The following is a 144,179-nucleotide window of genomic DNA, read 5'->3' as shown; positions in this document are numbered from 1 at the left end:
TGAAATAAAGTTGTTGCATATAGAGTATTATCTACTATGAACTGTTATTTTGATGATTCAGAAATCCATTTTGTTTGACAGAAGTTACTTTTCTAAGTTATTGTATAATGGTTAGTACTATTTATTGATTTCGATATTTCAACTACGGATATGTTATGCCAACTGATTGGCGAGTGATGACTTATATCTATGTAGTTTTATTTGGTTTAATTCACAAAACTGGCATACTTATAATAGTAGATATTTTGAAATAACCATGTATGTAAACTAGTACACCTAACATTGTAATAACCGTTATGTATTAATGATGTAAGTTATTGACACAAACAAACTTGTGTAACAAGGTTCATAAATTTTCATTTATTATTGCCATTTTAAACAGTTTTTCATAAATATTTAAATTTACTCTCTAATCGCCAAATTATCATGGAATCCGTTAGACAAACTATAACAATAAATATCATGTAAATATTAGTGGGACTGTTGTAAACAATTTTAATTTTTAAATATTGGTTGTTTGAATCTTCCCATTGATGTTGAGGCCTGGAATTGGCATTTGTGCTTTCTGTACGTATCGCCTCGATGTTGCCAGTAAATCACAAGTAATTTAAACAAAAATGGATGGTAGCTAGTTGTGGAAACCAGGGTGCGCGTTTCGTCCCTTTTGAGACTCATCAGGTGGATATACCTGCACCCCAGAGTTGGTGTCCACTCTGGGACTCAAATCCAGTACCTTTGGTTTTAAACGCCATCTCATTATTCGCGCATCAGGTGCATCCAGCTGACGAGTCCCAAATAGGATGAAACGCCCATCCTGGATTTCAATGCTAGCTACCATCAATTTCTGCTTAAAATATTGTAAACGATTGTTTATGTGTGGAAACCCGTAATGGTTTGTGAATAACAGTAATACGTCTGAAGGTAGGCAAATAAAGATCAATGAATTCATTTAAAAATAACGAATATAGTTGGAACTATTCTTTTCAGAAATTTAAACAAAGGGAGAACGACAATATTTAGATAATACGACGAATTCACTATATTCTATTGATTTCTCTTCAGCTGCATAAAAGTTAGTATGTTTAATTATTTCCAATTAAGAGTATGATACTAATTTCAATCGATATTAAAAAGGTTATGCATAGTATGGAAGGAGTTAAGAACAAGTTTTAAAAGGAATGATCTTTTTATAAATTTCGATAAAACAACACGGAGTAAATCTTTTTATAACTTAATAAGGTTCTAGTTCTAGAATTTCGATATTAATTTTATTGGTTGATATGACATTTTTGGAAGCTTAGAAAAGGAAAGTTGACATGATTTCAACTTACCTAGTCGTGATCACATACAGTTGAAAAATGAAGTGGTCAGAATGGTTCCAACACATTTGAATGTTTACTCCCGACTCTTCTTGTGTACAAGGTCAGGTTAAGGCATCCTAAATGTTGTGGGTTCTGTGGATTTCAGTAACGCGTTCACTAAATACACATTGTGTCACGTGTCAAGCAGGTGGTGTGCTATTGAATTCCCTAAACAATTTCCTCTTCGGATATGTATTTTTTGGAATATGCTTATTATAACTGGTAGATGTCCATCTTTCAATCTATACACTTTTAAATGCACATGTAGAATGATGTGTGCATTTGGAAATATTTTCTGACGGATATTTACCTATATTTGTTTATGTCCATGAGCATAGTGTCGTGTACATTAGTACTAATTTCGAGCCAAGGAATTTGCTTTTAGGTCCTAAAAAACTGATCTTAGCCACCCCATCTGCTTGACAGTATAATTTATTGTTAAATTGGAACTGCACATTCGTAGTACATAGTCTCAGTAACTGTTTCAAATGTTGTGTTAAAAATGGTTAACCTTTGCATCCGTCACGATATAATTACTTCAAAATTGTGTTATTTGTAATTTAGAAAGGTCATTTGCTAAAGGTCAGAATGATTCGTTGTAAGATGACGAGTTATAACCATTGTAATAGTAATAAATTAAATGGTATGCATAAAATGTGTAGAACGATGTAGAAAATATTAACAATAATGATAACTTATTGTGAGCTTAATGTGCATCAAGAGGGGTGTGTTATGATAATCCTAGCTTTCAACCTCACGTCCGATTCAGTTCAGGCATTATTCGTGTTGTGCTTAGCTTTAAACTAATAAACCTTTTATTTAATATTTGTTTAAAACAGATTTTTATCCGAAAGGTCATATTAGCAACCGAAAACTCGCTCCACTACTCTGTAATTTGATACTGAGTAACATACAACTACGTATTGAACTTGATGCCAATTAAAATTCACTTTTTTTAATCTGTATATCGTCACCAATCTCTCACAAGTCTTGTAAAATTATTATGAATTTCAGCTCTAACACAATACCGCGTTCTTTAATTGTTTGCAAACTTCTTCCATATCAGATTACATATAAACAGCCAAACGTTATTTGCTATATTTATTGAAATCCAGATACGCGCATTCAATTTACAAATGCACACTTCCGTCAAGTATTTTTGCAGTCTAGAAGGATTTTGAATATCATCAATCTGCTAAATATCACTCAATCACTAAATAATTAAAGTTTACTTATAAATGTTCGTCAGTCAGTAACAACGTAGAACTTCGTACGTACGTACATCAGTTCGAGTTGCGGAAATAATCTAAATCATTCCTTATGAAATGTATTAGTTTCTATGTTGCTGTAAATGAGTGCTTTTGTCAAGCTCGCTAAACGTCAATTTTTTAATTATTACTCCTTATTTCGAAAACATATCATGTTCATTTATGTTATGGTGGTAAATATTTCCCCAAATTAAATACTGCATCGGTGCTGGTCTTGTTGGTTTTTACGTAATCTTTCTACTAAAAATACCATCAATAATGAGTATATTGATAAAAACTATATCATATAAATGGTTTGAATTATTTTTTTTCTGGTTATCGTTTTTTAGCGAGTTAGTTTTCTACGGATAGGGTCGCTAACCCTATGCCCACCCTTCCTCCTTTACCCGGGCTTGGGACCGGAAGCAACTCTAGATGAGCTACAGTCTACTACCCCCTTCCTCTTTCTTCTGGTGGCTAACTTGATTATGAAGACCTCGACATCTGAGGGAAAACACGGAATACGATGGACAGCTCAGAACCAATTAGACGATTTGGAATTCGCAGATGACCTAGCCCTATCCCATACACACGAACAAATGCAGATGAAGACAACTAGTGTAGCAGTAGCCTCTACATCAGTAGGCCTCAATATGCACAAAGGAAAAAACAGGATCCTCAAATGCAACACGGGGAACACCAACTCAATCACATTAGATGGCGATACTCTAGATGTAGAGTCTTTCACGTGCCTGAACAGCATCATCGATGAACAGGAAGGATCGGATGCAGACGTAAAAGCGAGGATTGGCAAAGCAAGGGCCGCATTCCTACAATCGAAGAACATATGGAACTCAAAACAACTTTCAACCAATATCAGAGTGAGGATCTTCAATACGAACGTCAAGGCAGTTCTACTGTATGGAGCTGAAACTTGGAGAACTACAACAACCACCATCAAGAAGGTACAAGTATTTATAAATGGTTGTCTACGCAAGATACTCAACACCCATTGGCCGGATGCCATCGGCAACAGCCTTTTGTGGGAGAGAACAAACCAGCTTCCACCTGAAGAGGAAATTAAGAAAAAACGACGGAAATGGATAGGACATACATTACGCAAATCATCAAACTGCATCACGAGACAAGCCCTAACTTGGAATCCTGAAGGGAAGCGGAAAAGAGGAAGGCCAAAGAACACATTACGTCGAGAAATGGAAGCACATATGAAAAAGATGAGTAACAACCGGGAAGGATTTCCCAGGACAGGGTTGGATGTAGAGTGCTGGTGAGCGGCCTATGCTCCTCCACGAGGAGTAACAGGCGTAAGTAATCATAGAAAACTTCAAACCACAAAAAAACTTTACTTTATGTTAACCTATCTATTTGGTTATTTATTGAAAATATCACTGTATATATAACTCAAATATATTTTTTAATAAAGAAAATAATATGAAAGACAATTTAAAACCTCATCACGCTGGATAATAAGCTAATATTGTCAGAGTAGGTTTAAGGTGAGAACAAACTGTTTTGAATATCTCCCATTTCTATTCTAGTTGACCTTTTATTTTTATATATAAATGTTCTTAACAAGTATATGTGTGATCAGATTTTTCGGAATTCATTGAGCTAATATATCACATAGTTCTGATAATCTTCGTCTTCTTATTACATTATTCAAGGAACTAATTGTTTCACATATTTGTTAATATTTAGAGTCTACAATTATATCTATTATTAAGATAATTAATGTTACATTCCATCACATCAACTTAATAATAAGAAATACCATTCAAGTAAAACTAAATTGCTCTTTATTCAATTTTGGTGTTTTTCTCATCTAAGTTTATGTATATTGAAACAGATCATTTATGTCAAAAGAAAATATGCTGGTAAATATACTTAGTGAGAAATTAAAGTACAATTGAGCATTTATTTTGTGACTTAAACATATATTCCTCAAAGCAAACAATTTGTATTCAGAATTGAAAGGTTTTCATAAATTTCACGTCAATATTACATACGGCGCATATTCAATTTGGCCTTGATTTCCAAAATCTATGTTTGTTTACATATAGTATTACTGATATTGAAATTCTGACTACTAATATAATTAACATCGTCAGTAGAATTTAAATACGTAAAATTTACGAAGTGGTATGATAATATTCAATTGTTGAAACTGTTACGACGGTGAACTATTGTTTTCATTATTCAAGGTTTCGTGTAACCTAAAAATGTTTATAACATTGTAAGAAAATGAAAAAAATATGATTTTATTTAGGAATAATTCTCATCCACGTCTAGTAAAATATACTCCGAAACACTGAATACAGTTTCAGTCTCATGTAGATAATGAATGTAATAGCCAAATAAAGGGTCAGTGGAATCCGAATCCTCAATGATCAGTAACCAGTTAGTGTGTTGCTGATATAAATCATTCGGTCTATCAGTACGGAGATTTCAACGCAGTAGTCGGGAGCCCATGTTTGTCTTTCAGAAATAAATAATACAAGCTAACACACTGCGTTTGTTCATAAGATTGAATAGAACGTCTAATGTGTTGGTTAATAAGTTGAGAATATATATCCTTACACAATGATTTAGGTACGGTCTTATTTTGTACTACAAATATTTTTAACCCTTAGATAACTCTTGCAAGAATAAATCCACTTAAAGTATGTCAAGAATAGATATTTCTAAGGTTATAGTTTGAGTAATAATGCTGAAAGGCACTAAAGTAATATTTTAAGACCATGCTAAAATTTATCGTTAGACGTACATTTTTCCGAGGCTATATTTTAAAATTGTTGAACGGTTTACATACTAGTATAATGAATTAAGAACTGAAACACAGTAATCGACAATCAGATAAGAATCTCAATGGGTAGAAAACAACTTATTGCTTAATTATACGGAGATTTCCTTATTCACAGAAACGTGTATGTACAGCAAATGGGAAATACTGTTTTCGACTCCAATGTACAACAAGTTAGCCACAAGAAACTCTAAAGACAAATATCCAGTACAAACGAAGGCTGTGAAATACACAAATATTTAAAGGTTAAAAATAATAGGATTGTTTATTCATATAGCTGACAGTTTTAAAATTTCTCCTGTAGACCAGACTGGACAGACAAAAGTCAGAACGGTTCGATAACACTACTTAATAACTAAGGCATAGAACCCATCTGAAAAACAAATAGGTTTAGTTAACTTGGCAAGAATAACAGCTCAAATTAAAAGACCTGAAGAGGAATTCAGTCTCAATATCATATGTTGCGCAATCACTAGAGAGGCTGGACAAACCTGTGAGCAATAATAGATTTCATAGTGTCACAACACCTAATGACAAGATGGGAAATCCTGAGTAAACCTTGGAATTCAATTGTTTTGAATAAGTTTCCCGGGAACAAAGTGTGTGTGCCATGAGTCAATATGAATTTTGTTGGAATATTTAAACAAGTTGAATTGCTGACTTTAATATTCTACAGAATTCGTTTTATACATTCTAATTAAAAACTGATCTAAGGTTTTATTTTTACTACGACTGAAATCTTAATTATTTTAATTAGCATATATCAAGTAAAAAAGGATTCAAAAAGTTCAGAAAAAAATTTTTTTATTACTAGAAAATAAAGTCTAATGATTAGAAAACTAACCAGACAACAAATAGAATAATTCAAAAATCCATATGGTACAACAAATGTGTACTGAAAGTGCAATAATAATATTAGTCGTTATGAAGTGAAAAATTATTGATTAGAATTTTGTAATTAAAATTGAATTAATTAACATTGACCTAATATTGAATCACAATAATTATTGAAACGGAAGATAACACCATGCAGCATTTATCATTTGCCAAGTAATGCTTTTACAGCACGAACAATAGCATTTGCATCTACACCATATTTGGCTAGTAATTCTTTTGGTTTCCCAGAACGCGGCACTTCTCTGATAGCTAATCTCTGAACAGTATGATCTACGCCACACTGTGAGAGAGCTGCACTAACTGCATCTCCTATACCTCCTGTAAATAAATATCACAAAGAAGACAAACAGTAAAGAAAATGGATAAAGCAACAGATATAACGAATAATAGTCAGCTAAATCACTAAATAACGAAGCAAATCAAATTTAAATATAAGTAGTTTTATTTAATGAACAAGAAAAAATAAGAGCCTATGTAGAAACTTTTGACGGCATTATCTAGGGTAACATTAAAAAAAGTAGTATAACAATAATGTGCGACTTCGAACGGTCAGGAGAACTACGAGATATATGAAGATATGGAAGTAATGGGAAATTTTTAATTCAGACTAGTTACATGTGCTTCTGAACCAATACGCATACACCCTACGCCGTGGACAACCTTGCTAAAATATTTTAGGCTTCTACTTCGAAGCTTCCAAAGCGATTGCATTGCACAGTTAAACAGCTTTGAATTGTATGACTAGATGTATTAGAGAATTACTGATCAGGAGACAATATGTCCTCAAAAAATGTTTTAATCTTTTTAACAATAACGCCAAATTTTGAGGTTTCAAACATGAATAAAGTTACTATGAAAAATATATATGATTGGAAAATCTTGCAAGTTAATAAGCAACAAGTACCCCTGTAAAGTAATAACTTTATGACTAGCTGTGAAATAAAGGCTATTTTTTAAGAAATACACAAAAAATCAAATACCAAAACAGAAACCTCAACCGAAATGTTCTGGAGAAATACCGGACACTATGATCTATGAGATTTACAGAGTGAAACTGTTAAGAATGTATCAACTTTTAGGGAAAAGTAAATCTAATAAAACCGAATTGGTGAATGAAGTATTTAGTAAACAACTTGAAGCATACAGTACAATTCACAATGCCTAACAGATAACGACCATTTACATAAACGTCTGTGAATAGTTATACTTACTTACGCCTGTTACTCCCAATAGAGCATAGACCGCTGACCAGCATACTCCAACACTCTGTCCTGGGCCTTCTTTTCTAGTTTGATCCAATTGTTGTTCATTCTTCCCATGTCTATCCATTTCTCTGAGTAATGTGTTCTTTGGTCTTCCTCTTTTCCTTTGACCATGAGGATCCCATGTGAGGGCTTGTCTTGTGATGCAGTTGGGTGCTTTCTTCAATATGTATGTGTCCTATCCACTTCCAGCGCCTCTTCCTGATTTCTTTCTCCGCTGGGATTTGGTATGTCCGCTCTCACAATAGGATGTTGCTGATAGTATCTGGCCAACGGATCCAAAGTATTTTGCGTAGAAATCTGTTAACAAACACTTGTATCTTCTAGATGATGGCTTTCTTAGTTCTCCAGGTTTCCGCCCCATACAGTAGAACTGTCTTGACATTTGTATTGAAAATCCTGACTTTGGTGTTGGTTGACACTTGTTTCGAGTTCCAGATATTCTTCAGTTGTAAATGTGCTGCTCTTACTTTGCCGATCCACGCCTTCACATCTGCATCAGACCCACCGTGTTCATCAGTGATGCTGCCCACATATAGAAAGGTTTCTACATCTTCCAAATCTTCTCCGTCAATTGTGATTGGATCATCATCTGCGAAGTCTAGGTTGTCCACTGTATCCCGTGTTTCCCTTTAGATGTTGACGTCTTCATGGTCCAGTCGATCACCAGGAGAAAGAAGAAGGGTGAGAGTAAGCAACCTTGCCTGACACCGGTCTTTACTTCGAACGACTCTGTGAGCTGTCCTCCATGCACGATTTTGCAGTGTAATCCATCATAGGAATTCTGTATGATATTGACTATCTTCTAAGCCACGCCATAAGTGTTGAAGAAGCTTCCATAGTGTTGACCTGTCCACGCTGTCAAATGCTTTCTTGTTCAACTTTGTCATTGACGTACTTTTAGAGATAACACTCTCCTCATCTAAATTTACAGGGGTTGAACTTCTACCAGGAGGTTCACTTGTTGACTTAGAATATGCAGATGACATAGTTTTATTTGGTGAAGACGCTGACAAAATGCAGAGTCTTCTGACCACTCTAAGCAACAATGCAAGCATGTTCGGGATGCGATTCTCTCCCTCGAAATGCAAAATGTTGCTTCAGGATTGGGTTACATCGACACCCGAACTAGTGATAGGGAGTGAAGTAGTTGAGTGTGTCGACCGCTTCACTTATCTTGGAAGTCTCATCAGCCCTTGTGGTCTGGTGTGTGACGAAATCTCAGCACGGATACAGAAGGCTCGACTAGCTTTTGCCAACTTGCGTCATTTATGGCGTAGGCGAGATATCCGTCTATCAACCAAAGGACGTGTTTACTGCGCAGCAGTTCGTCCCGTCCTACTTTATGGCAGTGAAACATGGCCGGTAAGAGTAGAGGATATTCGTAGGTTACTAGTATTCGATCATAGGTGTCTTCGAAACATTGCTCGTATATCATGGGACCATCGAGTAAGTAACACAGTTGTTAGGAAACGGGTACTAGGTAAGGATGGCAAATCAATTGATGAAGTAGTGAAACTTCATCAGTTGAGATGGTTGGGACACGTGTTACGTATGCCCAACGACCGACTGCCTCGACGTGCTATGTTCAGTGGTATAGGAGTAGGTTGGAAGAAAGCTAGGGGCGGCCAAACCAAAACATGGCACAAGTCCATGAAGTCACTGACAAGTGAACTGAGTCATGTTGGTAGGTGTAGACTACCTGGTTGGGGACCGCGAGATGATAGCAACCGATGGTTAGAGACCCTGAATGACATGGCTCAAAATCGTTTGCAATGGCGCAGGTGCATCCACTCTCTGTGTTCTCCCAAATTCTAATCTTCTGAATTCTTCATGTCCCTTTTTTCCTCTTTCCAAATTTATTTCACTGGATTATACTCTTTAAATAACATCTCCAAACCCTAATCTTCCCGATTACTGCTTATACTCTTATTACCTCTACCACTACGGGATTTGAATCGACAAGTGCATCTCTGTGCTAATGTGGTGTGGTAACTCGAACTGATGTACGTACGTACGAAGTTCTACGTTGTTACTGACTGACTGACTGTCAAATGCTTTCTTGTAGCCAATGAAGTTGATGTAGAGTGATGAATTCCATTCAATTGGTTGTTCCATAATGATCCGTAGTGTTGCGTTTTGGTCTGTACATGATCTATCCTTACGGAATCCTGCCTGTTGGTCTCGAGGTTGGGCATCTACGCAGTCCTTCATTCTGTTTAACAATACCCTGTTGAAGACTTTTCCTGGTATTCAGAGAAGAGTGATGCCCCCGTAGTTATCACAGTTGCTGAGATCGCCTTTCTTCGGTATTTTGACCAGAAGTCCTTCTTTCCAGTCTTTTGGGACTTGTTCCTCATCCCAAATCTTATTGAAGAAAATGTGGAGTATCTTTGCAGTTACCGCTACGTCTGCTTTCAGTACCTCTGCTGCAATGTTGTCTGGTCCTCTGCTCTGTTGCTTTTGATTTGTCTGATGGTCATGTTGATCTCTTCAATTGTTGGTTAGCCAAAATCGATTGGGAGGTTCGGAACAGTTATACTACAACTATACAAGTGACCTAACAGTTTAACGGAGCTATGCGTAAAACAAAATTTTGATAGAAATTTCATATTTCGCTAATTTAATCACTACTTACCTTCGGGTGCATGGTCTTCTACTGTCAGTACTTTGTTACATGTTTCTTTGACAGCCTTTGCGAGTAATTCTGCATCTATTGGCTTAATAGTGAATGGATCAATTACACGAATATTAATATCTTCAGTTGCAAGAATATTGGCTGCTTTTAAGGCTTCAGTTACTGTAATACCACCACCAACTACAGTTAAATGGTCACCAGTAGGTCCTGCAGTGCGAACAACCTATTGAAGTGAAAGATAGCCATAAACAATTGTAAGCTTGTACATTTATGTACATTTATCTGGTTTTTGATAACAATCTATACAACTATCATACTATAAAGTCTAAAGCAAAGCACTATAAAAACATTGAGAGATTTGTTCTAATTACATAGAATAGGTTATAATATTATCAGTTTCTGATTTTATGGAAATATATATTTAGTGATTTGTGCGCTTTAGACTTAATGGATAGAATAATGATGGAATGAATAACAAAAGTAGTGTGACTGGCCTTGTAGAGGTAAATATTTATACATTTTAATAGTTTTATGAGAATTTTGTACATTTTATTGCATGTTGGCGCCAGGTAAATTTCGTACAGTGAATGTGGTTTAAAAACGTGAAGATAAATGTATCGCCAAATCGAGTTGATTAATTCTCTTTTGTCTACAACATTAATAATAGTGATATTTTTGGCATTTATTCTTAATGTTTAAAAACTAACTTCAAGAATGCAAACGTGTGAAGACATCAATTACGAACACCTGGACGAATTACTAGATTTTCTATGGTAAGTGGTAAAGCAAGATTGAAAAAGCATGTAAGATTTAAAAATACCAAATATAGGTTAGATTGTCACTTACTTTTCCTTTACCAATACAAAAGCATTCCTCGGGAGAATAAATTACAGGTTGATTAGGGCGTCCAGTTCGTATATAACAGATCCCCACTGTGTTAGCTGCCAATTCAACAGCTCGTTCGGTCGACACAGCATCTGATGGATAAAACACTGTGGAGCCAATGACAGAACGAAACATAGCCATATCTTCTAAAGCCATTTGACTTGGTCCATCTTCACCTGTTTCAGAAAAAAACATTACAAATAGTAAACAGATGAAAAAGGAGATAACCCCGACCCATTGAAATAACTGCCACACAGCATAAAATAAAATGTATCCAAAAAGTGATATACGAAATAAGCTTTGAATGGCATGTATTGATATTGTCGTGAATTGGGATAGGTAAGCAGCACAAGCCGGTTTCGTAAACTTTTGTTAATTAATGTGGTAAAGATATGAATGTTGACCAAATCCAATCACCATTTACCTTAAGTATCAAAATCCTAAATCTGATTTTCAGCCACATCAATAAAAGTTTAGAATTATTGAATATAGCCCCTCGAGGAAGTTATTTACAAAGCTTGAACCTGATTATATAGTTTAGAAAAGGAGAGGCTCTTAATAAGTGTTATAACTTGTGACATTGTGCCCTATTAATATACAACGTAATAATACTGCCAAATAGAGAACAGTGGCTTATCGACTGAACCGATGACGCATAAAACCCGTACCAGCAGTCTAGAGTCCTTATCAGTCCTTCTTCCCGCCTGTTGAGTCCAGAACACCAATCTCAGCCTCCGCGATATGAACCATATATTTCAAACATATCGGGTTTATATACAAACCAAACAGACCACATCACATCATAAAATTTGTACAAGATCTAGCCGAAAGTGGCTGTGATTGTGGGAAACTTTAATTAATAAACTGGGCATAACTGAAGAATGGCAAATCGTCTAATAATCGTCTGTAGGTCAAAATAAAGCTTATAATAAGAATATGAATATACCTAGTTTAGTTATTTAATTGTACAATAAAGATATATGCGTAGTATTAGTCCATAAATAGATCCCAACAGTTACCATTCATTATTCTCGTCGGAACATAACAGTAAGCTAACTCAGTGTATTGCTTTTGTTACTTTAAGTGTTTCATTAAACTAATCCGACACTAGTACGGTACGTTTGAGATAAACGGCAGTTAGACGCACATAATACACTGATCATCCTAATCCATGCAGATTTCAACTTTTACCAGCTGACTCACAATGTTCATCTACTACCTCAACTAAAATTAGCACTGTATATTCGATGACTATATAAAATGCAAGTAATCCTTTAGAGAAAAAGATGATCAAGAAGATGTATTTTATTCACTTACAAAGGTTTACACTGAGGGTTTGTAAGTTTGACATGCTATGATTAAAGCGTCTTACAAAATCAAAAGTTTCGTAAGCCTTTACTCAGAGATTCTGTGATCAAGTAAACTGAACTTCATTTTAATACTTTGAGAGAGTTATATTACTAATAGTATAACATTTATCACCAGAAATAAACGTTTTATTGAAGTTATCATTAATTTAAATACTGAAGACAGACATTACTTGTTGATTTATTTACTTGAATGTTGAAATTGGATGACGTTTATTATTGTTCCCTGTCTACTTATTTATTTAAAGCGCATATCCTGATGCAACGGTCAACCAGACATAAGCAACGTAGAAGCTAGCACGTATGTAGATGGAGGGGCACCTACAAAAGTGCCACGCAAATAGATTGGTAGGGAGGGAAAAGCAGTACTGTAGGGGCTGCTAATATGTCCAGCCCATATACGTTATTCTAGCTGCAGGACAGACTAATCTACTTTTTACCCTATTACTTATTCGCTTATTAACCCTGACTTTTTTGTGGTTTTATGTGTGTTAATTACTTACCTTATTCATCATGTGTCTGTTACCTATTGTCACGCTTGGTTAAATGGAGTTGGCTCACATGCTTTCTCTGATTATCTGTCAAGACCAACGATTGTGTGGAATATATATATTCGAAGTTAATTCTCGTATTTGACTTATTTAATTCTGTTATTTACCAACGCGATTTAAGTCGATGATTATATACGAGAGTTGGCGGTATGTATATTTTAATAACAATCATCATATGATCTAACTGGAGTCAGATATTGGAACACTAAGGTAGTGAGTCGAACGAAAACCTCATCAAAAATTCGATAACAATCATTCATATGATCCAACTGGAGTCAGATAAAGGGTCACAAAAAGTGACGAGCCCAACGACAAACCTAACACAGCAAACTACGTCAGTCAAGAACCGTCTGCACTCCATACTTTCGACGAACGAGCTCAACGCAGCTTCCTTCATCGATAATCTCATCAATAATATCATACGATCCTAGTAGAGTCAGATAAAAAGCCACCGAATTACAATAAAAACAAGAAAATAAATTTTTAAAAATACTTTACTGAATAATACGGACAAGATTCCTTTCAGTTTAATAAGACCACCTCACTTTTAAGGTAAATATGATAGAAAACTACAGTAGGATGGCCAGTGGCATCTACTCTGAACCACATTTGATATCACAAGTCACTGAGCTGCGCCATCACTAGGACCCTAGCGAGGGAACCGAGATGAGCCAACAGGTTTCAGACTTATAAAGCAATCTTTTATATTACAGTACTTTCATAAACCCACTATGTCTTTCCTTATCCACGAAGTCTTTGAAATGGCAAATTGTGGGAGTCTCTGGGATGACATTCATAAAATATGATCAAGTCACCTAAGTTGGCGTCTCAAAACGGTAAAATCAAAGACTTCGTCATCGGTGCCGTCCCAATGATTACCTTCACTTGATAGGTGTTCATACAGAAGCGTGATGAAAAGCGGATACCGTATGCTCTAACCAGACAGGCAGATAAGAAAGCTAGGAAAAACTAACTCACTGGGTACTTATATATGAATCACATTCTATGTGTGAGAGCGAAGGATGTTAATTAAGTGAGTACAAAAAGGTGGAGAGGGAAGTTAAACGCTTTTACCAATAAGCCACTAGGGTACTTGGAGAATTATGATTTTAGACCGATGGTAGGAATGGTCTCAAAGACCAGGGGATAAATTGAGTGCAAACCCATTCCAGTAACCGCTTTCCATGATACTACATCTCAAGTCGATCAAACCCTTAGGTCAACAGCTTGAACTCTTTCCGAAAAAAAGCCACAAACTTCGGTTTCGGTGCCTGCATAGTGTCGCAGCCCACACATAAATACAGTGTACAATTATGAAGCAACTGAAAAGGAGTGATATTACCAAACGAACTTTGATATTTTAATATATAACCATTTTATACATTGAACTCACCAATGCTGACTCCGACATGTGAACCAGAGAAATTACAGTTGGTCTGAGAAATTGCACCCATGCGTATTTGGTCGAAAGACCGAGTGAGAAAGGCGGCAAAAGTACTGACAAATGGAATGGTTCGCCCACGTGCAGCGCAACCAATAGCCACACCAACTAAGTTTTGCTCTGCGATGAAACACTCGACAAATTGATCTGGTTTAACATCTCTAAGTTTAATACTAAAAGTTGAATTCTTAGTATCACCATCGAGACCAATAACTCGGTCACAAGTTTGACCAATACGAGAGAGAGCTGTGCCATAGGCGAGTCGAGTAGCCACCTAATGGTAAGTAAACATGAGGCGGATACATATGGAAAGAAATACCTCCACAAAATAATTTACCATTGTAAATGATTTGAGAAAACTGAACTATGCAGTAAACACACAACCAAGTAAAACTTTATATATATATATATATATATATATATATATATATATATATATATATATATATAAAGCATATTGATAAATTACCATATCTCCTATTTTATATTGTGGGGCGGACGGGAGCTTGATAGTACCCATTAATTTTAGTTCACTGCAATCATCCAGCGGTTTTGAAGGTAGAGGATATCTGCCAACTGAAGTGTTGCTTATTTGAGCATTGAGGTAATCCAGTACTTCCTTCGCCTTACTTCCAAGAGGTTTACCATGCCAATTCTCCTGATCAGCAATACCAGGGAAATCATGACCTTTGTACGTTTTACAAATTAAAGCAACAGGTTTATTTTTGACCGTACGAGCACATGAAAATGCTTCAAGTAACTCCTCAATGTTATGACCATCTACCACTATAGAATGACACCTAAAGTGATCATTAAAAAATACTTTCCCTTTAATAATTATGACAAAATATATAAACTCTTTCGAACATAAAAATGTTAATGAAATTTACCCACCACAGTATGAAACTATATACAATAACTAAACATACGAGATAAAAACACCGAATTTATTTATTTATTCATTTGAACACATAAATATTGGTACAAGACAGCGCCAATATATACGCGCCACACTTTTATGGTAAGCAATCTAACCACAAGAGCGAAGTTTATTTACTATACATACTGTTGATTAAGATTTATTGGTTAAAATAAGTTATAAGCCCAGTAAGCAGTATGGTTTGACTATACATTGAAGTTGCTTTCTCTAAATATTAGAGATGACGGGGAGGAAAACATGAAGTTACTCATATATCTATAACTAGGAATTCAGCAGCAAAAATAGTTATATTCACTAATGTATTTGCAATGATATTTCTTATGAACATTAATGATTGTTTGGCTAAAAGGACTCGCCTTATTGCAATCTTTCTTTTATATATTACCACCTCTGAATTAACCACTTATATGAATCCGGTGTCCATCTTGTGTTAATGAGGTATGGCAACTTGGACCGATGCATATATGTGCCTGGTCCTACGTTGTGGCTGACTGACTAAAAGGACTCGCCAGTAATTACTCACTAGGCTACTTTAATTTCAACTGTGGTTTATAAATGTTAAATTTCAGGTTTTAACCCTGTTTCACCTACTTCCCTTTGAGCGGCTGAGTACTATCATTAGTTCCTACTAAAAGTTTGGCTTCAAGCAGAGTAGTTAAACCTGTACTTAGAAAATGAGTCACATTATACGTTAAGGTCATTCTGGATTGAGTGAGTTACTTCGGGTAACAAGGAATGTCAAAATCAGATCCGTTTTAACACAGATTACCATAAGATTTGTTGCCACAATCAGTATAATGAATTTTAGGGTAAGAAATATGTCTGGTTTAGTTAGAGAAAATGAAATTTCAGTTGGTCATTTAGTAGCAAGGTAGAACCTGGGTACATAAAAACATCGGTTCAAGTTGCCACTCCATTGGGAAAGAGATGGAATTATTAGGCCGAATTCCAGAGTAGTGGAGGTAGCAACAGCACCAGTGGTAGAAAAGATAAAAAAAGATTAGGCATCGAAGGTATAGTTCAAGGAAATATAAATAAGCCAAAAATAAACAAGGAAAATGATGCGGAAGTCAGAAGCATAGGATCAGGGGAGGGCAGGGTGGATGCACTTGCGCCACTGGAAACGATTTTAAGCCATGTCATTCAGTCTCGAACCACTAGTTACGATAACAATGCGGACCCCCACCAAATAATCTACGGATGTTAATGAGGCCCAGTTCAACTGTCAATGACTTTATGGACGGATGCCATATTTTTGTTGACAGCTAACTTTCCTGCAACCTATTCTTACGCCAGACAACATCGCTCGTTCTGAGTGATAATGATATGAGTCACATATGTTACATCCAAATAGCTTTTGCTCCTCTTGTAGAGTGGCTGAGGCGTTCAACTTCCGATTAGTAACTCGGGCATGAACCCTGTACCACATATTTCGTTCTAGGGAACCGGTTAGTATTATCGCTGACATCTAGAATGTGGCGATCGGGTCGATCTAAAGTTAGTTCTCATCATCAGTTTGGATAACATTGAAAACATTTTAGTTTAAGTTTACTGTATGACACTCTTTGCTTACAAGCATGGCTTTTACATAAATTTGACGTATTGATGTTTACTTGAGATGTATTTACTGTAGTATGGTTTACGTTGGTTGAGGACAGTTTAGTCGAAATTCTTTGTACTTCTACAGTAGTTTTTCGAGCGATTTTACAATTAAAAGCATAGAAGGGCGTTGCATTTTAAAATAATGATGAATGTATTCAGATTGACTATTGCATGATAGTCCACTCTTCACGTAGTGGTGTTGATAAAAATATTTTTTCAATATTGTATCACAAAAGCGGAATAATTTCATTTGAAACGCGAAAGTAATTGTTTATACAACTGTGACATTTTTTCAGGCATTTATTGCCTACCTCTATTGGCAAAGTGGTTACACATTTGTATTTTGTTTAGACAATATAACTAACCTCTATCCAGATAATGTTTGGGAATTCTGGCAATATGCCGGAACTCGAAAGGCTTATTAGTGCTGGATAAACATTGGATACATACGAAGTCATTTTAAGGGCAATGTTGTATAAATTGAAGTTAGTGCTTGGAAATTTTATTACTTAACATGGAATCGGCAAACGAACTGAGATGTTTAGACATACTTTTCTAGTAACTAGAGTCGCATAGCAATAACATGCAGAACTGATATGATGTATATAACACGGCTAAACTGTAACCCAAAGATGATCAGAAAAAACTGAGTGACCTAGTTCTGAATCCGCTGTTACACCAAGCACGATGGGATTTCTTACCATTCAAAATTATACTTTTTCACATCCTCTAGGACAATATTATTGTACCTAATCCTTAGGACACTAAACACCTAATTCAACATATTATTCGCAAGTAACAGGTACGTTACCTACTTACTAAGTATATGGGATTTTAACAATACCAAAAAAAAGATATTAAAAAATGAACAGAGAAAAACTTTAACGGGACGTTTATAATCATACCCAAATGCTTCAGTTCTTAGTCGATAAGTTTCTAAATGGTGCTGCAGTTGTGTCGGCTGACTTTGTCCAAGGCGATTAACATCAAATATTATAACAAGATTATCCAGTTTGTAATATGATGAGAAGGCTATTGCTTCCCAAACACTCCCTTCAGCAGATTCCCCATCTCCAACCACGCAGTATACCCTATAACTTGCTTTGTCAATATATTTCCCGACGTACGCCATCCCAGCAGCATTGCTGACACCTTGACCAAGAGAACCAGTTGAAACATCAACAAAAGACAGGCGCTACAAGCGTCAGGTATTAAAATTCTTACCGGAGTGGGATGACCTTCTAAGTCTGAATCTATCTTGCGTAGATTAAGCAATTCTGACTCAGGGAACAACCCGACCTGAGCCCATGCTGCGTAAAGTATTGGAGCGGCATGGCCCTACAGTGAATCTCCTAGAAAAAGTTGCCTACTTTAGATAATACAAATCTATCATTTGATGGATTTTTAGGTGATTCTGGGTTGTAGCGCATTTCCTTCAGGAAAAGTACAGACATTATTTCAGCCAGTGATGAACATGAAGTAGGATGTCTAAGACACAATGACTGAGATGTGAATGTTACCCAGATCCTGCTGCTTCAGTGGCTTTTACTGAGTTTATTCTAAGGCGTGTAGCTACATCTTTGAGAATCTGGACTTCACCCATGATCGGACAGCGAGATACTAACGACAGGCGATCTGAGAATTGAAGTTATTGCTTCCTGATTTGACGACCTTGAGTGGCTTAAATAAAAAAATTCACTCCTCAATCTTCAGTGATAAGGCTAGTAGGTTGGTGAACCTGTGTTAATCTTGACAGATTGCCTTCCAGTGGAGGTTCAGCTTCTCTTGAAATGTTCACTGATGAGGCTGATACCACTTGTTCGGATAAGGCATTTCAGCCACTGAAAACTCGATGAGGAAAACGGGACCCCATTTTAAGTTTATAAAATTGCTGTTTGTGAACCTCCTTGCTAGGACCCCGGCTATTATTAGTGCTGGATGGAGCAGAAAGATAATACACATTAACACCCAATTCATAGTTAGAGATACGAGATGCCAGTATAATGTCACCTCGCGTCCCACGATACGACAAAAGGAAAAGGTTTAGGCGTTTTAAACGCTCATCGAAGGAGTTTAGAAAACCCCTGTAGCGGTAAATAAATCCCCAAAATAAATAGCTACATAAGTTTTCGACATTGGATGCTGGACACATTAGTTTTAACGGACTCACCTAGCTGAAGGCACTCGGTCATGCATCCGCATCAGTTCATGAGTGGGAACGCTGTTCTCGAAATCGCCTGCAATCGCCAGCCAGATTAGATCAGACGATCCTCGGTATATAGATAGTCTATCAAATATATCTTCGATCCTCCTCGCTTCTATCTTCTGATTTCAATTACCGTGTCCAATAAGCATGAGCACACTTCTAAGCGCCAACCTCGATCCCATCCAACTAATTCGTCCGAGTCAGCGTGGAGTTCAAAATTATCGGTTTCACTTCATATTGTTCTCTAGATTTTGACATCATCCGCAAACACCAATGCCAACCACTTAAGCACTAGCGGCAATTCATTAACGTAGAGAAGGGATAGTGGAGGGCCTAAGATGATGCCTTGAAGTACATCAATTTCGACCGGCGTGCATTCGGACAGCGTACCACCGACTCTCTTTTTGTATCACATCTGTTATTACGAAGCTCGAGAGCTTCTGCATATGACCTACGTGTGAAACTTTGTCAAACACTTTTCTAAAGTCTGTAAATATCACATTGACAGACAGAACGTTATCTAAGGCTTCTGTCCAACCTTCTCTCGCAATAAGTAATTTAGTCAAGGATGAATGCTTGTTACGAAACCCATGTTGTTCAGGAGTTAACAGATTGTGTGAATCTATGTGACTTAGTAGATTAACCCGAATAATCTTTTCAAGTAACTCAACGACTATGCTGGTTAGACTGGCAGGCCGATAGTTAGGTACGATCTGTCTCTGACCGTCCTTAAACATAGGACTGACTATATGTGGTGTTTGAACGAACTAATAATGCCTTTGTACTTGTTGAATGCTCGATTTCGAATTCCAAATACAATACATTCGTTTGTGCTTGTGTCTCACTTCTTAATTCAATTGCGTTAATTTTGGGATTCCTAGTTCATAATACAATTCAAATAATTGAAACATTATAAGCCTGTAATGGAAAAGTTAGATATTCATTCAACTTCGGAAGCTTTTGAAGATTACTTTGAAAGGTTCGAAATCTGGGCTATGACCAAGGAAGATGACGAGTATGTTAATATTGTGGCACACTTCCTCACATTCATTGGAAAAGGAGCATACAGCTTATTAAGAATTCTGACTATGCCGGAAAAGCCTATCTCGCTTCCTTATACAACTCTCAAGGAACTGCTGCTAGACTATATTAATTATACAAATTTCGAATGCGGTAAAGGAGGAAGATCTCATAAAATGACTCATGTGGATATAAAAAATTCTACTACATTACTACGTCATCCTGACCCAGTGCATACTCAAGGTTATGCAGATAATTCATTGAGGAGTTGCGATGCAGTTCACGAGGATGGGCACAAGTTTGGTCAATGTTTGTTCTGTGGCAAGTTCCACTCTTTGAATTCATGTAAATTTCGTAATTCTAAATGCTCTGATTGTGGTGATATTGGACATATTCAGTCAGTCTGTAATACTACTGTTCATCTTACTGCAACTAATATTAAGTATTGTAATTCTGATTCTACTGAGTCGAGTATTCATGATGATCATTTATCTTTATCAACGATTTCAAAAGACAGTGCAGAGTCATATGGCAGTTCAGAGTTAGATGAAATCCAGAATTCTTGTGAGACAACAGTTCCTAATCAACCGATTTATCAGAATTCTCATGCTATTGTACCAGGTATGACTTTTCCTAATGATTCACATATTTCTAATGAAATTACTTGCAATATTGAGGAAAATATGTTAAATGAACCTAATCATGATCGGAAACTTGATGTGGTTTGGATAGATGCTGGTTTTTCTAACGATCCTACGCTCTGCAATGACAGTCCTAATGAATTTCATAAGGATATTTCAGAAGAATCAAATCCTGATGTCATATCATATATCACCTATCCTCATAATCCATTTGATCCTTGTGAAAAACCTGCTCAGTGCGAAGCACGAGTACTAAGTGACCTCGAGTTTGATTACATTTCGGATGATTTCATATCAACTGCTGTTTACCCTTATCACAAAAAACAGTTCTAATGTTCACTCTAAACAATGTGAGAAATATGTTTTAAATGAAGCCACATTATTCATAACTTGGGGATATAAAGATCCAACATTATTTCGTGGGGGAGGATAGTGTTGAAAAATCTATGGTTCAAATTCTAGATATTAATGGTTTCATTACAAAACCGACATGCTGGTTGTATACAATTCCAGGTGAGTCTGTTCCGATTTCGTTTGTTAATTCCAATACTAATGAGCACTTTCTAGATACTACAAAGTTTTTATCTTATACAATGTCGGACAGACTCAGGATGAACTTAACAAGAAGACGTACAACCGATTACAAACACTTATACTTCTATTTAAGCTGTGGCGGATGTGGTGTTTGAATGGACTAATGATATCTTTGTACTTGTTGAGTGCTCGATTTCGAATTCCAAATACAATACATTCGTTTGCGCTTGTGTCTCACTTCTTAATTCAATTGCGTTATTTCTGGGACTCTTAGTTCGTCCTATAAATCAAATAATTCAAAACATTATACTATAGCATCTTCCCAATCTCGAGAGAGTTAAGCGAGTGAGGCGGACATGTTTAAGAGCGTCTCCAGTGGTCTTGAACTAATGTCCGCAACAGATGACAGCACTCATGGATGTGACCCATCAGGACCTAGTATCATACAAGGTTTGAAGTTAGTGGTCAATGGAAGAACAGTTTCCTCAATCACATGTTCAGATTCTACTGCTGGTATGTCGGTGTGGTTGGGACAAGTATTTGTCAATTTGAAATCATGAGTCAATTGAAGCTAGACCCCCAAGGAAAACCTAGAAGCACTGGACGGCCGTTTCGTTCTGGCATGGGACTCCTCATCAGTGCGCATCCACGATCCAGCACCCCGCGGATGCGCACTGATCAGGAGTCCCATGCCAGAACGAAACGGCCGTCCAGTGCTTCTAGGTTTTCCTTGGGAGTCTAGCTTCAATTGACTCATGATTTCAACCTGTGAAATTTCTAAAAATCTCCACAAAATCCATTCTGACAGGTATTTGTAACAACACACACGGAGTGGACTTCGCTAAAATAGTTTGAGAATGTCTCAGCTTTTGGCAAATCTGATTCAGCTAATAAATCTGAATTTTCATGCAACAGTAGTGGGGGAATACCGTCACTATGTTTTGTTCGCCGTTTAACGCACGAACAATTACGGCTACCATATGCCAACTGTTGTTCGCGATTAGTACTGGATTTCTTACATATATTCCGGATACTTTTATATTCCCACTTAAATGATGCTGATTTATTATGCAAAATAACTCTTTAAATAGTGTTTGTGACGTTGAATTGGTTTCACTTCCTACCGAGTTATCCCATTACAAGCAAAACTCGACAATTCGCTAAAAACGAATCCTTCTCGTAACCCTGTGAAATCAGTAAATATAAAAGTGAGCTGAAATAGCTTCGATGAGATAGGGGGATAGCCATTTGCGTATCAGAATACTGTTTTCAGTACCATATTTTAAAACTTTTCATGATCCTAAACTTTCGGCTTCTTTTTGAACCCCATCCATTTGTACAGCTCTTTGCCAAGTCATACCGTATTCATGCTTCTTTTATTTAACTAATCAGAATGCTCTTCCTTAAAAAGTACCTTGATGATGCCACAGGTATTCAGTGTTTGACAACGCTTTTACCAGTAACACCTAATATATTTCGTTCCCACCCAGAGAAATCAAAAGACAGAGTCGAGGAGATCAGAAGAGTGTATTTGGCGATTACCAATATATCGGAATTCTCTGATCTAATCTGGCTAGCGATTGCGGTAGATGTTGAGCACAGCGTTACCACACGTGATCTGGTGCGGATGCATGACCGAGCGCCTTCAGCTAGATGAGTTCACTAAAACATATGGTCAGCATCCAATGTCGAAAACTTAGAGCTATTTATTTCGGGGATTTATTTACCGCAACTGATCACTCCCCCCTAGTACGGCAGTGACGACCCTAAGACGTGGCCAGCCAGAAGTTTAAACCCAACGAGTTTGTCGTTGGTAAACACTCTTCTGATAGCTTACTAAGTGTAGCAGCGTCTGGTCGTCTTTCCTTACTATATGGGACCGAGGTACAACATAGTAAAAAAAGAAAGTTACAACGAAAATTTCGACTCCTCGTAAACTGCATCGTTCTTTTCCAGCCGTCCTGGAAAAGAAAAAAGAAAGTGTAAGTGCATGTCGAAATACACTCGTAAGTGCGTAAAAACACAATGTCGGCGAAAAAATGGAAAATATACTCAAGCACACGTAATAGCGTTAAAAAATGTTTTTTGTGTTTTGTGTTTCTTTAAATAAAAATATAAATATACAAGCATATTTAAATTGTCTTTTTTTTAAAAATTATATATCGTAAAAAGAAAGATCGAGATAATATAAAATGTTAAGTAGTGCCTTACGTCCAGTAGTCGTTTAAATGTTCTGGAAATTTAACTCTTCTTCCAGAACGCGTCGTTTTAGGTTTATTTTCAGATACTGTCGAAGTATCATCGCTAGTGTTGGTTGTCGATCAAGGAATTATGAGTGTCGTTCGATTGTACCGAAGGAAGATCGACGTAGATAGGATTTCCTTCCAAATACGCTGCTTTGAGGCGACCGATGCTGATACTATCGTTGGTTCCGTTCTTATCGATTAGATAGCACTTAGATTCGCGTTGAAGAACTTTGAAAGGTCCTTCGTATGCTGATTCGAATGGTCGTCGATGCGAGTCTCAACGTACGAAAACGTGTGTACTATATCGTAAGTCAGGTTGAACGAAAACATCAGTTGATTGAGGTCGAGTGGAAGCAGGTTTAACTGAACCCATTGCGTTTGAAAGCCTGTTCGTGTAGGAGGTTAGATCCATGTTCATTGAAAAGGACGAAGGATCCACGAATTCTCCTGGAAGTCGAAGTGTCGTTCCATAAACGAGTTGAGCCGCAGTGTATCCAATGTCAGCTTTCACTGCATTGCGGATACCTAGTAAGACGAGTGGAAGAGCGTCGGTCCACTGTGAAACGTTTGCAGCTAATAGTGAAGCTTTTAGTTGTCGATGAAAACGTTCTACCAACCCGTTTGCTTGTGGATAGTGGGCGGTCGTTCGGAAGCGAGTGATTCCTAAAAGTGTGGTCAGACAACGGAAAAGTTCAGATTCGAACTGACGTCCGCGGTCTGTAGTGATGGTTGAAGGGCAACCGAAGTTTGCTACCCATCGTTCGACGAAGGCGCGAGCCACTGTTTCAGCAGTGATGTCCTTGATAGGTACTGCTTCTGGCCATCGAGTGAAACGGTCCACGCAGGTTAAGAGGTAAGAGTATCCATTTGAATCTGGTAAAGGTCCTACCAAATCCAGATGAACATGGTCGAAACGAGCATCGGAAGTTTCAAATGAGCCTAAGGGACATTTATTGTGTCTGATAACCTTAGATTTTTGGCAGCTTACACAGGAGCGTGCCCACTCCCTCACGTCTTTATTCATGCCAGGCCAGCAAAACCGTTCTGCTATAAGCTTGATGGTTGCACGAACACCTGGATGCGAAAGTTTGTGCAATGTGTTGAAGACATGGCGTCGATAATGTTTCGGCACGATTGGGCGATCCCTACCTGTAGATGTGTCACACAGTAAGGTTTCCTTACCTGTTCCCATCTGTTTGATGCGTAGTTTAAGGGTTGTGGACGATAACTCGTGCTGAAGATCACTGTCTTCTTTTTGAAGCTCGGCGAGTTTCAGAAGGTCGATTCCTTGGAAACTGTTCAAGGAAGTTATGCGAGATAAGGCGTCTGCAACTACATTGTTTGCTCCAGAGATGTTTTGAATGTCTGAAGTAGACTGCGAAATGTAGTCCAGTTGTCGAGACTCACGGGGAGAGTACTTGTCAGAAGGAGAGCTTAGAGAGAAGGTGAGTGGTTTGTGGTCAGTGAAAAGAGTGAATTCACGAACTTCGATGAAGTGTTGAAAATGTCGTACAGCACAATACATAGCTAGGAGTTCCCTACCGAATGTGCTGTACCTCGACTCAGTGTCTAGCAATCGTCTAGAGAAAAATGCTAATGGTTGCCAGGAGTTGTTAACCCATTGTTGTAAGACTCCTCCGATTGCTGAGTCGGATGCGTCTACTGCGATGCTAATGGGTGCTCGGGTGTCCTGATATGCAAGCATTGTTGCTTTCGCGATAAGTTCCTTAACTGTGGAGAATGCTTTTCGTGCGGTGTCGTCCAGATTGATGGATTTCGCATTTCCATGAAGTTGGTCGATAAGAGGTTTCATAAGTAATGCGCATTTCGGTATGAAACGTCTATAGAAACTTACGAGGCCGTTAAACGTGCGTAATTGCCTAACGGTGGTCGGTTCTGGGTAATCCAGAATGGCCGCCACTTTGGTTCTAAGGGGTCGGATACCTTGAGCATCGATAGTGTGTCCCAGAAAGTCTAATGAGTCGGTTCCGAATTGGCATTTCTGAACGTTTACAGTAATGCCATGTTTTTGTAGTCGTTCGAAAACAAGATCCAGATGCTTGAGATGTGTTTCTCTGTCCGGACTTGCAATTAGGCAGTCGTCAACATACGCATGTACGAAGTTGAGACCTCGAATCTTTGGAATGTTTGAGCAGCATTTCTTAGACCGAAAGGCATTCGCGAAAATTCATAGAGTCCGAAGGGAGTTATGGTAGCTGTTTTCGGTATGTCGTCAGTAGCCATAGGGATTTGGTTATACGCTTTAACCAAGTCGATTTTCGAAAAGACAGTTGTACCTTTCAAGGTAGCTGTCAAATCGTGAATGTGAGGCAACGGGTAACGATCGGGAATGGTTTTCGCATTCAATCGCCGATAGTCACCAGTTGGACGCCAATCGTTGGTGTCATTTTTAGGGATCATGTGCAGCGGAGATGCATATGGGCTACTTGACGGTCGTGTGATTCCTAAGTCTATCATGTGATCGAACTCGTTTTTCGCCAACCTTAGCTTTTCAGGAGCTAGTCGTCGTGCTTTAGAGAATACAGGTGGTCCTGTAGTCGTGATGTGATGTGTAACGTTGCTGGTTACACACGGCAGTTTCGGTTGAGTTTGTTGTATCCCAGGGTACTTGTCGAGTAGTGGCTGACAGAGTGGGTTTATCCTATGCTTAATTGTGACTGGGGATAAGTTGCAACCAGAAAAGGAAGTTACGCAAACGGACAAATTAGTGTTTCCGTCTACTAGCCTCCGTTTGCGCGTGTCGATGATCAGATTATGGTGTTGTAGAAGATCCATACCAATGATTGGCATAGAAACATCAGCAACAACGAAGATCCAGTGAATGGGTTTGCGTAAACACACGTTAAAGCAAACGTACCTTTTGCCATACGTAGCGATAGGTTTTCCGTTTGCCGCCTGTAAGTTTAGGGTCGATTCGTGTAGTCGGTCGTTAGGATTTGCTGGGAGAACGCTAACTTCTGCGCCAGTGTCGACGAGGTAGCGAACTCTCGTTGTCACATCTGTGACGAATAACAGACGGCTTTGTTCGCCGGCTACGGTTGCCGTTAACGCGTGCCGGCTTGGAAGTTTCCCGAATTGTTTTTCGAATCAGTCGGTTTCGTGTTGGGAAAATTGCAGGGTTTTCTGCAATTTCTGAAAAGCTTTCCATACTGGTTATGATACCAGCACCAGTCGGGGTTATCTGTCTCTCGTGGTCTAGAGACAGATCGCTTACGAGAAATGCTTCTACGTGGTGTGCGCGATCTCTTACGGTCGGTACGAAGACTAAGATAACGCGTGAGTGTGTGACATAAGTCGGTTATATCATTCTGAGTCGTGTGAGGCTTTTCTTTGACTGAAAATACCTCGGTAGTAGAAGACTTCGTAATTTCTAGAATGCGGTCGGCAGATGCAGCTAGCTCGTCTAAGCCGTTGTTCTGGAACGAGACCAGAACTGCTTGCACCTGTTGGGGAAGTTTTGACAAGAAGAGTTGTTTGAATAGACCTTCGTCGAAAGTTCTTAGGCCTATAACCTCTCTCATCCGTTGCAACATGTCTGTCGCAGAACCGTGTTGCAGGTCGATGTTATTGAAGAGTTGATCTAACCTTTGTCGATCGGTTAGGTCTCCTCGTTTAAGAATCGAACGTTTTAAGGTTTCGTAAGGTTCAGAAACATCACTAATAAACATACTAGGTGTTACGTACCTGTTGAATTCGCGCGGTAGTGCCTTGACTACTGCGAGGAATTGTGCACGTGTGTCGATCACGCCGTGCTCGGAGAAGTCGGCTTCTGCGTAGCAAAACCAGGCTTCGATGTTGTCGGGCCAGAAAGGCATCAGTTGAAACGAAGGTGGGGACAAAGTCTTAAGCTCGAGTACTTTAGGTGTCTGTTCAGTCATGATGAAGTATGAAGTACGATAATGAACGAGGGGAAAATATATATATATCCAAGAAAAAACACGAAAAAAAATCACAATGTTCAAAAAAAAATAAAAAATAAGGCTATGATATATAAAAATCCCAAAAAGGAACAGACTCACAGTTGCAATTAGGCGTACCAGATCACGTCGGTCTCACCAATGATGATGTCATAGGTATTCAGTGTTTGACAACGCTTTTACCAGTAACACCTAATATATTTCGTTCCCACCCAGAGAAATCAAAAGACAGAGTCGAGGAGATCAGAAGAGTGTATTTGGCGATTACCAATATATCGGAATTCTCTGATCTAATCTGGCTAGCGATTGCGGTAGATGTTGAGCACAGCGTTACCACACGTGATCTGGTGCGGATGCATGACCGAGCGCCTTCAGCTAGATGAGTTCACTAAAACATATGGTCAGCATCCAATGTCGAAAACTTAGAGCTATTTATTTCGGGGATTTATTTACCGCTACAACTTTAACAATAGAAAATTAGACTGATGTCATACCTTCATGATTTCACCCCAAATGACTCAACTGAAATAGACATAAACATGGTCTGTTTCGCTTCTCTTCCTTTCTATATTTTACCCTTCTTTCCAGCCCCTTCAATATATGCCACCGAAAACACATATGAAACTGGTGACTTTGTCCTGCGCCATTATTGCTTCAGCTGTTCCAGAATGATATAAGGTCGCGGTTTGTAGAAGCTCTCAACCGTACGCGGATTTATTCTCGACCATCAGTTGCACGTCGCGACGCCACTTCCTTAAAGCGCGCCGACTGTCATATTTACAATACGAGTCTAACTAATATTATTTGCATTCATATTTGAGATGTGTTATCGCCCATAATTCAATGAACAGTGTACCTTACGAAATTAAAAAAAACTAACTGAGTAACCCACACAATGAAGACTGTATCTTCCTCAACAATTTGGTCGCGCTTGTAAACTGGCATTCCTCATGTAAAAGTCTCTTATTTGAGAATAAATTATTATTATTTACAGCTGGAAATCAAGAAAATCCTTCATTTTTAAGGCCAGTAGATATAGAATTCTATTGGTGAAAACCATTGATATACCCAACTCATTCTTCTAATACGATGCTAGTATCACACTGTCCGCTACAAAGGACGTGACTATCATTATTTGTGATACTCAGGCTATCCCTTCCATTGAGATTCCGCAGCCAATAAAGTGTGCTGTTTTGATATCTTTTTCTACAAAGCAAGGAAGCTTAACTTCCAGACTGTTTCACTCTGAATTACCACAAGTATACGGAGTTTGACATCACCTTTTCCAGTAACAGCGTCTATAATCGAAACGTGTCAACATAGTCAAGTCAAAACTCGGAAGTGAGGACTTTCGATGATATATTTGATAGACTGCTCAGTCTAAGCCGGTTAGCGGTTGTTGGAGAAGTTGAGCACAGTGTACCCACTCGTGGTCTGGTGAGGATGTATTCCCGAGAGCTTACAGCTAGATGACGTTTAACTTACTTAGTCTGCATGGAGAATTAAACGACATCCTGACCAGTACAGAAAACTTATGAGGATGTGATCATTATGAATCAGCCGACTTACGCTTCACTTCATTTTAACCGACCATTCATACGTTTCACCAATAAGCTACCTGAGAACTTGGAGTCGATACTCAAAACGTATCCTGAACTCTGGAAAATATCGACGAAATTCGCGTGGGTGAATACGTACTTACTCCAATTACCACTCGTGGAAGAACAGACAGCCCACCAGCACTCTCCATAGAACTCTGTCCTCGAAAATCCTTCCCAGTTGTTGTCCGTTCTTTTGATTTCTGCCTCCAATTCCCGGCGCAATGCGTTTCTTGGTCTTCCTCTTTTCCTCTTGACTTCAGGATTCCAAGTTGGCACTTGCCTAGTAGTGCAGCCTGATGATTTCCGTAATTTATGTCCTATCCACTTGAGGCCTCCTTATCTAATATCCTCTTCAATTGGGAGCTGGTTTACTCTCTGCCACAGTAGTATCTGATCAGCGAACATTGAATATCCTGCGTCGATAACTGTTTATGAATGCCTTTACTTTTTTGATGATGTTTGTAGTAGTTCTCCAAGTTTCAGCTCTGTACAGTAGAACGGTCTTGACGTTCGTATTGAAGATTGTAACTTTGATGTTGGCTGATAGTTGTTTTTAGTTCTATATATTCTTCAATTGTAGACATGCTATCCTTGTTTTGCCAATCCTTGCATTCACATGTGCATCAGATCCTCCATGTTCATCGATTATGCTGCCCAGATATGTGAATTTTTCCACCTGTGCCAGACTCTCCGTCAAGTGTGATTGAGTTAGTGTTTTCCGTGTTGTATTTGAGGGTGTTGCTTTTCCCCTTTGTGTATATTGAAGCCTACTGAATCTGCGAATAGCGATATGACTGACCACGTCGCGACAACACGAACAACTGTATTCTTAAAAGCACGGCAAGTAACTCATGAAAAGCTACAAATGATGAAGGAAAGATTCGCGAATCATGGGCCTGAGTATTTATGTACTTTAGCCATCCAGTATCTTGTTTCACGATTTTTATGGAGTTTTGTTCTCTGAGCTGGATGGTTTGGTCGTGGAGCTCTCATCGTTCTTTCGGAAGAACGATGAGAGCTCCACGACCAAACCATCCAGCTCAGAGAACAAGTCTCCGTCATAATCATCCACCTAAGCTAAAAGTCTTTCTCACCATCCCAGTTTTACGATTTGCTTTGAAAGATTCTCCGTGGTTCCCAAGACAGTCTGACATTATTTTGAAAAATAATGGGACGGATCAATTTCCTGTAGAAACTGCCAATTTAATAGCGAAATGTAAATTTTTTCATTAAGAAGAACGCACCCCTAGTGATAGCCACACTTTGATATTTGGAGGAAGCTAATGTGTCCAATAAGTCGTTTTGAGATTAAACGAAAACGCATATCATGGTTGAGGTTGTCAGAAAAGGCATTCGATAAGCACTAGTTAGCCAGCAACCTCTCATTCCCAACACTCCTGTCAATCTATGTCCTGGAACATTTCACTAGTCTGCTGTCCACCATCAAATCTCTTTTAGGTAATTCGTAGTTTAGGAAAATCCAAGCTAGACAGGTTTGAGGTAGCCTACTTGTCCGACTAGAGTGAGAAAGACCCTATGATAACGAGTAGTGTATGAACCAAGCTATGCTTTCAAGAAGCTACCTTTGCGCAGCAGAATCACACTTCGCTGTTGTCTGTTCAGAGTAAAATGTGTTGCCGGGTGAAGAACATAGATAATTTAGGTAGAGTCAGCGATCTGTCATGACGATATTTCGGATTAGTCTGACAATACGAAAACGCCCAAGTCAAATAAACACAAAAATATAGGGACGAAAATGTGGAAAAGACTAACAGTATTATTCACCTTTCTTAATAAATCAGGCAACTTCGGAAAGTTGATACGAAAAGCTGTACAGAGTAAGCTCAATTATCAAGTACAAATATCAGCTGCTGAGAAGACTTGACAAAATATTTCTGAAAATAAGCTTAAATTTATGTCCATTTTAAAATGACGCTCAAATTACCACTGTAAACACAAATTTAAGTGTTGTTCGTTTTTTATAGTGATAAAAACCCAAAAGAGCTGTTTACAATAGATATATATTTGACATGTGCTAATTTTAGGAACAAACGCTGAAAGACCAGTTCTGAAAAAATAGCAATCTGGTTGAGCGGTTATCGAAATAAATTACAGACTAGTACTAATATGTCAACAAAGGCAAATTATTTAAAGATATCACGGAAGTATCTTTTTCTGCATATTAATGTATAAACTAGGTAACAAAGTAATAAGAGTAGATTGAAAATACCAATTAGGATAAATATCTATTAGTTAAGTGTAATGTACCGTTACTTAGGTATTGTGGATGAAACCAGGAAAAAGAAACAGGTAAAACTGTTCAAAATTAAGGCTAAAAAGACGAACAGGAAAATGGGTAAAATAAGATTTGACTAGAGGAAATACGATTTTATCGATCACGTTGTAGGAAATTCGCTGCAACATGTAAAAGAGCCTTTCTTGATAAAGAATCCCTGAATTGAAATAAACATCTTTGAGCTGCCTGGAAATGAAATTCAGCTAACATTCGAGTCTGACCAACTCCATCGGACTGCGAATCACCAACCAACAAAAGTAAAACAAAAGTTGACCAGAAAAAATTATATTACTCGAGTAAAGTCAGAAAATATAGACTGTCGAATTAACATCATCAAATATGAATATTACTAGTAATGAGATAGTGTAGTTCCTTAAAGAATTTTTAGATGTGAATAATTGGATAAAGAAGAAAATGACAAATTTGCAATACTGCTAATCTTAAATTTGTCTATATCCCAAACCTTGATATAGTATTACTGGTAGTAGTTGAAAACAAAACGTTGGAAGTAAAACCAATAAAGGTTAAACTTTTGACAGTAAAGATTCATCTAATAAAAGCCTAGCATCATATAATGTACCGTTGAAAATGGTTTTGCAAAAATATTTGTAAGTTTACAACTAGGTACTTCGTTTTAAGTAGAGATAAAAAAACATCACCTGGTTTTTTCTATGAAGAAAAGTCAAGTTGTTTAATGAAATATTGACATGGCATTTTCTAGATTTGGAACATATGCTAGGTTAAACTAGTAGAAGTTAGATTGTGTTTAGATGTACGATAGTAGCGTGCGATTATAGCTTATTTAATGTAAAATTTAATTGTCAACTCTTTGGTCACACGTCTCATTTAATTTACTGATTAGCTCAGTAATTTATAAATAAGAAAAGTAATTATTAATCTGCATTACTTAACAAATTAGCATGTGGTATAAATCCTTCATAGACTAGAGTAATAAATCTAATGAAGATAGTGAAACGGAAAAAATAATTTATAATAATTAGTACGCAAGACAAATTGAGAAAGAATGTTCATGGAGTAAAATGCAATCAAAATTTTAGGTTTGGTAAAACAACACTAAGTTTTACCCTAATGTTGATGGACATTCATTACAAGTGTGTAAATGACTATTGTAGATGCTTTGTACGGTAAAATTGTGATAAGATTTGACTAAATAACCTAATAATTTCAATAATTCACGCTATCCCGATAAGCAATCACGGTTGAAGATAAACTCCATGTTGTCAAGCCATTTTAGTGTATCGTAGTCAGTAAACAAGGTTACATTTTTATTTACTTAGTCATTCAATTGCAGATATTTTGTAATAATTTATATTATAGAATTAATTGGAGGCAAGACTTTTGCTATGTTGTAATTTTTTCTATCATGACTGACTGAGCTACACTTGGCACAACCGTAGCATGATGGAGAGTGGTTTATTTGCAGGAAACTTTACATCTTTCATGTAAACCAGCACAAACGAAAAGGAACGAAACACACCTTCCATTACGGATCACGATGGTGCAAATGGTATTTCCCATTTCATTTTGACTGGTTGCCAGGTGTGAGTAAAAATTGTGAAGGAGAGGGTTTGTCTTCACTCCCAATCGCCAATCAGAAATAAAATGCTTTGCAATAATAGAAGATACCGATATTAAAAAGCCTCCATACTTTTAAAACTGCATATCTAACGGAATATGTATAACCTAAAAACCCTACTACTTTCCCCACTAAATACAATTATGTCAGTCAATACTTTCATTAGCAGCTATCATTAGATAGTGGATCCAATCTTTAGAACAATAGGCATCTGATTCGAAATTGAATGGGAACATGAAAAAGCTGAATGACGATACATCCAGCTGATAAGTTCCAAGTACAGAGACAAAAAATATTTCCGGGGAACAAACACTGTACTGTTACCTGTTTAACTAATTCTAGAGCTCTTTCAGTATCTCCATCTAAACTGAATTGCCGCAGCAGTATGGCGTTCAGTTCAGGATACTAAAAATTGAAAAAAAGAAATAACTTATTGATAAATTGTTAAGCACCTTTTCTAATCAGATAAATATCACTGCAATAATAAATGCTCCAATTTTGAGTAGATCATTTCATCGAAATAGAATTAAAAGTAATTTTTGGTACGTAGCTAATTAACTACTCATTTATTGAAAAGAATCTTGTGACCTACTATGAAACTACTTTATGATAAAAGTAAAAATACTGCAGGTCAGATTTCTAGTTTACCGCTTAGTAAGACGTATTTACATGTTCCATTATCAAACAACATATGAATATTTATTTATATTTGTATTTAAGTATACTGGAGATATCAATATAATTTTTGCTAAAGACTATCACCGTTACATCCAAATGAAACTATCGGTAAACTTCCGCATATAAGTTATAGCGGTTCAACACAAATATATTACACCGACAAAATTAAAATGCGGTTAATCATCTCAGATACTCAGAACGGTTTATGAAACAAAAGTTTAGTGAGAAACATATGTAGTGAACTGATGAAACAAGCCTGTACAAGTCATCCATTAAAAAAATAATAAACACATATTTGACAATTAAACGCTTATATTAATACTTATCGAAATGCTTGTATGTACATAAAATTGATTGTATTTCTGCTTATATAAATTACTGGTATTTTGGAAGCAACTTAGTTACTTGTTTTTTTAATACGTATTTAATTATTACTGAAGTCAAAGTATAAGTATTATTTGCATCCGTTGTAAATCTTTAGTCTATCTGTTGATTATTAGTTGGAGAGCAGATTGGAATTTTGTTGCTAAACCGTTCCCGATATGCCAACACTTTCTTGTATTTGATAGGATTTATAAGGTTGATGTTAATGTTTCATCCACGTTGTAATTAAATTATTGGAAATCGAACTGTATTTCTATCCCGTACCAACAATTCCTCAATGGGTTTTTATGTTAGGAGTATTAAGGTAAGATAATACTTGCACTACATAAAATCTAATGGTAGGCAGCGGACGACTAATATGCAATACAGGGAGAGAAAAGTAATCTTTTTAGGGAGCTGACTAAACACCAGTGAATATGCAGTATTTGCATGAGTTGCATATTAAGACGCAGATGAGTACGACTAATTAGTTGGAAGAAAGATCAATTACAAGCGGTATTGACGGCTTATTAACAAGGTGCTAAATTAACACACAGAAGCAACAAATTGACAAGGTTGATATTCGTAGAGGAATTTCTAACATCTCAGCCCTCTGTTTGGAGTCAAGCTTCTGCAAGAATATAAGTAAGAACCTGCAGTGACTTCAATCGCCCTTATAGGACATTCAGGAGTGTTTAGAGGATGAATTTATTAGACGATCTAATAACATTACATATAATTAAATATGTGCAAATCATTTTGCAAACTATTATGTTTACAGTGAAATCCAATTTCGGAAATTTATATATAATATTTGAAGTTATAATGCTTTAAAAAATAGTAAGATGTTGGAATGATAGGTGGATTTAGATAAGTAAATTCATTATGATGGCAATTTGTTTACTCTGATTCAATAAAATCAAGCATTGGGTTTCGTAACATTTGAATGAGATTAAACTTTAGTCGTACATTACACTATTTACAATATTTTGACAATAACAATCGATATTCGTTTTTTCTATTACAATAGGAATGTGAATGACCTGTTAATTTCAGTAATCGGTGAGATAATGATATTTAAATCTTAAGAGGATAATCCGCTCTAGCTTTCACTACACGTGAAGTGACCACATCACTCGTGCACACCACTAACATTTACACAGCTACCTGGATACACAAGCTTCTTGACTACTACTAATTGCTCACTACCGAAAGTTAGTATCGGCACAGAGTCCAGTCAGTCATGTAAAAGTACTTTATACTTTGAGGGTGAAACACACACGCCAAACAAACGTTCACTGACTGCTAGCTGATTAAGTGCGGACTGCATAACCTGAGTATCATCTGACAGTTAGATAATGTAATCCTAATACTAAAGGATGAAAAGTCTGTTAATAAACTTCTCAGGCACACCTTTATTCAACAGACAATCCCAGAGAACAGTCCTGTCCAACAAATTGAAGGCAGCTCTGATGTCAAGAAACACAACGATTGTTGGTTCGTAATAATTATGCCAATGTTCTAACATTTGGCGGGAAGCGAAGGTATGGCTAATGCATTTTCGACCAAAACAAAAACCGACCCACTCGTTGCGAGTCGATCATTCAGGGGTCCTAAGAAAATTGCGAAGTATGACGGAAACCAATAATTCGGACACGATTGGAAGTAGACTTATACCCCGATAGTTTTTGCATAGATACAAAGGTTTTTTAAAGATAGGAACAACTATAAACTTTCTCATTCCTAAACTTTTTTAAACAATTCAGTCAGTTTAACAACCAGAAGGTCGCCACAATACTTGAAGAGGGCCGGAAGAAAGTCATCTCGGCCAAGTGATTTGTGGACCTACAAGAGTTGGAGTTGCTTGTAAACTTCTGTCTCATTAGGTGGATCAGTCGATACTGGCCAGGGAGGACAGAACATATTGATGGAGTTTTGTTCTCTGAGCTAGATGGTTTGGTCGTGGAGCTTTCATCGTTCTTCCGAAAGACATCATCAGTACAAACTTCAGGTAGAAGTGTAGTGTTCAGAAGAACGATGAAAGCCCCACGACCAAACCATCCATCTAAGAGAACAAATCTTTATCAAAATCATCCACCTGAGCTACAAATCTTCACCATCTGGAGGACAGAACAGTTTATTGAGGTCGCCGGGACAGCAGTTAGTGCTAGCCAGAAACAAGGTGTAGTTTGTGCAAGGTTCCAGTAGATAGTCCATCGTCCAAGACACCAATAGATGTTGATATTGACTGACTGGAGTCCAGTAAGCTTCACAAGTTTTTTCAACCCCAACAGACTTCTTGCTGCCGGTGGCTCGGATGAGTTAAAAATGCTTCCGGAAGTTACCAGATGCAGCTGTTGCTTCCAACTCGTTAGCACGTTCTGATCACCACGTTTTTCGGTCCTCATGCAAACTTTGTACAATTTCATTATGTAACAACCTATATTCGTCGTCAAGCTCGTGGTTAGCCAAAGTAGACCGACTTGCCTCGCAGAAACTCAGTGCTCTTAAGCGGGATATTTCGCGAAGCCTCAAGAGGCTCTATTCGTCATTTCAGTGTCGTCATACAAGTATTGCGAGTGCTCATTATCACGTTCTCAACTTGATTACGGCAGAGTACGATATACAACTAACGGCACTTGAATGTATAGAACCTCACTGTCGCAAATCCGAAGACAAAAGAAGCAAGGGAAGTGACTATGCGGTAAGAATCAAAAATGTACAGAAATAAACGGGTATTTTTATGGTTATTAATATTGGCTAGAACATCATTAAAATCCAGCTAATCCACAAGGAGGCAAGTTATGCCACCATCCAATCATAGCATGCCACACTGATATTCTAGAAGACTCTGTCGAATTCTGATTGGATGGAATCTCTTCGGCTTCTTTATAGCCTCTAAAGACTTCGTCGTAATTCGCGAAGCCGTACCAAAGCTCGTCTATACTTTTCAGTCAGTTCATAGCAAGCATTAAACTTAGCTCAGTTTGATATTCAGTTAGGACAGAAGATGTAGCCAGTTTGTTCACATCGATCCATTTAAGATGATGAATTTGTTAGCCATTGAAACGTAAGACGAGATTAGCGCAAACAGGGACATGATAAGAGTCTAGATACGTACTGCAAAGGGAGCGGAAGTATTGTATATATGCACCCCAGGGCTGGCTGATCACAATGTGATCAATCTGAGTCCAGACTTGAGATAAACAGGGATGCCAGGTAGCATATCGGAAATGACTTTGTCGATAGTCGTCCCCAAATAACCTGGTACACTTTAGGATGGAGAGAGTCTGCTCTCCCTCTCAAAATGTCCTTACACAGCCACGCATATAACGCCACTGCCAGGGAAGTCCTGCTTACTGCCTTCTCGTGGCAGGGGTGTCAGTTACGTAACTGGAAAGTGAATGTCCAGCGTTTTAGCCGGAGTGGTGGTAGTGCTAGCTAAAAACAGATTGTAGTCTGAGCAAAACTGTAGTAGACGATCGCCGTTAATTGAGCTGGGACCAACAAGTTTTCATTGACCACCCAAACGACTCTCCTGTGTCTAGGAAACCGACCTGCGTATATAAATCTGTGGTTAGTACTATAATATCTGTCCAATGTAATTTCTGGTGGAAGAACTCCTCCTTGACTGAAACACGGCTGCAATCTGTCGGGGATATGTAGGACGAGATAATAAAAAGACATTTTTTCTTACACCGACTCCTCAATTTGATAGAGCTTTCTACTATAACTGTTGGGATATTCACAAAAATATCCCAAAAATTATCCTGTTAAGTCTAATATTATCCTTGAACGTGAAATGGTGTCATTTTTCTATTGGTCAATATTTATTTCACGTGTATTGTGGACCGCGGGGTGGCTACTCTAATTTCTACCGACTGACCAACTTCAGATATCTCAGTACGACCCCGATACTGTTCCCCAATCTCCAATATATCACAACACGAACCGTAGATGAAATTGTTTATGGGGTCAGGAGAAGAATAAGAATGATACTTAACAGACAAATGCATATTTATACAGTTAGGACTACCGTGAATATTGACCAACAGGGAAATGACACGTGAAATAAATATTGACCAGTAGGAAAACGACACGTGAAATAAATATAGACCAATAGGAAAATGACACCGTTTCACGTTCGAGGATAGCATTAGACTTAACAGGATAATTTTTGGGATATTCTTCTGAATATCCCAACACCTTCCTTTGGAAAAGTTAATAGCGACGTAACCGAGGGTTTACTTGAAATTTCTTTTGGTGTCTTAGTTTGCGATCCGACCTCCAAGGTAACCACCCAGAACCAGAAGGATGTTCTATGATATCTTCTGTGGTCCCCTCCCCTCGTGCTTTAAGCATGGCTCGTTTAAATGTATCAACGAACGTTTCAGCTTGTCCATTATATTGCGGATGATATGGCGGAGAACGGATATGGTTGACCGAGTTTTGCAGGCGAAATTCTCGGAACTGTCTAGATGTGAACTGTGAACCATTGTCTGTTACTATTGTTTCTGGGAGACCATGCTGAGCGAAGATCTGATTAAGGAGTTTGATGGTTCGAGTTGTAGAGGGTGGCGCAATTGGCAATATCTCCGGCCATTTGGAGTGAGAGTCAACCAGTATCGTATATGTAGTACCATCTGGGGGTCCGTTGAAGTCAATATGCACTTGAGACCAGGGTACTGGAGGCAACTTAGGGGGATTTTTCGCAGCTGTTTGACAATATGAACATCTTTTGACGAAGTCGACAATCTGCTTGTCCATGTTCGGCCAATATGCCTGGCTGCGAGCGATGGATTTCATACGGTTTATCCCTGGTTGTCCAGAGTGAAATTGGCGCAGGACCTTGTAACGTAGGGTTGTTGGAATTACTACGCGATCACCGAACATCAGACAATCGTTAACAACACAGAGGGCGCTGCGACGACTCGCTAGTCGTTGCATATCACTACTCAGCTTCTTAACTGACCGTCTGCTCTGAACATAGGTGATCGCTTCTTGGATAATCGGGTCTTCTATGGTAGCTTCCCGAACATCTTCAGCGGTAACAGGCATTGCTCGAACGGCATTCGCTAATAGTGTAGCACCGGAATCCTCTTCCGTTGATATTATGGCTATGAGTGTGTCCTCATCAGTGGTAGAATGGTTACTGATAAGTCTGGACAGTGCATCTGCTTGACCGAAATCTTCGGAACGTCTATACTGAATGTCAAAGTCGTACCCCAATAACGCCAACGCCCAACGTTGAAGACGATTAGCAGAATGGGTAGGAATGCCTTTCTTTGATTCAAAGATTGGTAACAACGGCTTATTGTTTGTGAGCAAGGTGAAACGGCGCCTGTAAATGAATTTGTGTCCTGATATATTGGAGATTGGGGAACAGTATTGGGTTCGTACTGGGATATCTGAAGTTAGTCAGTCGGTCCACAATACTAACAGTACACGATTGACTGTTAATAGGGATCTAATCGGTTAGTGCTACCTCAACTCTAGCGCTTAGTGTGACACTGACGCTAGCAAAACCTGACGGAAATACCACAGGTTCCCCAGATAAACGCAAGCAAAACAAGTCTTTCGAAGCAATAGATGAAGAGAGAATTTGTAGCAATTCACTAGTCTTGAGTGTGGGTATTAGATATACAACAGACATCGATGTTAAGACTTTCTAAAGAAATAGTCAACCCAGTCTTTTTTAATCTGCATTAGTGTACCAACGTTAAAGGAGGGTAGTCTGAATGGCATACATGGTTTCAGAAAGGCTGCGTCAGAATTCGTATTCGGTGGTGGCATTCAACCTTCGACCAGTTAGTGACCCGAGATCGCTTAGATAGGACATGATTTTGACCATACGCAGGGTGTTGTATGAGTTGCAAAATAAAGGAATACACAAAAATGGGAATATACTAGTGACGCAATATCAAATAGCAACGAATGTTATTGAATGGTTGTGAGTGTAATTTATGAGGATGAGGATTGAAGCGAAGATAATTTTTTGGAGCTGAAGTTATCATTCATAGTAGACAAAATCTAAATACAGACCATGTATGATGGTAACCTAACTACCTATTTAATCAGAACTTACTCTTTGGGCAGCAAATAACACGGGTCCCGTTGCAAGACCCATTTGTAGGTCTGCCCCACTAGGTTTGCCCAGGTTCGCCTCATCAGTTACAAAGTCCAAAACATCATCGATTAATTGAAATGCCATTCCCAAATGTTTGCCAAATTCGTACATATTATCAATGTGCCGCTGTGATAGCGTTGGGACAGTCAACATAGCAACCTAAAAGGAAATTTTCAGTCTAGCCAAGGAATAGAAAGTAAACTTTTTACAATAACCACAGAGATATACACAAAACCTGTCAATTATCTCCTATAATTTCAGATGATACGAAAACTGGAAGATATGTGGGCTAAGACATTTACTGATAACAACCCGTCATACACAATTCGGTTTAATCTCGACGTGACTTTCAACACTAAGTGTTTTGATTACAGCATTACCATTCGGTGATAAATCCCAATTTTGTTTATCAGTAGATTTTTTTGTCGTCAGTACTGAAAACCAAACAGAGATAGATCGTCGACAGCTTTTCAAATTAGGATGATTATTTACTGTAACAACTATAAAAATTAAAAATCTTTAGTAGATGACAAACTGAATGAAGAACTATTGTAACGTGATTCCAGTGAACTATCAACAAGACACCGTAACTCAGAATGTGGTCATGGTAATACCTACATGACTTATTTTGACCATCACTAATTTAGATCAGGGAAGAAAAAGAGTGTATACACCTACGCCATTGTGATCGATTCTGAGCCATGTCACCCAGAATCTCCAACCATTGGTCACGAAAGTCACGCGGACCCCAATCAAGTAGTCTGCATCTATCAACAATGCTCAGGTCAGAAGTTAGTGACTTCAAGCACCGATGCCACGTTTTGCTTCGGCCGGCCCTAACTTTCTTCCAATCATCTCCAATGCCGGATAGCATTGCACGTCGTGGTAATCGGTGTTCAGGCATACGTAACACGTGGCCCAACCATCTCAGTCGATGAAGATTCATAACCTCATCAACTGATTAACCATCATTCCCTAATACTCTGCGTCTAACCTCACCATTACTTCCCCAGTGATCCCAGCAGATGCGAGCAAAATTTCTAAGGCATCTGTGGTCAAACACTAGTAGCTTACGACTATATTCTACTTTTAATGGCCACGTTTAGCAATCATAAAGTAAAACAGAACGAACTGCCGTGCAGTATACTCGTCATTTGGTTGAAAGACAGATATCTCGACTTCGCCATAGGTGACGTAAGTTGGCAAAAGCCAAACGAGCTATCTGAATCCGTGCTGAGATTTCGTCAGACACCAACCCATTAGGGCTGATCAGAATTCCAAGATCAGTGAGGTTTTCAACGCGTTCGATTACTTCACTCCCTATCCTTAGTTCAGGTGTTGATGCAGACCAGTCCTGAAGCAACAACTTGCATTTAGAGGGAGAGAAGCTCATTCCAAACATCCTGGCATTGTTGCTTAGGGCTACCAAACGACTCTGAATTTTATCAGCGTCTTCACCAAACAGGACTATGTCATCTGTGTATTCCAAGTCGACAAGTGGACTTCCTGGTGGGAGATCAATTCAGTCGACGAGAACGTTATTTACTTCAGGTCTATGATGAAGTTAAACAAAAGTGGAGATAGTGGACAGCCTTGACGGACACCACTTGAGGTTACAAAAGCGGATGACCGTTCTCCATAAGCTCTGACTCGACTAGTAGTGTAGTGTGTAATTTCCCATTCATAACTTATTTGATGTACGTATTATATGAACACTTAAGGAGGATGAAAACTTTGTGGAAGAGATTGGTATAATGGTCCTGAACTAATGACCGATTTTGCCTGCATTAGTACTCAATAAATCTAAAAGCTGTCAAATTCATAAACTAGAAATATTATATATATAAGCTTACTGCTTTACAGCTGTTAGCAATAAGACTCGCTGTTTTTCGGTAGGTTTTCGTCAGATAGGTTTGAAACCTTCTATCATCATCATCGCTGTTGGGTGCAAGCTGCATCATTTCGCCTATAAACGAAAGGCGATTAACATGGAATAAGCAGAGACGAACCATGAATGAGATCTTCAATAACTTGAGAAAGAACAGCTATCACTCCAGTATCTCCTATCTGGGCTAATAAACGAGATGAATGAGTCAGTATGAAGTCGCCTCCCAAAATTGCCTGAAGAAAAAGCGTGAAAACATTTTTGAATAATGCACTTGGGGACTTGCTAAATTTGCGTTAACAAAAAGCTAGAACTGATATACTATGTGCACAATGGAAAATATGGATTGGTTTAAACAATAATGTAGAAAAGCCATTTGCCCTTATGTATGACGTTCACCTGATAACGACTGAAGTATAAGGGAAAATATAAGCCGTTAAATTTATTACTTACAAACAAAGGTGGTTAAAATCCTCTGCAACATGAATTATTTTATATGACAACAAAATTAGTTTTTGAAACTTAGTAGTTGTAGATGTAAACTGCGTTGTTGTGGTTCGCGAGTCATGATCGGTGGTTGATATTAGGTGACATGGCTTAGAGTTGTTCGCCGTGAAGCAAATGCATTTTTTCCTCATATTGCCCCAGACATTGTTTTTCATAATTCACTCAATTTTTTTCAACATTCTAAGTGATTAGTCTTTCTCACAATTATTCATGCCATTGTTTGAAGCATTTTGCTGCTAATCCTGTTAATTTTTAGCTGTTGCGCTGATTTGATTCGGCAACTTGAGCTGATCCACATTTTTAACAGATTCTACACAAATTGTGGATGAAGTTTGTTCCTGGATATTTTCAAAACGACTGTTATTTGCACATAACTTATATTGTTCGTTAAACTGCATCAAGGTATTCTCAAACTGTTGTTGCAGACTAGTGATACGAATACACTAAACTGTACAACTTCAAATTTGCTTCGGTGGTAAAGAAAAACCCCAAATGAACTAGTGCAAGCTAGTCACGTTTTTGTTTCCCCACATAAGTTTTTTGCTGATTTGATGTCTTGGAAAGAGTACAGCACCTTTAACTTTAGTAATACATAACAAGAGCCAAAATGTCTTCATCTCTTACATAAAATAACAACGCCTACCAACCACACCTGCATGTCAATATATGAAAAACGACAGCATATCATTTTTATCAATAAAAACAAATTGTAAAGAGCCCATTCCAAGCGCGAAACAACGTTTGAAGGTGGTAGCATTCGGTTGCATGTCCCATAGTAACGACACTGAACTTTGTTTCGTCTGGAAGAATAACTGAGAGTAACTCTTCTAGAGGTGTCGATTAGTCTTCAGTCATAAGGATAGGTCTATCAACCTATTTAAATTTTTTTAGATCATTACGATTTGCACAGTAATGTTAACTAACCTCTCTATGTCCGAAGGCTTTATAAGCCGACGTTTTCCCTCTTCGGACAGATGCTGAGTCAATCAAGTCATCGTGGATAAGACTTGCTGTATGGATCATTTCTGTAATTTTGGCAATCTCATGTTGTTTGGGAGAGACTAAATATGCTAAATAAATCCATTTCAGAGTAAAATGCATACAAAACTTACCCAGATTCCTAGCATGGCTTGATACAGATGAATCATATCTCACAATAAGGGGAGTGTTGCATTCTATGTGTGAATTTGCGCACGCTGCTGCGAGAGTAACAAGCAATGGACGAACAAGCTTTCCCTGAGATTCAAACTGATAGCGTAGCAAATCTTGGAATGCTGGAAAAGCTGGACATAGACTCTATGATGCGAAAATACTGATAAGGCTGAGCAAGAAACTACGTGTTTTATTTCAGATACAATTAAGCGTAAATCCTTAAGGGCATTTTGTAAAAGCTCCTTGGAGTCGTGGTCTGGAAGACGTGACAAGTAGACACTTGAGTGCGTAAGCCTCTGAAACTTCAGAATACCTCAATTATAAGTACAAACTTTGACTCCAGCATCAAAAGGCCTATACGTTAACGCCCAACGGAAAACGACCATCAACTTCAGTAGCGCAGTATTTGAACTTCCACCAACTTTGAGAGGTTCAAATGGTTCAAATGGTTGTGGACGGAATAGAAGAAGCTTTCTCTTAACAGGCTTCCGTGTGCAGTAACAGGGGATCACCAATATCTCCAGGCAGGAACCTAGGTATGTTAACAAGAAAACAGGAAAAGAGATTGGTAAATCATAATGTGATGCTGTTCATGGTCCTTAAGAATAGATCAAGTTGCCTCTTAAAGGACTCCTGGGAAGTCGCTTGGACTAGCTCGGCTGGCAGCGAATTCCAGCTTTTGACAACTCTTAAGGAGTAGAAGTTGTGTCTACATTCCGTCTTGCTATGTTGTGTTTCCAGTTTCTGGGTGTTACCCCTTAGGTTGTTATTCGAACTAAGCTTAAGTAGGTGTTTAAGAGGATGTCCAGAAGTGTTAAGAATACTATAAGCCATTAATAAATCACCTCTAAGACGCCTATATTCTAATGGGTAAAGGTCTAGTGAACGGAGGCGTTCTTCGTAAGGCTTAGATTTGAGTCCTCGAACTGATTTCGTGGCTCGCCGCTGGATACGCTCCAAAGTGACCTTGTCCTTTTGGAGTGAGGGGGGAGTACTATGTTTCCGTACTCTAAATGGGGACGGATGAAACTATTGAAGATTGTGTGGAAAGTTCTTCCGTCAAACTGGCCAAAAATGCGCCTCAACGTTACCAGTGCAAGGTTTTCTCGGAAGGCATTTTTGTCACAGTTAGCGTAAGACTTCAAATCATGGGGCACCAAGACTCCTAGATCTTTTTCGACTTGGGATACTACTAGAGAGGAGTTTCCTAAGTTGTAACTGTAGTTTGCAACATGTCGCAGATGGACTACTTTACACTTTGAAGTGTTAAAGGTAAGTCCGTTATCGTCTGCCCAACTTTGAAGTCGAGTCAGATCCTCCTGAAGTGCCTGTGTACCGTCTTGGTTGCGTATCTCTCTCCAAAGTTTCACGTCGTCGGCAAAAAGTAATAAATCTGACGTTACCTGTTGAGGAAGATCATTTATGTAGACCAAGAAGAGAAGAGGCCCTAGTACTGAGCCCTGGGGGACCCCACTAGGACATTCCATAGCCTGAGATAAAGTGAAATTAACCCTAACCTTAAAGTGTGGATTTTTTAGGTATGAAGTAAGCCAATCGATTAGGGGTGGTTTGATACCTAGTCGTTTGAGCTTGTTGATAAGACACAAGTGGTTAACCTTATCAAAAGCTTTTGAGAAATCAAGGTAGATGACATCAACCTTTCCCTTGCAATCGAGGATGCTTGTCCATCTGTTCACCGCAGTCAGCAGGTTGGTTACACAAGAGTAACCCTTCCTGAAACCATGCTGTTGGGGTGAGAAGAAATTTAAGGACAGTAAATAGTCGTTTATACCATCACATATCAGGGACTCCATGATTTTTGAAGGTATGGAGAGAAGAGCCACCGGCCGATAACTTGAAGGTTCATTGCGTCGACCACCTTTGAAAATTGGTGTGATGTGAGCCAACTTCCAAATTTCCGGTAATTTGCCTCGGCTAAGCGGGTGAGAAAACATCACGCTAAGCGGCGTTGTCAGGATTGAGGCTGCCTCCCTCAGTATGGAAGGATGAACCGTATCCGGGCCAGGAGAAGTATCTAGTCTTAAGTGCTGCAATTTACAGAACACCAAGTCAGCGCTTAGGTCCACTTCAGAAACTCCTGTGGAATTGCAGATGAAACTGTCGTCAGTAAAGTTGATGTCAGCCGGTTGAAATGTTTGAGAGTAATGTGCCGCCAGAAGGTTAGCGGCGTCGCCATCGTTGTTGGTCGGGCCGTTAATACCTACCAGTTGAGAAACTCCTGTTTTGGCTTGACGAAGAGAGGCTGCATAACGGAATAAGCTTCTAGGGTTAGAGGCGAATTTGTCCATAAGCTTTGTCTGGTACTGGAGCCTGTCTTCTCTTATAGCCTTCGTGCATATGTTCCTGATATATTTATATTGCCTATACGCTCCATCGTTATTAGTTCGTTTGTATTCCGCCCAGCAGTGCCTTTTGCGGCTTAGCAGGCGAATGGTACGGTTCTTTATTATTGTAGGTGGCTTGCAGCTTTTAAGAATCGTTTGAAGAACTGAATGGTTTGTAGCACATAAGAGCGTGTGCAGTAAGAAGTCCCAATGACCATCCACATCGAGTTGGGGGTGAACATCCCAAACCACCTGTTGTAGATAGTCGTGTAGAGCTGGCACATTCAGCCGTTTAAAATTCCAACGCAAATTATTGTTGGGATACCTTAGCTTAGTTTTGATGACGAAACTGAAGGCGGTGACGGCATGATCGCTCTTTCCCAGAGGAGCCAGGATTGAGAGGTTGTCGACTAGGAATTCTTCGTTTGTGAATACACAGTCTAAGCGCGGTGGTGTCTGACTGTTTCTCCAACGAGTTGCCGACCTCACATTTTCATATAAGCCCAAGTCATCGATGAGGTTGAAGAACCGAGCTTCAATTGAGTTGTCGCCTTCAGTGTACGTGTGTTCCACGAAGTTGACTCTAGGGAGATTAAAGTCCCCTAGAATCAGGATGTGTGTGAAACCGAGACGGGTAGAGTGGGATAGTCCTCCCAGCATACGACTATCGTACTCGATGTCGGCAGTTGGCTTCCTGTAAATGACTCCGACTAGACACCTCGAAGTACCAGACAATCTAACAGAGCATCATATGGATTCCTCAAGATTGTTAAACTCGAGGTTGTGAACTTGGTGCACCTCCAAGCAAGAGCTTATGTATATGGCTACTCCACCCCCAATTCCTGTTTTTCTGTCGTTGCGGAACAAAGTCATCCCAGGTAATGCTAACTCTTGGTCCGAGAACTGAGAAGATATCCAGGTTTCAGATATTCCTATCAGATGGGCCTTATTAGCGTTACTAAGTTCACGTAGTTCATCCAGTTTGTTTGGTAGACTCGCGGCGTTCATATATAAGCAGTTTATGCTTTCAATTTGGAACGCGTGAGCTTCGTCCTGTTTTTCTGTATGAACCTTATGTGAATGGACAGGTAGCCCACCTATATGAGGTTTGCCGAGGTAATAGGCCCTGTCCTTTACACGTTTTTTTATCGTTTAGACAGTCCACAAGTGGAATGGTCAACTCCAACTTGTGATAAGAAGACTTACAATTACTGGTTGAGTTAGTTGTTAGCTGGATATTAAATAATACTTTTAGTGAAAACGTATTATACTAGAACTTTGGAGAATGAGATTCAAACGGTGATACTTTGTTTTCAGTATAAATAGGATTTGCTAGAACAAGTAAAACGGCGAGTGGCTAAAATGGTGAAAAGTCTAACTAACCCATATAGTGCGAACAAAACTAGCAGTTTCGACCTGGAAGATTGTGGGTGCTTTAAGATTGACTATTGAGAATTAACTCACGGTTCCAACGATTTATTGTTACTTATGTTCACCAATACAAGTAGTATGCAACACCTGTTGGGAGTAGAATGTTTGCGAGAAAAACGTTGAGAAGTTTGAAATGAAGGGAAGTGAGATGGGTACTGAAAGAAACCCAGATAACGACAAGAAGTGAGGGTCAATGAAACTTGTAAGTGACAACTCCAAGAAGATATGCAAATGATGTGTTTGATATGTGATTTTCACACCTTATTAAACCACTGCATATTGGTACGTTAAATAATAAATTGGTCATCCCCACTTACTTTACACTCACTACACGGGAGCTGATCAAGAGCAGAATGTTAAACATGAAGTAGAAATATACAAGAAAATTATATCAAGAATTTTAAGAAGTCCGTTAAGTTTTCACTCCGACTCACGACTACATACTCTTTGGTTTCGATAATTTTAGCAACATTTTGTCTACATTGCACATTATTTGAAATGTAAATATGCAATATGATGAGGAGACTAACCAGGTGACAAGAAAAATACACAATACAAGTGACAAAATATGGACGTTAATGCGTTTTCCAAAAGCTGTGTGCAGAAACAGTTTACACACAACATTGGCAAGGAAAACTGACGAAAAGTGTTTGGATTATGTAACTTCAATAATTATAAACCCTTCAGACAACGACAACTGATAACTGTGGTCGTAGATCACCGGTTATGTTCGCATGAACAGAGCAAGAAATTCAAGACCCACTTGAGAACATTTGATTGATAGTAAAAAGCATTAGTTGGACGCAAACCATTATTTGGGATACTGCAAGGCTTATGCAGATGAGTATAGCCAGTGTAGCAGCAGTCCCTGCATCAGTAGGTCTCAACATACACAAGGGGAAAACCAAGATCCTCAAATACAACACGGAGAACAGTAATCCAATCACTATTGATGGCGAAACTCTGGAAGATGTAGAGTCCTTCACATACCTACGAAGCATCGTCGATGAACAAGGAGGTTCAGATGCAGACGTAAAGGCGAGGATTGGCAAAGCAAGGGCCGCATTCCTACAATTGAAGAACATATGGAACTCAAAACAACTTTCAACCAATATCAAAGTGAGAATCTTCAATACGAACATCAAGGCAGTTCTACTGTATGGAGCTGAAACTTGGAGAACTACAACAACCACAATCAAGAAAGTACAAGTATTTATAAATAGCTGTCTACGCAAGATACTCAACATCCATTGGCCGGATACCATCAACAACAGACCTATGTGGGAGAGAACCAACCAGTTTCCACCTGAAGAGGAAATTGGGAAAAGACGATGGAAATGGGTAGGACATACATTACGCGAATCGTTAAACCACATCACGAGACAAGCCCTAACTTGGAATCCTGAAGGGAAACGGAAAATGGCGAAGCTAAATGACACAATACGTCGAGAAATAGAGGCAGATATGAAAAGGATGAATAGGAACTGGAAGGAGCTGGAAAGGATTGCCCAGGACAGGGTTGGATGAAGAATTCTGGTGAGCGGCTTATGCTCCTTCACCAGGAGTAACAGGTGCAAGTAAGTAAGTGAGTAAGTAATTAAGTAAATCGTCTCGGATTCACTCATATCCTGATTCTAGGAGACTTTGATCTTCGTAAAATCAACTTCGCTGAACTCTCCAACATTAGACGTGACAACTCCGCTGAGGCTTGGTTCTTCAACCTCATTGAAGACTTGGGATTATTCTAAAATGTGAAGTCGGCAACTCGTTTGAGAAACAGTCAGACGCCGTCGCTCTTAGACTGCGTATTTACAAACAAAGAATTCCTAATGAACAGCCGCTCAATTTTGGCTCCTCTGGGTAAATTGGTCGTGCCATCATAGTCTTGAGTCTTATCAGAAAAACTTTGCTCAGACATCTTGGCATCAACAGTCACTGGAATTCCGTACGGTTTGTTGTATCAGCCCTACTGGATAATATACAGCAGATGGACTGAGAAGTTCACACTCAACTTGATATGGATGCTCATTGGGATTCCTTACTTCATATTATATTATGTGCTACAAGGAAGTGTGTCCCTAAAATAGTCCAAAAAATTGCAATCTACAGTTTTCAAGGACCGCACTCTTCATTTGTTAAGCCGCAAAACGCACTACTGGGTAGAATACAAATGGACTGGTAACAGCAGTGCATCCAGGCAATTTAAACAACCAGAGAACAAATGCACAAAGACAATAAAGAAAACAGATTTCAGTACCACATGAAGCTTATCGGTAAATTTCTCCCAATCCGAAAAGCCTACTGCCTCATGCAGCCTCCTTCGACAAGCCAAAACATGAGTTTCTCAATTGTTAAGTCCTAGCAGTCCAACCTGCAACGATGGCAAAGCAGGTAACCCTCCAGCAGGGCAGCACATTCGGACATTTTAATCAACCCACACTAATTGTACTGACAAGAGCTTCACCTGCAACTCCAAGGGACTTATAGAAGTGAACTTGAGCGCTGCCTTTGTATACTGGAAACTACAGCTCCGACAAAGGACACCTCCTAGTCCGGATATGGACCAGTCTGCAACTGAGTGAAGTAGCTTTAATTTTGGCAACACCGCTTAGCGTTATGTTCTCACATTCGCTAAGTTGAGGCTTGTTTCCAGAAAATGGGGAGCTAACTCACATTCCATTAATTTTCAAAGAAGGTTGACTCAGCGAATCTTCAAGCTACCGACCAGTTGCACTTCTCTCTATGCCCTCAGAAATTATGGAGTTACTGATATGTGACGGTCTAAGTGACGAGTTAATTATCATAAATTTCTTTTCACCCCAACAGTACGGTTTCAGAAACGGTTACTTTTGTATATCCAACCTGCTGACTAAAGTGGACAAATGAACAACCATCCTTGATAGCAAGGGGAAGGTTGACGTCATTCGCCTTGACTTCTCAGAAGCTTTTGATAGGGTCAGTCATGTATGTGTTACCGATAATCTCAAACGATTAAGTATCAAATCACCTTGAATGGATTAGCTCACTTCGTATCTAAAAATTTGATGTTTTAAGGTCAGAATTAATCATACCTTTTCTCAGGCTGTAGAATGTTTTAGTGGGATCCCCAAGGGTTCAGTACTAGTACTTCTTCACTTATGGATTTATATAAACGGTTTCCCACAGCTAGTGTCGTCTGATTTATTACTTTTCGCACTTCTAATTTTAAAGTAGTCCATCTTAGACATGTGGTCGACTACGAATACAACTTAAGCAACTCCACTCTCGAGATATCTCAAATTGAGAAAGATTTAGAAGTACTTTTACCCAATGATTTGAAGTCTTATGCTAACTGCGACCAAAATGACTTGTAAGCAAACATTGAATTGGCGATGTTGAAGTACGACTTTTGCTGATTCGATATAAGCAGTAAACAGAATATTATGAAGATGGGTTCAGCCGCGGAGTAAAGTCAACAAAAACGTGCAGTCACAACCATGAGGAAATCGATACACTTAAATTCGCAATTTTCACTTCACACTGCATCCGTTTCGTTATTATTACCCTACTTCTGCAACAACGAGGGCAGTTGCACACAATTACAACAGTACCGAATGGCAGAGTTTGACCAGTCGAAAACTGGAGAATAAAGTTACGATGGACAAACAGATGCTTTCGATTCGTGAATATGACTGCACTCTTTGTGGGAGTGTGGATATCTTGTCGAAATAAATGAAGTGAACAACAGGAGATCGATATGTTCAACAGTGTAATCGATAGAAAAAAGTAAGTTTAGAAGCACGAATCATGACCGATAACCAATGGAAGAAGTGTGTTAAGATCAGATAAGCAACATCGTGATTCAGATAAACTGTTTAGCAGTCAATAGTAAAGTGAAAAATTGCAGATTTTTTAAAATGTAGAAATATTAACGACGATTATTTACAAACCAAGTTTCTCTCAACCATCTCTATAACATTTAGTTTATTGCACTTTCATGTGGTTGTTATGTTCGTTATCCTCAACTCGATGACCGAGGACTAATGGATTAAGTAAGAACTCGGATACGAATGTTCCTGAATGTACACTTGAGTGGTTGAATTGATTGTAATATGCAGTAGCATTAAACAAAATCAAAGTACGATAAGATCGAATGGACACAACTGGACTGAAATATTGTTATTACTGGTCTAACACTAAAATTACACCTCTTTGTAATTGAACTTGATTTATATCAACACTGGTACTAGAATATTCACCAGTCGTATTATGATGAAACAAATCCAGGGTTGCAGTAAGTCGATGTAATCCTCATTGTACTAAAATGTAGCCAGAATGTCAATTAGTTAACGTGTCCCAAATAATTGTAAGTTTATTTAGCGATGAAATATGATCGGCAGATAAATGAGAAATAACAGCTATACAGTAATCCATTGCTTTACACTTGACCTCCAGGTAATGTCAGTTTGTTTTGAAAACTTACTTCGAATTTGGTGACCTGTTTACCACTGAGTAAATAATAGTGGTTAGTGTTCGCATATAAAGATTATTCCTGACTTTTGAAAACGACAACAGTTTGAAAACGTCTGTTAACTTTCGTGTGCAAATTAGTGGAATGAATATTTTCATCATTTGTATACTAAATCGAGACATTTCAACATGATATCCAACAATGATATTAATTTGCTGAAAATTAACAATATTTAGTTACTTTTATTATTTTAAATCACTCACACCATTACTTCACGAAACTGTTTTTCTATTTTTATAAAATGCTCATCAGATTGTAGTGACTCACATTCATCACGAGAACACGACTGGTTTAACAAAAACAATTATTATTATAACCAACTGTACCAGTGTTTGTTTTAATGTGCTTTTGTTTGACTGTGCTAATGACAGCTATTTTGTGCTTCCATCCTTATTCTTACACTTTGATTGTGACTTCGCTCGAATTCGGTTACGTTCCGTAACAAAATTTGTATCCTGGCACGATCTCGGTATCCTTTCGATGCCACGAGATCGCCAGCGAATATATCTCGATTTGGTCCATTAACTGTCTTCTGATATTTGGCTTCTCGGCGATTTTATGGATTTATTTGGTTACGTTCAACCTTCGCCTTCTGATTTACTTGGCACGTGTTTCTTGGTAGCGGTGTTCATAGTCAATCTCGACTCGACGCCACCCTACAAGATATTAATTACATAAACTTTCTCATTCACAACATATCCAAGGTGTACAGTGTTTTTCTACTGAGAAAGCTTATATTTGTAGTTTCAAAATTTTCATTTTCCAATGATGTGATTATGAATGCATCTTACTGGAGTATGTAGGTCCGTAATGATAGTCAAGAAAATATTATGAAAAATCAGTCGATGAAAAATGTACTACTTCAATTAATCAGAATATTACAGCTGTTCTGTACATGCACATGTGTAACATGTGTGTATTCACAGCTGGAAAAATCATGCTTTGTTTCAAGCTTTTCATTTTACGATGAATTACCTTCAGTGTATATGTAGTGTGTAGATATCAGAATAACCAAGTCGGACTGCTGGTAGTATCTATGTGTGAAATCCCATATTAACACCTAGTAAAATAAAAATGCTTTCATTGTATGTTGTAAATCAAGCAGTGGATAGCTAGTGATATATAAACTATGGTAAGTAGTAGAAATTCCCAATTGGTGGCACACGTGATCCACCCATATTTAGAGTAATTAAAACTTATTATCGTTGCCCTGGCAGCATCATTTATAATTCATACCAACAAAAGAATTGCCAGAGATACACGATATGTTGTGAAATATTTCAGTGTGAAACACATCCACTGGAAAAATTTTATGAAAATAAATGTGGGTATTATCAACTGACTAGATGAGTCAGTAAACGAATAAAAATTCTCTAGTAAATTTGCTTGTGAATATTCAAACGATAATTAATTTACTTTTGTTTTCCTGTTCTTTCGGGTCAGTAGTTTCGGTCTTCTTTCATTTCCCACTGATTCAAAAACAATCAACAAACAATAAATATGTCAATCAGTCTTCTTTTCATGGATTTACTTTGTTGAATATTCAATGACTACTAAATTATTGCACGCCATTATCTTATATTTGACTAGTAGTAATATGCATGTCATGAATGGAAATGAAAAAGTACATGTGACCACTTGTCTTGTATCATGTTGTTATATTTCCTTGTACTGTTTAAATTCATATTCGTTTAATTCAGTTATTTATTTACTCTGCATAAGTGGCTTACATTACCTCACAAACCACCAGAAATACGATTTTCTAGTTATTGGGATATAACAAAAGATATATTGATTATTAACTTTCTACCCAATGCTCAATTTATTTGAAACTATCAAGTCAAACCTTGACACTGATACCTACTTATTATCAAAGATTTAAGAAATCAGTGGGTTATTCACCGTTCCGCGAGACGATGGTGGATGTGATGTATTTATCGATAGTATTGTCAAAGATATGATAATAATAATAATAATAATAATGGCACATTAATGTTTGAGATTTAAAGGTTACGGTAACTTTCAGTGATCTTGAGTACTGTTAGCGGTAAACTTCAGTCAAAAATTATGAACAACCTAGGGATTATTATCATGATCAATGAGTATTTATGAATTATTAATCATGTAGTAGGACTAATTTCCAGTAAAATCACCATATGATCGCCACATCTGAAAGATAAGTTTTGTGTCTCAATGCATAACGACTAAAAGATTCTATCACTTTCTATCAGATAGCGCGTGAAAGACGACTAATTGTAACTAATTCTAATATAACCAAGTTAAATATAGCCTACATATCCTAAAGATTATCAAGAGCTCAATGGTGCTCAAGGATATTCGAAATAAAGCTATCACACTTTGTAAACTTTTTTGACAATACTTTGAACACCAATTGTTTATTCGTTTAGCTCTAACACTAAAGCTATGTAGTACACAAAAGGTTGAGATTCCTGTCAAATTGACACCAGAAGAAATAAAACTGTTTGACGTTCTTGTTGGATAATGAACCTACTATTTATATGAGACGAATCGAGTGAGTAGATGAATAATCACATAAAAATTTAATGATCCATTAAGATATCACAACTCTTTCTTTTGTTTTCATCTGTAACATCTGTTCATTATGTGTCTACAGAAAGATCCTATACAACAAAGTGTGAATATTGTCTGTAATAACTTGGTTGAATCACTGTACTTACTGTCATCTTTCTAGGTTTTATTGCAAAGTTTGAGTTGGAAATGATGTGAATAAATAAATATAATACATTCTGAAAATAATTATCGAATGCATGCTGATCAGGTTGAAACAGACAGTAATCCTGTAATGTTTATATTTAATAATGATTTCTGTGTAAATTATTATGAATTTCAGTCGTGGTCATAGTATTCTACATAACTTAAACTGGACATCTATGAAAAAACCTAGTTGCCATATTAATCTGAATATTTCAGAATACCATAAATGTAAAGGACAGATAAATAATTTCGGATAGTTTTAAATGATATAGTGTGAACTTGTTTAGTGCCCACATTTGTCATGTGGATTACAGCAGTGTTATGCATCATTCTGGGAACACTAATTCTTTGTAAGGGGACTAAAACATCTTATTAATGTATGAAAAATGTGTCCAAGGTGAATTCCAGGGCCATTATCGACTACTTGTAGTTTTTTACAACTAGAAAAATGATCAGGCAGAGCACAGAACAAAAGCGACAAAAATTACTGTGACAGGCTTGGCGTTATCTAAGTGTAAAATTGCTTTATAATCTTCTGTTCGGGATAGAAGTTATTTGAAGTAGTTAAATGTATTAGGGAAGGTGTAACTGTAATATATCTGGATGGAGAAATCTTTCTTGAGTACCCCCAATAATAACAATGATTAATCATTTAACGTTGCCATAATTTAGCTAGTTAATGAGACATATTTAGACGTGTAAGCACGTTTAAGGTAGTATCAGAGGGGAAGTGACAAACAAATAATTAAAGTGATTTTATTCCGTGGACAGATTAAGGCAAATCACTACACACTCGAAAATGTATAGGTATATTAATTCGTATGGGATAAAGCTAGAATGAGATAGCTTTGCTAATGACAAGTGATGGATACTACAACTAGTTGTTACTTCATATTTAATTGGATCGTTGTATGTAAAATATAGTTTACAAATTATTTTGAAGAAGAAGATTGAATTTAAACCAAGTTTCTGCTTCTTTTAAGATTTGAATTCGAACTTGTAGCATCCAGATCAGTAGTTTGAGGTGTCTCTGAAGAGATTCCAACCTTGATTTATCTTTGATGAGAGTACTACTAAGGATAAAACTGAAGTATTCTCTGGGTAGTCGGATACATCCTTTGTACAGTAAAGTACGTGAATCATTGTTATAGAGATTACAAAATAAACAAATGATAATTTATTGAGACAAATCTCTGTTTGGAAACCTTTCATGAGAAGGACAAATTGTGGAAATATCTTAGTCCAAAGTTCACAAATGTATTGTAGCGGTAAATAAATCCCCAAAATAAATAGCACTATGTTTTCGACATTGGATGCTGACCATATGTTTTAGTGGACTCATCTAGCTGAAGGCGCTCGGTCAGGCATCTGCACCAGATCACGTGTGGTAACGCCGTGCTCAACATCAACCGCAATCGCTAGCCAGATTAGATCAGAGAATTCCGATATATTGGTCATCGCCAAATATACTCTTCCGATCTCCTCGACTCTGTCTTTTGATTTCTCTTGGTGGGAACGAAGTATATTAGAAGGTGTTACTGGTAGAAGCGTTGTCAAACACTGAATACCTGTGACATCATCATTGGTGAATCCAACGTGATCTGGTACACCTAATTGTAACTGTGAGTCTGTTCCTTTTTGGGATTTTTTATATATCATTGCCTTATTTTTTATTTTTTTTTGAACATTGTGATTTTTTTTCGTGTTTTTTCTTGGATATATATATATTTTCCCCTCGTTCATTATCGTACTTCATACTTCATCATGACTGAACAGACACCTAAAGTACTCGAGCTTAAGACTTTGTCCCCACCTTCGTTTCAACTGATGCCTTTCTGGCCCGACAACATCGAAGCCTGGTTTTGCTACGCAGAAGCCGACTTCTCCGAGCACGGCGTGATCGACACACGTGCACAATTCCTCGCAGTAGTCAAGGCACTACCGCGCGAATTCAACAGGTACGTAACACCTAGTATGTTTATTAGTGATGTTTCTGAACCTTACGAAACCTTAAAACGTTCGATTCTTAAACGAGGAGACCTAACCGATCGACAAAGGTTAGATCAACTCTTCAATAACATCGACCTGCAACACGGTTCTGCGACAGACATGTTGCAACGGATGAGAGAGGTTATAGGCCTAAGAACTTTCGACGAAGGTCTATTCAAACAACTCTTCTTGTCAAAACTTCCCCAACAGGTGCAAGCAGTTCTGGTCTCGTTCCAGAACAACGGCTTAGACGAGCTAGCTGCATCTGCCGACCGCATTCTAGAAATTACGAAGTCTTCTACTACCGAGGTATTTTCAGTCAAAGAAAAGCCTCACACGACTCAGAATGATATAACCGACTTATGTCACACACTCACGCGTTATCTTAGTCTTCGTACCGACCGTAAGAGATCGCGCACACCACGTAGAAGCATTTCTCGTAAGCGATCTGTCTCTAGACCACGAGAGACAGATAACCCCGACTGGTGCTGGTATCATAACCAGTATGGAAAGCTTTTCAGAAATTGCAGAAAACCCTGCAATTTTCCCAACACGAAACCGACTGATTCGAAAAACAATTCGGGAAACTTCCAAGCCGGCACGCGTTAACGGCAACCGTAGCCGGCGAACAAAGCCGTCTGTTATTCGTCACAGATGTGACAACGAGAGTTCGCTACCTCGTCGACACTGGCGCAGAAGTTAGCGTTCTCCCAGCAAATCCTAACGACCGACTACACGAATCGACCCTAAACTTACAGGCGGCAAACGGAAAACCGATCGCTACATATGGCAAAAGGTACGTTTACCTTAACGTGGGTTTACGCAAACCCATACACTGGATTTTCGTTGTTGCAGATGTTTCTATGCCAATCATTGGTATGGACCTTCTACAACACCACAATCTGATCATCGATACGCGCAAACGGAGGCTAGTAGACGGGAACACTAATTTGTCCGTTTGCGTGACTTCTTTTACTGGTTGTAGAGTATCCCCAGTCACAGTTAAACATATGATAGACTCACTCTATCAACCACTACTCGATAAGTACCCTGGGATACAACAAACTCAACCGAAACTACCGTGTGTAACCAGCAACGTTACACATCACATCACGACTACAGGACCACCTGTATTCTCTAAAGCACGACGACTAGCTCCTGAAAAGCTAAGGTTAGCGAAAAACGAATTCGATCACATGATGGACTTAGGAATCATACGACCGTCAAGTAGCCCATATGCATCTCCGTTGCACATGGTCCCTAAAAAGGACAGCAACGATTGGCGTCCAACTGGTGACTATCGGCGATTGAATGCGAAAACCATTCCCGATCGTTACCCGTTGCCTCACATTCACGATTTGACAGCTACCTTGAAAGGTACAACTGTCTTTTCGAAAATCGACTTGGTTAAAGCGTATAACCAAATCCCTATGGCTACTGACGACATACCGAAAACAGCTACCATAACTCCTTTCGGACTCTATGAATTTTTGCGAATGCCTTTCGGTCTAAGGAATGCTGCTCAAACATTCCAAAGATTCATAGACGACGTTTTTCGAGGTCTCAACTTCGTACACGCGTATGTTGATGACTGTCTAATCGCAAGTCCGGACAGAGAAACACATCTCAAGCATCTGGATCTTGTTTTCGAACGACTTCAAAAACATGGCATTACTGTAAACGTTCAGAAATGCCAATCCGGAACCGACTCGTTAGACTTTCTGGGACACACTATCGATGCTCAAGGCATTCGACCTCTTAGGACCAAAGTGGCGGCCATTCTGGATTACCCAGAACCGACCACCGTCAAGCAATTACGCACGTTCAACGGCCTGGTAAGTTTCTATAGACGTTTCATACCGAAATGCGCATTACTTATGAAACCTCTGACCGACCAACTTCGTGGAAATGCGAAATCCATTAATTTGGACGACACCGCACGAAAAGCATTCTCCACAGTTAAGGAACTGATTGCTAAAGCAACGATGCTCACACATCAGGACACCGAAGCATCCATTAGTATCGCAGTAGACGCATCGGACTCGGCAATCGGAGGAGTCTTACAACAATGGGTTAACAACTCCTGGCAACCCTTGGCATTTTTCTCTAGAAGGTTGCTAGACACCGAATCTAGGTACAGCACATTCGGTAGGGAACTCCTAGCTATGTATTGTGCTGTACGGCATTTCCAACACTATATCGAAGGCTGTGAATTCACTCTTTTCACGGACCATAAACCGCTCACTTTCTCGTTAAGCTCTCCTTCTGACAAGTACTCTCCCCGTGAGTCTCGACAACTGGACTATATTTCGCAGTTTACTTCAGATATTCAACACATCTCTGGAGCAAACAATGTAGTTGCAGACGCTTTATCTCGTATAACTTCCTTGAACAGTTTCCAAGGAATCGACCTTCTTAAACTCGCCGAGCTTCAAAAAGAAGACAGTGATCTTCAGCACGAGTTATCGTCCACAACCCTTAAACTACGCATCAAACAGATGGGAACAGGTAAAGAAACCTTACTTTGTGACACATCTACAGGTAGGGATCGCCCAATCGTGCCGAAACATTATCGACGCAATGTCTTCAACACATTGCACAAACTTTCGCATCCAGGTGTTCGTGCAACCATCAAGCTTATAGCAGAACGGTTTTGCTGGCCTGGAATGAATAAAGACATGAGGGAGTGGGCACGCTCCTGTGTAAGCTGCCAAAAATCTAAGGTTATCAGACACAATAAATGTCCCTTAGGCTCGTTTAAAACTCCCGATGCCCGTTTCGACCATGTTCATCTGGATTTGGTAGGACCTTTACCAGATTCAAATGGATACTCTTACCTCTTAACCTGCGTTGACCGTTTCACTCGATGGCCAGAAGCAGTACCTATTAAGGACATCACTGCTGAAACAGTGGCCCGCACCTTCGTCGGACGATGGGTAGCAAACTTCGGTTGCCCTTCAACCATCACTACAGACCGCGGACGTCAGTTTGAATCTGATCTTTTCCGTCGTCTGACCACACTTTTAGGAATCACTCGCTTCCGAACGACCGCCTACCATCCACAAGCAAACGGGTTGGTAGAACGTTTTCACCGACAACTGAAAGCTTCGCTATCAGCTGCAAACGTTTCACAATGGACCGACGCTCTTCCACTCGTCTTACTAGGTATCCGCAATGCAGTGAAAGCTGACATTGGATACACTGCGGCTCAACTCGTTTATGGAACGACACTTCGACTACCAGGAGAATTCGTGGATCCTTCATCCTCTTCAATGAACATGGATCTAACCTCCTACACGAACAAGCTTACAAACGCAATGCGTTCAGTTAAACCTGCTTCCACTCGACCTCAATCAACTGATGTTTTCGTTCAACCTGACTTACGATATAGTACACACGTCTTCGTGCGTCGATACTCGCATCGACGACCCTTCGAATCAGCATACGAAGGACCCTTCAAAGTTCTTCAACGTGAATCTAAGTGCTATCTAATCGATAAGAACGGAACCAACGATAGCATCAGTATCGATCGCTTAAAAGCAGCGTATTTAGAAAGAAATCCTATCTACGTGGATTTTCCTTCGGTACAATCGAACGACACGACTCCGACACTTATAATACCTCATCCGACAACCAACACACACGATGATACTTCGACAGTATCCGAAAATAAACTTAAAACGACGCGTTCTGGAAGAAGGGTGAGATTTCCAGAACATTTAAACGACTATTGCACGTAAGGCACTTCTCGAAATTTTATATTTTTTTTTTTAAAAAAAACAATTTTAATATGCTTATATATTTTTATTTCTATTTAAAAAAAACAAAACAAAAAAAAAACAATTTTTTTTAACGCTATTACGTGTTCATGAGTTTATTTTCCATTTTTTTTTCCGCCGACATTGTGCTTTTACGCACATACGAGTGTATTTCGACATGCACTTACATTTTCTTTTTCTTTTCCAGGACGGCTGGAAAAGAACGATGACGTTTATGAGGATCCGAAATTTTCATTGTACATTTTCTTTTTTACTATGTTGTACCTCCGTCCCATATAGTAAGGAAAGACGACCAGACGCTGCTAAATTTAGTAAGCTATCAGAAGAGTGTTTACCAACGACAAACTCGTTGGGTTTAAACTTCTGGCTGGCCACGTCTTAAGGTCGTCACTGCCCCACTAGGGGGGGAGTGATCTGTAGCGGTAAATAAATCCCCAAAATAAATAGCACTAAGTTTTCGACATTGGATGCTGACCATATGTTTTAGTGGACTCATCTAGCTGAAGGCGCTCGGTCAGGCATCTGCACCAGATCACGTGTGGTAACGCCGTGCTCAACATCAACCGCAATCGCTAGCCAGATTAGATCAGAGAATTCCGATATATTGGTCATCGCCAAATATACTCTTCCGATCTCCTCGACTCTGTCTTTTGATTTCTCTTGGTGGGAACGAAGTATATTAGAAGGTGTTACTGGTAGAAGCGTTGTCAAACACTGAATACCTGTGACATCATCAGTATGAAATTTAGATTGAACCTTACTATTTATGATGAAATCTAAGTTGAATAAATAATTATCAAAGCAAATCTATCCACATTTTGAAGTGCAAAGTTCCAACTATCATTTAGAGCACCATTGAGCTACCTTAGTGACCTCCATATGTGTATAGATTTGATTTTGGTTTAGCTCATGAGGCGATGAAGAATACACCAATTTAAGATACTCTGAGTGTAGAAAAGACTTGTCCATTCAAAAATAGAACAGGAGACCGAAGTTCAATGTGACTATATGTACTAGTATGATGTATTAAAAACAACTTCTTAATAAGAACGAACTTCCCATAAAATATCCCCATAAAAGTGTAGTAATGATACTTTACTGAATGTATCAACGCATACACGCAATATCTCGTGAAAATTAGTGAACGTTAATGGAAGGTGAATATTATTTATTCTAATTTCAAACTGTCTGCGTCGGGTTGCATACATAATCAAATTATCAGTCTAAAAACTTGAAGTTCAAATTAATATATGCCTAAATCGGTGTTACATTTTATGGCAACACTTCTCTCGCATGACCTGACAGAAATGAGTTGTCGGATTTTTCAGGTTCAATTTTTACATGCTGACACCAGAGTATATTAATAAATACTTGCAATTATGCTCTAGCGAATAAATGAACAGTTGGTCAATATCATGATGATATTGAAATATTTATATTCGACTGTAATCAGTTTTAAACTTGTTGAACGCAAACTTGTACCTCTAGTAGTGTTATATTATGTGTAACATTCCTTTAGTCAAAATGCGTTGTACTGATACAGTATTCATTACCATATGTCATGGTAGTGCATTTAGTACGAATATACATGTTTGAAAACGAAGTAGTTTCAATCGTCAACAACAGGAGGCTGAGAGACCTGTGTTAATCCTGACAACAGAAGCAGATCTACTGATTCAAACGTCCTTACGGTTTCCCCAATTGCAATTCACAATGCGAAACAACATACAATGATTTACATGTGTATAACAGAACTAGTCTTTTGAAAATCACTTCTGAAGTGTCTTATTTGACAGTATAGCTACTTATTCTTGAATTTATCTCTCCCTTCTACCACCGGACATGTTAACTATTTTTCAAGAATTGTTCAGCAATATTTTCATATTTATCAATCTTCCTTCACTGAAAATTTATAATTTGACTCTATTCAGTATTCGTCATACGGTTGTTATTCTGTTATTGTATGAGACTGCAATGTTGTCAATGGGTTGTGCATTAACGAACTCAAGATTGTAGAGTGGTGCAGTCATTGGCTACTACTCTTTGTTGTGTTGCACAACCCTATTGTACAACTCGATTCTAATCAACAGAGGTTTGATCTTATAGAGTGGGTAGTATTGTTGTTGATTCTTAGTTATTTGACATTTGTAGTTAGTAACTATGATTCACTGAATGGTACGACATTGTATGACAGCATCTTTTGACTGTATGGTGACCGAGAGTTATGGAAATGATTTAGAAGTCTAAATAACTTGATGTCACATTTTCAAACTTCTAGGTTCTTAATTTATAGTTCAAATACTTCTGAGTATTACAGTATTCAGAAATGTTGGTTGACTGTTGAACGCTCTGATCTCATGTTCAACTCTGCATGGAGCCGTTCTTCTGTTAACGCATATATCGACACAGGTAAAAGAGGGAATTTCGCTATTGTCGGAAACTTTATTTCATAAAACGGGAACCTTGGTAGAACAGCGCTTACTGCTAGATTCATTTAGACCATTCAAACTCTTTCCTGGTAGTTCATGTGTCTTCACATAGCAGAGTTGTGACGCTTCGTTATGAAAGCCGAAGTATATAGGATATCACGAGGTTGGCGACCTCTTTAACAACCAGAGTAACAAGTAATATGGTCTGATCGCGTGAACGTACACCGGGAGGTCTACTGAGTAAAGACGTATAATGGGGTGACAGAGGTTTGAAGAAAGGACCAACAGTAGTGACCGACTGATAAACTTGTGCTCTAAACAAAATGGTTGTGGTTAGTTGTATTCTTCCCTACAAGTGTATATGCAAAGCTACATGGGCTTGACCGAATCAAATGGTTCAAATGGTTGTGGACGGAATAGAAGAAGCTTTCTCTTAACAGGCTTCCGTGTGCAGTAACAGGGGATCACCAATATCTCCAGGCAGGAACCTAGGTATGTTAACAAGAAAACAGGAAAAGAGATTGGTAAATCATAATGTGATGCTGTTCATGGTCCTTAAGAATAGATCAAGTTGCCTCTTAAAGGACTCCTGGGAAGTCGCTTGGACTAGCTCGGCTGGCAGCGAATTCCAGCTTTTGACAACTCTTAAGGAGTAGAAGTTGTGTCTACATTCCGTCTTGCTATGTTGTGTTTCCAGTTTCTGGGTGTTACCCCTTAGGTTGTTATTCGAACTAAGCTTAAGTAGGTGTTTAAGAGGATGTCCAGAAGTGTTAAGAATACTATAAGCCATTAATAAATCACCTCTAAGACGCCTATATTCTAATGGGTAAAGGTCTAGTGAACGGAGGCGTTCTTCGTAAGGCTTAGATTTGAGTCCTCGAACTGATTTCGTGGCTCGCCGCTGGATACGCTCCAAAGTGACCTTGTCCTTTTGGAGTGAGGGGGGAGTACTATGTTTCCGTACTCTAAATGGGGACGGATGAAACTATTGAAGATTGTGTGGAAAGTTCTTCCGTCAAACTGGCCAAAAATGCGCCTCAACGTTACCAGTGCAAGGTTTTCTCGGAAGGCATTTTTGTCACAGTTAGCGTAAGACTTCAAATCATGGGGCACCAAGACTCCTAGATCTTTTTCGACTTGGGATACTACTAGAGAGGAGTTTCCTAAGTTGTAACTGTAGTTTGCAACATGTCGCAGATGGACTACTTTACACTTTGAAGTGTTAAAGGTAAGTCCGTTATCGTCTGCCCAACTTTGAAGTCGAGTCAGATCCTCCTGAAGTGCCTGTGTACCGTCTTGGTTGCGTATCTCTCTCCAAAGTTTCACGTCGTCGGCAAAAAGTAATAAATCTGACGTTACCTGTTGAGGAAGATCATTTATGTAGACCAAGAAGAGAAGAGGCCCTAGTACTGAGCCCTGGGGGACCCCACTAGGACATTCCATAGCCTGAGATAAAGTGAAATTAACCCTAACCTTAAAGTGTGGATTTTTTAGGTATGAAGTAAGCCAATCGATTAGGGGTGGTTTGATACCTAGTCGTTTGAGCTTGTTGATAAGACACAAGTGGTTAACCTTATCAAAAGCTTTTGAGAAATCAAGGTAGATGACATCAACCTTTCCCTTGCAATCGAGGATGCTTGTCCATCTGTTCACCGCAGTCAGCAGGTTGGTTACACAAGAGTAACCCTTCCTGAAACCATGCTGTTGGGGTGAGAAGAAATTTAAGGACAGTAAATAGTCGTTTATACCATCACATATCAGGGACTCCATGATTTTTGAAGGTATGGAGAGAAGAGCCACCGGCCGATAACTTGAAGGTTCATTGCGTCGACCACCTTTGAAAATTGGTGTGATGTGAGTCAGCTTCCAAATTTCCGGTAATTTGCCTCGACTTAGCGAGTGTGAGAACATCATGCTAAGCGGCGTTGTCAAGATTGATGCTGCTTCCCTCAGTATAGCGGAATGGACCATGTTCGGGCCAGGAGAAGTGTCTAATCTTAAGTGCTGCAGTTTCCGGAACACCAAGTCAGCGCTTAGGTTCACTTCGGAGAGTCCTGTGGAATCGCAAACTAAACTATCATCAGTAAAGCTAATATTGGTCGGTCGAAATGTCTGTGAGTATTGTTCAGCCAGAAGTTTAGCGGCGTCGCCATCGTTGTTGGTCGGGCCGTTGAGAGCTACCAGTTGGGAAACTCCAGTTTTGGCTTGACGAAGAGAAGCTGCATAACGGAATAAGCTTTTAGGATTAGAGGCAAATTTGTCCATAAGCTTTGTCTGGTACTGGAGCCTGTCTTCTCTTATAGCCTTCGTGCATATGTTCCTGATATGTTTATATTGCCTGTACGCTCCGTCGTTGTCAGTTCGTTAGTATTCCGCCCAGCAGTGTCTTTTGCGGCTTAGCAGGTGAAGGGTACGGTACTTTATTATTGTAGGTGGCTTGCAGCTTTTAAGAATCGTTTGAAGAACTGAATGGTTTGTAGCACATAAGAGCGTGTGCAGTAAGAAGTCCCAATGACCATCCACATCGAGTTGGGGGTGAACATCCCAAACCACCTGTTGTAGATAGTCGTGTAGAGCTGGCACATTCAGCCGTTTAAAATTCCAACGCGAGTTATTGGTGGGATACCTTAGCTTAGTTTTGATGACGAAACTGAAGGCTATGATGGCATGATCGCTTTTCCCAGGGGAGCCAAGATTGAGAGGTTGTCAACTAGGACTTTTTAGTTTGTGAATACACAGTCTAAGCACGATGGCGTCTGACTGTTTCTCCAACGAGTTGCCGACCTCACATTTTCGTACAATCCCAAGTCATCGATGAGGTTGAAGAACCAAGCTTCAATTGAGTTATCGCCTCCAGTTACAGAAAAACAGATCAACCACTTCTGGATGAGTAAAACTTCGGAAGATAAATGGAGGACGCGAGGACAAAGAGAGGAGCTGACAGCTTCAGGTCACCCCCTGGTGGTGGCCAGATTAAAATTGATACAAAATAGACATTGAATAGTTAGACAAACAACACTACAAAAGTTAGAGAAAACGATAATCCCAAGAAAGCTTCTGGAGATAAGTCAAAATCCAGCTCCAACTTACTAGGAGCTGTTAGGTCACAATAAACACCGCCATAAAGAGTGAATCTCTGTCGATACTCTGAGCAGGATTCAAGAAAGGAAAAACAAGAATGCATAAAGTAACAACAGCAAAACCAGAGACACAGGCGGAATACATGGGAGCAAACAAGAGTGTGGAGAGAGATATTGGAGCAGACGAGCAAAAACGCGTAGAAGATCTAGCAGTGACAGATGAGAAAGCTGCAAGGGGAGGAAATATGATACTAAAGAAAGGAGATCTTAGTCAGCGTTAGGACTGCAAAGGAATCGAACCACTATTAGTATCCAGAGATGTTTTCGACAGAATAGCACATAAACTGTACTTGAGGACAACTCAAAATGACAGCCCAGGACAGAGTTGTTTAGAGATTCCCTTTTAACAGTCCATGGCCCACGAGGCGTTTGTCATTAAATAATCGTAGAACATAAAGTTACGTTATAATAGCATACTGTATCTTAAGTAATTATTTGGGTTTTACAATTTTCTTAACTTTACTGTCCCCTTCGGAACTGATCATCTTTGATGTCATACAGGAGGATCCAAAAACTGCGACCAAATAAACTGCTAGTGAGAGTTCGTTTTTCTCAGCGTGGTAAATGTTTGGAGCCAACCTATCCGAGCTAGTGTCATCAGCCCTACTAGTGAATACTTTGGAAGAGGACCTTGATCTCGACTGGAAAACGAGCTACAAGAATTAGCACAGGTTAACCGACCAACAATCCCTGACATTGAGGATTGCGAGTGAGTGAAGACTGACCTTGACTGGATAGTGTTACTAACTGTAGGTCAGAGAGTCCTGAGATTCACAACTTCGTCAAAGGTAGGCACTGGCTTTTTCAGTTTCTGTAACTCACAAACTCTTCAATTTACAAACTACATATCGTTCATCGTGTTGTTAATTTGGTAGCAGAAATAAAGTACGTGGGTGAGCCGATCAGGTTTCGGTGCGAGATATACCCATAATGTGAATCCTAACAATTCATGTGTAAATGTTCATTATTCCTGTTAAGTCTGTTCATCCACTATTATTGTTAAATTTTTTTGTCACAAGTTTTACAAGTAAGTAAAGTAGATTTTTAGCCACTTCAAAGTAGCTCAAGGATCGCCCATATACTACCACCAAGTAATGTACGTAGACCCATTTACTTTTAATACAATAACTCATCTTCGAACTTGGTTTGATTATATTAGTGTAAGTAAAATCTAAGGCATAATTGTTTGATATGCCGTATACCCTCAAACAGTCCAGTTTATATGTATATGCCGTTAGTGAATAGTACACTGTCGCTCCACAGGAATGAAAGACCAGATTTTTTAGACACTATCTGAAGTATTGAAAGCAAAGCTCTTATGTTGGGTTTCTGTGCCAATCTAGATTCTGTTCATTTTCTTGCTCCTAGTCTGTTAAATTTCGAAGCTTCATACCGAACCGTCAATAAAACATTGCTTTCGCAACCGCTTTGAGCACATCACTGTTTTAGTAAGTATGAAGTAACAGGATGACCAAGATGAGTTCAAAGCTGACTTTTTAAATTTGGGCGTCTTTTTTTGTGCCGTTCAGATTTTTTTATAGGTCAGAGTATTCTGGTGGCGTTCTACATACGAGTAGCATCTAAAATAATAAAAATCTGGCTGAAATAATAACATGGAAGCTCTTTCTACTGTACGTATCCTTACCTTTTTGGTCAGAACGTAATAAGTCAGAATATTTTTGCGGATTGTTGGTTTTAGCCTCCAAATTGATATTTTTCGTTAATTAATACGTTAGGTAGTTTATATGCTGCTCGAATTATCAAACTGTAACTATTTGACGTCATTTGGGTGTGCAATAAGGTCTGTCCTAATGGCAGGATAACAGTTAGATTCGACCGACCATTTTTGCTGTCTGTTCCTTTTGTTCTAGGTGTCTTATGTTCAGAGTTTTCCCTTTACACTAACTATTTACTCTGGCATTTGGGTTTGATCTACCTTGGTGAGAAGTTTCTTCTTCGACATGATAAAATATATATTCGGTCTCTGCTCTATGTTAACTGATATTTGATAAAAACCCTTCACAATTTCAGGTATTGGGTTCTCCTGCAACATTTTTTCAGTTCAGTGCTTTGCAACTGATTATGATCATATTTTCATCTTGGTTTTGGTATTTTTAAGTCTTATTGGTGCAACCTTTTTTCTTATGTCCATATAGATCATCAAGGCTACAATTTTGGTCCGTATACTAGACGCGAATTCGACTTAGTCTATAAAGATTTTCAGTGTTTTCAGATGTCCACCGTAACAGATGGTTTGGTTGTACAATAATTTTTATATGGTTTACAACTTGTATAGACGAAATCATAAAGAGAAGACTTTTAATCGAAGGCGAAAGTGGAAATGATGATCGCAGAATTACTCTATTACTGAAAAATTATCTTCGATGGGTAGCTTCTGATGATGTTGGTGAAGACGGGTAAATGATTTCCAAAATCTTTATTTGGGTCAGCTACGAAGCCTATCAAGCCCTTATAGCTAGTGTTTACCAGTGTGAAAACGCCATGGAACAGTCGTCATTAGTAATAGCTATGAACTACGAACAGCAAAAACAGTATGAGGATTTATATAAGGAGATTGGTATGTTGCAACTACGAAAATTATCCTCATAGAAACGGCCATTGAAAGTGCAAAAAATCGCATTCAGCAATGTAAAGAAGATCTGAGGTCCGCAAAAACTGTCAGGAAAAATAGACGAGGTAATTTGGTGCGTAGTTAGCTTATTTCAACAGAGTATGACAGTCTTTCCAAAGTTCTTTGTGATCATCCAGAGAGAGATGAGACACTTGAGTAAGTTTCTATATTTTGCAGTGGCTTTATATTAAGAACTATTCATCGACTTACGCCCCAGTGTCAATACAGCAGGTGAAAACTTCTTATTGCAATTTTCGTTGTCAACATCATGATCGTAGTGCTCCTTTATTTTATAATCTAAATTACCTTAGATTCTAACTCATCGATTATTGGAGTTAAAAGACGCCTTCCTTTTAAAACCTTTCTTAGCACAAAGAGTTTCATCCTGTTCATCTGTGTTCATATTATTGACCATTTTCCAAGTTAATATAGTGGTCGGTTGTAGAATACGGTGATTTGTCATCGAATTGTTCTATTGAGAGATTTTAGATAATTTTCCGGAAAACTATTAGGCGGTTACTTACATAAAATGGGCGTCACCGACGAGTGATTTGTGAATAAGTAAGTAACACAGTTGTTAGGAAACGGGTACTAGGTAAGGATGGCAAATCAATTGATGAAGTAGTGAAACTTAATCAGTTGAGATGGCTGGGACACGTGTTACGTATGCCCAACGACCGACTGCCTCGACGTGCTATGTTCAGTGGTATAGGAGTAGGTTGGAAGAAAGCTAGGGGCGGCCAAACCAAAACATGGCACAAGTCCATGAAGTCACTGACAAGTGAACTGAGTCATGTTGGTAGGTGTAGACTACCTGGTTGGGGACCGCGAGATGATAGCAACCGATGGTTAGAGACCCTGAATGACATGGCTCAAAATCGTTTGCAATGGCGCAGGTGCATCCACTCTCTGTGTTCTCCCAAATTCTAATCTTCTGAATTCTTCATGTCCCTTTTTTCCTCTTTCCAAATTTATTTCACTGGATTATACTCTTTAAATAACATCTCCAAACCCTAATCTTCCCGATTACTGCTTATACTCTTATTACCTCTACCACTACGGGATTTGAATCGACAAGTGCATCTCTGTGCTAATGTGGTGTGGTAACTCGAACTGATGTACGTACGTACGAAGTTCTACGTTGTTACTGACTGACTGACTGATTTGTGAATTTATTCACCCAATAAGCCTCATAAGAACAAATGTGGCTACAAATGTCTGATATTGGAGCGTGCAGCAATGGATAATTAAGGGGCCGGTGGCTTTGTGATTTTCACATTTGGTTTTCATCCATTATGCGACAGTTAGACCGTGTTCCACCCTGTCCAGTTTGGACAGCAGTATATTATCGCTAGCTATCAAATGCAAATGTATTTCAAAGCCGAGTCCTGTTTGGTAAAGACGCTAATAAAATTCAGTCTCTTAGTAGTACTGGGAAGCAATGCCGGGATATTTGGAGTGCGTTTCCCCCACCCTACATGTAAATTGTTGCTTCTGGACTGGCCTGCGTCAACACCTGAACTAAGGATAGGGAGTGAAGTAGTCGAACGCGTTGACAACTTCAGTTATCTTGGAAGTCTGATCAGTCGTAATGGGTTGGTGTCTGAAGAAATCTCTGCATTGATCCAGGAAGCTCGTTTGGCTTTTACCAACTTACGTTACCTATGTCGAAGTCGAGATATCCGTCTGTCAATTGAAGGACGAGTATACTGTGCAGTATTTCGTTCTGTCCTACTTTATGGTTACGAAATGGTGGTCATTAAGGGTAGAATATATTCCTAAGTCACTAGTATTCAATGACAGACGTCTTAAAAATATTGCCAGCACCTGATGGATCACCGGGTAAGTAATAGTTTGGCTAGGCGCAGGGTATTAGGGAATGATGTTAAATTAGTTGATGGGATTGTGAATCTTCATTGACTGAGATGGTTGGGCCACGTATTACGCATGCCCAACCACCAACTACGACGGCGGGCAATGCTGACTAGTGTTGGAGACTGATGGAATAGTTACGGGCGGCCAAATCAAAATGTAGTATCAGTCCATAAAGTTACTGACTTCTGGTCTGAGCCATGTTGGTAGATGCAGACTACTTGGCTGGGGTCCACGCGACTATCGTAACCGATGGTTGGAGACTGTGTGACATGGCTCAGAATCAATCACAATGGTGTAGTTGTATACACTTTTTCTTCCCTTAAACCGTGAGATTAAAATTACTTAATCCTGTTTTATCAACTAATTTTTTCTCCGTATCATATCCTTTTATTCAACCTTTATATGTATTTATATATTACTGCCATTGAAGTAACTACTTCTATGAATTTGGTGTTCATCCCGTTGTGCTAATGAGGCATAGCAATTTCGATCGATGCATATATGTGCCTGGTCCTACTTTGTAGATGAATTACCGACTGAATGATATGTACTTGGTAAATGAAGTACTTTTTAGTTTTTGTTATGGAAATAAATAATAATCGAAACAAAAGTCGTTATTCGTCTATAACTGTCCGTTGAACTCTACAGGATGGAAGTTATTTTTTTGCTGTTAAAATAAATTACCACTTCCCATACTTTTAACGTGTCTAGGATATCAAATATGTTGTACGGCAGACATGTAAATATCTTTCTGAATTCCAAATAAACTGAGCATTGGGTAGATTGTTATTAGTAAATATCTTTGTATTTTTTTAAACATTGGTCTGGTAATAATAGTTCACTATGTTGATGAATACGCTTAGCTTTTTGTCCGTATACAAACTGTCAGTAAAACTATCGATGAGTGTATTTGTCAGTTATTTCAAAATGGTTTTTTGTATTTTGAATGTACTATATTGTTAAAAAGGGATTTTCTTTGTTTGTGTACAGGAAGTATAAAAAATTAAAAGCTACTTTAGAACGACTGGAGAATTTAAATGAGGAGTACGACCGAAAAATTCAGCTTAGAAAAACTCAATTCCACTTGTTTTTGGTTGCCCTGAAGGGCTTACAAAAAATTGTCGAGGGTAGGTCTTATTTAAAATAAACTGCCACCCAATTTAATTATCAATTTTTGTAGATGATGATTCGCTATCTTCAGTCACAGATGATTTGGTGCATACACAGTCATCAAAGTCTGTACACGAAGAGATTTCTATGAAAATGGATACAAATTGAAGAATATATATGTATTTATAGTAGCTGTAAAATTTTGCTTTTGTTCATTGCGAGAAATTGATTGACCTCGCTTCAATCTTGATACGATCTTTGTACGTACGTCTTGTAAATATAAAGTATCACATGTAAATTTGTTGTGAGATATGGTCAATATAAACTTCTCGTTTGACAACATAAGGTCGAGTGGTTGATATTTGATTATTTTGTGTTAAACGTATCTAATTTTACTTTCTTACATCGAATTGTTTGTGAAATCTAAGTCGAACTCTAATTAAAAGGTTAACTATGGTTGCAACATTCAGCGTTAATCGTTAACTAATGTTTTATGAATGACAGTTAATTTCGCGATAACCCAAGTTCTTTGAATTAGGCTTCATTCTGCAGACATTACTTGAGTTTCGATAGAACAATTAGAAAACTGAGTTGCCCTATCGAAATTTATAAAAGGGACTAATTGCTTTAAATTACTTGAGTTCTTAAAAAGTTCGTTTGTCATAAATCCCAGTCACAATTCTTTCAATAGTTAAAAACAGCAAAGCAAACCGTTTCGTCATGTACTCGTAGGAAAATACGAGCATCAATATTAAGAGTATAAACAGTTTAAGGACTTAATTTTATCACTTTCTTGATATTTTGGAGAGGAGTAGTACCTTCGAATGAAGTGTCAAACTCACATTCTTTCACTATTATTGTAAATTCACAAGTGGTAAGTGGATACAAATAACATTTCAAAGACATAGACAACGTAAGTGTATCGTCTATTTCAATGAAGAGCCCCAAGTAATTTGGATTATTTACACATTACAGACTTCTAAAACAATCAGGGATTTGGTAAAGATGGTCAAAAAAGCCATGTTAGTCAGTTTGTGGTGCGTGCTACTTATATTGACATAAGTAGTATATAAAGTGAGTCAGGAATGTAATGTCTGGCAGCAGAAGATTGGGAAGATCAAGAAAGGAAGGACAGGATTATAAAGCAATCAGTATAGAAATGCAAGAACAATGAAGTCCAATACAATTATTGAACGTTTTGCAAATTAGGTATTATAGTATGGTTTTTCTATTTTGACCAAGTAACTCTGTAATTTTGTGCTAAATATAATTCGGTTGTCCTCACCTGTGTTCTCCTTCACTACAAGTTCACTCCCATCCTTTTTCCTAATACTTTCGAAAAATATTTTTGAAAAAATGAAGTTTTCGGTTTGCTTATTTTGACCTATTACCTTTACAGACATCCACCATCTATTCAACATTCATTTAATCATCGTCGAATTTTCATTTCTCATTTACGACTATTATGATAGCTAGTCTTATTTTAACACTACTAAGTAGGACGTTTAACTCTTTATCAGTTAAACCATCCAAGTAGTTAGCTTTTATCATAATCTTTTTAACTATTATTGTCATCATTATCATTACCGCTTTGCATATGATTATTTTATGAATTTTTTTAAGGTAATTTCTACCAGTTTTCCCATTTCATGTAGTGCGCATGTCTGCTGAAATCGATTATATCATGACCTCTCGTTTATTTCGTCTATAAACCACATTTACACGGGTATCAAAATAACCATAATTGTTCACCGGTGAACTAGATAACCATACTTTTGAGGTTAACTGGGTCATTTTTTGCTGGTAATTTATCGTAATTCATCGTAGAATGAAAAGCTTGAAACAAAGCATAATTTTTTCCAGTTGTGAATACACACATGTTACACATGTGCATGTACAGAACAGCTGTAATATTCTGATTAATTGAAGTAGTACATTTTTCATCGACTGATTTTTCATAATATTTTCTTGACTATCATTACGGACCTACATACTCCAGTAAGATGCATTCATAATCACATCATTGGAAAATGAAAACTTTGAAACTACAAATATAAGCTTTCTCAGTAGAAAAACACTGTACACCTTGGATATGTTGTGAATGAGAAAGTTTATGTAATTAATATCTTGTAGGGTGGCGTCGAGTCGAGATTGACTATGAACACCGCTACCAAGAAACACGTGCCAAGTAAATCAGAAGGCGAAGGTTGAACGTAACCAAATAAATCCATAAAATCGCCGAGAAGCCAAATATCAGAAGACAGTTAATGGACCAAATCGAGATATATTCGCTGGCGATCTCGTGGCATCGAAAGGATACCGAGATCGTGCCAGGATACAAATTTTGTTACGGAACGTAACCGAATTCGAGCGAAGTCACAATCAAAGTGTAAGAATAAGGATGGAAGCACAAAATAGCTGTCATTAGCACAGTCAAACAAAAGCACATTAAAACAAACACTGGTACAGTTGGTTATAATAATAATTGTTTTTGTTAAACCAGTCGTGTTCTCGTGATGAATGTGAGTCACTACAATCTGATGAGCATTTTATAAAAATAGAAAAAACAGTTTCGTGAAGTAATGGTGTGAGTGATTTAAAATAATAAAAGTAACTAAATATTGTTAATTTTCAGCAAATTAATATCATTGTTGGATATCATGTTGAAATGTCTCGATTTAGTATACAAATGATGAAAATATTCATTCCACTAATTTGCACACGAAAGTTAACAGACGTTTTCAAACTGTTGTCGTTTTCAAAAGTCAGGAATAATCTTTATATGCGAACACTAACCACTATTATTTACTCAGTGGTAAACAGGTCACCAAATTCGAAGTAAGTTTTCAAAACAAACTGACATTACCTGGAGGTCAAGTGTAAAGCAATGGATTACTGTATAGCTGTTATTTCTCATTTATCTGCCGATCATATTTCATCGCTAAATAAACTTACAATTATTTGGGACACGTTAACTAATTGACATTCTGGCTACATTTTAGTACAATGAGGATTACATCGACTTACTGCAACCCTGGATTTGTTTCATCATAATACGACTGGTGAATATTCTAGTACCAGTGTTGATATAAATCAAGTTCAATTACAAAGAGGTGTAATTTTAGTGTTAGACCAGTAATAACAATATTTCAGTCCAGTTGTGTCCATTCGATCTTATCGTACTTTGATTTTGTTTAATGCTACTGCATATTACAATCAATTCAACCACTCAAGTGTACATTCAGGAACATTCGTATCCGAGTTCTTACTTAATCCATTAGTCCTCGGTCATCGAGTTAAGGATAACGAACATAACAACCACATGAAAGTGCAATAAACTAAATGTTATAGAGATGGTTGAGAGAAACTTGGTTTGTAAATAATCGTCGTTAATATTTCTACATTTTAAAAAATCTGCAATTTTTCACTTTACTATTGACTGCTAAACAGTTTATCTGAATCACGATGTTGCTTATCTGATCTTAACACACTTCTTCCATTGGTTATCGGTCATGATTCGTGCTTCTAAACTTACTTTTTTCTATCGATTACACTGTTGAACATATCAGGCTACAAATAGACCTGTTATTAGGAATCGCACTAGTTGTTATCTCATTAGTTTGTAGTGACTCACGTTTATCACGAGAACACGACTGGTTTAATAAAAACAATTATTATTATAACCAGCTGTACCAGTGTTTGTTTTAATGTGCTTTTGTTTGACTGTGCTAATGACAGCTATTTTGTGCTTCCATTCTTATTCTTACACTTCAATTGTAACTTCGCGCGAATTCGGTTACCTTCTGTAACCAAGGTTGTATCCTGGCACGATCTCGGTATCCTTTCGATGCCACGAGATCGCCAGCAAATAAATATCTCGACTGGGTCCATTAATTGCCTTCTGGTATTTGGCTTCTCGGAGATTTTATGGGTTTCTTTGGTTACGTTCAACCTTCGCCTTCTGATTTACTTGGCACGTGTTTCTTGGTAGCGGTGTTCATAGTTAACCTCAACTCGACTCCACGCTACAATTGGTGACCCGTATTTTGGAACACGCCTCAGCTTCTGGTCAAATCTTCCAAAGAAGCCAATTCGGTGAGTCTATGATTCATCTATCCACGTCTGTCGTATATTTTCATATTTAATATATAATATACTCGACATGACGGATAACGATAAGAATAGTATTAATATAATAGACTCCCATTTATGTGTACCGAACTCTTGTTACTTTTTATTCGCGTGACGATGAATTCCACGCTTTATTCGAGAAATTTTCCCCTATTAACTATTCTCCTCGCTGACCCGGCTGCTTGGTACGGAATGCATTCGCATACGTATTAACGTCTACCTCCCAGCATCAAATGGTTAAGTTGAACGGTTTCATTGTCAACTTAAAAGTGCTCTACGAGCACACGAGAACGACAACTGGTACGAAACCTTATCGCTCGTCCCCTTAGGTATTCGAACGAGCTTGAAGGCAGATATACAATGTTCCGCCGCTGAACTGGTATACGGCACGACATTGCGTCTGCCCGGAGAATTCACACCACGGAGCAGACCTAATTTCGGTAAATCAGACTACGTCCATCGACTGTCTGCATTTATGCGAACTCTGTCTCCGGTGTCAACTCGAATACAACATCGACAGGTCGCTCTCCCTCGAGAGTTATCTACCTGTTCACATGTTTTCATACGAGTAAATTCGGTACGCAAACCTTTGCAACAACCTTACGAAGGCCCTTTTCGCGTGATCGCTCGTCACGAAAAGACCTTCAAGGTTGATCGACACGGCCGCGTCGAGATCGTCAGCATTGATCGTCTCAAACCAGTACGCGTCGATGACAGTGCCCTAGCTGATAACCTGAGATTCAATGCTAGACCTAGCAAACCTACTAGCGGGATCCTCAAACCATCTTCAGGTCCCACGCTAGATACATCTGAGACCTCATTCTCACGTCCCAGTCAACAGCACGCGTCATCTGCACCGTCTACGGATGAGACGACAGTCTCACGTCCAGATCAGCAGACCACGCCGCCCTTGACTTCGGATGAGATTGCAGGCTCACGTGACGAGAACGAGACTGCCGTCTCACGTTCCGGTCGCCGAGCACGGTTACCCGCACGCTTCCGCGAATAGTCGCACAGTCAACAACCGATACGGTGTAGGATTATTCCTATGCTACACGCATGCTACACTCTTCTCTTTTTTGATTTTCTTTTTGTTTCCTGAGCCCACGCCTTCGACCACCTCCGTTTGGTTCCGTCGACTTCAGTCAACTTTGGCGAAAGCTGGCCTGATCACCCACGCTCTTGTCAATGTACTCAGTCGATATATTGGTTTCGAATGCTTGGCATACGCTTGGTCTCGAACTTTGTCGTTTTGGTCGCTTCTGGTTCATCGGCTCAACGTGGTTTCGTCCTACGTCTGCAGCGTTTCTGGTGCGGACCCCTACGAACGCCATCTTCAGATTCTGGATACAAACCACTCTGGTGTAGCATGCCAACTCAAGCAATAAATACAACACATCGCTCCTGGTACCGTTCTCCGAAAACGACCTTCATTGGCAACTCGACGATCAACGATCGCTTTCCTGTTCGCCAATTTTTCCGTCCTACAATCGCTCGTCAGCCGATCAGTCCCACGATTCAAACCGCTATTTATCGAAAGTGTAAGCCCTTTCTAGCGGGGGGCTCCTGTAGTGACTCACGTTTATCACGAGAACACGACTGGTTTAATAAAAACAATTATTATTATAACCAACTGTACCAGTGTTTGTTTTAATGTGCTTTTGTTTAACTGTGCTAATTATAGCCATTTTGTGCTTCCATTACCTTCCATCATTGTTCCGCGGTTTTTGGTACTGTTCGTACGTACTTCTGTATTCTGCTTCCACTTGTACCATTCATTGGAACGATCTCGGTATTCGTTCAATACCACGAGATCGCCAACGAAATAAATCTGGTTACGTTCGATCCTCGCCTTCTGATTTGTCTGGCATGTGTTTCTTGGTAGCGGTGTTCACAGTTAATCTCAACTCGACGCCACGCTACAAGTTTCTGGAGGTATAGCTGTGAAACTGAGACATTCAATTAATAGATTTAGAAGTACCATTTTGTGACTACAAGTGTTTGGCCTTTTTAACCTTAACATGCAGATCTTCAGTACCTTTAGGTAACTTCGTGTCATGACCATTTCTTATTCGTTATAATATTATCTTCGGATGGTTATTATAATCATTTGCTTGATATTCGTTTAGTCCAATATAAAGTAAACAGGTGCTTCTTCTATAAGGAATCGCACATGTATTGGCTAAAGAATAACTATAAAAATTTCACATTTTGTATTTGGGTCTCTTTCTAACAGTTGCCGAACCACCTCTTTCAAAGACAAAATACATATAAAGTACTACATTAATTCATTTTATTTCATGGTTTAGACTGCTATTCTGTAGGAACGTAGAAATCATAATCCTGAATACAGAAATCCAGTTTCTGCTTGTTCTATGTGAAACCTCATCACATGTGAAGATTTTAACATATCAGAGAGAATTTGAGATAGCGAAATTCCATCTACTGTCAAAGTAACTGACATTGCAGAACAACATGCAGTTGCAATTACATTCCGAACAATTTTGAGATAATCAGTCGGTGAGTTTATCGAAAACATGCCAATTTGATCGGATACACTCACACATGACCATTACTTTTGCAAACGTGACCCTCCTATCCCTTCCAGTCTTCAGTAATAAGGATAGGAGGTCTGTCGACCTATATTAATCCTTGCAGTTTGTAATACTGTGGAGGTCCAATCTCGTTTTGAATATATTAACAGACGGTGCTGATATTATTTGTTCCGGTAGAGAATTCCAGTAATTCACTACTCGGTGCGAGAAACGGAACTCCAGACGTAAACGGTTTGATCTCGGTTTTTGAACTTTCTTTGAATGTCCTCTCAAATGATCGGTTCTAGACGGAAGCAAAAGATAAGACATGTTAATACCAAGGTCATCGTTCAGTATACGATAAGCCAATATTAGATCACCCCGTACTCTACGGTAAGATAACGGAAATAAGTTAAGGTGTCTCAGTCTGTCTTCATAAGATAGGCCAGCTAGACCTTGTACAATCTTAGTAGCTCGTCGTTGGACTCCTTCTAGCATATCTGCTTCATATTTGAAACAAGGACTCGCTGCTTGAATCCCGTATTCTAAATATGGTCGCACATAAATCGGGTATAGTAATCTAAACATTTCATCATCTAAATACTGAAAAGACCTACGAATTGACCATAATACCTTATAGCCTTTTGCAGCAGCAGCCTTACAGTGACTAGTCGTTTTGAGATCATTGCTTAATATGACTCCTAAATCTTTATAGTTTCCTGCTTTGGGTAGCACGAATCCACGTAGTGTATAGTCATACGATTCATCAGAGTTATTTAGCTGCATCACTACACTCTTATTAGGATTTACTTCTAGTGACCACCTGTCTAACCATGCCACCAATGAGCTAAGATCGTCCTGTAATACTATTCTATCCGACATACTATGTATGGGTCTCCGAATCTTTATGTCATCAGCGAAGAGTAGAACGGATGATTTTGCTACAGTCGGCAATTCATTTACGTAAAGTAAAAAGAGAAGAGGATCTAGGATTGTGCCTTGGGGAACCCCACTTTTTACAGGCACCCACGAGGAGAGAGCCCCATTAACCCTTACCCTTTGTCTCCTGTCATGGAGAAAGTTACTTATCCAATCGACGACTGTGTAATGGACTCCAAAACGTTTCAGTTTGAATTTAAGACCAGAGTGTGAAACCTTATCAAAGGCTTTACTTAGATCTATGAAAATTACATCCACAGGAGCATTCCGATCCTTTACCGCAGCCCAATCCTCTCGTGCAATGAGAAGATTTGTCAAGCAAGATAGGCCTTTCCGAAAACCATGTTGTGCCCTGGAGAAAAGATTTTGCCCTTCAACATAGTTTATAACAGCTATCCGAATGATTTTCTCCATCAGTTTCACAACTGCACTAGTTAAGCTAACGGATCTATAGTTACTAACTAAATCCCTACTCCCAGCCTTATACACCGGACTTATTATGGCGTCTTTCCAGTCTCTAGGAAGTCTGGAATGTCTCAGAGACATGTCGAATAGTATCGCTAATGGTTCAGCAATTTCATCTGATATGGCTTTCATAATCCTAGGATGAATATCATCGGGACCACTGGACTTATCAGGTTTGAGATGCTGAAGTAGCCTCAAAACAGTATCTTTCTCAATGACTACAGGATCCATCAGCGAGCCGTCACGGTCACGATGAATCATTGGTGGTTCCTTATTACCGATAGAAAACACTTTACTAAAATATTCCGATAAAGCTTCAGCTTTTTCGGCATCATTCTCTGCTAAGATTAACGGATTGTCTCGTATCAAAAGTGATGGAATTCCATCGCTTCTCTTAGTTCGCCTTTTTATACACGAGAATAACCGTTTCGGACTATATCTAGAATCCCTAACCAATTTTTTTTCGTATGAATGTCTAGTCTTGCTTATTAACGCTTTACAGGCATTCCTAATCTTACAATAACTAGATCTGTATTGTTCTAAGCCAGTAGAGATAAACATATTCCAGTGATTCTTACTTTTTCTAAGGAGTTTCCTGACCGTTTTAGTTATCCATAGTGGACTATTATTCGGTCTTCGCGGTACCAGGTATGGTATGAACGGGGAAGTAACTAATCTAAATTTACCTTTAAATACAGACCATGCTCCTTCAACTGATATGCTAGTATCTACTAACCAATCTGTCTTAGCAGCGCGTTCCTGAATGGCTGATATGTTAGCTTTCCATACATTTGGGCGCGGTGTAACCTGATCGTATAACATGTCCCTAGTTCTAAACGCTAATGACAAGCACAGCGTGATCGCTGTTTACTAACGGTGGAAGAATATTTAAGTCGACAATATCCTCAGTCTCATGAGTGATTACCAAGTCCAGCAGAGAAGAACCCTGGTTAACACCAAAACGTGTGGGTTGGGATACATGCTGCACTGGTGCATGCTCCATTATTGTTATCATTAACCTACTATCAAAGGAGTTTATAGATCCTTCTGTGGTCATATCAGTCCAACTAATATCAGGTGCGTTAAAGTCTCCTATTATCAAGCACCTGGTATTATCACTCCAAAGATGAATGTGCTCTAAAACAAAGTCATCAGCTAAGCAGATTGGGCTCCGATAGATGACACCTAGCATAAATGTACTACAACCTATAGCCAACTTACAGCTAATGACTTCACAAGTACCGCTATAATGGGATTCGCTAGTAGAGGAGCGGATATTTATGCTATTGGCTATATATAACAGGACGCCGCCTCCTTTTCTACATCTATGTCTATCACTCCTGATGCAATGGTATCCGGATAATTCTGGAGTAATGTCTAAGTCATGGACTAACCAAGTTTCTGTCACTGCTACTATGAATGGCTTTAACCTGTCTACTAGTACTTCTAGTTCATAGAACTTATTTCGTAAACTACGAGCGTTGGCATATAAAACTCCTAAGTAGAACAGCCTATCCACACAGGCCTTAGTAGCATTCGCTTCCAAAACCTGACTATCCGAAAACCCACTAGCCGGAGATTTTCTTCGCCGTTTTGCCGACGGGTTTCAAGTTCAGCTAGTGCTTTCTTCCTTCTTATTCTATCTTCGAGAGACATGTCAGGTCTAACTCGGATGTCAGAATTTGTGGCTCACAATTTGAGTCCACCAGTGAGTTACTAACCTCCTTGTGTTTGAATGGACTAATGATATCTTTGTACTGGTTGAATGCTTGATTTCGAATCCTAAATACAATACATTCGTTGGTGCCTGTGTCTTCTTAATTCAGTTGCGTTAATCCTGGAATTCCTAATTCATACGACAATTAGAATACTATATTGGCGTCATGATGGAACCTGCAATGGAAAAGTTGGATATTCATTCAACTCCTGAAGCTTTTGAGGATTATTTGGAAAGGTTCGAAATTCGGAGCATGACCAAAGAAGATGATGAGGATGTTAATATTGTGGCACACTTCCTCACATTCATTGGGAGAGAAGCGTACAGCTTATTAAAATCTTTAGCATATCCAGAAAAACCTATCTCACTCCCTTATGCAACTCTTAAAGAGCTATTATTAAGTCATGTAAAATGCACCAGTTTTGAATGCCGTGAAAGAGCGAAGTTTCATAAGATGATTCGTCGAAATGACCAAAAGGCTCGGGAATTCATCCTTGAATTACAGAAACAAGCTGCCAAGTGTAATTTCGGTGATCAACTTCATGTGCAACTGAGAGATCGATTAATTGCAGGAATTAACATACGGAGTTTGGTAAGAGAGCTGTTAAAAATGCCAAACTGTTCCTTTCAAGATGCTAGGACTGTGTGTAATAACTACGAAGCAGTGAATGAACTTGATATCCAGTCGATGAAGATGTCTGTTACTTTACTTAGTCGTCATGATGAACTACAATCTCAGGGTCAATCAAATTTGCGTTCATTTAACAGTGATTCCTATTCTCGTGTAAATACGAAAGGTGTTTCAACGAGGAATTACAAAGCAAATCACAAAGGTGAGATGAAGTTTGGTAAATGTTTATCATGTGGAAGCCCCCTGAATGCCCTGATACGGCCGAGAGTGGGGAGAGTCCGCTCTCCCTCTCGAAATACTCTCACATGGCCACGCGTATACAGCCTCTGCCAGGGGAGTCCTACTCATTGCCTTCTCGTGGCGGGGGTGTTGTTTACGAAAATGAGAGGACGAAAAGCGAATGTCCGGCGCTTTAACCGGATTCCAAACCAATGGTGCACATGGGCTCCGGTATCCTGAGGGAACAAATGGCGTATGAACCAATCGTTGGTCACCGGCTACCATGGGATTGCATCGCCTTACGATGCTCCACTGCCTTGTGGGTTAGACCTTTAGGTCAAAGGCTCGGGGTGTGGCCCCCTAAGATAACCACCTGCTTCGGTTTGGGCACCCGGGCAGTATCACAGCCCACACACAAATTGATGAACTCTTTATGCCTATGGAAATTACCTTTCTCGCTTTGAAAAACAAACAATTGATTCAGATTATTATCATTACAATTATTGTCATTATTAATACTATTATTGTTATTACTACTATTATTGTAATTATTATTATTATTTTCCACATTATTCACCCTCTTTTATACTTATACAGCGGCTCGTCTTTGGTGGAAATTCGACTGTATCTAAACGTTCTCGAGTCACTGTCCGGTTGAAAATTGTATGTTACCACCGAATGCGAGGACTGAAGCAGTTTTTCTGAAACCACGTGCACCATTCAAACTGGCTGCCTTCAACGTTCGCACATTTATGCAGGTCGGACAACAGATAGGGCTGGCTATGTATTTGGAAAGTTTTCATATCGATGTCTGCTGTCTATCCGAGACCTGTATTCAAGACTCTGGTGAAGTACTACAAATTCGATCTCCATCTGTCGCTTCGAAAAGCTTGTTTTACGTGCGCTTATCCGGGGACCCTGTGGCATCTTCATCTGGTCTTGCTGGCGTTGGTGTCGCACTAAGCGCTAGAGCTGAGGCAGCACTAGTCGATTGGATCCCCATTAACAGTCGGTTATGTGCTGTTAGATTAGAAAGTTCCATCAAAGTGAGAAGAAATCGGCGTGAGAAACGATGTCTTTTCGTCATCTCCGCCTATGCCCCGACAGATTTCAGCCCGGATGCAATCAAGGATGAGTTTTACCACCAGTTATCAGTTCTTCTCCAGAAAATGCGTTCGACAGATATTGTAGTACTAGCCGGAGACTTGAATACTCAGGTCGGGCGTCTAGGCACAGAAGAGAGTCGTTTAGGTGGCCGATGGAGACTCGTTGGTCGCAGGTCAGATAACGGGGACCGTCTACTGCAACTTTGCACAGACCACAACCTGTTTCTAGCTAGCACTAACTTTCGGCACAGTCATCGCCGATGTGCCACCTGACGTCCTCCCTCTGCATCTCAAGCCTGGACTCAGATTGATCACATCGCGATCAGCTACCGCTGGTATGGTTGTGTACAAGACTACCGCTCCTTTTGGAGTACCTATCTGGACTCTGACCATGCCTTGGTCTGCGCCAATCTTGCCTTACTTTTCAGTGGCCAACGAAGTGACCACCACCAAAAGATTGATGTTAGCAAGCTGGTTGCAACTTCTGTTGCAAGTAAGTATCGAACCGAGCTAGCCTCTAGGCTAGCTACCACTCCACCGAAAAGTATAGATGAGCATTGGTTGCAATTGCATGACGCCATGAAAATGGCGGGAACAGTCAGTTGTGGGTTTGCGAAACGTCCCGCTTTTAAGCACTGGGTTTCTGCAGGTTCCTTACATCTCATTGAAGCCCGTCGGTCTACTCCGGGTGACCGTGAGTTTGACCATAAACGAAGGATGTTACGTAAGGAAATTGGGCAAAGCTTGCGTAAGGACCGAGAAGCCTGGTGGTCGATGCGTGCTAATGAGCTGGAAGCAGCAGCTGCATCTGGTAACTACCGGAAGCTCTTCCAGCTCATCCGAGCCACTGGCAGCAAGAAGTCTGGTGTGAGTGAAACAATCTGCGAGGATGATGGGATGCCAATCACTAACATCCATCGACGTCTTGGACGATGGGCAGAATTTTTCGAAGGGCAGTTCAACTGGCCTGCTGCTCCGGCAACATCAGTCAGACTGTCCTGCCCTCCATGGCCGGTGACGACTGATCCACCAAACGAGGAGGAAGTCCGCAAGGAACTCCAACTCTTGAAACGTTACAAATCACCTGGCCCAGATGACTTACCTCCGGCTCTTTTTAAAGATGGTGGTGACTTTTTGACTAAGGAATTGACGACGTTGTTTACAAAGGTTTGGGAACTAGAGAGTGTACCAACGTCATGGAATGAGTCGATAGTTGTCCCTGTCTTTAAAAAGGGTTCACGTCGTTCCTGTAACAACTATCGGGGGATAAGTCTACTTCCGATTGCGTCCAAGCTATTGGCTTCCGTCATACTTCGTAGGTTGTTCAAAACCCGAGAAAGATTGACTCGCGAGGAGCAGGCTGGGTTTCGTTCTGGTCGAGGATGTTTTGATCATATATTCACCCTCTGCCTAATGTTAGAACACCGCCATACTTTTCAAAGGCCAACAATCGTAGTGTTTCTTGACATCAGGGCTGCCTTCGATTCGTTGGACAGGACTGTTCTCTGGGATTGCCTATTGAAGAAGGGTGTGCCTGAGAAGTTTATTAACATCCTAAAAGCCCTATATAAAAGCACCTCAGGCAGAGTGAGGGCATACAACCACCTCTCTCCATTGTTCCATTCGAGCAGTGGGGTTAGGCAGGGTTGCCCAATCTCACCATTCCTCTTCAACTTTGCCATCGATGACATTCTGGAAACAGCTCTGATGGATGTAAGTAATGGTGGTGTGGATCTGTTGCCTGGAGAAAGACTTCTCGACCTTGAGTATGCGGACGATATTGTCTTACTGTGCGATAATGCCCAAGGCATGCAATCCGCACTTAATCAGTGTCCGTAGGTATGGAATGTACTTTGCACCTTCGAAGTGCAAAGTACTTCTACAAGACTGCCAGGATTCTAATCCTGTACTCACCCTGGATGTTGAGCAGATAGACGTAGTTGAGAAGTTCGTATATCTGGGTAGCTGCATAAGTGCTGGTGGGGGTGTGAGTGATGAGATCAATGCACGAATAGTGAAAGCCAGAGTGGCTTAGGCCAATCTGGGCCACCTTTGGCGCCTTCGTGATATTAGTCTGGCTGTAAAAGGCCGGATCTACAACGCGTCGGTGAGAGCAGTTTTGATCTATGCTTGTGAAACCTGGCCTCTCCGAGTTGAGGACGTTAGACGACTCTCTGTGTTCGATCATCGCTGTCTCCGAAGGATTGCTGACATTCAGTGGCAACACCATGTCAGTAATGCAGAGGTTCGGCATCGTGTGTTCAGGCACAGAGATGATAATTCAATCGGTGTCACCATCTTGAAACACCAACTTCGGTGGCTTGGACATGTTCTCCGAATGTCGTCCCAGAGAATTCCACGTCGTGCATTATTTGCCGACTCTGGGACTGGTTGTAAGAAGCGGAGAGGTGGTCAGTGTATGACATGGTGTCGTGGTATGAAAGAAAGCTGCAAAGGACTGGCTTCTGTTGGTCCTTCACGACTCCCTGGTTGGGGTCTGAGAGATGGTGCAACACAGTGGCTAGAGACGTTATCAGATATGGTTCAGAATAGAAGCCAGTGGCGATCCTGCTGTAACCTTCTTTTACTTTCTTCATAAAAAGTGGTTGTGTCTCCTTTACCTGAAAGATTTCTTCTGATTGTACCTTTTCGTTCCGTCGTTACTACCACACTACCTTACTCCAATCTCTTCGTCATTGTTCTCTTTTTCTTTTGCGCTCCTTAGCTTTTTTCTACTTCTCTTCGAATTCTCATTGTTTTGTGTGGCGCATATATATTGGCGCTCTCTTGTACCAATATTCATGTGTTCAAATAAATAAATAAATAATTATCATGTGGAAAGTTTCATGCTCGCAATCCATGTGTATTTCGTAATGCTAAATGTTTTAAATGTGGTAAGGTAGGACACATTCAGTCAGTATGCAATGCTACTGTCCATTTTGCTTCAAGCTGTACTAAATCTTGTAATTTAAATTCAAATAATTCGGATGTTTCTAATGATCATTTATCTTTATCAACGATTTCAAAAGACAGTGCAGAGTCATATGACAGTTCAGAGTTAGATGAAATCCAGAATTCTTGTGAGACAACAGTTCCTAATCAACCGATTTATCAGAATTCTCATGCTATTGTACCAGGTATGACTTTTCCTAATGATTCACATATTTCTAATGAAATTACTTGCAATATTGAGGAAAATATGTTAAATGAACCTAATCATGATCGGAAACTTGATGTGGTTTGGATAGATGCTGGTTTTTCTAACGATCCTACGCTCTGCAATGACAGTCCTAATGAATTTCATAAGGATATTTCAGAAGAATCAAATCCTGATGTCATATCATATATCACCTATCCTCATAATCCATTTGATCCTTGTGAAAAACCTGCTCAGTGCGAAGCACGAGTACTAAGTGACCTCGAGTTTGATTACATTTCGGATGATTTCATATCAACTGCTGTTTACCCTTATCACAAAAAACAGTTCTAATGTTCACTCTAAACAATGTGAGAAATATGTTTTAAATGAAGCCACATTATTCATAACTTGGGGATATAAAGATCCAACATTATTTCGTGGGGGAGGATAGTGTTGAAAAATCTATGGTTCAAATTCTAGATATTAATGATTTCATTACAAAACCGACATGCTGGTTGTATACAATTCCAGGTGAGTCTGTTCCGATTTCGTTTGTTAATTCCAATACTAATGAGCACTTTCTAGATACTACAAAGTTTTTATCTTACACAATGTCGGACAGACTCAGGATGAACTTAACAAGAAGACGTACAACCGATTACAAATACTTATACTTCTATTTAAGCTGTGGCGGATGTGGTGTTTGAATGGACTAATGATATCTTTGTACTGGTTGAATGCTTGATTTCGAATCCTAAATACAATACATTCGTTGGTGCCTGTGTCTTCTTAATTCAGTTGCGTTAATCCTGGAATTCCTAATTCATACGACAATTAGAATACTATATACCTGTGTACCGCTTACAGCTTTTTTCTTTTCGTTTCGTTTCCTACGTAACGTAGTCCATTTTTCATCCCTCATAACACTGGGACTATTTGGAACGATGACTGTTTTATCCAGATCTTCGGTTCCCATTAAAGGTGCATTATTAACAATGTCAGTACCAGGTGGTACTACTCCCCCTGTTAATATCAACGATTTCACTTTTACGTCGGTTGTTTGAGGCGTCGCGTAACAGCAGGTACTACACTGACACATTCGTCACTGTCAGTGCTCGTGTTGTCAGCGCATATGCCATCCTTCTTTTTACAGGCCAAAGCCAATAGGCTCATAGCCTCCTGTATTAGTAATGCCTTGTTGGCACAGCAAAACATGCAAAGCCAATGTGAGTTAGGCTTCGAACATCTTTTGTATGCGGTGGGACTTAAGCGGGTGCACATTTTGTGGAACCACTTATGGCATTCGTCACACTGCATTCCCTCCTCCACAGGGAACAAACAGTTTGGTTGTCCACATTTGTGAGTACTACCAACCATTTTAGTCTGATCAAGGTATAACACACAATATGATCACAGTATGAACACAAATGTCAGTCAACGAATAAAAGGTTACCACAAGAAAAACTTTAGCAAGATTTCAAACCTTAACGAAAGTACTTTGACACAGACCAAGAATGCTTCCAACGTAATAAATACACAAAAGCCAAAAAACTCAACAGAATATCACTTTAACTGTATTAGATTCAATTAAAGTGTAAATCGTAGTTTTGATACGTAATTTACGATCAAGACAATTTACTAATTCAACGAGAAACAATACCACTGTCCTTTTCAGATAGCGCGCGTTATAACTTAACTAACAATTTCTTTATTTTTTTAAAAATTTTATTTTTGTCGTTATTTATTTTATTCTATTCGTGTTGTCGTTAACCTTATTTTCACATCTGGTATTTGTTTGTAATTTTCCGCCTCTTCGTATTCTTCACTATCTAATTATTTACACACATCTTATTACGTAATGATTTTAATGTTTTGTGATTGCTATTCCTAGTCTATTTACCCACGTTTGACCTTCTATTCCCAACGTTTAACTATTGATAAGAATTTTGTTATTGTATTTTATTATTCTTACTATTATCAGTTCACCTGTCTTCCTACTACTATCAACTTGTACTTTTACCTATTATGTGTGGAGACTTATTCTATTTCATTGTGATTAATGACCCATATTGCCTTGATTGGTTTAAAATTTTCGTATGAATATTCATGTATATTAGAGTAAAGCCTGATGACGATCTAATTGAAAACAATTGTTCGCTTATATGTGTTGTTCTAGTTTTGTTATTGTATTTTATTATTCTCACTATTATCAGTTCACCTGTCTTCCTACTACTATCAACTTGTACTTTTACCTATTATGTGTAGAGACTTATTCTATTTCATTGTGATTAATGACCCATATTGCCTTGATTGGTTTAAAATTGAAAACAATTGTTCGCTTATATGTGTTGTTCTAATAGTGATAAGTGTTTATTTTTCAGTATATCTTTAGTCTACTGTTTTTTCCCCTCGATGTTTATCGATAAACTAAATTTATTAAAATGTATCAAGATTGTTATTTACTACATGATGTGATAGGATTAGAGTAATATCACTTAAAGGATAATTTAGTCAAATCTTGCTTCATTCAAGCTATTCAAGGGAAACTCTGTGGGTTTATTCGTTGAGATGGGAAATATCTTGTGAAAATTAGCTTTATACGTAGGTATGCTGTTGTAAGCTTTTAATTAACTTTATGTAAAGTCACTAATGAAGGACTACTGAAAAAAGCTTTAATTTGTACGTTAAGTGATCTAGAGTTAGATTTTCTCAGTAAAGTAATAAAAACTGATACTCTAAGCAGATGATACTAAGCCAACTCATAAAATGATTGACAACTTAACAGTTCCAGAGGTTGAGGTTTCCTGTGTGCATTATCATTTTTGGAATTGATTCATGTGATAAATAAGTTAAACCGATAATAACGCCATGTATCATCATTTGAGTAAAATTAGAAATTGCCAAGCGTTGTCAATATCAGCTAACCTTAGGTTTACCGTGATGTTTCCTTGAAACTTCTTTGAAATGACTAAAAAGTGTACACTTATGAGGAATTTCGGACTAATAGAAAGTAACCCTTCCTTGTATTCAGTGGCTCTTCAATCTAAACTTGATTTTCTTTACAAATGTAATTCCTACTTGCATAAGAAGATTCAGTCCCATTAACGATGGTTTGGTCTGTTTAGTAACACAAAACATTTATCATTTGTAAACTCCAAGAGCGATTTGAAACTTTGATGTTGAAATATCCCAGAAAAGTTATTTAAAGTCTAATCGGTCTTTTATCAACAATAAAAAAAATCGATTAGTCCCTTATTATGCAAACATTTATAGATGAGTAACAAATTTCGTCGTCAACACCACTGACAATTTTCTACAGTCATAAGTGGAAATTTACACCTTTGAAACATAAAAATTTCCATACATTCTAGTTTACTACTTGTGTAACTATATTTTACCAATTGTTTACCCATTATATTTATTTACATTTTGTCATGATTTCACAGAAATGTCACCGGACTTCTTAAAATTACTATTAGTAGAAACTAAGCAGAAAGACTGGGTAGTTATAGTTGAACTGTTCGTAAATGCATTGACAAACGTGTAACCTCATTTTAAGCAACAACTGAATCTGCGCCCTCATTAGGAACAGCTGAAGTTCTCTCTCTATTCAGTGGCTTGTCTCATTATTTTTTATGACAAGATAATATCATAAATCACTATCAAATATAAATTCAGTGTTTAGTCGGAGCCTGGTTAAAAATGGGTTGCTCAAAGTTTTGTTATAAAATCCTCAATTGTGTCAACAACTAAACGGCAAGGGATACGAATGAACTACGTACGAATTCACTTGACTCTTTCTACCAAAGATGACACAGCTACTCAAAACTCCAAGCATTTGAATTCACTTCTGCTCGTAGTAAAAAATACCTGTAGATTTATATGCCTCGGTTCAATTTCTTCAGATAACAAATTATAATTAAAAAGTACTAAATGGAAATACCCGATAGACTTAGTTACTGTAAAAACTTCCCTAGAGCTAACTAAACTAATTTATGTTTCTCATGCAATACTCTGTATGATTTATGAAAACAAATGCATTACCAAAGATACACAATATATTGTGTAACATTTCAGTGTGTAACACATCGATTTCAAAAGTTGAATAAAAATAAATTTTGATATCAAGTGGCTAAACGAGTCAGTCAAAATATAGAAAATTGATTAGTAAGCGGTTCTCGGTTTTTCGGGCTAAAAATATAAATCCTTTTAAATATTTGTACTTGGAATTGAATTTTTTGATAGTACGGTATTCATTGCCAGATTACCCACCATGTTCTTCAGTTCGATGTAAAATTGAAATTCAATACAAAATAAGGAATATTCCGTGAGGCCTAAGGAAATCTTCATTGACTGATATTGGTTTTCATTATAAAGAATGTCATAGTTTCATTAAATACTTTTAAAAAATGTGATCTATAGCATTTAAATTTAATGAACATAAGCTTCGGAGAACAACGTTTGCAAAAGTAATGGTCATGTGTGAGTGTATCCGATCAAATTGGTATGTTTTCGATAAACTCACCGACTGATTATCTCAAAATTGTTCGGAATGTAATTGCAACTGCATGTTGTTCTGCAATGTCAGTTACTTTGACAGTAGATGGAATTTCGCTATCTCAAATTCTCTCTGATATGTTAAAATCTTCACATGTGATGAGGTTTCACATAGAACAAGCAGAAACTGGATTTCTGTATTCAGGATTATGATTTCTACGTTCCTACAGAATAGCAGTCTAAACCATGAAATAAAATGAATTAATGTAGTACTTTATATGTATTTTGTCTTTGAAAGAGGTGGTTTGGCAACTGTTAGAAAGAGACCCAAATACAAAATGTGAAATTTTTATAGTTATTCTTTAGCCAATATATGTGCGATTCCTTATAGAAGAAGCACCTGTTTACTTTATATTGGACTAAACGAATATCAAGCAAATGATTATAATAACCATCCGAAGATAATATTATAACGAATAAGAAATGGTCATGACACGAAGTTACCTAAAGGTACTGAAGATCTGCATGTTAAGGTTAAAAAAGGCCAAACACTTGTAGTCACAAAATGGTACTTCTAAATCTATTAATTGAATGTCTCAGTTTCACAGCTATACCTCCAGAAACTAATGAGATAACAACTAGTGCGATTCCTAATAACAGGTCTATTTGTAGCCTGATATGTTCAACAGTGTAATCGATAGAAAAAAGTAAGTTTAGAAGCACGAATCATGACCGATAACCAATGGAAGAAGTGTGTTAAGATCAGATAAGCAACATCGTGATTCAGATAAACTGTTTAGCAGTCAATAGTAAAGTGAAAAATTGCAGATTTTTTAAAATGTAGAAATATTAACGACGATTATTTACAAACCAAGTTTCTCTCAACCATCTCTATAACATTTAGTTTATTGCACTTTCATGTGGTTGTTATGTTCGTTATCCTTAACTCGATGACCGAGGACTAATGGATTAAGTAAGAACTCGGATACGAATGTTCCTGAATGTACACTTGAGTGGTTGAATTGATTGTAATATGCAGTAGCATTAAACAAAATCAAAGTACGATAAGATCGAATGGACACAACTGGACTGAAATATTGTTATTACTGGTCTAACACTAAAATTACACCTCTTTGTAATTGAACTTGATTTATATCAACACTGGTACTAGAATATTCACCAGTCGTATTATGATGAAACAAATCCAGGGTTGCAGTAAGTCGATGTAATCCTCATTGTACTAAAATGTAGCCAGAATGTCAATTAGTTAACGTGTCCCAAATAATTGTAAGTTTATTTAGCGATGAAATATGATCGGCAGATAAATGAGAAATAACAGCTATACAGTAATCCATTGCTTTACACTTGACCTCCAGGTAATGTCAGTTTGTTTTGAAAACTTACTTCGAATTTGGTGACCTGTTTACCACTGAGTAAATAATAGTGGTTAGTGTTCGCATATAAAGATTATTCCTGACTTTTGAAAACGACAACAGTTTGAAAACGTCTGTTAACTTTCGTGTGCAAATTAGTGGAATGAATATTTTCATCATTTGTATACTAAATCGAGACATTTCAACATGATATCCAACAATGATATTAATTTGCTGAAAATTAACAATATTTAGTTACTTTTATTATTTTAAATCACTCACACCATTACTTCACGAAACTGTTTTTTCTATTTTTATAAAATGCTCATCAGATTGTAGTGACTCACATTCATCACGAGAACACGACTGGTTTAACAAAAACAATTATTATTATAACCAACTGTACCAGTGTTTGTTTTAATGTGCTTTTGTTTGACTGTGCTAATGACAGCTATTTTGTGCTTCCATCCTTATTCTTACACTTTGATTGTGACTTCGCTCGAATTCGGTTACGTTCCGTAACAAAATTTGTATCCTGGCACGATCTCGGTATCCTTTCGATGCCACGAGATCGCCAGCGAATATATCTCGATTTGGTCCATTAACTGTCTTCTGATATTTGGCTTCTCGGCGATTTTATGGATTTATTTGGTTACGTTCAACCTTCGCCTTCTGATTTACTTGGCACGTGTTTCTTGGTAGCGGTGTTCATAGTCAATCTCGACTCGACGCCACCCTACAAGATATTAATTACATAAACTTTCTCATTCACAACATATCCAAGGTGTACAGTGTTTTTCTACTGAGAAAGCTTATATTTGTAGTTTCAAAATTTTCATTTTCCAATGATGTGATTATGAATGCATCTTACTGGAGTATGTAGGTCCGTAATGATAGTCAAGAAAATATTATGAAAAATCAGTCGATGAAAAATGTACTACTTCAATTAATCAGAATATTACAGCTGTTCTGTACATGCACATGTGTAACATGTGTGTATTCACAGCTGGAAAAATCATGCTTTGTTTCAAGCTTTTCATTTTACGATGAATTACCTTCAGTGTATATGTAGTGTGTAGATATCAGAATAACCAAGTCGGACTGCTGGTAGTATCTATGTGTGAAATCCCATATTAACACCTAGTAAAATAAAAATGCTTTCATTGTATGTTGTAAATCAAGCAGTGGATAGCTAGTGATATATAAACTATGGTAAGTAGTAGAAATTCCCAATTGGTGGCACACGTGATCCACCCATATTTAGAGTAATTAAAACTTATTATCGTTGCCCTGGCAGCATCATTTATAATTCATACCAACAAAAGAATTGCCAGAGATACACGATATGTTGTGAAATATTTCAGTGTGAAACACATCCACTGGAAAAATTTTATGAAAATAAATGTGGGTATTATCAACTGACTAGATGAGTCAGTAAACGAATAAAAATTCTCTAGTAAATTTGCTTGTGAATATTCAAACGATAATTAATTTACTTTTGTTTTCCTGTTCTTTCGGGTCAGTAGTTTCGGTCTTCTTTCATTTCCCACTGATTCAAAAACAATCAACAAACAATAAATATGTCAATCAGTCTTCTTTTCATGGATTTACTTTGTTGAATATTCAATGACTACTAAATTATTGCACGCCATTATCTTATATTTGACTAGTAGTAATATGCATGTCATGAATGGAAATGAAAAAGTACATGTGACCACTTGTCTTGTATCATGTTGTTATATTTCCTTGTACTGTTTAAATTCATATTCGTTTAATTCAGTTATTTATTTACTCTGCATAAGTGGCTTACATTACCTCACAAACCACCAGAAATACGATTTTCTAGTTATTGGGATATAACAAAAGATATATTGATTATTAACTTTCTACCCAATGCTCAATTTATTTGAAACTATCAAGTCAAACCTTGACACTGATACCTACTTATTATCAAAGATTTAAGAAATCAGTGGGTTATTCACCGTTCCGCGAGACGATGGTGGATGTGATGTATTTATCGATAGTATTGTCAAAGATATAATAATAATAATAATAATAATAATGGCACATTAATGTTTGAGATTTAAAGGTTACGGTAACTTTCAGTGATCTTGAGTACTGTTAGCGGTAAACTTCAGTCAAAAATTATGAACAACCTAGGGATTATTATCATGATCAATGAGTATTTATGAATTATTAATCATGTAGTAGGACTAATTTCCAGTAAAATCACCATATGATCGCCACATCTGAAAGATAAATTTTGTGTCTCAATGCATAACGACTAAAAGATTCTATCACTTTCTATCAGATAGCGCGTGAAAGACGACTAATTGTAACTAATTCTAATATAACCAAGTTAAATATAGCCTACATATCCTAAAGATTATCAAGAGCTCAATGGTGCTCAAGGATATTCGAAATAAAGCTATCACACTTTGTAAACTTTTTTGACAATACTTTGAACACCAATTGTTTATTCGTTTAGCTCTAACACTAAAGCTATGTAGTACACAAAAGGTTGAGATTCCTGTCAAATTGACACCAGAAGAAATAAAACTGTTTGACGTTCTTGTTGGATAATGAACCTACTATTTATATGAGACGAATCGAGTGAGTAGATGAATAATCACATAAAAATTTAATGATCCATTAAGATATCACAACTCTTTCTTTTGTTTTCATCTGTAACATCTGTTCATTATGTGTCTACAGAAAGATCCTATACAACAAAGTGTGAATATTGTCTGTAATAACTTGGTTGAATCACTGTACTTACTGTCATCTTTCTAGGTTTTATTGCAAAGTTTGAGTTGGAAATGATGTGAATAAATAAATATAATACATTCTGAAAATAATTATCGAATGCATGCTGATCAGGTTGAAACAGACAGTAATCCTGTAATGTTTATATTTAATAATGATTTCTGTGTAAATTATTATGAATTTCAGTCGTGGTCATAGTATTCTACATAACTTAAACTGGACATCTATGAAAAAACCTAGTTGCCATATTAATCTGAATATTTCAGAATACCATAAATGTAAAGGACAGATAAATAATTTCGGATAGTTTTAAATGATATAGTGTGAACTTGTTTAGTGCCCACATTTGTCATGTGGATTACAGCAGTGTTATGCATCATTCTGGGAACACTAATTCTTTGTAAGGGGACTAAAACATCTTATTAATGTATGAAAAATGTGTCCAAGGTGAATTCCAGGGCCATTATCGACTACTTGTAGTTTTTTACAACTAGAAAAATGATCAGGCAGAGCACAGAACAAAAGCGACAAAAATTACTGTGACAGGCTTGGCGTTATCTAAGTGTAAAATTGCTTTATAATCTTCTGTTCGGGATAGAAGTTATTTGAAGTAGTTAAATGTATTAGGGAAGGTGTAACTGTAATATATCTGGATGGAGAAATCTTTCTTGAGTACCCCCAATAATAACAATGATTAATCATTTAACGTTGCCATAATTTAGCTAGTTAATGAGACATATTTAGACGTGTAAGCACGTTTAAGGTAGTATCAGAGGGGAAGTGACAAACAAATAATTAAAGTGATTTTATTCCGTGGACAGATTAAGGCAAATCACTACACACTCGAAAATGTATAGGTATATTAATTCGTATGGGATAAAGCTAGAATGAGATAGCTTTGCTAATGACAAGTGATGGATACTACAACTAGTTGTTACTTCATATTTAATTGGATCGTTGTATGTAAAATATAGTTTACAAATTATTTTGAAGAAGAAGATTGAATTTAAACCAAGTTTCTGCTTCTTTTAAGATTTGAATTCGAACTTGTAGCATCCAGATCAGTAGTTTGAGGTGTCTCTGAAGAGATTCCAACCTTGATTTATCTTTGATGAGAGTACTACTAAGGATAAAACTGAAGTATTCTCTGGGTAGTCGGATACATCCTTTGTACAGTAAAGTACGTGAATCATTGTTATAGAGATTACAAAATAAACAAATGATAATTTATTGAGACAAATCTCTGTTTGGAAACCTTTCATGAGAAGGACAAATTGTGGAAATATCTTAGTCCAAAGTTCACAAATGTATGAAATTTAGATTGAACCTTACTATTTATGATGAAATCTAAGTTGAATAAATAATTATCAAAGCAAATCTATCCACATTTTGAAGTGCAAAGTTCCAACTATCATTTAGAGCACCATTGAGCTACCTTAGTGACCTCCATATGTGTATAGATTTGATTTTGGTTTAGCTCATGAGGCGATGAAGAATACACCAATTTAAGATACTCTGAGTGTAGAAAAGACTTGTCCATTCAAAAATAGAACAGGAGACCGAAGTTCAATGTGACTATATGTACTAGTATGACGTATTAAAAACAACTTCTTAATAAGAACGAACTTCCCATAAAATATCCCCATAAAAGTGTAGTAATGATACTTTACTGAATGTATCAACGCATACACGCAATATCTCGTGAAAATTAGTGAACGTTAATGGAAGGTGAATATTATTTATTCTAATTTCAAACTGTCTGCGTCGGGTTGCATACATAATCAAATTATCAGTCTAAAAAACTTGAAGTTCAAATTAATATATGCCTAAATCGGTGTTACATTTTATGGCAACACTTCTCTCGCATGACCTGACAGAAATGAGTTGTCGGATTTTTCAGGTTCAATTTTTACATGCTGACACCAGAGTATATTAATAAATACTTGCAATTATGCTCTAGCGAATAAATGAACAGTTGGTCAATATCATGATGATATTGAAATATTTATATTCGACTGTAATCAGTTTTAAACTTGTTGAACGCAAACTTGTACCTCTAGTAGTGTTATATTATGTGTAACATTCCTTTAGTCAAAATGCGTTGTACTGATACAGTATTCATTACCATATGTCATGGTAGTGCATTTAGTACGAATATACATGTTTGAAAACGAAGTAGTTTCAATCGTCAACAACAGGAGGCTGAGAGACCTGTGTTAATCCTGACAACAGAAGCAGATCTACTGATTCAAACGTCCTTACGGTTTCCCCAATTGCAATTCACAATGCGAAACAACATACAATGATTTACATGTGTATAACAGAACTAGTCTTTTGAAAATCACTTCTGAAGTGTCTTATTTGACAGTATAGCTACTTATTCTTGAATTTATCTCTCCCTTCTACCACCGGACATGTTAACTATTTTTCAAGAATTGTTCAGCAATATTTTCATATTCATCAATCTTCCTTCACTGAAAATTTATAATTTGACTCTATTCAGTATTCGTCATACGGTTGTTATTCTGTTATTGTATGAGACTGCAATGTTGTCAATGGGTTGTGCATTAACGAACTCAAGATTGTAGAGTGGTGCAGTCATTGGCTACTACTCTTTGTTGTGTTGCACAACCCTATTGTACAACTCGATTCTAATCAACAGAGGTTTGATCTTATAGAGTGGGTAGTATTGTTGTTGATTCTTAGTTATTTGACATTTGTAGTTAGTAACTATGATTCACTGAATGGTACGACATTGTATGACAGCATCTTTTGACTGTATGGTGACCGAGAGTTATGGAAATGATTTAGAAATCTGAAGAACAACCTGAAATCACAGTCAATAAATTTTCACATCGACAATAGATCGATCTGTTCACTTCAATTAAAGCGTCTATCATCTGACCTGGAACAAATGAATTGTAGGATTTTTCAACAATCAGTTTGTACTTGTTGATGTGTGAGCATGTAAACAAACAGATCTGATTATGTTCAACTCAATAATTGTTTAAGTAATCTATATGTGATATTTTGAACAATCATATTGTACATGATTTTGTCTTTATTATAAAACGTGAAAATTAGTCTGTGAATAACCTTTGTTTTGATGAAACACATGTGATTATATTAACTTTAATTGGTTTAAAGCAATCGTACGCCCGATTGTATGCCTTTACGTTTTAAGTTAATATATGTCTTTTGTTTTGTATTGATGTTTTATGTTTATAAATGCAAGTTAGTCAAGGCTATTTAATTACTTCAAGTTAGTTTTCACTAGTATTATTAATTTGACAATAGTAACAGAGGTTCAATGCATCAAATGAAAATAGTAACTCAGTGAATTTTGGATTATCAAAATGGTACAATATACAGGTATGATTTCTTTTTTGAGAGGTAATTCTCATTATGTAATCTAATATATATTATTGAGATTATATTACTGTAATGAAATAACCTAATCACTTTATTAAACGAAAATAATAACTAGCAGTCAGATTCCTTTTTAAAATATTTAGTCACTTCAGGAGTATTTTCGTTAGGAATCAAATCAGTTCAATTGCAGTCTTAAACCTCAATGGGAAGATACAAGCCAAACAGTACCAAGTGAATTTAAATTCACCCAATTGCACAAGCAAGTGGCTATCAGGACTCAGTAGCTGAAGGGATAACGCGATGGCGTTTGAAGTGAATGGTACTGGGTTCGAGTCTCAGAGTGAACATCAACTCTGAGGTGCAGGTACGTCCATCTGACGCGTCTCAAATAGGACGAAACGCGCGTCCTGGATTCCACTGCTAGCCATTATCCGTCATTGCTTATCAAACCAGTTGGTTAATTTATTAGAAGTAAAATAAGCTTTAAGAAGCATGTCGAATAGTGTTGTTATCTTCAATATGGACATTTTAAATCAAAAGATTTCCATTAAAATACTGGTGGTTATCAACAAAGTAAATTCTAAATTGAAGTGAATTTCAAGATTATTTTGTTCACTTAAAGTATTAATTATTATTAATGATATACAATGGGAGTTGATTATTTAAGAAAATCGATATATAACTCGTGGATAAATGTTATTTCTAAGATTCATGTACTGTTAGTGGTGACGATACATGAATGTATCAGAAAGACGACTGATTTCTAATTAGATTACGTTGGTTGTAGAAAGGTAGGAAAACGAATTATTTGGTATGCATCATCTGGGGAAAATATTATACACAGAAAATTTTCTTAGACTGAAAAATCATTAATTCATCTATGTATATTTATCGCATTTCAAATCCTCTAGATTAAGAATGCAGCTCTAAGATTATCATGAATCCTCTCTCTGAAAGTGACAAAAGAAATATTTAGAACAGAATGCTATACTTCCTAAGAATGTTCATAAATATTTAAACGACGTGTTTGACATGAACTGGGCACCAATCTTCTAGAAAACATCAAGTGTCAAAATGTTATATTCTAATTAGATTTTTGAAATAAACTTGTTTCAATTGATTTAAACGGTTACAATACATATGTTCAGTTTATTTAAGTCGAGCAGATATCAGTCACAATTCTCAAGAATGATAGCTGATTTGATGAGTTTTACCGTGTTGACCGTATATTGTCAAATGACTTTGATGATTGGTTTGTATGTGAGTGTATAAATCTACATAGTTTAATTTGATTATCAGTGGTTTTTTAAAAAAGGTGTACAATATAATGGAAGGAGTAAATGTGACGGAATACGGAATACTCCAACTCAAAAACTGTCCAAAGAATCATATTCCTCTTACCCCTATCTAAACAAAGGACAGACATGGAGAAAATGAAATGAAAACTGCTGTTTCAAAAACAGTTATCAGTATCATTTTCTTTCCTTACTATTAACATATTTTGAGTAAAATCTCTAAGACTGCAAAGATGAGAAATAGACAGACACTAAAGTCTGTATGTAAATTTGTTTTTCAAGTTTCCTTGATTGATTAGTTATAAAACGAATTTATGTGTTCGCCTCAAACATATAAAATGCACCAATCATTTTCCTTTACTTTAAACAATCATTATACGTTGGCTACAATCCCAAATTTCTAAACATTTAAGTTGATTTCTATACAATGAATCGTGTATAGAGGTAAAACGGAAGCTATATTGTTCTCAGCAGGAATATTTCTGTTCTTAAATTTCTATTGAGTAAACATGTATTTATGAATCATTGTTTAATTTTCGGTAGAGGGTAACCCACATTTAGTTCAATCATTTTGTTGTATATGCATGATGCCCTATATTTGTCTTGATACTCAAAATCATATATGAGATATAATTAAATAGTTTGTTATTTAATAAAAAATCTAATTTAAATGCAATATTTAAAGAATAAATATACCATATGGAATTCCTCACACTTTCCAGAATTACGACAATTTAGAACTGTGGAATTATCATGTACTGGATTATTATTTCATCATGCAAGACCTCAAGATTTTGTAAAATCTCAAGTACGTACAGTATTTCAATATGTTATATAATTTGTTTTAGTAATAAAGTATTTTGTACGAAGCTGAAAGATGTTTGTATGACGACTGGTGTATTATTAGTTTAGATATTTCATAGATGTTTAGTGTTATGATGTGCAGTGTCGAAACCGATACTGATACACAAAGATTCTTATATGCAAACCATTGACCGGCTACTAGGTAAGAAGACTAAGGGTGAAGGAAGAAGTTTGTCGGCCTAAAATGAATAAAATCCATATGCACTCATTTATTTTTATACATGTATACTTCCTAGAAAATGAAACCAATGCTTGGTCAATAATATGGACTTATCATTAAGATTTTGATAGACATATCGTAGCCTTCTCATTTGGTGACTTCTGATTAACACACTTTGAAACGCTTTCCATCAGTTTAGTCCCAACCGTTGCTGCTACCTTGATGTGGTGGTCGAGCTTGCCTATCGTAATCAACCAATCGAGGTATACTGGCTGGAACAATCGTTCCTCAAGGTTCTACCATGACAGACAGGTCAGTTGAAGAGCAGTAAGACTAAAAGCAACAAACCCAAGGTTCGAGGGTGAAGTCATACTGCTGACTGTACAGAAGTATAGCGGCAGTAAGATTTTTCCTTCAGACAACCAGTATAACAGCGATGCTGCCTTCCCACAAGGATGGGTGGGGTTAGAAATAGTCGACCCTAAAAATACACACCTCGCCTTATCCCACGGATATCCGTCTCCGGCTGTAAGGTCTCAACAAGTACGGAGCTAACACGAAAATAACTCACAAAAAGGTCGTGTGTGACCGACCTCAAGCAGTTTTACCTTGGAAACTGCAGTCACACTCTATGGTTACTAAGACCACCCCTAAACCAATTTTCTTTCCAGGTACCTCTAGAAGAACTCTTCAACGGTGTGGGCGACTGTGAAATTATAAGTGCCCTGATACCTTTAACAGCACTCATGATATCTGTATTAATAATTTTCATTAGTTTAGTTGTAATCATGAGTTTGAACTGACAAATAGGCTTTACGACTAACAATATTGCTGACATAAAATTTAGGTGATTATTTCGAGTTAATGAATGATATTTATTATTTTTAATCTGCATTCATCAAACAAAGAACATAACAAATGAACTAATCAGTATATTTAAACTATTCATTTTTGTTGTTTGGGTTTCTTCACATCTCATTAATCTCTAATACAATCTTCCTGTGTTTAAAGCAACAATTCATTATCTAAATATTATAGTAAAAACAAAATCATGTACAATATGATTGTTCAAAATATCACATATAGATTACTTAAACAATTATTGAGTTGAACATAATCAGATCTGTTTGTTTACATGCTCACACATCAACAAGTACAAACTGATTGTTGAAAAATCCTACAATTCATTTGTTCCAGGTCAGATGATAGACGCTTTAATTGAAGTGAACAGATCGATCTATTGTCGATGTGAAAATTTATTGACTGTGATTTCAGGTTGTTCTTCAGATTTCTAAATCATTTCCATAACTCTCGGTCACCATACAGTCAAAAGATGCTGTCATACAATGTCGTACCATTCAGTGAATCATAGTTACTAACTACAAATGTCAAATAACTAAGAATCAACAACAATACTACCCACTCTATAAGATCAAACCTCTGTTGATTAGAATCGAGTTGTACAATAGGGTTGTGCAACACAACAAAGAGTAGTAGCCAATGACTGCACCACTCTACAATCTTGAGTTCGTTAATGCACAACCCATTGACAACATTGCAGTCTCATACAATAACAGAATAACAACCGTATGACGAATACTGAATAGAGTCAAATTATAAATTTTCAGTGAAGGAAGATTGATGAATATGAAAATATTGCTGAACAATTCTTGAAAAATAGTTAACATGTCCGGTGGTAGAAGGGAGAGATAAATTCAAGAATAAGTAGCTATACTGTCAAATAAGACACTTCAGAAGTGATTTTCAAAAGACTAGTTCTGTTATACACATGTAAATCATTGTATGTTGTTTCGCATTGTGAATTGCAATTGGGGAAACCGTAAGGACGTTTGAATCAGTAGATCTGCTTCTGTTGTCAGGATTAACACAGGTCTCTCAGCCTCCTGTTGTTGACGATTGAAACTACTTCGTTTTCAAACATGTATATTCGTACTAAATGCACTACCATGACATATGGTAATGAATACTATATCACTGAATCGCACTTAGACTAAAGGAACGTCACAAGGACTCATATCACTAACTACATATGATAATTCTACCTGAAATCCATTTTTACACTTAACAAATTGCCAACATTTTTAACTGTTCTGGTATAAAATAAATGAAACGCATTTAATGTAATTAACAATAATGCGTAAAATGTATTTATGATAGCGCGAATTCGGTGCATAAGATTGCTGCTCACTTATATGTAGTGAGAGTGTACTGTGTGAATGTATGATTTTAGATACGGACAGGATTGAAAGCTGCTGTGCTTCTTTTTGCTAATCAAGCGATACCTTACTATTTCGAATACGTCTTTCTGTCATATTTGTTACATAGACAATACGGAACGATGTACAGTGACTGGGTGATTGTAGTTGAGACCATGATATTACAAGGTGGATTTATTACTTCTTAATGATAGAGAATGTTACTTTGTGAATGAAATACTTACTTGTCTACTGAAGAGTAAGCGAACATGTGTACGCAAAATGATGCTGTTTTAAATCGGGTTTCCTGATATATTCGAATGATTCTCCTGTTGTGGTTATTAGCTATAAGATATATTAGTTAGTCTGTTTTTCTTAACTGAGTTTAATGAAGTGCCAGTGTGGTAAAGAAAGTAATTTCATCTAAAATCATAATTTTATTTGAGCGAATATTATTTAGTTGACTGAATACTTTTATATAAAACTAACATTAGTAATGCAACCACTGTGGGAAAAATTAATTAGAAATTATATAATGCTATTAGAGGACAAAGATTAATAAAACCATATAATATATGAGCGGCGTGTGTTTCGAACAAATTAATAACACCTTTACATAGAAAAACATTAATAAGATAAGAGAAAAAGAAAGATACTGATAATAACAGTGTAAATGAAGTCATTCTGGATAATAAATCTATATTATCAATGTAGATTTAGTGTAAGCACACATAGTTTTTGAATACGAGAAGGAGATTTGAACATCCGTAGAGCTAAGGTTTCAACGAGTATAACTAGTTTCCGTAAACAAGATTTATTGATTACAACGAAGAGTGTGTTCACATCAATCTTACGAAATTATGCAGAATAAACGAACTTTGTCCAGTGGTGGAATTCGAGGTACCTATTTTGTACCGTTTAGGACTTTCTGGATCGATTTATCAGCATCTGGGTTGACGAACCCAGTAACTTTCACTTCACATGCTATCGCATTATCCACTTAGTTACTGAATCCGGATCGTTACTTGTTCGTGTAAACAGTAAGGCTGATTAAATTTCAGCCATAATGTTGACAACGAGGTTAAGTTTATTCACTCCTTTCATTGTGTGTGTTAGGATATTTGATTTTGTTTACTTCTACATCCCTTTTAGTCCATATTTAGATAACCTAATGTATGTATCCACACAGTGTTTTTCAAAAACCAAGAAGGCTATTTATATCAGTCTTATGAACTATTTCAGTTACGTGTTTGGCAGTAGAATAAGATAGATGATTACTATCTTTTCTTGCCAGACTATTTTATTTTGTTTGTTTCAACATCTTCAGGCAATGTCACATGCAAGTCACTGTTACTTCTACAAATCAATGTACCCATACACATGTAAATTAATAAACTCAATGAAATGTTACACAAGGTTTTGACTTTTGGGGAAGTATGCAATTTATTTTTGCAATAATCACTTTCGTTGTATAATGCGTTTTAGATGGTGGTTGGAGGTAGTCAACAGGAAACCCTGGACCCGGGTTTCGTGCTACTTGGCACTCGTCAGCAAGGTGTACCTGTAATCTTGAGGGAACTGGTGCTCCCTGGCGGATTCGATCTCGTGTCACCCAGCTTCACAGTCAGAGACGTTACCACTGAGCTATCCGAGCCGTGACTAACCTCCTGTAGGACTGAGATGTAATCACAATTGATTGATCACTGGGTGGTGATCAATGTCATGCTTGTCTAGTCCTTATTAGTGCAGATCGAATGCTATCGATCATGTTGCAATGTGGCCACCATGACATTGATCATCACCCAGTGATCAATCAATTGTGATAATGCGTTTTACTTGGAAATGACTGAGATCTTTGTTTCAGTACAAGGTCATTTCACTGACATCTGAATGACAGGGTGATATTGACAGTGTTTTGAGTATCAGAAGTGTAGTTGGTCTTATCATACTGTAATCTTCATTTCAATGCATGATTTTTAGAAAATAACGATTTCCTATGAATGTTTGTTTAATAGCTTCATCCCATCTTCGATAGTATCATTTGTACAGATATGGTAAATCATATTGAACATGCTTTTAAACAAACGTAGTTTTCAATGAATTAGCCAAATATGAATTTGACTTTATCTCTGAATAAAAGTAAAAAAGTTTTGGAAATATTTTTATATGGGCAGTATGAGATTTTTCAATGGTACTTTAATGAACAGTGAACTCTCTCCAAACAGATACGTTATGCTTTTCCTGATTTTGAAGTCACATAATTAATCAATCAACTAAAAGAATTTTGTATTGATTATTTACATAAATGCTTTCAATAGGGTTTAGTCATTTCGTCAACCACTTAACGAGATCAACTCGTGGATAAACTCGTGGATGCAGTGGATTGTTAGTTTGATCAATTTTAGACAATTCATATAAATTGGAATATTTAAAGCCGATAGGATAAGAGAGATTAGATCCCCTTTATTAATACTATTCACGTATAGTAGTTTCATAAAGTTTGAATTCATTTTTCTCTAGAATTTATAGACTTTTTCCAATTCAACATAAGACATAAATTTAGTTTTACCACTGAAATTGGATAACATCCTACTTTTATAATCACATTTATTCAGTATAATTAACCTTGACCCTTGAGTAGGTTTAGAAAGAACAATCTCAGGATTATTTCGCAATTCCTTTTGTGCTTTGAAATGTTGAGAAGTTAATATGCCTCTCAGTTTTGTAGAACTATAGAATCAACGAGCTATTTTTCATATATAAATGCCTTGTCAAGTAAATGCGCGATCATATGAAAATATAGTGCTCTAATATATTATGTAGTTCAGATAAATTTCGTCTTTTGATTGCATCATCTAAATCTAACAAGGAGGCAAACTGTTTTAAGTAATTAGCGATAAATGACATGCAGTAAAGGCATATCAGAAGATTATTTATATATTTTTCTAACGAACTCAGTTAAACTAATTCTTAAAGCCAAATAACACTCCCAATATCTAGTGAGAAAATCCTAATCATGATTATTTTTTGCGATCATGATTTTATGAAAATTTCTGAAGAAACTTGAAACATGTTACTGAGCACCATACCTTTTTCAAAAGCTGAGACCCTCTGGTTTTCATAGTACACATGCTTTTATTGAGAGTTTTTAAGATGCTCAACTTCGTATATGCAACGTTTATTTAGTTGTATTTAACTTTACAATAAATAAGAATCCATTTGGTTTTACGTTTGTAGATGTGAATACAAGTATTGTCATCATAAATGCTTGGTAGCGTTTTGCGAAAATTATTTTTTTGTCATTCCAATAAAATTCTCATCACACTATTTCATGTTGTTTTGGATAATTCTCAACATCATGTATAAGTAAGTGAGCGACTACTTTTTATACAGTGAAAAGTTAAACATTAGCAGTGTTGGATGCCAACTTAGTCGTATAGAGTTTTTGGCGTTCGAACGCTAAACCGAAGGTTCTGGGTTTGATCCCTGTATAAAGAATCATGGAAACAAATTGCTGAGTACTAGGACGAAACGGCCGTCTAGTTCTTCCAGGTATTTAACGGTGGTCTAGCTAAGATTGTTCGTGATTTAAAAGGTGGAAAATATAATTGATTTGAAATGCTGTTTATATTGAGCATTACATGAAATATCAATAAAGTAACAGTAAATAAACGAACGTTTCAAAATTCACAAGCAAATTTACCAGCGAACTTTTAATTTTTTACCAACTCATCTAGTCACTTGATAATATCAACATTTATATTCATAAAATTTTTCCAGTGGATGTGTTTCACACCGAAATGTTTCACAATATATCGTGTATCTCTGGCAATTCTTTTGTTAGTATGGATTATATACGATATTGTTATAGAAACAATGAGACATTTCGATCATTCTGAATATAGTTGGATCACATATGGTACAAATTGGGCATTTCTGATACTTACCATAGTTCATATATCACTAGCTATCTACTGCTTGATTTACAACATAAAATGTAAGTACTTTTATTTATACAATTAGATTACATTTAAATCATATATTTATAAAAGTCAACTTTTATGAATGTTGCAATTTAAATACCTTCCATCCATCAGCAATGTAAGTTATAGCAACTTAAATCAAATAGTTTCAAACAAAAAAACAAAAACAGAAAACAAACAGAAGATTTCTAAGAGAAAATATCTTATAAGGCTTGGAGACGTTGTGAATTAAAAAAAGTTTATGTAATTAGTGTTTAGTGAGCTTTTTCTATCATCAAAGTTGAAAAACATTTTCATGAATTGATAATGAAACTGGTTTAAGGTAGCGAAAGTACTTAAATATTAATAACTACCAGTAGATCAATATCGTTATCGGATATCAAGATAAAATATCCTCATTTTGTGTAAGGGAAGTAAAAGCTTTATTCGATTTTCAAATGACATTTATATTCATTTCACTAATTTGAACATAATAGTCATAAATAATCTTTATATTGGGAACATGGATCAATATTATTAACTCACAGTGTTAAACAAGTCACTGAATTTGAAATAAGTAGTCGATTGCCATCTTTTCTTGCCAGACTATTTTATTTTGTTTGTTTCAACATCTTCAGGCAATGTCACATGCAAGTCACTGTTACTTCTACAAATCAATGTACCCATACACATGTAAATTAATAAACTCAATGAAATGTTACACAAGGTTTTGACTTTTGGGGAAGTATGCAATTTATTTCTGCAATAATCACTTTCGTTGTATAATGCGTTTTACTTGGAAATGACTGAGATCTTTGTTTCAGTACAAGGTCATTTCACTGACATCTGAATGACAGGGTGATATTGACAGTGTTTTGAGTATCAGAAGTGTAGTTGGTCTTATCATACTGTAATCTTCATTTCAATGCATGATTTTTAGAAAATAACGATTTCCTATGAATGTTTGTTTAATAGCTTCACCTCATCTTCGACATTTGTACAAATTAAATTAATCGTATCAACTACATCAGTTGTCCAGGTAACGTGTACGCAAAAATTATCGGTTGTTTTTGAACTGTCATCGTTTTGAATATGTAAGAGATAACCTGTAAATGAGAACATTGACCGTTATAATCTGCTCAGTGAAAAACACAGTATTGAGCCCTAGGTAAGTTTTTGTAACAAACAGAAATCATCAACCGCTGAATACAATTGATGACGGTCGCTCGATAACGTTAGACAATCAAAGCATTGGACGTCACCTCAATGATCTAGAGATTAAGCCATCGAACTCCTGACCAAAGGCCATGGATTCGATCCCACGTGGCGATTTTGAGGAGGAGCATTATTGAACGTCCAGAAACTTGTACTAATCAGCTGTCCAATCGCTCTTGGTTTTCAGTAGATTTCTAACTTGCATCTGTTTGGGATATCAAGAATGTTGAATAATCTTCGCAAACCTCTGTGGTAAAAGCAGAATTTAGCCGAAGGATAAGTAAAACTAATGGATTTTTGTGTATCCAATATATCATTATTTGAGACAACTCAACAATTTGTACTCCGTGAATCCCTCACAGAATCGAATTCAAGATTTTCTGGAAGACACAACTTTTTCGGACTACTCATGCCTCAAATGTCCAACTTCAGTAAAATTGCGATATTAGAGAATCATTGAATTCTGACTTACTGGTCTTGGGAAATTGAACTTCCAGTGAGGACTGAAGCTACCAGTGCGACACCGTGGTATGGTAGTGGGTGCATACCTTATATGTATCTCATGTTAAGATGCAACAATTATTCAATACTCTCCGGTTTTTAATGGTTCTTCTGAGATGTTAGTTCATGATGAAAACTGGAGTCAAGGTGAACAGTTTCTGCGGATTATTTACCTCTTAATCAACCACTCAATGACATGAACCTTGAACGTTGATTTTAGGTAGAACACTTTTCTCGTGAAGCATACAGTCAATACAGTTTACATACGATAGGTATATGTGAATATCGACCAGGAGGAATAAAGTGAAAATCGTGGTATTTCTTAATTACAATATATTTCATTAACCTCAACTCTAGTTATCGGTGTATTTTTGAGTAAAACACTATAAGATTAATGTATTCTACAAACTGAATTTTCACTAATTTTCACTGATTTACTGTTACACATAGATTCTAACAATGAACCAAGATATTATCAACCGATATGGTTTCTGTATAATTTATCATCAACATGTATACTTGTGGTTTCTATCATATTTTGGTTTTCATTGTCGACCATTCCATTGAGTAAGCTAAATAATAATTATTCTACGTTTCAACGAGTCTATTTATTTATTAATACTTTTTTATTAAACTTATCTAGTCCAGACCTTGTAAAAGATGAATTTAGTTCCGATAAAGAACTGACATTAACTAAACAAGTGTTGAGGATCAGTTTTTCTTTAACAACTTTTGGGTGACTGAACACTAACGAATGATGTGGAATTAGAACGTCGAAACCGTTTGTACCTTGCATTTTTGAATGGCTTTTTAGTTAGTTACTCTTCAATGAAAACAACCTTAAATCTTTCTTCTATGTGTATGAATATTTGTAAAAACTGAACGTTACTTGGAGAATTGCAACTTTCTAAATAACGAGGGGAATGTAGTGATATACTGATTAAAACTGACGGTTAACTTAATTGAAAGTTTATTTCACTATGATCCGAGTTTAAATATCATGAAAAAAGTACATCTATTAAACACTAAGGGTGAAAATAAAACTGTAGTAATAGGTTAAATAAATAACATAATCACAGGTCTCAGAACCTATTATTTGGCTGACTGAAAATTCAAATAGGTGTAATTTTCTATCTTTTTATGTCGGGGATACTAAATATTCTTCCTGGTTCAAAATCTACTGATTTTGATATTTATAGAAATTTGCTAAAACATATACGTATTGTTATACCGCACAAATTTTAGGAATTGTTTATATAAATCCCTTAGTTTGTATAGAATAACGACTGTCTTCATCAGTTTAATAAATTAAGTGAAGTTAAGTGACTATTCGGATGAAGGTTCTCTAGATTTGTAAAACTCACCTGAAATTTTGTCTTCTATAGCATTCATAACGTACGTATCATCATGAACCTCACTGTTATCAACTGCAAATACTTTTATATTCCTGATAATTCTCGAACTTGAAGGGTCATTATCAATATGTTAACAGGAAAACCAAGTATTTTAGATGATTTTTGTGAGATAAATGACGTGACCTTCAAAGTTTCATCCACTTTCTCCAACCTATTTAGCATGCTTTATTAATTTATTTTATCTAATTTTTGTTCACTGAGTACTGGCTAATGTTATATTTTGCTTGGTGAAGACGCTAAAAAAACGGATAGTCTATGATGTAATCATAAAGCAATCACTGAATTGAATTTCTCTCCCACTAAATCTGATACATTGCTTCAGGATTGCTTTGCTTCAATATCCGGACAGGTCACAACGAGGGAAGTAAATGAGGACATTGATTTGAACTTGAAAATAAGCATGATAAACTGATTCATGACTAATGATATTCCGTTTTATGATAAACGTCACTGGGCTTTAATTTACTCACTTCTATTCGAAATGACCTTATTTTTTAAAATATAATTCCACGGTTATTTTATGTAGATTTATTAGATGAACATTCCAGAAAACAAGATGGTTGGACAGAAGGTAGAGACAAGAATCCTTTGAAGTTACGGAACTGTGACTACGTGTTATGTATGCATTGTTAAGAAAGTAACAGAATTACAAAATCTCAAATGATGGGAAGAATGAGAATCTTATAAGATTTTTAAGTAGTCAGATCATAGGGCATAGGGAGGCGTGAAGTTGTGCTATTGTATCATCAAGAAGACGAAATGATATCGAAATGTCTGTAGACTAACAACTGGTTGTTCATCAAGCCATAGATTCATTTCTGGTCTCTTGATAACCGTCGCCTCATAGGAACGCAATAATTAGGGTTAATAATAAGTTTGAATGACTTAGTTCTGTTATTGTTGAGTTGACACATAATCATACTGATAAGGATTTGTACAACCCATAGTTGCGGATGTTTTCAGATATTCTTAGATACAGAAAGGTGTGAAACAGGTAAGTGAAAAAGATGAGAACCCACAAATTCGTGTGTGACATTATAAAACTGCCTAATTTGAAACAAGGTGTTACAGCTCGTGGCATTGTGTTCTATTAATATATAGTGTAATGATACGGCCAATTAGAGAACAGAGAATTATCGACCGGACCAATGACACATAAAACCGTCTAGAGTCTTTATCGGTCCTTCTTCCTGCCTAGCTCTGCCTGTTAAGTCAAGAACACAAATCTCAGCCTGCGCGATATGAATCATGTATTTCAAACATACTGGGTTTATATACAAACCAAACAGATCACAGCGTACCATAAAATAGAAAACAACACTCGTACAAGATCTAGCCCAAAGTGGTCGTGAATGTAGGAGATCGGGCATAACTCAAGAACAGTTAATCCTATAATAATAGTCTATGGGTCGAAATAAAGCAATAAAGCATTTATACAGTAAATATATATGTATCGTATTCGTCCATCAATGGTTCTCAAGAGTTACCGTTCGTAACTCTCGTCGGAATATAACAGAAGGCTAAATGGAGTTCTGTCGACATGATAGTCTGACAGTGTGTTTAAAGTAAACCTAGATCAAGTATCCTCAATAATTTCTATTATTCGATTGCCTGCAATATGAGCGAAAATCAGCCTGTATAGAAATCATCAGAAATTTAACTGATACAATTAATAACATCATTCGAGTATAAAATTAACCGATTCCTTTGCTGTCTGTAATTTCGTCAATTTGCAACGTAATGTCTCTTTGGGTCAGGGAAATAACTAAATTTTCACTAACATACATAAGTCTGGTTGGCGGTGAATTTTCATTTTGACTTTGTATATTTGATTTACAGATGTATTCGCAAGTTGGCAGAGTCGAGTTAAACATTCATTGACTTCAGTCTTGGTCGTAATTGACACATGCCCTTGTGCTATTCCGATGCGAATGATACATGTCATTTATCCTTGCCTACTCGGTGTGATATATAGTTTATTCACATATTTGTTTTGGTTACTCGGTGGTGCAGGTCCTTATAATAAAGGACAAATTTATCCTTCCATTGATTGGAGTAAACCACAATCAACAATACTAGCCTGCTTTAGTGCTCTGATGTCTGTTATTTTATGTCATGTGAGTTTGATTTTTATAATAATGTTAGATCTGAAAACGTGTTCAATTTGACGGATAATATAGCTTTATGATCAGTCGATCTAGCTTAGAGATCATAACAATCGGTAATGTTTACTATTCTTAGTTATTTAAGTGATTCGTTTCGTTAATAGGCTTGACGAATTTGCTCTCAGAGACTTTATGAGGAAGTCAAACGTGTTCGATTATTTTTGTTGACTATGATAACTTATTGTCACATTTTGACAATAAATGCTATTATATCACACTTGAAGTAGAATTTTATTGACATGATATAATTTTGTTTGTCAATGGGGTTATGCATGAATATCAGAAATTTGTGTAGTACTTACTAGAATAAATAGTTGTAAATTGCTTAAACTAATCAACTTTTCTTGTTAGCCCTATCATAAAAACAGAATGACTACTTGGTTTGTTCACTACCTGTATATAGTGTAAATAAAATCATCCACTTGTGTTTACGAAAATATTACGTAAACGTTTGTGCAACTTCAATATCACAACAGTGCTGATCAGTCGACCAAACCTTGAAGACAAATCACTCAAACTAATAATAATGTAACTTTTCAGTTTTATTTTGAGGTATAAATTTGAATGTGGATACTGTCAAAATAATTCTCATTATTTCTTGATGAAATTTTCACTTTCTGATATTAGGTGTTGTATAATAAGGTGCTGTTTAAACAAATAAATGTTCTTCTGAAATTAGGTCAAAAGTGTTACGCAACTTATGTTTTTGAAATGGCTATGAAATTTTGGATTATGTCTGATAAGGATTTCCGAGGGTCTTGTTTAGTGTAGACCATAAAGGACTTCTACACCACTGTGGTATTTGACTCCTTCATACATGGTTGTGCGCTTACGACGAATACCAAATGTAATACGTCCATTTGTGCGCATCTAGTTCTACCTGCCTTAAATTGCACTATTTCGGAAATTTTTAGTTAGTAGATCAGTCCAAATACTTCTAATTATCATAACCGCCTGATCAATACCGAAAATATTTAGCTGTGTTATTATGAACGGAAGTGGAAGATTAGCATGATAATTAACTTCGATTTTGATTTATCAAGGTGTTACAAAAACGTTAATATTAAGGAGTTGCAAAAAATAGAAGCTATATAAGTCCCTCTCAAGGTCTTTCGAAATGTTCTAATTGTTATATTTAGATGATTTAGGCTTGGGTATGTATTTTAGTTTCATTATTGAAGTGTATCAGTTTGAAGTTAAGATTATGTACGGTAGATTTCTTGTATGACGTTGTTAGAGATGAATTCATTTAATTATGTGATTTTTTTTATTTAATAGGCCACACTTTATATAATCTATTTCATACGAGTGAATATAAGCGCTAAATTAGGTGGTCGAGGTTTCATGCTCGTTAAAGAATCGAAGGAGCAACAGTGTTATGACAATGATGAATTTGATTTGAGCGAAGAGATCAGTGAGGATGGCAAGCAAACTTTCCAGATAAGGAAGATAGAAAATCCACAAACAATGTATCAAAAATATGGTACAATTGAATAGAACATTATTTCTTCACACACGTAGTGTGTAGACCAAATTTTCATATGGTTATCTTTAAAAAAATTGCTGAACATTGATTTAGTATGAGGTGGATACTATTTGTTAGTGTCGTATTCATTTCTATTATCCGATGTTAGACTGTTTCCACTTCTTATACTGAAAATGCGCTTCTAATAAATACCGACCAGGATAGCGAGGCATGTGTTTCACCAATCGAAATTTTGGCCCTTTTTATAAATCCAAATCAGATATAACAAAGAACTGCCATTGGCTAAATATACTCTTTGAGATTACGGTCACTTATTGACGAAGTCAAGACCGGAACCAGCCTAAATCTGAAACCATTTTCGCAATATGGAATTTTGAATGGTTCTGTTATTCTATCTTAATGATATTGTTAAGTCAAAGGACAATATTTGGCTAACTTGCCTAGTAGTTTCTTTGATGAAAAAAGGAGCTCCAAGTGGTTGAAATACGTCAAGGCTTTCTAGTGAAACTGGGAAATGAGTTCAAGGGCCACTGGTGTTATCCGCATGAGATTTCAAATATCACCATTTGATATTAATCCAACTTAGAGAAATGACTGTTCACCAACACTCAGCTTCTCCTAAATCCTACTTTGGTTTATTTACAGTATAAAGTCCTACTAGGGAATCACTCCAATAAGCTCGTTTATTTTGAATATTGAATACGAATCGGAACACATCTTATATGCTTCAAAATTCTCCTCTACAACTAGTGAGTTTGTTGAATGCTGTTTACTTCACACATTTGAGGACCTGAGACAGACAATACAAAGTGATGACTCATTGCCATAGATATGTAAACATCGAATAAACCACAATATCCACCTTGTGATAATCTAAAGATATAGCATAGTGACGTCGACGAGTTGTATCATAAGCGGTGTTCGCACATAATCCAACTTTGCTCGGGCAATACTGAAATGACTCACACAAATATTTCACTCAATGTTGAGCAAAAAACCTTGTGGGTGATTGGGTTGCATTAATGTTTATTCAACGGCTTGGATACATGATTCCTGAAAAAATGCCACTGAAGATAACTGTATGTACACAATTATAAGTGTATTCACATCACTCTGTGAATGTTCATATCAAACGCACAAGTTTAAATGTGTCAGTGACGTTGTGGAATGATGGTTGAAAATTAGACAAAACAGTCGGTCCTTAGTTCATTGGATAGCGCACTCACTACTCACAAAATTTTCATCCTTCAATCGTTTAAGACATCTTAGCATATCTACTTTATGATTGAGATTTCGTACAAAAACATGTTATGTTTTTACACGGAAAACTTATTTTTCTGGCCGGCAGTCTTGATTTCGATATCGGTTTATTCATATGATTGGATCATTAATCCGGCACTGTGAATAAATATATTTTATAGTGGTTTAAGTAGATTACAACAACCCGATTCTTAATTTTTTTGGTCCGTGATGTGAAGTAATATAAAGTGAACACTATTTTAAACTGAACATTACCTTAGATTCATTGTACTTTAACTGGTAAACTCATACGTTAATCAAGATAAATCTAGGTCATTCACAAGGCGCTTTTACTTAGTTATCCAAAAGGTAACCAAGATCGCATTATTGTCACAGTGATATCGAAGTATTGATATTATGTTTAGTTATCTAGGATGTGAAATTAGATGCACCACTTTCTACACATCCGGCCGAGTCAAACGCTTTGAACCAACAATAATGTAAATTATCAGGGGAATGATTTAAGCGGTTTACATCTTGTGAAGAAGACTGAGATTACAAACAAAACAATTGCGAAAAATCTCAAAAGGTAAGGAGGCTGGATTTTCCACTATAGGAGGAACTTTCATAGCACATACGCGTTGGAGCTCAAGCTTATGATTCTGTCTAGAATGAGGGTTAAACGTAGAAAAAGCGCAATACATGGTATAACAGAATCGTTAATTTTTGTATGAAGTAAAATCAAGCAGAATCAATCTGCGAGTATACAAACATCATTGTTTAGTATAAATTACAAATAAACAGTAATGGAAAAATGAAATTCTAATACATAAATGAAAAACATCTTAACGTGGTTTATTCTTAGGAAAGTATTATTAAACGATAGAGAGAAAAATAGTTTGATCGCTTGATAATGATGAGTGGAATATGAAACATGAGGATGAATTACAAACAGAATGTGGAAGCATAAAAGCTTTTCACAGCAGTGATAGAGAATTAACAGTTCATAAAACAAAATTGGTAACTGGAGATGCAATTAAAAATACAATTTTACTATGATAATAATATATGTAGTAAACAGGAACTTGAAGACAATACAATTCTAGATAGGATTATATATATACGAAAAGAAAATGTAGATTCATTGATCATATTTCCACCTTAAAATTAGACTGAAAAGTAGAAAAATGAAGATTAATAGCGTTTATGAACAGGGAAAACAAACTTAAGATCTGTTGTTTGCATTACGATTATCAGTTGGAAAAGTCAATTTCTAAGTGAGAATACATGATACAAGGAAATAATCAAATGATTAAGCATTCGTATGTATAAATATATTTGACAAGATAAACAGAGGAAGCAAGTAGATAAACACGTACATTGAGAAACTACAAGTGTGCGTCCAACGGAACTTATCATAGAATCAGGAAACTGAATCCGTCGATTGGTCGGCCAGCGAGACTGACGTTTGAGGCCCACTAACGAAGGCCAACTAGGAAATTGAATGAACATAAACATATACAACGAAGTGATCACTGGAGAAAATACTAATTAAACAACAAGCAATTAGTACAAAGAGAAGATTACGGATAGCCAGTTGAGTATTGAGAATATAACACGTGAAACAACTGTGATTTTAATTAAGGGTAACATTTTTTCAAGAAAATGGTTGAGGGCAAAGAATAACTGAGAAATCGGATTGAAAAGGGAGAGCTATAGTTTTCGTAAGGTTACGTTGATGCAAAATATACTTAGAATCACAGTCCTGTGATTGCAGGAGATAAATACCATCTTCCTGAGGTGATTCTTGATAGTGAAGTCTCGTGGCTTATTCTACGGCTATCCTTACTGATTCCAAAGCTTGCTATAACTAATCTGAACATATTGATGGATAATTATGTACAACATTACGCTACTTAACTGCACATATACCCATACGAGGAACGAGAATCACTGGGTGATAAGTACTTTGAACAAGCTATTCTGCATAGTTTAAAAAACTACTTACTTAAATATCATCTAGGTACTATTTGATAAATGCAGAATATCGCTTGTAATGTACATCTCGTTTTAAAGAGTGCGGTATTCTATTATCTCATACACATGTAACTAGTACAACACAAATACACGGTGGGATGGTCGCTCATTGCTTAAGGTGTTCGGTTTCCTGTCATTAGGTTGAAGGCTTAGGAATCCGTCCACCTATTTCGGCATGAGAGACTGGAAAATATCATTAACCATGAAACTTAGTATAACTCAAAGCAGAGTGCATAATCCTGTACCTGGCAAATAAGTTAATAATGATAAACAAATGAACAAATTATTACGGATAAACAGTTATGAAAAAGTACTGTGTAACTAATATTAATTATTTAAAAAAAAATAAATCACTCAACAGTAAAAGACATTCGAGGTATGGAAGCACTTTAAATCCATGCTCAGACTTACAGGAGTTGATATTGGCAAAATAATTGTAGTCCCTAAAGAAGAAGACACAGGGGTACCTAGGGTAGTCATTCCTGCATTTGCTACTTTGATATCTGGAGTCGATACGGAATGAACATTATTGTTTTGTATATCATTTGAGCCGTTAACTACAGCATACTGTCTGCCAGCCAGGGATCGTGAAGGTATGTTGGTTAAACCACTGGGGCCAGTTGATAATAATGTTGGACTCAAGATCACAGCCGAACCAACCGCTGAGGGGACGGTAGACATTGTGGTGGGAACAGATGATTCATCAATGAATGAAGACTCAAGTTTGCTAATCTAAGTATAGGAATTCACACAAATCACTGATACTCATAATGACTTACATGGATAATGAAAATAGTGAAAACGAAAAAGATATGAGTAAGCCAAATTCGAAATGGCAGAGGTTTACAATTTTCTCCCATCACCTAAATGTGAGTACATTTTAACTTACGCTGAGAACATATGCTTTCTATACTGTCATTTCGTTCGATGAATCTCACGTGTCATATCTGCTTTTGATCACTTTCAGTAACATAACAAACCGAAGCGTAATCAAAGCACCACGAATGTTAAAATATAATGCATCTGTGAGCATCACGAGATTGTTTTATCGTATTCCTAACTGGAATCCTGAATGCAAACTTAATACAACTACAAATCTACCGCAAAATGCAGATGAATCTATTCTTGTTTTATTACACAAAAACAAGTTTTATATGTATCTGAAATTAAAATAACACAGACACAAATCTTCATATAGTAGAAATGGAGCTAATTTGTAATCTGACGTTACCTAAGTTTGTGAGTGGCACAATAAATTCCACACATTGCTGCTAATAAACACTTTTAAATAGACAACAGCACAGACCATCAGTTTGAGATAAAAACAAATAACAGTTAAGATACAGCCCGAGCTCCCAAGTTTGGGGAATTCTGAGGAAATTTCGAGGAAATCCCCAGAGTCAAGTGACCTTGACCAAGGTCAAAGGGGAATTTCCCCAAAGCTCACTATAGCGACTTCTCCAAAATGGGTCAAATTTTCCCCAAAATTGGGAGCTCGGGAGACACCTAGAAAAACAACTATTACATTTATTCAAGTGTACCAATTCGCTACAGCCATTTGAGTAAACAAATGATGTTTATTATTTTAATTGTACTTTTATTTGTTTGACCTTTATTAATTTTCATATAAAAATGCCTTGACAAGTATATGTGTGACCAGATTGTTCGAAATGTATAGCGCAAATACATCACATTTTTCAGATCAACTCCGTCTTCTCATTGTTCTATCGAAATTTATAAAAGGGACTAATTGCTTTAAATGGTTTTTGTTGTTTCTGTAGATGCTAGCGTTACTTAGTATGAAGAATATAAGAATACGACTAGTCCATGAATGATCACAACACGCTATTTTAGGTGTTAAGTTACTCATCATGACACCTCAAATATAATAATGAGCAAGGACTAAATGTCGATATAGATCTTGTATTCCATATTTACCTACAAATACAACCATAACGGCAAAAAAATGAAGATAATGAAAGAAAACCAATTTTCGCTCGTCGGCAACAGTCAAAATGATCAAACAACCTTTGAAAATATGAATTTCTAACAGTTTCTCCTCAATACAAGCATCGAAGTACAACCAAAAGCACAGATGGCTAGTAAAAATTAAAATTCTGAGTATTTTATCAGTCAGTCAGTGACAACGTAGAACTTCGTACATGCATACATCAGTTCAAGTTGCCATACCACATTAGCAAAGAGATACAATTGTCGATTCAAACCCCATAGTGGTAGAGGTAGTAAAAGTATAAGCAGTAATCGGAGAATTAAGGTTTGAAGATGTTATCCAAGGAGTATAATCCGGTGAAATAAATTTGGGAAGAGAAAAAAAAGGACATGAAGAATTCAGAAGATTAGAATTTGGGAAAACACAAAGAGTGGATGCACCCGCACCTAAGTATTTTATATTGTATTATTGATCTGTCTAGGTAAGATACTGAGCAAAGAAGACATTTTCAGTCAACTAAACTGCGCGAAACTTGAGAAATTCATTGAATATTTTTGATTACACCAGGTTATAAACATTAAACGTTACAAAAGTATGACAAATAACAAAGGACTTAGCTAATGTTATAATGAGGGAGTAGTGTTTATTTCCTAAATTGATGTAACATATAAGCAAGTGAAAACCTACTTAAACCGTACTAAGAAAGTAACAACCAAAAAGAATAAACATTAAAAGACAGAACAAGTAAGAGGCAAGTCAATATTCAAACAAAATTGAATCCCACTATAAGAACAAGAAAGATGAGGGCGATGCTAGGAAGTCGCTTAGCCAACTATGGTGATAAAGACATGAAAAAAACGGAAAAAAGGCAATACTTTTTTCAAACAAATAATAACGCTCTAAAGTCCATAAGTAGTGGTACTTACTTCACGAAACTTGACTAGAAACGCTCTAAGTGGTTCAATGTAATTATCGAAGCCAAGTGTATTCATAGCACACAGAATGTCTTCACCGTTAATAGTTTTACGCTTTTCAGTTTGACACTTATCAGCAGCTCTGTTTTCATATAAAAATAATATAAGGAAACTAACTCGCTAGTGATGAAACTGATAAACTCTGATACACATTCTTGCACACATTCTTTAGCATCTTTAGCAATCTGAAAAACATAAAACGGATTTACTGACACTATTTAATATATTACTTTTCCATTCCCAGGTACTGCTCTTTTCATTATTTTAGCAACATTAGCTATTGGCAGAAAACGGTCCTTCCAAAATATTAAATTTTAGCGTTACAACTAACTTGCTCACGAAGTGGTGATCTTTGTTCGATATCACCCGCTTGATAGTCTGCATCATGATCTTGCAAAGAACCATCTAGACCCTCATAATACGAAGGTTCTTGATAACTAGATTCTTCACCCTGACTGTCTGTGCTGTGCTCCATAATACTGAAACGGTTAAATGAGATAGTAAGTTTGATGAACTCGATTAAGAAAATATAAGTCGGTAGTATCTTTGCTAAAGAATAACAACTACATACCAAGTACGGAAGTGAATCTGTTCATGTAGCTGTAATTTTGTTTGGGCAAGTTATGAATAATTCATTACCTGTACATTTCTAGCTGAAGTGAAAATAGTACAAAACAGGAAACAATCATATTGAAAATTTTCTAAATAATAAGGTCAGTGACTGTAAGTACTAACTTAGAGAGTTGTTTGCCTGTCATGATGACCTAATAGAGTTAAACTAACTGGAACATTTGTTTCGAAAATGACAAGCTGTTTGTTTGGGGACTGGCAGGTCGGAGGGCGAAGTACTACTGGTATTGGTGTGACGACAGTACGGTGTCTTCTCCCAGACAATCGGGATCTTTAGTGACCCTGTCTTTACAACAAGAACGAGGGATCAGGTAAAGTCGACCTTAAAAGTACCAAGCCTCACCGTGAGAAACAGATTTTCACTGAGGCGGTAGGACTTTGAAGATATCAAGATAACACAACAGACTGCTCAGTGAAACTGTGACCGGCTTCAAGCAGCCGTCTTGTGGGCTATGATCACGCTTTGCGGTCGTCACAACCCATAGACCAGTTTACCGTACCCATACATCTAGTAAAACAATCTAGTTTTGTTCACAATCGAATTTTCCATTCGCTTCCTTCGATTTCGAAATAGATTGTACTTGCCACCAATGGTAACGGTCCGAGTTTACGAAATCATGTATCACATTACATCAAACTGCTGTAAAGTTCAACGTTCGAACCCTGCCGAATCTTAGCACATCCACCTACGATGAAGCTTGGCTATTACGGAGAGCCAACATGAATTACTTTTCGTCTTTATGGAGATCCACAGCAAACCGACTTACCCCTAAATAATATGACACCGTACACATTTCAATAACGCCCATCTTACAGAATATTTGGTAAAATTAAGTTGCACAGACAACCGATAATTACCGACCTATTGTGGCAAGTGGTTAGAATGTTATGTAAAAGTGTATCAAAAATTTGGTTACTTCATTTAAGAGGAAAGAGTAAGAACCAAAAAACCTCGTCAGTTTCAAAAAGTATAAATAGGAAGCCCGATGAAACATGGTAATCCCTGCAATCTATAATACTATGAAGACAAAGTCTGGCTTCAGACGCTAAAACCGGAGTTGCTGATGTGTTGTGGAAGATAACTTCAGCAATTTTTGACGCCGCAAACGTTAACGATTTGACTTAGATCCTAGAACTCTCTGAAACTAGACTGTCAGATGAGCGTTAGAAGTAAAAGGGATAAATTACAGTAATACGAAGAAGTGCGGTTAATAAGAATAAACATCTGAAACCATTTTAATAACAGACTGTATACACACTATATGTCTTTGGTGGGAATGGTCTACGTATGAAGAAGTCACTTAACTTATAGAAATTCCATGAGTTCTAGGAAAGCCCTTATTTACTCATACTTCTAACTCTGCGAACGAAACAACATTCCGAAAATGAGTCGAGCTTACAATGAAAAGAAGTTCTGAATCGATCGGTTCAGGAGAGCTTTCAATATTTACTGTTTTGTACGCTTGACTAATTCAGACCCTTTGAGTCGAGGATACCAAGTAATTTAAGTGCATTGTGTTTTCAGTGAATTTGGACTATTACTAATGGGATCGAAGAAAACTTCTACTTAATGAGCATTTGTTTGTAGAGCCAACTGAGTGAAGTAGTTTCCAAGTAGCTAACCGTCCAAAGCAACATGTCTTAAACAAAGTAGCATTTAGTACTATCGTGTCAATATCAATATACAGAACTATAGTGAAGTGATATATTACGAAACCAATCAAAAGTGCGAAGACCACCAAACGACAAAGGAACTTGCACCTGAAGGTCAAAGTTTTTCTTAATAAACACACACAATTTCAAAATGATAAGTACAAACAATTTTATTGATTTGTATAAGAAAATTCGATCTGAGAAACTGTTTCACCTATTTCAATTTGGATTTAAAGTTTTCTCAATCCCTTTATTTTGGGGAAATTTCGGGAAACTTTGGGTAAAGAATCAGGTTGTAGCGGTAAATAAATCCCCAAAATAAGTAGCTCTGTAAGTCTTCGACATTGGATGCCAACCATATTGGTCTTAATGGACTCACTTAGCTGAAGGCGCTCGTCCATGCATCCTCACCAGACCATGGGTGGGAACCCCATGCTCAACATCCACTGCAATTGCTAGCCAGTCTAGATCATTCGATACTCCATATATTGGTAACCTATCAAATTCATCTGCGAAGCCTTGTAAAATACCTGTGGCAATCTCGGGGTTTTCCTCATAGTCCAATGGTCTTCCCCAAAGTTTTGGGGATTTCCACAAATCTAGGGAAATTTTGGTTGAATGACACAAAAGTGGACAAAACTTTTCCCAAAACAGGGAGCATGAGTCATCATATGTTGTTGGGTGAAAAGCAGATATAAGAGTGAAGAAATGAACGAATTCGAAAAACAGATGATTCTCCTGTATGTAAATGTCCTTCCTCGTCTCCTATCATCATCGGTCTTGCTGTATCCTGACGACGTTAAGGTATGGAGAGCAATAAGAAATAGAAGCGATAGATTAGAACTTCAAAATGACACGGGGAAATTATCTGAATGATCTCAGACTTGGAGATTGCCGATATGTATTTTCAAGTGTATTGTGGTACATGGTGGTCATCAAAACACAGATACATACATGATGAGTGACATTGAGCTACCTGTTGCCCAGACACATACTGACTAGTTATTCATCGTTTGCCAATACTTAAATACCACTGCACACTGCCGTGCAATAGCCGCCAAAGGTTTAAGAACTTTATGGTCAATATGTAGGCCCTTTAGTCACGTCGACGCTAAATGTTTATGTACGGTATTCAGATGTCCTAAACTTGAGTACTGCATACGAGAGGTTGACCTCTGCTTAAAAAATGACGATGAGCTTTTGGAAAAGGTTCAGAGTACAGCAAATAAACTGATTACCGGGATTGCGAAGCTTTCATATGATGCTCGATTGGCTAAACTTAACCTATTCCTGTCGTCATGTCGAAGAACCATAGGTGACATTATTAGAGTTTTAAAATTACTGAGTGATAAATTGTTCACCTGATATGCCCTCATTTTTCTTGTCTCCCGAAACCGAGAATTGACGAGGACACTCCAAAAAAGTTCACAAGCACAGAACAAATTATTTGTCGGCTAACTATCGACTTTCCCATCGATTCATCAACGAGTGGAATTCATTACCTCAACACGTGATTAAATCTCAATCAGTTGGCTTTTTCAGATTAATTTTGGATCAACTAAAAGACCGTTATTGCCAGGACTAACACAGGCCGACAAGCCTCCTATCCTTTCCAAACTAGAACTCTAAGTTAGTGGCATTGACTGTATTGAGCTCACCTTAGTCGAACGCAACTCCGCCTGTAGCTCTTCTAGAGTTACTGCCGGTCCCAAGCCCGGGTAAAGGAGGAGGGTTGGGCATGGGGTTAGCGTCCCCATCCCGTAGAAAACTAACTCGCTAAAAAACGCTTACCAGAAAAAATAATTCAAACCATTTTAACTCTGCCCTGAGAGTTAGAAGGTCTTCACTTAGAAGAATTATGACGCTTCATGGTGAAAGCCGAGTTCCTTCGGAAGCCACGAGGCCGATGCCCCTTCTAACAACCAGAGCAAAAATTTTTATAGGTACATGGAACGTTCGAACAATGTGGGAAACCGGGAAGACCAGTCAACTTGCAACGGAAATGAGGAGATACAACTTAGCAGTACTGGGAATCAGCGAAACCCACTGGACCCAAGCTGGACAGAAAAGGCTAGCTACGGGAGAGATGCTGCTATACTCCGGCCACGAAGAGGAAAATGCTCCACACACTCAGGGAGTTGCTCTAATGCTGTCCAAAGTAGCACGAAATGCACTTGTAGGATGGGAATCCCACGGATCCAGAATCATCAAAGCATCATTCAAAACAAAGAAGGAGGGGATCTTAATGAATATTATCCAATGTTATGCACCCACCAATGGTAGCAACGACGACATTAAAGATCAATTCTACGAGCGGCTGCAGTCAATCATAGAGAAATGCTCAAGAAAGGACCTCACCATTGTGATGGGAGATCTAAATGCCAAGGTCGGAATAGACAACACTGGATATGAAGATATTATGGGACGACATGGACTGGGAGAGAGGAACGAAAATGGAGAAAGATTTGCAAATTTGTGTGCATTCAACAAATTAGTCATAGGAGGCACAATATTTCCACACAAACGTATACACAAGGCTACATGGATCTCACCGGACCACACTACAGAGAACCAAATAGACCATATTTGCATCAAAAAAAAATTCCGAAGGATAATGGAAGATGTGAGAACCAGGAGAGGAGCTGACGTAGCTTCAGATCACCACCTAGTTGTAGCCAATTTAAAACTGAAGCTAAAAAGGAACAGGACAAGTGGACAAACAGCACTACAAAGGTTCAATACAGCCTTCCTTCGAGATACTGACAAACTCAATGAATTCAAGATAGCTCTCAACAACAGATTCCAAGCCTTTCAAGATCTACTGAAGGAAGAAGAAACTACCATGGAGGATAACTGGAAAGGCATCAAAGAAACATTGACTTCAACGTGTCAAGAGGTTCTGGGCCTAAAGAAATACCATCATAAGGAATGGATCTCTATAGAAACACTGGACAAGATCAAAGAAAGGAAGAACAAGAAGACAGCAATTAACAACAGCCAAACACGAGCAGAGAAAGTCCAAGCACAAGCTGAATACATAGAAGCAAACAAGCAAGTGAAGAGGAGCATTAGAGCCGACAGGAAGAAATACGTGGAAGAATTAGCAACGACGGCAGAAAAAGCTGCTAGAGAAGGAAATATGGAACAACTTTACTATACAACGAAGAAACTATCAGGGAAATACAGTAAACCAGAGGCCGGTCAAAGACAAAGAAGGCAAGCCAATCACTGAAATTCAACAACAGCGAAACAGATGGGTAGAATACTTCGAGGAACTCCTGAATAGGCCGGCTCCAATGAATCCACCGAACATCGAAGTAGCACACACAGATCTTCCTATAGATGTCAACCCACCAACGACGGAAGAAATTAGAATGGCCGTCAGACAAATCAAGAACGGGAAAGCAGCAGGACCCGACAACATACCAGCTGAAGCACTGAAATCAGACGTCGAAGTAACCACAAGCATGCTTTACCCTCTATTCAAAAAGATTTGGGAGGAGGAACAAGTGCCAATGGACTGGAAAGAAGGACACCTCATCAAGATTCCAAAGAAAGGAGATCTGAGCAAATGTGAAAACTACAGAGGCATTACACTACTGTCAATACCAGGGAAAGTCTTCAACAGAGTGTTACTGAACCGGATGAAGGATGCAGTAGATGCCCAACTTCGAGATCAACAAGCTGGATTCCGAAAGGATCGGTCGTGCACAGACCAAATTGCAACACTACGGATCATCGTCGAACAATCAGTTGAGTGGAACTCGTCACTATACATCAACTTCATTGATTATGAAAAGGCATTCGACAGTGTAGATAGGAGGACATTATGGAAACTTCTTCGACACTATGGAGTTCCTGAGAAGATTGTCAATATTATCCGGAACTCATACGACGGACTACAGTGCAAAGTAGTGCATGGAGGACAGCTGACAGATGCATTCCAAGTAAGGACCGGAGTCAGGCAAGGCTGTTTACTCTCTCCCTTCCTCTTTCTTCTGGTGGTCGACTGGATTATGAAGACCTCGACATCTGAAGGAAAACACGGAATACAATGGACAGCTCAGAACCAATTAGACGATCTGGACTTCGCAGATGACCTAGCCCTCCTATCACGTACACACGAACAGATGCAGATGAAGACAGCCAGTGTAGCAGCAGTCTCTGCATCAGTAGGCCTCAGTATACACAAAGGGAAAACCAAGGTCCTCAAATTCAAAGCGGAGAACAGCAATCCAATCACTATTGATGGCGAAACTCTGGAAGATGTAGAATCCTTCACATATCTGGGAAGCATCGTCGATAGACATGGAGGTTCAGATGCAGACGTAAAGGCGAGGATTGGCAAAGCAAGGGCCGCATTCCTACAATTGAAGAACATATGGAACTCAAAACAACTTTCAACCAATATCAAAGTGAGAATCTTCAATACGAACGTCAAGGCAATTCTACTGTATGGAGCTGAAACTTGGAGAACTACAACAACCACAATCAAGAAAGTACAAGTATTTATAAATAGCTGTCTACGCAAAATACTCAACATCCATTGGCCGGATACCATCAGCAATAGCCTTCTGTGAGAGAGAACAAACCAACTTCCAGCTGAAGAGGAAATTAGGAAAAGACGATGGAAATGGATAGGACATACATTACGCAAATCGTCAAACTGCATCACGACGCAAGCTCTAACTTGGAATCCTGAAGGGAAGCGGAAAAGAGGAAGGCCAAAGAACACATTGCGTCGGATAATAGAAGCAGATATGAAAAGGATGAATTACAACTGGAAGGAGCTGGAAAGGATTGCCCAGGACAGGGTTGGATGGAGAATGCTGGTGAGCGACTTATGCTCCTTCACGAGGAGTAACAGGTGTAAGTAGTCGAACGCGATCAATCAACACTCCACACACGATCACTGGGCACTCCGTGCTACGCATCCCTCGCAATAACCAGTCAGCTTAAATAGTAAAATTGTTCATTTGCGGACCATCCTACAAGTACGTCCTCGAACTCTCTCATTTTTGACTTCTGGCCTGACTGGCCTTGTGGTACGCGATTATAAAGGCGTTGTGATTAATAGAGTTTTCAATCCCTAAATGTATGTGGCGTCCTTAGTGGTGGGCTCATGGTGGTCTGTTAAACCAAATGAGATAATACGAGTCTGTTCTTTTTCGCAACATTATATGTATATATTCTTACATACTGTGATATTGCCATTGTGTTCTCAAATTCTTTCTGCATATTTATAAATTTTATTGTTATTGCATCTAAACTCGAACCTTAACTGTCAAAGACCAGGACTCTCACACCCACACCTTGTAAATCATCTCATTTTGGCTTTATAGGATTCTGAATTCCTTGAACACGGAGTAATGGATGCACACGCGCATTTTATCGCCGTAGAGAAGTCATGACCACGCACGTTCGTCAGGTAGGTAATACCCAGTTTATTTACTAGTGATAATACTGAGTCTCACGGCACTCATAAAGTGCCTGCTCTTGAACGTATAGGCCCAGATACTCGATAAAATGATTGGCTCGCCATCCCATGTTAGTGAATTGCAACACAGTTTGGGGACGGTATGAGGCCAGTGAAATTCCACTGAGTCTTAGTTAAATCGTCCGTCGAGCAAATCATCGACCCTCGTCAAGGTCAAGGATAACCCACGCGCATCAGTTGAACGTATGCCATCGACTGGCGCATGCGGTGGTTGTCTCGCTATCTTCTCTGTACTCATTCTTACCAATGCATTTTCATAATAACGTTCTTTGTGTTGTACAGTCTTCAAAGCAGCCATGATACTTTCATAGATCGAAGGGATAATCCACGTTAGATGCTGGCAGCAAGGTGTGACTTCGAAGTTATCTGGTTCGTCATACCATTCCCATCTAACCCGAGTAGACCTCCAATCATTGGAGATCGATCATCTTTGTGATCTAGAACGGCGATGTCGACATTGGACAAGGAACCTTGGTCATAGACCTTTTAAGACAACATTTCTATCTAAGCTTTCCTACTCGGAGCAAGCTGTCATCGTTCCAGTTCAAAATAATGCTTTAAATGGGTCGGCAACTTTTGTCGATCATATTCTACAGATCACCAGAAACATCGTCGTCGAGACTTGATTTGTCAAAGAGAAGTCTCAGTCGGCACGGAAATAAATCATGTATAACCGCTTTAATCTAAACGTCTTATCGCACACCAGTAAATGATGCCCAACTCCTCCAAGTATCTCATTACACATAAGATCTGTTTCTAGATTACAAAAACAGATAACTGTTATTCGTGTTGGCACCTGTGATGATTAGGAGAACTCTAATCATAGTATGAACTAAAATTCCAGAAATGACGCAATTGGATCAAGAAGCGCTAGATAAGCACGAACGAATGTACTGTTGTAGATCAACAAAGTAGATGATCTATGTCGAATGATCGGAGGCCTACTCGAGTTAGACGTGAGTGGTGTGACAAACTAGATAACGTCGAAGTCACACCTCGCGGTCAGCACTTTACGTGGGTTACCTTATTGAAGTATCAAGGTACATAGATGCTTTGAAGACTTTAAAATACAAAGGACGTCATTACAGAAATATATTAGTTAAAGTAAATGCAAGCGAAGGTAAGATCACTGTCGCACGGGCTAGTCCATGGCGTACGATTAACTGATGCGCGTTGGTTGTCCTTGACCCTGACGAGGATCGATGATTTGTTCGATATTCAATGACCTAGCTGCCATTATCGGTCGCCAACACCATGGGAACCGCTCCTCGACTAAACACCTTTCTTAATGCTTGGATTGTGAGACCAGAGTTCAGTGAAGTTGTGAAAAAATTTCGTGGCCTCCAAATGCCCTGATATCGCCGAAAGCGGGGTGGGTCCGCCCTCCCTCTCGAAATACTCTCACATGGCCAGGCGTGCACAGCCTCTGCCAGGGAAGTCTTACTCACTGCCTTCTCGTGGCGGGGTGTTGTTTACGAAAATGAGAGGACGTAAAGCGAATGTCCGGTGCTTTAACCGGATCCCAAACCAATGGTGCAGATGGGCTCCAGTATCCTGCTGGAACGAATGACGTATGAACCAACTTTCGGCCACCAGCTACCATGGGACTGCATCTCCTTACGATGCTCCACTGCCTTGTGGGTTAGACCATTAGGTCAAAGGCTCGGGATGTGGCCCCCTAAGATAATAACCTGCTTCGGTCAGGGCACCCGGGCAGTATCACAACCCACACAAATAATGAACTGTCTATGCTTATGGAAACTACTTTTCTTGCTTCGGCTAACGATCAAATGATTCAAATTATTATTATTATTACTATTATTGTTATTATTATTTACTACGTCACTATTCACCCTCTTTTATTCCTACTCTGTCTATGCTTATTTTTTCAACTTATACAGCAGCTCGTCTATGGTGAAAATTCGACTCTATCGAAACTTTCCCGGGTCACTGTTCGGTTGAAAATTGTATGTTACCACCGAATATGAGTTTTGAAGCAGTTTTTCTAAGACCACGTGCACCATTCAAACTGGCTGTCTTCAACGTTCGCACACTTATGCTGGTCGGACAACAGATAGGGTTGGCTATGTCTTTATAAAGTCTTGATATTGATGTTTGTTGTCTATCTGAGACCCTTATTCAAGACTGGTGAAGTACTACAAATTCGCTCTTCATCTGTCGCTTCAAAAGCTTGTTTTACGTGCGTTTATCCGGGGACCCTGTGGCATCTTCGTCTGGTCTTGCTGGCGTTGGTGTCGCACTAAACGCTAGAGCTGAGGCAACACTAATCGATTGGGTTCCCATTAACAGTCAGTTAGGTGCTGTTAAATTACAAAGTTCCATCAAAGTGAGAAGAAATCGGCGTGAGAAACGATATCTTTTCGTCATCTTAGCCTATGCTCCGGCAGATTGCAGCCCAGATGCAATCAAGGATGAGTTTTACCACCAGTTATCTGTTCTTCTCCAGAAAGTGCGTTCGACAGATATTGTAGTACTATCTGGAGACTTGAATGCCCAGGTCGGGCGTCTAAGCACAAGTAAGTATCGAATCGAGGTAGCTTCTAGGCCAGCTACCGTTCCACCGAAAAGTATAGATGAGCATTGGCTGCAACTTCATGACACGAATGAGTCGATAGTTGTCCTTACATTTAAAAGGGTTCACGTCGTTCCTGTAACAACTATCGGGGATAAGTCTACTTCCGATTGCGTCCAAGCTATTGGCTTCCATCATACTTTGTAGATTGTTCAAAACCCGAGAAAGATTGACTCGCGAGGAGCAGGCTGGTATTCGTTCTGGTCGAGGATGCATTGATCATATCTTCACCCTCCGCCAAATGTTAGAACACTGTCATACATAATAAAGGCCAACAATCGTAGGGTTTCTTGACATCAGGGCTGCCTTCGATTCGTTGGACAGGACTGTTCTCTGGGATTGCCTATTGAAGAAGGGTGTGCCTGAGAAGTTTATTAACATCCTAAAGGCCCTACATACAAACACCTCAGGTAGAGTGAGGACACACAACCACCTCTCTCAGTTGTTCTATTCGGGCATTGGGGTTAGACAGGGTTGCCCAATCTCACCATTCCTCTCCAACTTTGCCATCGATGACATTCTAGAAACAACTCTGATGGATGTAAGTAATGGTGGTGTGGATCTGTTGCCTGGAGAAAGACTTCTCGACCCTGAGTGTGCGGATGATATTGTCTTACTGTGTGATAATGCCCAAGGCATGCAATCCGCACTTAATCAGTTGGCAGTCAGTGTCCGTAGGTATGGTATGTGCCTTGCACCTTCGAAGTGCAAAGTACTTCTACAAGACTGGCAGAATTCTAATCCTGTACTCACCCTGGATGGTGAGCAGATAGAAGTAGTCGAGAAGTTCGTGTATCTGGATAGCTGCATAAGTGCTGGTGGTGGTGTGAGTGATGAGATCAATGCACGTATAGTGAAAGCCAGAGCGGCTTAGGCCAATCTGGGCCATATTTGGCGCCTTCGTTGTGTGAGTCTGGCTGTGAAAGGTCGGATCTACAATGCGTCGGTGAGAGCAGTGTTGATCTATGCTTGTGAAACCTGGCCTCTCCGAGTTGAGGATGTTAGACGACACTCTGTGTTTGATCATCGTTGTCTCTGAAGGATTGAGGACATCCAGTGGCAACACCATGTCAGTAGTAATGCAGAGGTTCGGCATCGTGTGTTCAGGCACAGAGACGATAATGCAATTGGTGTCACCATCTTGAAACACCGACTTCGGTGGCTTGGACATGCTCTACAAATGTCGTCCCAGAGAATTCCACGTCGTGCATTATTTGCCGACTCTGGGACTGGTTGGAAAAAGCGGAGAGGTGGTCAGTGTATGACATGGTGTCGGGGTATGAAAGAAAGCTGCAAACGGCTGGCTTGTGTCGGGCCTTCACGACTCCCTGGCTGGGGTCCTAGAGGTGGTGTGACACAGTGGCTAGAGACGTTATCAGATATGGTTCAGAATAGAGGCCAGTTGCGATCCTGTTGTAACCTTCTTTTACTTTCTTCGTAAAAAATGGTTGTATGTTTCTTAACTGAAAGACTTCTGAGTGCAGGTATCCGTTCCCTCATCATTACTTACTTACTTACTTACGCCTGCTACTCCCAATGGAGCATAGGCCGCTGACCAGCATTCTCCAACCCACTCTGTCCTGGGCCTTCTTTTCTAGTTCTATCCAATTCTTGTTCATTTTTCTCATGTCTATTTCCATTTCCCGGCGTAATGTGTTCTTTGGTCTTCCTCTTTTCCTTTGACCTTCAGGATTCCATGTGAGGGCTTGTCTTGTGACGCAGTTGGGTGCTTTCCTCAATGTGTGTCTTATCCACCTCCAGCGCTTCTTCCTGATTTCTTCCTCCACTGGGATCTGGTTTGTTCTTTCCCACAGTACGTTGTTGCTAATAGTGTCCGGCCAATCGATCTGAAGCATTTTGCGTAGACAATTGTTAATAAACACCTGTATTTTCTGGATGATGGCTTTCGTAGTTCTCCAGGATTCTACCCTCCCCCATCATTACCATTATTATTATTACACTTCCTCACACCAATCGCTTCGTTATTGTTCTCCTTTTTACGCTCCTTACTTTTTTCATTTTCCTTCTCTTTAAATTCTCGTTGTTTTGTGTGGCGCGTATATATTTGGCGCACTCTTGTACCAATATTGACGTGTTCAAATAAATAAATAAAGAAATAGTGCATGGTATCTGTTAAGAAACGGACCACGATAGTCTGCATGAATTCTTTGCCAGGCCTCAGACGATACTGGCCATGGAGTCCACATCGAAGGCTGATTTTTCAACTGATGATATTTCTCACAATCGTTTGCTGCACGAAATATATCTGCATTTATCTCTGGCCACCAACATAAGAGCCTTGCAAAAGACTTCATTTTCTTTTTTTTGGTGGAGTTTTGTTCTTTGAGATGGATGGTTTGGTCGTGGGGCTTTCATCGTTCTCTTGATCGACATCATCAACACAAACTTCAGATAGAGGTGAAGTGTTCGAATTTCTCCATATGTGTTTCACAGCTTGCTCTGTGCAACTCGATAATGATTGGTTCTTGTCGACCTTAAATTTATCATTGTTTACTTCTTTGTTTTGGTTGTGTCTCCCATTGGTTTGATTTTTGTTCCTATATTTGTGCATGATTTTCCTGATTGGTTGATAAATTGGATTGATTTCAATATGTTCGTTGATTGCTGATTGACCTGAGTGCCAGGCTTCTAGAAATTCTCTGGTGTTTTTGGAGTTTCCTCTGTCTAAGATTTCTACATTTTCCCAATCGAATGAGTGTCCGTAGTTATCCACGTGTATTGATATAAGTGAAGAGATATCATGGCGTTTGACTGCTAATTGATGTTCATGTAGGCGTAGGTGGAGGGGGCGTCCGCTTTGTCCGATGTAGTGTTTTTCGCAGTTGGTACAATTTATTTTGTAGATGATGTTTGATTTGTTTTCCTATGTTATTTCATCTTTTGGTTTGCATAAGATTGATTGTAGTGATTTTGTTGGTTTGTGGGCCACACATAACACGAAGGTTTTCAGCAGTCTCGTTGCGGTTTCTGATATGGCTTCTATTCTGAACCATATCTGATAACGTCTCTAGCCACTGTGTCACACCACCTCTAGGACCCCAGCCAGGGAGTCGTGAAGGCCCGACACAAGCCAGCCGTTTGCAGCTTTCTTTCATACCCCGACACCATGTCATACACTGACCACCTCTCCGCTTTTTCCAACCAGTCCCAGAGTCGGCAAATAATGCACGACGTGGAATTCTCTGGGACGACATTTGTAGAGCATGTCCAAGCCACCGAAGTCGGTGTTTCAAGATGGTGACACCAATTTCATTATCGTCTCTGTGCCTGAACACACGATGCCGAACCTCTGCATTACTACTGACATGGTGTTGCCACTGGATGTCCTCAATCCTTCAGAGACAACGATGATCAAACACAGAGTGTCGTCTAACATCCTCAACTCGGAGAGGCCAGGTTTCACAAGCATAGATCAACACTGCTCTCACCGACGCATTGTAGATCCGACCTTTCACAGCCAGACTCACACAACGAAGGCGCCAAATATGGCCCAGATTGGCCTAAGCCGCTCTGGCTTTCACTATACGTGCATTGATCTCATCACTCACACCACCACCAGCACTTATGCAGCTATCCAGATACACGAACTTCTCGACTACTTCTATCTGCTCACCATCCAGGGTGAGTACAGGATTAGAATTCTGCCAGTCTTGTAGAAGTACTTTGCACTTCGAAGGTGCAAGGCACATACCATACCTACGGACACTGACTGCCAACTGATTAAGTGCGGATTGCATGCCTTGGGCATTATCACACAGTAAGACAATATCATCCGCACACTCAGGGTCGAGAAGTCTTTCTCCAGGCAACAGATCCACACCACCATTACTTACATCCATCAGAGTTGTTTCTAGAATGTCATCGATGGCAAAGTTGGAGAGGAATGGTGAGATTGGGCAACCCTGTCTAACCCCAATGCCCGAATAGAACAACTGAGAGAGGTGGTTGTGTGTCCTCACTCTACCTGAGGTGTTTGTATGTAGGGCCTTTAGGATGTTAATAAACTTCTCAGGCACACCCTTCTTCAATAGGCAATCCCAGAGAACAGTCCTGTCCAACGAATCGAAGGCAGCCCTGATGTCAAGAAACCCTACGATTGTTGGCCTTTATTATGTATGACAGTGTTCTAACATTTGGCGGAGGGTGAAGATATGATCAATGCATCCTCGACCAGAACGAATACCAGCCTGCTCCTCGCGAGTCAATCTTTCTCGGGTTTTGAACAATCTACAAAGTATGATGGAAGCCAATAGCTTGGACGCAATCGGAAGTAGACTTATCCCCCGATAGTTGTTACAGGAACGACGTGAACCCTTTTTAAATGTAAGGACAACTATCGACTCATTCGTGTCATGAAGTTGCAGCCAATGCTCATCTATACTTTTCGGTGGAACGGTAGCTGGCCTAGAAGCTACCTCGATTCGATACTTACTTGTGCTTAGACGCCCGACCTGGGCATTCAAGTCTCCAGATAGTACTACAATATCTGTCGAACGCACTTTCTGGAGAAGAACAGATAACTGGTGGTAAAACTCATCCTTGATTGCATCTGGGCTGCAATCTGCCGGAGCATAGGCTAAGATGACGAAAAGATATCGTTTCTCACGCCGATTTCTTCTCACTTTGATGGAACTTTGTAATTTAACAGCACCTAACTGACTGTTAATGGGAACCCAATCGATTAGTGTTGCCTCAGCTCTAGCGTTTAGTGCGACACCAACGCCAGCAAGACCAGACGAAGATGCCACAGGGTCCCCGGATAAACGCACGTAAAACAAGCTTTTGAAGCGACAGATGAAGAGCGAATTTGTAGTACTTCACCAGTCTTGAATAAGGGTCTCAGATAGACAACAAACATCAATATCAAGACTTTATAAAGACATAGCCAACCCTATCTGTTGTCCGACCAGCATAAGTGTGCGAACGTTGAAGACAGCCAGTTTGAATGGTGCACGTGGTCTTAGAAAAACTGCTTCAAAACTCATATTCGGTGGTAACATACAATTTTCAACCGAACAGTGACCCGGGAAAGTTTCGATAGAGTCGAATTTTCACCATAGACGAGCTGCTGTATAAGTTGAAAAAATAAGCATAGACAGAGTAGGAATAAAAGAGGGTGAATAGTGACGTAGTAAATAATAATAACAATAATAGTAATAATAATAATAATTTGAATCATTTGATCGTTAGCCGAAGCAAGAAAAGTAGTTTCCATAAGCATAGACAGTTCATTATTTGTGTGGGTTGTGATACTGCCCGGGTGCCCTGACCGAAGCAGGTTATTATCTTAGGGGCCACATCCCGAGCCTTTGACCTAATGGTCTAACCCACAAGGCAGTGGAGCATCGTAAGGAGATGCAGTCCCGTGGTAGCTGGTGGCCGAAAGTTGGTTCATACGTCATTCGTTCCAGCAGGATACTGGAGCCCATCTGCACCATTGGTTTGGGATCCGGTTAAAGCACCGGACATTCGCTTTACGTCCTCTCATTTTCGTAAACAACACCCCCGCCACGAGAAGGCAGTGAGTAAGACTTCCCTGGCAGAGGCTGTGCACGCCTGGCCATGTGAGAGTATTTCGAGAGGGAGGGCGGACCCACCCCGCTTTCGGCGATATCAGGGCATTTGGAGGCCACGAAATTTTTCACAACTTCACTGAACTCTGGTCTCACAATCCAAGCATTAAGAAAGGTGTTTAGTCGAGGAGCGGTTCCCATGGTGTTGGCGACCGATAATGGCAGCTAGGTCATTGAATATCGAACAAATCATCGATCCTCGTCAGGGTCAAGGACAACCAACGCGCATCAGTTAATCGTACGCCATGGACTAGCCCGTGCGACAGTGATCTTACCTTCGCTTGCATTTACTTTAACTAATATATTTCTGTAATGACGTCCTTTGTATTTTAAAGTCTTCAAAGCATCTATGTACCTTGATACTTCAATAAGGTAACCCACGTAAAGTGCTGACCGCGAGGTGTGACTTCGACGTTATCTAGTTTGTCACACCACTCACGTCTAACTCGAGTAGGCCTCCGATCATTCGACATAGATCATCTACTTTGTTGATCTACAACAGTACATTCGTTCGTGCTTATCTAGCGCTTCTTGATCCAATTGCGTCATTTCTGGAATTTTAGTTCATACTATGATTAGAGTTCTCCTAATCATCACAGGTGCCAACACGAATAACAGTTATCTGTTTTTTGTAATCTAGAAACAGATCTTATGTGTAATGAGATACTTGGAGGAGTTGGGCATCATTTACTGGTGTGCGATAAGACGTTTAGATTAAAGCGGTTATACATGATTTATTTCCGTGCCGACTGAGACTTCTCTTTGACAAATCAAGTCTCGACGACGATGTTTCTGGTGATCTGTAGAATATGATCGACAAAAGTTGCCGACCCATTTAAAGCATTATTTTGAACTGGAACGATGACAGCTTGCTCCGAGTAGGAAAGCTTAGATAGAAATGTTGTCTTAAAAGGTCTATGACCAAGGTTCCTTGTCCAATGTCGACATCGCCGTTCTAGATCACAAAGATGATCGATCTCCAATGATTGGAGGTCTACTCGGGTTAGATGGGAATGGTATGACGAACCAGATAACTTCGAAGTCACACCTTGCTGCCAGCATCTAACGTGGATTATCCCTTCGATCTATGAAAGTATCATGGCTGCTTTGAAGACTGTACAACACAAAGAACGTTATTATGAAAATGCATTGGTAAGAATGAGTACAGAGAAGATAGCGAGACAACCACCGCATGCGCCAGTCGATGGCATACGTTCAACTGATGCGCGTGGGTTATCCTTGACCTTGACGAGGGTCGATGATTTGCTCGACGGACGATTTAACTAAGACTCAGTGGAATTTCACTGGCCTCATACCGTCCCCAAACTGTGTTGCAATTCACTAACATGGGATGGCGAGCCAATCATTTTATCGAGTATCTGGGCCTATACGTTCAAGAGCAGGCACTTTATGAGTGCCGTGAGACTCAGTATTATCACTAGTAAATAAACTGGGTATTACCTACCTGACGAACGTGCGTGGTCATGACTTCTCTACGGCGATAAAATGCGCGTGTGCATCCATTACTCCGTGTTCAAGGAATTCAGAATCCTATAAAGCCAAAATGAGATGATTTACAAGGTGTGGGTGTGAGAGTCCTGGTCTTTGACAGTTAAGGTTCGAGTTTAGATGCAATAACAATAAAATTTATAAATATGCAGAAAGAATTTGAGAACACAATGGCAATATCACAGTATGTAAGAATATATACATATAATGTTGCGAAAAAGAACAGACTCGTATTATCTCATTTGGTTTAACAGACCACCATGAGCCCACCACTAAGGACGCCACATACATTTAGGGATTGAAAACTCTATTAATCACAACGCCTTTATAATCGCGTACCACAAGGCCAGTCAGGCCAGAAGTCAAAAATGAGAGAGTTCGAGGACGTACTTGTAGGATGGTCCGCAAATGAACAATTTTACTATTTAAGCTGACTGGTTATTGCGAGGGATGCGTAGCACGGAGTGCCCAGTGATCGTGTGTGGAGTGTTGATTGATCGCGTTCGACTAAGGTGAGTTCAATACAGTCAATGCCACTAACTTAGAGTTCTAGTTTGGAAAGGATAGAAGGCTTGTCGGCCTGTGTTAGTCCTGGCAATAACGGTCTTTTAGTTGATCCAAAATTAATCTGAAAAAGCCAACTGATTGAGATTTAATCACGTGTTGAGGTAATGAATTCCACTCGTTGATGAATCGATGGGAAAGTCGATAGTTAGCCGACAAATAATTTGTTCTGTGCTTGTGAACTTTTTTGGAGTGTCCTCGTCAATTCTCGGTTTCGGGAGACAAGAAAAATGAGGGCATATCAGGTGAACAATTTATCACTCAGTAATTTTAAAACTCTAATAATGTCACCTATGGTTCTTCGACATGACGACAGGAATAGGTTAAGTTTAGCCAATCGAGCATCATATGAAAGCTTCGCAATCCCGGTAATCAGTTTATTTGCTGTACTCTGAACCTTTTCCAAAAGCTCATCGTCATTTTTTAAGCAGAGGTCAACCTCTCGTATGCAGTACTCAAGTTTAGGACATCTGAATACCGTACATAAACATTTAGCGTCGACGTGACTAAAGGGCCTACATATTGACCATAAAGTTCTTAAACCTTTGGCGGCTATTGCACGGCAGTGTGCAGTGGTATTTAAGTATTGGCAAACGATGAATAACTAGTCAGTATGTGTCTGGGCAACAGGTAGCTCAATGTCACTCATCATGTATGTATCTGTGTTTTGATGACCACCATGTACCACAATACACTTGAAAATACATATCGGCAATCTCCAAGTCTGAGATCATTCAGATAATTTCCCCGTGTCATTTTGAAGTTCTAATCTATCGCTTCTATTTCTTATTGCTCTCCATACCTTAACGTCGTCAGGATACAGCAAGACCGATGATGATAGGAGACGAGGAAGGACATTTACATACAGGAGAATCATCTGTTTTTCGAATTCGTTCATTTCTTCACTCTTATATCTGCTTTTCACCCAACAACATATGATGACTCATGCTCCCTGTTTTGGGAAAAGTTTTGTCCACTTTTGTGTCATTCAACCAAAATTTCCCTAGATTTGTGGAAATCCCCAAAACTTTGGGGAAGACCATTGGACTATGAGGAAAACCCCGAGATTGCCACAGGTATTTTACAAGGCTTCGCAGATGAATTTGATAGGTTACCAATATATGGAGTATCGAATGATCTAGACTGGCTAGCAATTGCAGTGGATGTTGAGCATGGGGTTCCCACCCATGGTCTGGTGAGGATGCATGGACGAGCGCCTTCAGCTAAGTGAGTCCATTAAGACCAATATGGTTGGCATCCAATGTCGAAGACTTACAGAGCTACTTATTTTGGGGATTTATTTACCGCTACAACCTGATTCTTTACCCAAAGTTTCCCGAAATTTCCCCAAAATAAAGGGATTGAGAAAACTTTAAATCCAAATTGAAATAGGTGAAACAGTTTCTCAGATCGAATTTTCTTATACAAATCAATAAAATTGTTTGTACTTATCATTTTGAAATTGTGTGTGTTTATTAAGAAAAACTTTGACCTTCAGGTGCAAGTTCCTTTGTCGTTTGGTGGTCTTCGCACTTTTGATTGGTTTCGTAATATATCACTTCACTATAGTTCTGTATATTGATATTGACACGATAGTACTAAATGCTACTTTGTTTAAGACATGTTGCTTTGGACGGTTAGCTACTTGGAAACTACTTCACTCAGTTGGCTCTACAAACAAATGCTCATTAAGTAGAAGTTTTCTTCGATCCCATTAGTAATAGTCCAAATTCACTGAAAACACAATGCACTTAAATTACTTGGTATCCTCGACTCAAAGGGTCTGAATTAGTCAAGCGTACAAAACAGTAAATATTGAAAGCTCTCCTGAACCGATCGATTCAGAACTTCTTTTCATTGTAAGCTCGACTCATTTTCGGAATGTTGTTTCGTTCGCAGAGTTAGAAGTATGAGTAAATAAGGGCTTTCCTAGAACTCATGGAATTTCTATAAGTTAAGTGACTTCTTCATACGTAGACCATTCCCACCAAAGACATATAGTGTGTATACAGTCTGTTATTAAAATGGTTTCAGATGTTTATTCTTATTAACCGCACTTCTTCGTATTACTGTAATTTATCCCTTTTACTTCTAACGCTCATCTGACAGTCTAGTTTCAGAGAGTTCTAGGATCTAAGTCAAATCGTTAACGTTTGCGGCGTCAAAAATTGCTGAAGTTATCTTCCACAACACATCAGCAACTCCGGTTTTAGCGTCTGAAGCCAGACTTTGTCTTCATAGTATTATAGATTGCAGGGATTACCATGTTTCATCGGGCTTCCTATTTATACTTTTTGAAACTGACGAGGTTTTTTGGTTCTTACTCTTTCCTCTTAAATGAAGTAACCAAATTTTTGATACACTTTTACATAACATTCTAACCACTTGCCACAATAGGTCGGTAATTATCGGTTGTCTGTGCAACTTAATTTTACCAAATATTCTGTAAGATGGGCGTTATTGAAATGTGTACGGTGTCATATTATTTAGGGGTAAGTCGGTTTGCTGTGGATCTCCATAAAGACGAAAAGTAATTCATGTTGGCTCTCCGTAATAGCCAAGCTTCATCGTAGGTGGATGTGCTAAGATTCGGCAGGGTTCGAACGTTGAACTTTACAGCAGTTTGATGTAATGTGATACATGATTTCGTAAACTCGGACCGTTACCATTGGTGGCAAGTACAATCTATTTCGAAATCGAAGGAAGCGAATGGAAAATTCGATTGTGAACAAAACTAGATTGTTTTACTAGATGTATGGGTACGGTAAACTGGTCTATGGGTTGTGACGACCGCAAAGCGTGATCATAGAGCCCACAAGACGGCTGCTTGAAGCCGGTCACAGTTTCACTGAGCAGTCTGTTGTGTTATCTTGATATCTTCAAAGTCCTACCGCCTCAGTGAAAATCTGTTTCTCACGATGGGTCTTGGTACTGTTTTCTGAAATTATCTTAACTGGTTTGAAGATTAATTAGAACGAAGCACGTTTCGTTCTATTTAGAGCTCGTCAGCTGGACGTACCTGAATCCTATAATTGACTTTAACTACACATAGGTTTGAGTCTTGGAGTGAATATCAACTCTGGGATGCAGACATATACGTCTGACGAGTCGCAAATAGAACGAAACGCACATCGTGGATACTGATGTTACACTTCATCCATTTCTGCTTACAGAGAATATCTTTCGTTCTTTGAAAAGTTTTTGAGATGGTGGAGAAGATTTGTAGCTCAGGTGGATGATTTTGGTGGAGTTTTTTCTCTGAGCTGGATGGTTTGGTCGTGGAGCTTTCATCGTTCCCCTGAACGACATCATCAGCACAAACTTCAGGTAGAAGTGAAGTGTTCGAATTTCTCCATATGTGTTCCACGGCTTGTTCTGTGCACCTAGATGTTGATTGGTTCTTATTGACCTTAAATTTATCATTGTTTACTTCTTTGTTTTGGTTGTGTCTCCCAGTGGTTTGATTTTTGTTCCTATATTTGTGCACGATTTTCCTGATTGGTTGATAAATTGTTTCACAATATCTGCTTTGTAAGTTTGAATAAAGTCTTTACAAAAAGCTTGTAAAAATAATGTAAACTCATTCTGTTATAGAACTTTTGATCACTTGCTAACAACCTAATTCATTTGCATGTAAACTTACAGCATAATATCATAGGAACGAATACACATCTCAACCTCTTCGTTTGATAATTTAATGTTGACCAACAAATGATGATCCTATATTCATTGCTTTTGGTGATCTTCTTTTGGTTCACATTTAAAATGATGATAAATTTTTCCTTAGTAGTTCTGCTTTTTTTATGAATTTATGTGGATTTATTATCATTGGGTGAAATACATCAGAGTTTTTAGTTTATTTTTACGACTACTTGTTTAGTGTGAATATCCTAATTCGCCTAACTTTTGTTTAGGTTCCATCACTCTGTCTATTTTCCTGGTCTTGTGTACTAAGATTTTTTTGGCAGGATTTGAAATCGTTTGATGTATCATACTGCAATCTTTCTTCGTTTTCAAATTTTATTTTAAAATTTCTGCAGTTATCTCTTAGATGCTGTCTAAAATGTAATGTGAACTGATACATTTTTAGGCTTGATTCATTTAACTAGAAATTGAAAAATGACTTTTGCAAATTATACCATTTAAGTTTCTTTTAACTCCTATACTTTTTAACTATCATACTATGGAATTCGAGGGGCAGAATGATGTGTCAAAAGTAAGTGAAACTAATTTTCATCAGGTCATTAGTCATTGTGAAAAATACCTAATCTATAATGCTTTCTGATTATATGTATGAAATGCGACCTACGTTAAACCATATTCTTTATTTATTTCTATCCATCTATATAAACAAAAACAGTTAATATACTGGGAATTCAGAACAAACATCAAACAAAGAATTTAGCAAATTAGTCTTTACAGAAAAGAATGCTAGTAATTATTATACAACAATATTGATGAATGTACACAGGAACAACTGTTTTTTGCTTCGTTTACAATGTAGCTATTGAAAGTAAAAATACTACTAACACTTCTAATGTCTTCGTTGATGTTCATATTAAAAATGAATCAACACGATAATTTTTTGGTTCCGTAAGATACATTCAAGTTGTGTACAATCTAATTTGAAAAAAAGTGTTTTGTTTTTAAACAAATCACTTGTTACTTACGTTTAAGATCAATCACATGGAAAACAAATCTTAATAGATGAAATGAATGTTTGTTACGGATTATTCATACTTGTGTTCTGTCATAAAAGCTGAAATAATAGTCGAAATAAAGCATCATACACCACGATAAATCAATTGATTGAAAATATTGATCTCTCAACAATTTTTGTTAAGATTCTTTAAAAAATATAGTGAGATGTAACATATCTCAAAGTTGTATTGTCTTTAATATTTTTGTAGCGGAACGTCTTGTAAAATTATTCACTTAACGAAAGTAACCCGTTGTGTAAATAAAGAAGGATTAAAGACAATCTAGTGACTGACATTGAAACGACTGTGGTTGTCTTCTGTAGATGTCAAACAATTAGTAATTGGTTTAAGTGCTGTTAAAATATAAACTCAATATATCTAGGTGTTCATCTTTATATTGCCCGATAATATAATGACATAGAGTCCTATAAAACAAATTATTTATGATTATAATCACTATCGAACATGAATCCAAACTAAAGATGTTGAGATTGCTAGAGCTCATTGTTATTAAAGTGATAATTACTGAGTAAATTATTAATTTTAATATTTTTCTTAAAACGTTTTGGAGAACACATAGGGAAATGGTGTAAAAAACTGTCTATCTATTCGTGAATTATTTATTGTTCATTAACTGCAATTTGCAGAAACTGTACAAACTGAAGTGAATTCATACTTAAAAATATTCAGTAACAATTTATAACCGATCGCAGTAAAACTTATAAATTCAGTGAATACCTCGACCTAAGATTGTAATAAAGTATTCACTTGTAATGGTTAATAAACTATATTAGTTTTCGACTGTTAACACTTCACTATACATAAGTAATAAATACTTTAAATTACATAAATATTAAAATATGATTAACACTTAAGAGCTACACTACTCTTTTTTGGCTCTAAATTGATCTACTATTTGCTACTGCTTAATTACTTATTTTATTGCTTATTATTCTAAAAAATTATTTATTATTAAACCTGGATGTGCTTTGTTATAATTACCTGTATTTTTGTTGTGACTGAGCATGATATGAGATTTTCTGCAGAGTTTATATGTAGCCTTCTTCAAACATGTAATCATTTTGTAGTATGAATTGAATTTTGACATTTCTAGATAATTATGGTGGTTCATAAATAATAAGATTAGTAACTTCAGCAAACAGTGATTTAAATGTAAAGTGGTTTTATGACATATTCTGTTACGGATAAAGGCAATCTTAAGAATGTACCGTATCATACATGGCGATTAGCACACGAGTTTGATGTCAAGATGATTAGAGTCATTCAGATC

The 144,179-nt window shown here is 37.9% G+C and overlaps 7 protein-coding genes across 16 annotated transcripts in view; 4 read left to right on the top strand and 3 right to left on the bottom strand.

Moving 5' to 3' along the window:
- Positions 1–613, top strand: part of CCDC64_1 (coiled-coil domain containing protein 64) — a 23,356-nt gene extending 22,743 nt beyond the window's left edge. Inside the window, exon 11 of one of the 2 annotated variants that reach the window (XM_051209552.1) lies at positions 1–613. This exon is cut by the window's left edge and continues 437 nt beyond it. The gene's annotated coding sequence lies outside the window, so the exon portion shown is untranslated. The other variant, XM_051209553.1, reaches the window with a different exon arrangement.
- Positions 614–4,079: 3,466 nt separating this feature from the next.
- Positions 4,080–18,821, bottom strand: MS3_00001994 (uncharacterized protein). 3 transcript variants are annotated; one of them, XM_051209547.1, is made up of 10 exons: positions 18,533–18,821; positions 18,383–18,500; positions 18,237–18,350; positions 17,918–18,207; positions 14,940–15,270; positions 14,423–14,744; positions 11,073–11,287; positions 10,227–10,449; positions 6,274–6,644; positions 4,080–4,842 (listed from the first exon to the last, which is right to left on the bottom strand). In XM_051209547.1, exons 1-9 carry the CDS (start codon positions 18,613–18,615, stop codon positions 6,469–6,471), a joined length of 1,872 nt encoding a protein of 623 aa, XP_051075002.1. In that variant the 5' UTR covers positions 18,616–18,821; the 3' UTR covers positions 4,080–4,842; positions 6,274–6,468. The 3 variants fall into 3 exon arrangements, with proteins under 3 accessions (XP_051075002.1, XP_051075003.1, XP_051075004.1); XM_051209548.1 differs by lacking the exon at positions 4,080–4,842 and having other exon boundaries at positions 6,217–6,644; positions 17,918–18,500; positions 18,533–18,665; XM_051209549.1 differs by lacking the exons at positions 4,080–4,842; positions 18,383–18,500; positions 18,533–18,821 and having other exon boundaries at positions 6,217–6,644; positions 14,423–15,270; positions 17,918–18,345.
- An 11,884-nt stretch (positions 18,822–30,705) lies between these two features.
- Positions 30,706–44,231, bottom strand: PDSS1 (Decaprenyl-diphosphate synthase subunit 1). Its single transcript, XM_051209546.1, has 8 exons — positions 43,989–44,231; positions 43,764–43,947; positions 43,576–43,721; positions 42,269–43,524; positions 42,113–42,225; positions 40,218–40,418; positions 33,416–33,496; positions 30,706–31,728 (listed from the first exon to the last, which is right to left on the bottom strand). Exons 5-8 carry the CDS (start codon positions 42,218–42,220, stop codon positions 31,588–31,590), a joined length of 531 nt encoding a protein of 176 aa, XP_051075001.1. The 5' UTR covers positions 42,221–42,225; positions 42,269–43,524; positions 43,576–43,721; positions 43,764–43,947; positions 43,989–44,231; the 3' UTR covers positions 30,706–31,587.
- Positions 44,232–66,044: 21,813 nt separating this feature from the next.
- Positions 66,045–75,576, top strand: THOC7_1 (THO complex subunit 7). 5 transcript variants are annotated; one of them, XM_035733722.2, is made up of 8 exons: positions 66,045–66,950; positions 68,319–68,414; positions 68,459–68,579; positions 68,613–68,740; positions 68,773–68,859; positions 68,893–68,950; positions 71,660–71,796; positions 71,850–75,576. In XM_035733722.2, exons 2-8 carry the CDS (start codon positions 68,396–68,398, stop codon positions 71,945–71,947), a joined length of 648 nt encoding a protein of 215 aa, XP_035587844.1. In that variant the 5' UTR covers positions 66,045–66,950; positions 68,319–68,395; the 3' UTR covers positions 71,948–75,576. The 5 variants fall into 5 exon arrangements, with proteins under 5 accessions (XP_035587844.1, XP_051075000.1, XP_051074999.1 ...); XM_051209545.1 differs by having other exon boundaries at positions 68,773–68,950; positions 71,850–72,077; XM_051209544.1 differs by having other exon boundaries at positions 68,459–68,740; positions 71,850–72,077.
- A 6,039-nt stretch (positions 75,577–81,615) lies between these two features.
- On the top strand, positions 81,616–84,027 carry MS3_00000899 (uncharacterized protein). Its single transcript, XM_051208479.1, has one exon. The coding sequence runs from the start codon at positions 81,732–81,734 to the stop codon at positions 82,653–82,655; it is 924 nt and encodes a 307-aa protein (XP_051074996.1). The 5' UTR covers positions 81,616–81,731; the 3' UTR covers positions 82,656–84,027.
- A 13,039-nt stretch (positions 84,028–97,066) lies between these two features.
- On the top strand, positions 97,067–114,200 carry MS3_00001991 (uncharacterized protein). 2 transcript variants are annotated; one of them, XM_051209540.1, is made up of 6 exons: positions 97,067–98,668; positions 100,686–100,771; positions 106,984–107,200; positions 109,332–109,448; positions 112,136–112,413; positions 113,740–114,200. In XM_051209540.1, exons 1-6 carry the CDS (start codon positions 98,653–98,655, stop codon positions 113,956–113,958), a joined length of 933 nt encoding a protein of 310 aa, XP_051074995.1. In that variant the 5' UTR covers positions 97,067–98,652; the 3' UTR covers positions 113,959–114,200. The 2 variants fall into 2 exon arrangements, with proteins under 2 accessions (XP_051074995.1, XP_051074994.1); XM_051209541.1 differs by lacking the exons at positions 97,067–98,668; positions 100,686–100,771 and adding an exon at positions 104,916–106,569.
- Positions 114,201–115,593: 1,393 nt separating this feature from the next.
- Positions 115,594–122,545, bottom strand: NFYB2 (Nuclear transcription factor Y subunit B-2). 2 transcript variants are annotated; one of them, XM_051209538.1, is made up of 8 exons: positions 120,720–122,545; positions 120,480–120,627; positions 120,379–120,444; positions 120,266–120,333; positions 120,101–120,230; positions 117,635–117,955; positions 116,566–116,678; positions 115,594–116,358 (listed from the first exon to the last, which is right to left on the bottom strand). In XM_051209538.1, the coding sequence occupies exons 2-7, from the start codon at positions 120,621–120,623 to the stop codon at positions 116,610–116,612; spliced, it is 798 nt and encodes a 265-aa protein (XP_051074992.1). In that variant the 5' UTR covers positions 120,624–120,627; positions 120,720–122,545; the 3' UTR covers positions 115,594–116,358; positions 116,566–116,609. The 2 variants fall into 2 exon arrangements, with proteins under 2 accessions (XP_051074992.1, XP_051074993.1); XM_051209539.1 differs by having other exon boundaries at positions 118,003–120,230; positions 120,480–122,545.
- Positions 122,546–144,179: the final 21,634 nt, after the last annotated feature.

Source organism: Schistosoma haematobium, chromosome 1, assembly GCF_000699445.3.
Source record: "Schistosoma haematobium chromosome 1, whole genome shotgun sequence".
In the NCBI taxonomy this organism is placed as follows: Eukaryota; Metazoa; Platyhelminthes; class Trematoda; order Strigeidida; family Schistosomatidae; genus Schistosoma; species Schistosoma haematobium.
This window is presented reverse-complemented; position numbering and strand designations above follow the sequence as displayed.

Coding starts and splice junctions, on each gene's coding strand:
- MS3_00001994 (XM_051209547.1), bottom strand. CDS start 18,615: ATGGGTGAAGTCCAGATTCTCAAAGATGTAGCTACACGCCTTAGAATA. Junction 18,208..18,236: donor TAGAAGGTCATCCCACTCCG/GTAAGAATTTTA, acceptor TGACGCTTGTAG/CGCCTGTCTTTTGTTGATGT. Junction 11,288..14,422: donor ACATGTCGGAGTCAGCATTG/GTGAGTTCAATG, acceptor TTTCTGAAACAG/GTGAAGATGGACCAAGTCAA.
- PDSS1 (XM_051209546.1), bottom strand. CDS start 42,220: ATGATGCAGCTTGCACCCAACAGCGATGATGATGATAGAAGGTTTCAA. Junction 40,419..42,112: donor TTGCTAACAGCTGTAAAGCA/GTAAGCTTATAT, acceptor ATTTCCTTTTAG/GTTGCTATGTTGACTGTCCC. Junction 31,729..33,415: donor CTCTAGAATTAGTTAAACAG/GTAACAGTACAG, acceptor GGTGATTCGCAG/TCCGATGGAGTTGGTCAGAC.
- THOC7_1 (XM_035733722.2), top strand. Junction 68,580..68,612: donor GATGATGTTGGTGAAGACGG/GTAAATGATTTC, acceptor TATTTGGGTCAG/CTACGAAGCCTATCAAGCCC. Junction 68,951..71,659: donor GAGAGAGATGAGACACTTGA/GTAAGTTTCTAT, acceptor GTTTGTGTACAG/GAAGTATAAAAAATTAAAAG.
- MS3_00000899 (XM_051208479.1), top strand. CDS start 81,732: ATGATGGAACCTGCAATGGAAAAGTTGGATATTCATTCAACTCCTGAA.
- MS3_00001991 (XM_051209540.1), top strand. Junction 100,772..106,983: donor AAGATTTTGTAAAATCTCAA/GTACGTACAGTA, acceptor AAATTTTTCCAG/TGGATGTGTTTCACACCGAA. Junction 109,449..112,135: donor ATTGTCGACCATTCCATTGA/GTAAGCTAAATA, acceptor TTTGATTTACAG/ATGTATTCGCAAGTTGGCAG.
- NFYB2 (XM_051209538.1), bottom strand. CDS start 120,623: ATGGAGCACAGCACAGACAGTCAGGGTGAAGAATCTAGTTATCAAGAA. Junction 117,956..120,100: donor TTCTAGTCAAGTTTCGTGAA/GTAAGTACCACT, acceptor TCCTATACTTAG/ATTAGCAAACTTGAGTCTTC. Junction 116,679..117,634: donor TTTTGCCAATATCAACTCCT/GTAAGTCTGAGC, acceptor TCAATTTCCTAG/TTGGCCTTCGTTAGTGGGCC.